General features: G+C 38.9%; 3 protein-coding genes across 4 annotated transcripts; all 3 read right to left on the bottom strand.

Moving 5' to 3' along the window:
- Positions 1–31,997: 31,997 nt before the first annotated feature.
- RPS15A (ribosomal protein S15a) lies at positions 31,998–36,994 on the bottom strand. 2 transcript variants are annotated; one of them, XM_085302470.1, is made up of 6 exons: positions 36,946–36,965; positions 36,373–36,467; positions 35,735–35,872; positions 34,945–35,024; positions 33,393–33,478; positions 31,998–32,130 (listed from the first exon to the last, which is right to left on the bottom strand). In XM_085302470.1, the coding sequence occupies exons 3-6, from the start codon at positions 35,865–35,867 to the stop codon at positions 32,037–32,039; spliced, it is 393 nt and encodes a 130-aa protein (XP_085158596.1). In that variant the 5' UTR covers positions 35,868–35,872; positions 36,373–36,467; positions 36,946–36,965; the 3' UTR covers positions 31,998–32,036. The 2 variants fall into 2 exon arrangements, with proteins under 2 accessions (XP_085158596.1, XP_085158604.1); XM_085302478.1 differs by lacking the exon at positions 36,373–36,467 and having other exon boundaries at positions 36,946–36,994.
- A 949-nt stretch (positions 36,995–37,943) lies between these two features.
- On the bottom strand, positions 37,944–47,016 carry ARL6IP1 (ARL6 interacting reticulophagy regulator 1). Its single transcript, XM_085302456.1, has 6 exons — positions 46,934–47,016; positions 44,284–44,417; positions 42,357–42,476; positions 41,338–41,455; positions 40,570–40,654; positions 37,944–40,338 (listed from the first exon to the last, which is right to left on the bottom strand). Exons 1-6 carry the CDS (start codon positions 46,967–46,969, stop codon positions 40,220–40,222), a joined length of 612 nt encoding a protein of 203 aa, XP_085158582.1. The 5' UTR covers positions 46,970–47,016; the 3' UTR covers positions 37,944–40,219.
- A 5,686-nt stretch (positions 47,017–52,702) lies between these two features.
- SMG1 (SMG1 nonsense mediated mRNA decay associated PI3K related kinase) lies at positions 52,703–117,406 on the bottom strand. The gene is made up of 63 exons (XM_085302445.1): positions 117,359–117,406; positions 111,251–111,414; positions 106,809–106,964; positions 102,170–102,306; positions 98,946–99,004; positions 98,024–98,237; positions 97,084–97,209; positions 96,921–96,993; positions 96,169–96,266; positions 94,434–94,607; positions 93,139–93,363; positions 92,375–92,476; positions 91,676–91,945; positions 90,981–91,111; positions 90,157–90,318; positions 89,639–89,757; positions 88,830–88,917; positions 88,640–88,741; positions 87,582–87,722; positions 87,105–87,304; positions 86,637–86,833; positions 85,718–85,885; positions 84,712–84,866; positions 83,476–83,621; positions 82,608–82,809; positions 81,246–81,355; positions 80,724–80,871; positions 80,174–80,333; positions 79,672–79,792; positions 78,756–79,022; positions 78,170–78,454; positions 77,199–77,343; positions 76,818–76,956; positions 76,285–76,515; positions 76,005–76,182; positions 75,037–75,198; positions 74,513–74,730; positions 74,172–74,326; positions 73,019–73,241; positions 71,755–72,001; positions 70,937–71,166; positions 70,129–70,377; positions 69,594–69,732; positions 69,397–69,506; positions 67,931–68,149; positions 67,309–67,499; positions 66,480–66,652; positions 65,796–66,075; positions 64,785–65,057; positions 64,408–64,642; positions 62,686–62,912; positions 61,379–61,529; positions 61,092–61,281; positions 60,390–60,859; positions 59,240–59,377; positions 58,048–58,200; positions 57,538–57,717; positions 57,090–57,317; positions 56,431–56,642; positions 56,140–56,246; positions 54,851–55,030; positions 54,635–54,741; positions 52,703–53,946 (listed from the first exon to the last, which is right to left on the bottom strand). The coding sequence occupies exons 3-63, from the start codon at positions 106,822–106,824 to the stop codon at positions 53,869–53,871; spliced, it is 10,614 nt and encodes a 3,537-aa protein (XP_085158571.1). The 5' UTR covers positions 106,825–106,964; positions 111,251–111,414; positions 117,359–117,406; the 3' UTR covers positions 52,703–53,868.
- Between the last annotated feature and the right edge of the window lie 3,158 nt (positions 117,407–120,564).

The raw sequence follows: 120,564 nt of genomic DNA, 5'->3' as shown, positions 1-120,564 counted from the left end.
ACTGCGCCACCCTCACTCACAAAAAAGCATGTATTGGCCTCAGTATGCCAGGAATTCACAGCTCCTGCGAAGTTCGGTGGGAGCTAATATATGCAGCAATTCCCAGACTTCAGCGCACAGTACCAGAGCTGGAAACGTGCTGGCAAAGCCATGCGGGCAATAGGGGTTTAGGGACCAAATCCTGCACTGCCCCCACAGGCTTGCACGTCTGTTCAGCTCCACACCAATTTCCAGAGATCACTGAAGAGCTATCCGAATGAACAACTTGCAGGATTAAGCTTTTAATTTGATCAGGCATTTTCACAAGACAATGTGAAAATTGCCTCGTGGAAACTGCCACAAAGTTGTTGCCTTCCTTTAAAAGTAAATGATAATGCAGGAATAGTTACACGAAACATGGAAAAGGAGGCAGGAGGTCAGCCTTGATAAAATAAATTACAACATAAAGCCAAGCTAAAAAATCTAAAAGTAATTTAAAATGGCTTGGATATTTCTGTGAAAACAGATCAAAGCTTTTGGTTCAAACAGAGACAAGAGACATGAGTCTTTCTGCTCACTTAGACTTCATGTTAGTCTGCAGATAAATTTGATGCATATTTTAAAATGGCAGTAACAGTTTTCTGTATAATGGCTATAAACCAAAAAGCCTTTAAAAAAGAAAAAGCATGCGATATACAGTGAGGCAAGATACTCAATTAATAGCCCATCTAAGATTATTTTGTTTTGTGTTGGGAAACAGGTGCTGTTCTAACTTATTTTTTGTCTAACAACATTTAGTCAAATAGCAGTCAAATGATTTGGTCAGTCTGCTTTGTCTTGGATTACATTTTTAGTTTGGATTTTGTTTTTTTCATAAGGAACCATGTATATCTCCATTCTGTCAGCCTGGGTTGTGTCTAATAGCACTCAGAGTTGCAAAAATTCACGAAGATGAAGAACTGTGAGGAAGTGCAGCTTGTGTGGGCCGCAGTGAAGGAGACAGAGGGGTATTTGATGAATTTCAGAAGGGAAAAAATATACTGACAGCTCATTTCATTACATTATGGGGAGACCGGGTGGGTCTGAATTTCAGAGCAAACATGCTTGAAGCAACACGAATATCCGGTGCCATTTTTCAGCAGTATTTATTCTGAACGATCCTGAATGCGCCCAGAGATACTTGCAGGTTGGCCAAGTTGCAGCCGCAGCTTACTGACACCCTGCCTCRGGCAGCGGGTGCCTGCGTGCAGCGCGAGGATGGACATCTGCCCAGGCGGTAGCACAGACACAGCTTTGCAAATCCCCCAGGCAAGGCCCCGCTTCCAGCTCAGTTGAGCGTGTTGGGGGCAGAGACACAGGGACACTTCTCCCTCTTTGCCACCAGGTATAGACCACCAGCCCAGACCCAGGAATCACAGGGACTCACAGCCTGCGGTCACCTTCATCCCCTGCCGTGTGTTGGACTTGGAGGTCCTTTAGATGAAAGGCTGCATTTCTGTGCACTAATCCACCCAACAGCACGTCCTATCACTTGTAAATCCCAGCTTGGAGGCAGTCGCACAGCTTGGACAGTCTGGACTCAGGAGCAGTGGACGGACTCTTTTCAACACACAGTATATCATGTCCTCTTAGCAATGATCTGCAGCATTAGAGTTGTCCCCCTTCCACAGGTGTAACCTGTGCTCACCAGACTGTACTGTAACTAGAAAAGGAGAAAACACCATGAGAAAGCCTTTTCYTCTACATATTTCTCTGGCTGCCTACAGCACATATACCCCTCAGCAAAAGCAGAGTGTGAACTTGCAGAGCATGCCACCGCAGTTCTTCTCAGGGCATATAAATCATTTCATCAGAAAGAAAAAGGTTTTCTTATCACCATTTATAAGTTTTGGCCCATATATAGCATTTCAGTTGAGTCACTGAAGAACATCAGATAAAGACACAACTACTTGACACATTTCACCTAAACTACAGCAGCAATTCAAAGGACAAAATATTTTATCAGAAAGAAGTTCAGCAAAATTCAGATTATTCAAGTAACAGATTTCTTTTCTGGCACCTACTTCCAATGAAAGAAACATTCTTCAGACCTCAGAGCTTGTTCTTTGATCCTTATTTAAAATACTAGTCCATTATCACACATCCACTCTATATTCTCATTAAGGCTTCTAAGACAAAATGAAATGCCATTATGGTCTTGTCCCAAGACCACTGTAATGAGCATAAAGTTTCCCAACAGTTTTATCCAATTTTCTATTCATTGTGCCATTGTGCCTTATATTTCCAGTGTATTGCAAAASGCCTATCAGTTTGGGCTTATTTTTCTTTTTCTTCTCTYTTTWTTTTTTCCCTTCCCTGTTATATATTCTAGRTTCAGGTTGAAAATCAGATTCTTGTCTCACTCATTCTGCTATATAAGAATCAAAAGGAAAATCATTCCAGTGTCACCTCYGGGTAAGACTGGTATGAAAAGAGAATCAAGCCCAAAGTTTTTAAAGTTAATAAAGTCAAGGGCTCTGTGCAAATGAATCTAAAGCTGAAATTGACTCTGATGGTTCAAATTAAAYCCATTTTCAGCAACAGCTTCCTCTTTAGAGCCAAGGTTGTTTTTCATATCCTTTGCCCATCAGCAGCATCTCTTATGCTTGGATAGGAATTCAGGTAAGGTTTCTCCAAGGTTATTTAACAGCTAATGTCAAACAAATAATAATAATAATAAATGACTCCAAGTTCCAGATAGTGCAAGCAGCTCATGCTGTGAACAGTACAAAAAGGGTGATATAGCCCCATGAGCACCAAGCCCTTGCTGCTGCGGGCATCCCTGTACCTACACCCTGTGTGCCAGGACTCAGGTGCCACCTCCACGGCGCTATGCAGGTCCCTCAGCCAGTAATAACGCTAGGATGTGCTGGCACATGCCTTGCTCCTGTTTGAGCAAGACAGCAATTTCAGGTGAATTAAGAGAAATGCAGAGTGAGACCTCACAGGTTATTGTAGCTGGGATAACTCTTTGCCTTCCTTTGCCAGAAATGTCAACATCAGCATGATGAGCGATGAACTCAGGAGAGACACTGGTATTTGCCAGCTGGCGACATCCAGCTTCGTACAAGATGTGATAACAGACACACCACACTCCCTGCCATCAACCAGCTTCTCTCTTCTGTCAGTCTCATCCCAAGTAAAAATTAATAGTTTTATATAAATATATAYATATATGTGTGTACATATATATGTATGTATCTACTTATTTGTTTCTCCTTTCTGGAATCTGTCCAAAGAAATCAACAGCCACTCTCCATGTTCCTGCCTTCCAGGCTTAGAGAAAAGAGCACAAGTGAGTAAGGCTCCAGTATGAGAGATATTTGGGTCACTACCATGTATTGYGCCTGATGCACACAAACAAGAGGGGTCAAGGGCTGGCAGTCAGTGACAGATGCAGGATAGCTTTCCCTCAGAGGTGCAGGAGGAGTTCAGAGGGGGTTATCTMCACCACTGCAGGCTAGTGCAGCACCAAAATTCAACACGTGACTAAGATCAGAGGAGCTCCCCTTGTCAGAACTAGGGTAGCCCCTTTCTCCCATCTCCCCGGGACCAACCACCTCCTGCAGACTCAAGGGCATCAGTCCATACCCTAAAGGATATGTTGTTTTCTCTCACATTTGAAGTTCCATACCCTCATCAGGGCAGCTGGGTATGCCCCCATCTTAATGGGCAAGTAGCCTGTGATGGAACATACTGTTTGAGTGACTCCATTATTGATGCATTTTTTAATTTAGACACTTTGACAGTAAAGAAAATTTACAACTGGCCATAGCATGACTTGTTTCTGCCTATATTTACAGAACATGCTATGGCGTGCTGTTGTCTTCTCAATAAATCACACAAACTGCTGCTGTGTCTCATGAACTCCAATATATTAAATGCAACATTCTCTTTTATATTCTCCAGGACAGAGGAATATCTCACTTTGGCCATGGAGAWTGCTCCAAATGTCATTGAAAGTCAGTGATCAAAAGTCCCTAACGTACTGAATGTCACTGACAATATTAWGGTGCATGGACAGCTGAACATGATGTGGAGTTCAGTATCTGCTCTAGAAGCTAGATGAAAAGCATTACTCAGAGAGAACAGCAGCCTGTGCATGATGGTGACTGTGCAGAGGAGAGATTCGTGGAGCTGCTCCCATGATAACTATTAAACCACAAATCCTCATTTTTTAGCCACACTAGTTAGTTTTCTGGGATACATCCCTCTGGAAATGAGGCTATCTCACCAGAAGTGTAGAGGCTATCTCACCAGAAGTGTAGACCTGGCTATCCTGTTTAAACCCAAATTGCCATTTTGAGGTATTAGAAAGTAACTGTAGTTCCAAATGAGCCAGGCTTGTGTGGCAAAGCATGGTGCTGACCTCTTCCATAACACACTGCCTCAGCTGCACTTCACCCAGGYGCCACGGCTCTCCTAGGAATACCCTCGCAGGAATACCAAGGTGAACTTCACAGACACCAAATCCCAGATCCCAGCCCCTGCCCACCTGAAGCCTCTCTGGGCCCTTTCAGAGGTTAGCTTGCAGGGCAGAAGATGCCTGGGGAGCTAACACTGACTGTCTTGGCTGCCATGGTCCCTAAACAGAGGTGGCCAAACACCTTCTGAGGTAAGTCCCTTCCACAGGAAAGCCAGCCAAAACACTAAGTGGCATATCCCCCCAGACTGGCGAAAGGACTCTGGCTGAGGAGGTTAAGAGGTCTGCCTGCTGCTTACCACAAATTTGTCCATGAGAGAAGTCAAGTCAGAAAAGCAGAATATCTTTTGGGGGCTGTACCTGAACACCTCACCYGCCTCCAGACCTCTTGAGCAGAGTGTAACAGTGCCATCTGCTGACTCCTGCTTCAACAGTTTCAACTCCACCACTTAAGCCAAGAAGGACAATACTTAATTTTAATGCTTCACAAGAGAGACAGTAGAGATATAACCTGCCACTGAGCCAAAGACAGCTGAGAAGCAAGAAATCTTCTGGGTTTCACTAGCTGTTGTTCCTGTTTCACTCCAGATTTAGCAACCATTACACAGCCACAACATGAATCAGTCGACAAAGATCAGCCATGGGAACCAGCTGAGACAGAAATATGCTAGTATGCTTTTAAAGGCCAAGAAAACATGTAACACTCTTGGCTTATTTTAATTAACGCAAGCAGAATGAACTAATTGTTGATGCCAGTGCAGCTGATCTGGGAGCTACACTAATCTAGAAGGACAGACGAAATTTGACCAAGTGAACACTGTTGTGCATGCTACCAAGTTGGTTTTAACAAAAGGGCAAAGATACTCATACCAGGGACTAGAAAAGAAGCGTCTTCATTCGCCAGAGCTCACTTCCGTGTGAACAGCCAATTGTGAGCCAGCACAGGCAGACTTTAGTGRGGCTACATACACCCTCCTCAACGGAGAGGAAGAATGGCATGAAAAGGAGATTCAGCATACAGATGGGAAAATGCTCCAACCAGCTTTTATACCAAGTCAAGCAACAAAACCACCACAGATAGAAAGCAACAGAATGCAATAAAGCAAAAATTAGCACCTGGTTTTTTTTTTGTTTGTTTGTTTGTTTGTTTGTTTGTTTTTTCATCCCATACAGTTTCCAAATACTGAGAGTAGAGGAATGTGGATCAAGATATTTGACAGATGCCCACAACTGGCATGGAGGATTTGTTACTGCAGCAGTGACACATGGGGCTTCCAGTGTCACACCACCATGTCCAGCCCTTTTCAGTTTCTGGCATAGCTGGTGACATTTTYTATTACGCTCCTGTAATATTCAGTAGCTGGATAGGCTGGGTAATGATTTGGCAGTCAAGATCTCCGCCACCTGACCTCTGCCAGCCCCAGCAAACTCAAGTTGCATGACCAGTCTCTTCCTAGGCTTCCTGCCCCCTCTGTCCTCCTGTCCAGCTCCTCAACTTTGGGCTCAGATCCTCACCACACGGCATCTTTCATTTGTCCCCCTCTTACTCCTGGGTCAAAGGATTGCCCGTATTCCTGTTCTTTGGATTTCCTCCCCTTGAGTTCCCAGTACATAGCTTCTCCTTGTACACAGGTACTTCCCCTTTGCAAATACCTATCTGAAAACAAGGTTTAATCCATGCACATTCTATTCTTCRGGCTCAGCCCCTCAAATAATGAAAACTCAGATCACAGCTCAACATTTCAGTATTAAAGCACAGATCAAAAGAAAGTTTTGAGTCATGTCTTGTGCTATTTGCAGTTCACACTAAATGGGGAACCTCTCTCTGTATATTGCCCAACAAGAAATAAAGAAATTATTAACTCCATCTGCTCATTGTGAGCTGTTTGTTCTACACAGACCAGGAATTATTTAGGGATGAAACTCTCAAACAATTTGTTGTAATGAATTGTTTGAGAGCTTAGCAATCTGCTCACAGGCCATTCTCAGACAGAACAAAGGAGGAATTCATCCAATAACTTAATTAATTGCAAATTATTTTCTCATGTGTAACGGAAGGACTTTCCACTGAGCTGTACCTTCTGTGCAAAGATTTCAGAACACTTTGCACACACTAACACAGCAACACATCTACACTTCATGAGAGGAAAATATTCCTTTGTTTTAGAGGCTGAGAACAATGAATCTCAGACATTAGAAAAGCGACCAAAATATCCAAAGTAATGAGTGACTCTGACTTTCAAATAATGAGAGTTTAGTAGATTTGTAAGGAAAGTGGTTTTTCTCATCTCAGGGAAAAGTTCTGCCCTAGTTAATCCTGAGAAGTGAGGTCAAAAATCTCTGCATTTTTACATGYGGGTGATCTAAAATACACCAAACAACAACAACAAAGAAAACTTTGAGGAGTTTCACTCTGTTATCCTGATTTCTTTGTTATAGAACTAAGTGGATTTGCCACATATTTTAAAGAGAAATTTATAATCTTGTTTCTGCAATTTTAAATGATTTCCCCCAAAATATTCAGTTTGGAGGACTTGCTGAAATGTGTGGGACTTGTAAGTTCTCCCGTACAGAATATTGAGTTCCCAACCTCCGATCTCTGGCAAACACTGACCTCTGTCTCCCGACTATCAGCCTGTGCCTGAGCCCAGTACTTCTGCGGGAAGATGCTCTTGAAGGACAGTTGTAAAGGGCACYGATCACTCCACATCCGATCTGTTCTCCATTTGTCTGTCCCTCTCATGGCACTTGGGGAGTTTTTCCTTCTCTTTTACATTTTGACTTTAACTGCTTAATCTGCTGCAGCAAAAGGATCAGAAGAAATTAATAACTGATAGCGGAACATCAGAGAAGTTGTGCTCAGGTACAAAGCAGCATGATGAGTGTCCCTAGGCTGCCTGGTCTGAGTGGTCCCGAGACAGGGTTCGCTGCAACACCAGGCCCTAAGGAAAGCTCTCAGCCAGGACTGACATGCTCTCCACATTACAGCTAGCTCACTAGCTCAGGTTTTCTAGGTTTTTTTTTTTTTTTTTTTTTTTTTGCTCTTGAAATACTGCCTTTTCTGGTGGCAAAGTGAACACTTCCACCTTCTTTCATTTCCCTTGCTGCCTTACTTTTTCAGAGACAAAATGGAAGTCACAGCAGAGAGGCAAAACAGTTCAACTAAAAAAAAAGACTTGTCACTAAAAGGACAAGGGTGCCCTCAGAACTGTGGCAGACCGTAAATAAAATATAGCACTTTCTGCTGCTCTTCACAGAAAATAGGTCCTTTGTCTCAGTGTAGCAGAYGAGAAGAGACAGAACAGAAATCCCGTTTCACCCAATTTCATCCCTGCAGGGCTGGAGCGACGCAGGGCGCGAGCAGCAAGGAAGGATGCAGGAGAGCCCCATGTCTCCAGCTATGGCCCCACTACTCCAGCACAAGGACCATCCAAACCCTGACTGCCCACTACCTATGCCCCAAATAAGCAACCTCACSAGCTAGGAGCACGTGTCACCTCATGTTCTCACAGTCCCATGCGCTGCTGGAGGCACCCCTCTATCAACCTCCCACTCTGCCCCATTGGCTGTGAAGGGCACYCAAACTGACTACCTGCTCCAGGCCTCAAGTTACCACTGCAACAGACAGAACAGCTCCAAAAAATAAAGGTCACCAAGAACGCCCAGAGCATGCCTCATCTGATGCAAACATGAGCACATTCCCAGCAGCTTGGTCCCATGCTCTGTATGAAACCATGGAAAAACTAGTGGTGGGAATTCTGTCCAAGCCTTACTAAGAACAAGGCTAGCTTCACAGCTACATCGGGTTGCTTAGAGTCTTCTCCAGTCCAGCTTTGAACAGTTCCAAGCATGGAGATACCATAGCCTCCCTAGAGCCACTTCTGTGTACCACTCTCACAGTGAAACTTTTTTCCTCATGTCATATGGAAAGCTCCGTCATGGATATGTGTAGGCTGACATCCAAASCAACACCACAGCAGCAGGGCACTGAGTACTACTGTCCTGGCATGGCATTCATACATGGTGGGAAGGTCAGGTGTGCAGTGAGACCTGCCTCCTTAGGCAAACACTGGATGCAGTCTTGGAGTGGAAGAGAGTAGATCCTCTGAACCCCTCCCAGAACATAATTGCTCCAAACAGAAATCCACAGCCTCTGTATCCTCCATCCTCAAGGAAGGAAGGAAGGAATAAGCTATGAGAACCATGGGGATCAGAGGAGGAAGGAGAAAGGGACATGCCAGGAGACTAAGGCTGTAAAGTAACTGGAAACTATCAAGCTAGCAAAAGTACTACAGGGACTGGCAAACCTGAAAGCACCCAAACTATCCCTCCTGCTCGAGCGGCAGCGGGAGCAGTGCGGGCAGGCAAGAGGAGCACACGTGCAGGCTCTGTGCGGGAGGCAGAGCCCCCAGCCCGCCTGGAGTGCAGCCTGGGGACCCTCCGCTCCACGTGCTCCTCAGCAGACGGTAGGGAGGGCAGGCAGGCACCTTGGCACTCTTGCCGCAGACCATGTCCACCTGCCCGACTAGGAAGGAGATCCTACGCATGAAGGTCTGCACCTACTGGCCGAAGACATTTCAGCTGAGCAATTAATCTGGGGAAGGACTTTGCCCTTTCTGGTAGATCAAGGTTAAATGTCAGCAGATGCGAGTTTTCTTTTCTGGGCTAGCCAGGACTGATGTTTGCACTTCATTATGATACGTGCAGCRCTGTGCAAAACTACGGGGTACGACAGCTGTCAGTTATAACAACCAAAATTCCAAAAATAGCTGTTTACCGCTTCAGTGAAGTCTCTGACACAGTGAGGCCTTAAAAATAGAGTTACAGATTACACAGCCTTTTCAAAGAGAGGCYGGTACAGGACAGAATATTATTCCAACAGCTGTGCTTGCTGCTATGCAAGATCAAAGCCTCGGGTCTCTGGCTATACACTAAGGAGCCCAGCTCCAACTCCTCTGTCCGTCACCAGCAGCAATGCAAGCCGGCCTTGATGCAGTCTGTTTTCTAGTTTTCAGTTTGAATGTGCTCATTTTATTTTGCTTGCTTGGGGGAAGARATTTGCTTTCCTCTGTATCACCAAGGACTACTCACTTCCTAATGTGAGAGAGCCAGTTTGGTGCTGAGTCACTCTACATGGAGTGGCGAGAACTATAATATATAATACACACAACAGATGCTGCCAGAAGGGCTTTTTTTTTTTTTTTTTTTTTTTTTTTTTTTTTTTTTTTTAACTCCTTTGAAGTGACACTACAAAACCGATCACTCCATTTAGGCAAATTTGAGCAATAATGCCCCCCCCAAATTAATATCCTCTGCCTAGTGAAATTAAAATTGTTTCAAAATCTTTTAAACATCTCCAATGTCAGGCACRAAATAGAGCTTGCATGGAAAAGAACTGATCTAAGATGTTAACTTACTCCCTTTCAAAAATGCTCGATTAGAATATTAAGCCAAAGGATTGTTATGCTTTTAGCTAAGTTAAAATTTCATAAGAATCTATTTTGTTGTTTTAATTACCTACTCCAGTTTTAAGTTCCAAYTGTATAAATAACATGCATTTTAATTGTGTCAAATAAATTAACTTTACATACAAAAAGGAAATCAAATACTTTAATTAAGGTTTGTGTAGTAGAAATATCCTCATCTAGATGAGTGCAAAGGAAAGCACTCTCAAGACTTKCAAAATCATTTTCATTCTTTATCTCAGCATAGAAAAAGTGCATCTCAAAGATGCAAAAAGAGGGTTTAATGTGCTGCTCTAGTAGTTTGGRAGGTCCCCTGTACTTTACAGAAGTGGTTACTCTTCTGGTCTCGGTTCCCCTCAGCTCTTCTGCACCTGGGGGGCTGATGCTACACTCCTCCAGCCTTCCTCCCCTGCCCATGGCCACATCACGTTCCCTTACCATGCAGTGACTAATCTCTTCAGATTTAGTCTTTGTCACACAATCAGCACAGCCGATTAAATTAGGTAAGTATATTTATGCACCTAACAAGTTTGAATCTGCAGAAGAACCTGCTGGGAGCAATTTGAAAAAGACTAATGAGACTTTTCCCATCACCAGAGGGTATATTCTCCTTTAAAGGTTTATGAGCATGTCATTTAGTTTCACTACAGCTTTTGCAAAATCATTAATGAACTTGTGAAAACAATTAGAGACATAAAAGGGCAAGAAATGTGTTTGTTAGCTTGAAACCTGTGATAATACAGAGTAAGCAAAGCAGTGGAGAATGCACTACTTTGAAGGCATCAGATGCAAGATCTTGATGTTTTATGCCTGTTAAAAATACCATTTCTGGTTTTGCTCTTGCTAATCCTAGGATGGAAAAAGATCTTTGTAGAACATTGTCTTGGAGTCCCTATGGCTTATTAAAACAAGGAGGATAGCAGAAYAATCTCATTAGAGTAAACAGACTACATGAACGTCAAGCCCTATGAAATGCAAGCCTCATCACTATCTGCATAAATGAACAGTAGAAGCATGAATGTTATAAAGGCTGGATCTAGCTTTGATCTTTTGAAGCTACCTTTGAATAACTCCCAGCCAAATCAACTAYGTATTGCAAAAGAAAAGCAAATGTTCAAAGGGAGAAAGAATACAGACTCACAGACCTAGTGTCACGGAGGTCTTCCTCTCGGTGCACATAGGTAATTTTGGCAAAATAGAGCCACGGAACAAATACTGGCCTGTAAACACACTGACCTTTTTCCCATGGAAAGGCATTTGCTCATTCTGTGCCGAGTTTATAGGAATGGYAATGGAAATGGAGAAAGCAGCTCTGTAAGCCCGTTCTGCTTCGGAATGTGCCATTCCTGCTCCAGTAGCGGTCCCGGCCCCCTGGCTGCGCAAGCCTCCCTCGGCTCCAAAGCGTGCACAGTCCCTGCGCGTCGCCACGTTAGCACAGTGCCTGGGGGACGCCTGGGCTGTGGGGCAGGTGGGCTTCCCAGTGCAGACCGAGGTAGGGGGATAGGACAACACGTGGTCCGGTCACTAGTGCAGCACAGGACTGCTGCCTTACTCTGGCTATCGACGCGGAACCTGGACGCTCCCCTGCTTTCCCACCGACTCCCAGCTGCTGGGCCGACCTCAGCCTGCCTCCTCCAGCAGCAAGACAGCACCTGCTCCATTTAGTGCCCTTGCTCCATGTGAAAGCATAAACCTATTTCGTAACCGTCTCCATTAAGAAAGAATAACCCATTAATTTCAGAGATTCTGCTCTGAGRGCAAGAGAGAAAGTACTGACCAACTTCCTGAGCAAATGAGCAACACGCTCATCTTGTACCACTGTGTTTCCTCTGTATATAAACAGATACTGTGCTCTTAGCCCTGTGTAACTGCTCCTGTGCCTTGGCAGTCATCATGCTTTCATGCAAGTGATTTCTCTTCTTCACTAGTTTCTCTGATCGAGTCTCCTGAAGCTCTCAGACAAATAAGTGCTGATTCAGAAAATGGGCACTGCAAGCTTCATGTCTTCTCTTTTACCTTGGAAACACTGCAAGATTGGCTGCCAGTGCAGCAAAGATATAGCTAAATGGGAAGTCAAAAAACAGTGCCARTTCTGGATGATTTGCAGACTAAGTTTTCTTGGCCATTTAAACTTTCAGCTGCCACTCATCTCTTACAGAAACTTGCTGCCTCTGAGAAAGTCCAAAAAAAAATCCAGTCTGCTCTGCATATTAATGACCTGCAACTGGCAGGTGGGCTCGCAGTAATCTGCCCGGTCACAAATTGTTGAGTTAGGTAACGTCTGGAAAGCATTCAACCTCAGGAAGGATAACATTTCTGGTGCACTTTCATTTCTTAAGTGACCAAGTCACTTCTAGAAATAGGACTTCACTGCCTCAGCCATGCCATCATTTATAAGTGGTTTAATCTACATGCTAGGCTCTCTTTTCTAGTAGCTAGCAATAATTCCAGTTAGGGCCTAAAGTCCCAACTACAATGAACTCCTGGCCATGGGTCAAGACATCTTGGTGAAGAGGAAATGAGAACAGATGGCTCAGACTCAACGTTCACTGATAGGATAAAAAGTAGATTGTTTCTACCATCCCCTACACTCATGCAAACTGAACTGGATTAARCAGAACCATTCCACAGTCCAGAAAAAGCACTGAAAATCTTGGCAGTGATTTTAGTGAATTTGAATCATGTTCAAAAATTCACAAGTTTCAGTGTTAAGAAACTCCCACTAGAGTCTCTAGAACACACTTCTAAGACAAGATGCACTGTGTTCTTTGCTGCAAGGATTAGCATCTTACGTACACTGCCCCTGTGCACACCAGCCTAGACATCAAGAACTGTTATTGCTCCGTAAATCTACTCACCCCAGTAGYTGCTCCGTACTATCAGAATTTGGCCCAGCCCCTGTGTCTGGCAGGGAAAATTGCATATAAAGTTTCTAGAGACCAGACATTCCTCCTTTCCCTGAACACATTCCAGTCTTTTAATTGCCCTGTTTGGATTCTTCTTTCATCCCTCAAAACTTCCTGATGGGAATAATACACAAGTAGATGACAACTTTCAAGTCACTTTCATGTCACATCTGATAGTTGCCATAGAAATGTTATTGATACTGTTATGCTGTAGGAATGTTACTGATACAGTTATTAATTCTTTCATTTCAATTTTCTCCGTACGTTTCTACTCTCAGCAAACCCTCAGTATGAAATTATTTCCTTAACTGTTTCCAGCCTGCTCCTGAGGTTGCTCTCAGAATGGTCTGAAGACAGATAATACAGCTGTTATTTCTCAAGGCTCCCCTGCCATGCTTTGATAAAACCCAAATTGTGGTTTTGATGGTGCCAGATTTTACAAGCATATTAAGCTGTCTCTGCCAAGCGATGGTTTTCCCTTTACGAGCGCTGGGTTGACACAGGGTTTCCATGGTCTCCACAACATTTAACATCCTATCTCCATCCGACCACCTGCTTCTTAAAAAAAAAAAAAAAAAAAAAAAATCTGTCTGGCCCTTGTAACACCATACTCAAGTCAGGAAACCAGCACAGCCATGAGGACCAAGCACCTCATTTGTCTGCAAGCAGCTTGACAAGAAGAAATATTTGCATTTAAACAGAAAAATGTGAATCCCGTGACAAAGATATCCTGATTTCTGGCTCTAATTTCTGTGTTGYTTTTTTCTGTCAAAAGATCTCTGTTCACCAAAAAAATTTAACACGCATTTTAGTCCATCCCAAAGTCTGAGAAATTACAAACTAAGCATGTGACCAAGCACTGCACTGAAATCCCAGTAGGTTTAGCGAGACTCGAACGCATGCAGACAGTAGAGATGCAGAACAGATAGGAAGGACGAAATCTATTATTCATTCCAACACCATTTTGTCAGCTATTCTGATGTGCAAACTGGCTCTCACAGGTGATACCTGGCCTTCTCCAATCCTCCCAGGTTTTGCCCATGCAGATTATAACACACAGGAGAGCAGACACACYAATTTAATCTTTAATTAAATATTGACTCTCCAAAATGCTGCCCACTTCCCAAGAGTTTTCATAAGATTAACCAATTCTTGTGGTAAGCAGTCAAATAAGAGAAAGTGCACAATGAAGTTAAGCATTCCTCATAAACAGAGATGGCTCTTCTGGAAGCTGCACAAGACTGCCCACAGCAGATGGTTGCTTTGAATCACATTCAGTAGCTTTTCTCTGCAACTGCCTATAAAATCTCATACACCAAAAACAAGCCAAGTCTGCTATAWCCTCATGGCTTCATGGTGGGTATCAAACCCAGCCTCCAGCTCTCCCCCTCCATATTCCCATCCCCACCTTTCCCTTTATAGACAGCAAAACCACAGCAAAGTGAGTAAGACTAGAGCCTGAAACCTAGCCAAGCCTTAAGAAAGATAACTGGAAATTTTCTAATGTTGACAAATATCAATTAAATTACAATCAAATTGTTTTGAAATGGAGGTCACAAGGGAGAGCTCTCACATTTCTGTGAACGTTAGTAGCACATGGATAACTGACCTGGTAGAAAAGAGCAGCTCAGCAGGCTGTGCGTAAGCCAACATCTGCGAGTCGCACACCGCCCCATCTCTCACACAGCCCTGTCTGCACTGCCTGCAGCGGTAAGTCTGCACTTCGTGGGACTACCAACGTCGAACCCAACGCGAGGCCACACATTTGGGAACCAAAACAACAAGGTTGCATTTACAGGACAGAAAGCAGCAATGCAGAGAAGAAAGTAGCAATCATGGACAATAATTCTTTCAAGGCTCTCCCTGTAGTGCTGATGCCATTCCTGGGTGGTTTAAATGAGAGCTAAAAGAAAAACAGGGCCTAGAGAATGATTCATGCAAAACCTAAGGAATAAACCTAAGGATAAACCTAAGGAATTGAATCCATTGAGTTTCCGGAGTAAAACAAAGGGACAACTCAATTGATACTTAGAGATACACGCAGAGGAGACGGCCAAGAGTAAGCCTGACCATTGGGTCAGAAGCTGAAGTCAAAAAAATTCAGCCTTGAAATGAAAGCTTGTTTCTCAGCAGTGAGAGTAATTAAAAGATTGGAATAGCTTCCCTGGGGAAGTGGCAGACTCTTCACTGCTGGGTGATATACTTCAATCTGCTTCGTCTATCCCCGTACATCCAAGCATGCCAGACAGACATATTGCAGTGGTCCCATCCCACATGGTCTGCCCCAAGGCTAGGGGCCTTTGGCTCACCTGTGCCCTACTGTGAAACGAAAGCCTGAAGCCAAGGTGTTCTTTCCCGAGCCAGAGCTTGGCTCTGGCTTCTTTGGCAAGGCATATAGGAACCTGGGGATCTCGGGACCACACCAGGCTCTCAGAGCTCCTAAACAATCAGCTAAATCCCAGGGCAGCAGTTTATTTTGCCAGACAGGTAGCTTCAAAAACAGATATCCAATAGTTCCAACACATCTCAATGTTCTCTAAGCTTTTCTCTACCCCCCCATATTTCCCCCTCACAGTATGCTGAGTGTTTTACTTTATATTCAGAAACAGAACCTGTTAATTTTTTTCAGAATTATGGAATTTGCTGAAGAGCAATGTAGATTCAACCACTCATGAGTAAATCACACAATTAGTCATCACATAGACTGCAGATCCCTCCAGCCACTGCCACTGCTCACTCCTTTTCTAAGCAACTTCTCTTCAGGTGCACTTTCTGAAGATCACTGCAATACTGGAGACATTGTGCCTAACTATCTTTTCTCATAAAGGAGTCATCTCCCGAAGGCCACATGCTAGTCAAAACACCTCTAACATGCCAGCCCACCACATACGCCACACAGAGGTGTTGTCTCCCTTTTAGTAGCACACAGAAGACGTCACTTCCAAATCTGCCTGACAGGGTCCTTCCAGCTCTGGAATCACAGCAAAAGCCCAGTGCTCTGAACTGGCAAGAGCAGAGCAACAGATTGATACAACCATCTGTGTCATCTATTGCCAGCCCGCTTAGATCGTCCCAGAACTGTACGCAACGCCTGTGTCACAGAATGGGCTCAYTTTTCTAAATACATTTGCAGTGTGTTGCATTGGGACCGGATTTCCCAAACGAACGTGTGAGACACCATACAAGAAGTCCGTACCGTGAATAACGGGGCCACAGTTGCCTACCACACAAAGGCAAGGCAACATCCTTCACTTTGAATTCTTCCCTCCCAGCCCTTCCAGACACCTAGAAGATTGAGGCCAGTTTAAAAGCCAGGCAGCACTGCTTGTTCATTTGCTTTTCCATTCATTATATATGTTTCCAACTAAGAGACTCTGCTGCAACTTGATAAGCAATTCAGCCAAATTTACACTTGCCTCTTCATTGCTAACTCTCCAATAATCACTTTAAGATGGCAAGAATGGCAAGTTAAGTGGCAATAATTTTCCAATGTGAAGAAATGAGGTCAATATCTACCTTTCTACTTTAGATTTCCCAGTACAAGCATGTGTCATTTCTTTTTACGTACTACAGGTGCCTTTCAAGAATACAGTAGGTTGTTTTCTAACAACTTGGAATATCTTGCTTGATGAGATCTCTGTCCAAATTGTTATTTTCCTCCAGCTGGGTCAGGGCTTTCTCGCTTTGACACAATGAAGAAAGCACACATATTTTCTGTGARTGCCCACACTGGCAGGAAGAGTGCTCAGGCATCCAACCGACTCCAACAGGTTGCTTCCCCTTCYTTCCAAGCACTGTCCACAGCAGGACATTTCCCCTTCCTGCCACCCAGTTTCCCCCACCTCTCACTTTAAGAGAGCACAGCCAGTCCTGGTCTTTGCATGTCAAAATATATATAATTTTCCTATCTGACTCATGAGGCTACATGGTGGAAAAAGCTTGTTTCACATAGAGGAGGAGCAACATGTGCATCAGGTACACTGTGAAACCRCTTCTCTCAAGAGCAACCACCAGTGCATGACACAGCAGTCAAGCCAAGGTGCAGGTGTTGCTGCCAGAAGAGTTCACCTGTCACAGCTGACAGATCCTCATTAAGCACATGCCCACTTGAAGTTATTTACTTTTATAATATCTCCTGCTTGAGGGCAAACCCATCCTTGCTGCTGCTGCTGCAGGCACTGGTGCRGCTTTAAAAGAAATGTTTCACAAACAGCCATGCAGGGTTTTTATTTTCGAAGGAAATTCCCAGTGAGGCCACTGCTTCCACTCTACTACTCTCCCTCCACTGACACCAGGTGTCCATCCTCCCCAGCATGCACAGAGCCGCAGATGTGTGGCAGACCACATTGCACAATTTGTTAGATCAAGGTTAAGAAAAACAATAATAATCCTTCCTGAACTCATAAATAAACAAACCAGTTCAATTACGGGCTGCTTGCCAGAAAGAACTTCCCATCCAAGTCTTTCACAGCACTTTCCCAAAATAGATGAGGACCCCAATAACGTCAACAAATGTATCCTGACRCCATCCCTGCCAGCTGAAATAAAATCCATTTTACAGAGGATAACATGAATTGGGAGTTCTAACATTTTGCCTGCAGAGATCTACAGCACATGRTATCTGCCAGCCCAAATGATGTGATTTCAAGAAAGTCCCATGATGGAAAGTGATTGTTTTCCATCATGGGTAGGTAGCACATTTCACCTATATGCAATGTTTTACCTAAAAATGCCTGCCTTCCAACCTCCTGGCCTGCCTCAGGTTATTCAGTAACTTGACTGCAGAATGAGTAAGCCATACCGTCTTTCTTAGCAGTTCTCCTTAGAGCCACCCGATGTGCTGCCTTTGAACGTTTGTTCCTATTTATATGGCATTTCAGGTCTCATCCACATATTCATTGTTCTTGCTTTACTCTGTTTAAACCAAACAAAGAGTCAGTTGCTGCATGACAAAGAAAGACATATATCTGTCTGCCTCCAATTTGGTTCTTGAACTGGTTGAATCCACAGAGCTTTCAAGGGTGTAAATGGCCTCTTCTTTATAACAGGTAAGTTTGGGAAGGTCCAGCACCTCCAGGCCAGGAGGATGGCTTTGGCAGTGTTAGCAAGGCAATTTGAGCATACTGCAAAGGCAATGGAGAATGGAGAAATGGAAATTTTGGTCTGCTTGAACATTAAAGCACAAGCGCAAGCTAGAGCAATGCTCTGGCTTGTGTTCAGGGACTGGACTGTACTCCCACCCCTATCCTGGAGCACGAAGAGCAAAGAGCTGGACAAATGCACTCCTTTGACCAAGTGCTTCTGGCCAGGCCTTATTTACCATCCACTGCCACTTCATGGCACTGCCACCAATGGAGGGACCCACAGACAAAGGACAGACTCCTCCACTGCCATTACTCAGCAGTGACCAAAACAACTTAAAGGAGCTTTCTGCACTGTACAGCCATGCAGAAGCTGGAGGAGACCAGACTGCATAGATTTCCCTAGTTGGACACCCTCTCAAAGCATCTCCTGCCTAATTCCCAGTTAATTTAGCCCAGGGCTTTAAAGCCCACCCCGTCAACACTTTTTTGCTAGCACAGCAGGACAAAGCAGGTTCAACTGTATCAAAACCCACTTGGATCTAAAGCATTTTACATGTGTTATATCCCTCAAAACGTAGAAACTACTTTCTGATGCCAGGCAGAAGACAGTTGGACCTATCTTTTCTCACAGGCTTATTACAAGTAGGTCTGGGAGCACGCACAGAGAGCAGGCACTGCTGCCCGTGCGCGACCTCTCTGCAGGAGCGCGCTAGCAGGAGCCCTCCTCCTCGCCACCACGCGGCCTCTGCCCGCGGCCTGCCCTGCTGTTTGCAGCTGCTTGGGTTGCCCTTGCTCCGCAGGCTGCTTCCCAACGTCTTCTCATACTTGGAATATATCAGGTAAATGGAAACAGTAACAGGGAGAGTAATTTAAGCATCCAGGAACCAAACTACCGCCAAAACACCAACACACGCAGGAACACACRCATGCTAATATGCTAAGGAACAGCAGCCAGTCCGAAAAACAGCAGGTGATTCTCTTCTGCTCTTCGAATGGCTCRTGCCACCTGCATAAGCAGCTACTAAAAAGCCCGTATTCCAGCACAGGAGAGAGAGGGAAACCTAAAAACCACCACCAAACCTTTTCTCCCTCAAATTCTGGCCATCAAAAGGAATTTAATCTCCAGCTGCCTACAATTYAAGAAACATCAAGTAAAAAGGTGAGAATAGACTGCAAAATGCCCTTTTTTTTTTACCATTATACTCACTCCTGAGGGAAAACGTTTTTGATGGGCGACCTTCGCACCGAGCCGCGTGCGTACTGAAACGCGCTGTGCAGACCGTGGAGAAAGCGGCTCCCTTCGGCAGCCGAGCTCCGAACACAGAAACCGTCTACGAGGAGCTGCGCTACGAACGGCGGGGGGCAGGCGACAGCCCGTTTTGTTCTTCTGCTACGGCACCGAGGGAGGGAAAAGAAAATCCCGTCCGCCAGYCACGGCGCGCTTGGTGTTGCCGCCGAGCGCGCCCAGGCACGCCGCGTCGCCCCCTCCGTGCTCGTTTTCTGGGCGTCCCCGCGGGCGTCGCCCCCACCTGCTCGTCAGCCCCCTCCCTGCGCCCCACGGCCGCCGGACCGAGCCCCCCGGGGCCCCGCGGGCCTCCCTCGCGCTCGGGCGAGCCCGCTGGCTGCCGGAGCGGCCCGCGGCGAGGCGGGACGAAGGCCCGGGCGAGCAGAGCCCGGCGCGAGCGGCCGGCTCCAGCCAGCGCCACCCGGGAGGAGGGAAGGCGCGAGCTCGGTCGGCGCTCAGGCAGAAGTTTAACCCCTCCGCGGGCGCGCACAGTTCACCGAAGCCAGGGCAGAGGTGCTGCCTGGTCTTCGCTCTCTGCTGACCGTCCTCCTCCTCACTTTGCCCRTAACGTCTCTGGCCTCAAGTAAAGCCCAGCCTCGGGTGAAGAAAACGGCATTTTAGGGTTTCTGCTAATGAACCAGCACCTCCCTGCAGGCCCTGCAAGGCCTCTTCATCTCCTTTCGCCCCCAASCGACACGAGCATTGCCCCGGGCTGGCGTCCCCGCCGGCGTCCGGCAGGGCAGGAAGAGGAACAGCAAACGCCTGCTGCGTTTCTCACGCACGTAAGCAACGGTAATCTTACTCTGTGATGGACTCGGATTTAATCTGAGAGGAGAGCTTGTGCGATCTCAAGGTCTGAGCACGCAACATCTTTTTGCTAAAAGAGAAGGACTAATTTCAACATACCATCGTCAGAAAAGCGACCCTGTTTTCCTCAGCCCAGCAGACTCCTCGTAAGACTGATGGGGCAGAAGCCACAAGGGCTGCAGACAGGACTCCTCAGCGTGGTCTGGGGCCCACGGATGCCATGGAAGACGCCAGACGGGGACCCACAAAGACAGACAGAGACAGTTAGTGAGCATAATCCCGCGCAGGCAAGCAAGAAAACAAAAGGACAAACAATTCTAATAAAATTATATCTTTTAAAGAAGTTATTTGACCATAAAGGAACACCATGGTGGCAATATCAGACATAATGGTTCCCAGGTTTTTCCTCCTGAAGGTCAGGCAGCCCTTTGACTAATAAAATTTGAGCAGCACAGCTATAAAGTCTATTCCTCCTCCTGTTCTTAGCCTGCAGAGAGAATATATGTGCCTGAGGATGTACTTCCGATAGCTAGAGCCAAGGATAACTCAGATGATCTTCCCTGATAAAAATATCCTTTGTCATATGGGAGCTCCCAAACTGTGATTTTGGTAGAAAATACGAACAGTCATATTAAAAGCTACACACAGCATAGAAAAGGCAAAGACAAAAGTATGTGAATTCAGGTGGTGTTTTAATCATTTTAATATCAGCTGGAGCATTGAAAATGTGATTAGCATATAGTTAGGAGACACTTGCTTCTAAAAATACCACGCCAGCTCTGGAACAGAGCAGGCATCAGCCGAGCAGGAGCGTTGCGTAAGCTGCTGCATGCCGTTGCCAGCCAGAAGCAAAAGAGCCCCAGGTGCTCTCTTGGTGTTGTGGGAAATAGCACATAGACTCTCAAGAAGTTTGATTTTTATGACATTTAGCATAACAAATCCATCAAGCTCAGCCTGAAATAGTCATTAYGCACAGGTATTCACACCACACATTGGCATTGTTTGATAAAAGGCCACGCATCTCCTGCAGCACTTAAAAATACTGCTATCTGTTCTTAAATGTAGGATCTCCAACTGACTAGTTAAAAACTTGAAGTGGGAAACTACAGTTAGGGCCAGCCTGTGACCCTGCTGTGGATTACACAGCACCTCCTCACAGCAGCAACAACGATGTCCACGGGTCACTCCCGGCCCAGTTCCCACAGGCACAGTTGAGCCATTTTGAGCCATTGCAGCTGGGTAAAGGTTGCATCTGTGCCACCGGAAATCTTCCGTTCGGTTGCTTTGAATCAGGACCGTAACTTGCACTGGCAAGTCAGCAAGGAGGTTCACTGAGTAACAAGAGTAGAGCACGTACTGCGCGTAGAAGGTCAACACTGCACACACGATCTTCACCAGGCTGTGCTCACCAGTGATCCCCCAGACTGACCACAAAGGGCTTTACCCTTCACATAGGGCACTGAAAGCAAGGACCTGAACATCCTCTAGACTGTGAGGGACACCTGGGTCTTTCCGAAGAGTCCGGGCAGAGGCTTCTTCCTCATCTTCCTCCATGGAGGAGGCACGGCTAAGTGCTAGTACAGCTACTCCACCAGCTGCCAACCCCACAGTTGCTTCCCCATGCTGCCCATGTGGCTCCCATATAATCTCCGTTGTTTTTCTAGGCAGATGGTTCTGTTTCTGCTTAAGGCAATTCTATGCCTTTCATTGTGCTTTTAATTTTCTTTTCACCAAGATTCACTCCCACGACTGCTTTCTGGCTTCTTCCAGCTTTTGTCCTTTATTTTTACTGCTGGAGTCAGAGATGATTTTCTCCAACAAGGAGATTTCAGCTGCATTATGTTGATATTAAGTGCTGCTTTTCCTGCCCTGTCTGATTTCCCATGCAAAATGCTTCTTATATAGCTTTAAGTGTTTTCTTATTTGCAAATTAGTTGCCATGTCTCCAAGTTTCCCTTTCCCTGCTGCAGGAAGTGCCAGTATTGCTGCAAGGAGGGGACTGCAGCCGTCGTCAGGCCTGAAGAAGCAATCAGCTGAACTCAGCAGAGGACCACAGAAACCTCCCAAGGATACAGGCTGCATTCCCTGCTCCAGAGCAGGGCAGCGATGGGCACACAGTGCTTCCCACAGCCCACGTGTCCGCTGACACTGCAGCAGCTCCCTACTCATCTCCCACTTCTGCAGTACCTCATGGTTTGCAAAGAAACAGTAAGTTCCTGTCTGTACAAGCTCCTTCACACCCTACAACATCCTACAGGCTTTTGAAATGATATATAGTCAGAGCCATACACTACAGTAAGCACTATTGGAAGTCTCTGCTGCCTCAGCATTTTTATTTTCAATCAAAGCAGCATTTCTTTTTTTGTATTTTTTTAAACCCCTTTGGCATTTTCATTAGAAGACCAACAGAAGGAAAAGAAAGAAAGAAAGAGGGAAAAAAAAAAAAGAGAGAAAACCCTCAACAACCCCGAATGGAAAGTTATAAGCAGCCTGACACCTGGTAATGAGATATTTCAAGCTATAGCCTGGCACTTTTATAGTATTTCTAAACTGAGCACTCAATCAAGCGAACTTACGAAGAATGAAAAGTTTGTTACTCCCAGGCATTTTAAGGTTTTTCATCTTTCAGTTCAGCAGTGGAAGAATAATGTACAAATAAGGCAGGCAAATAGCTGGCAAGGAAATACTTTTGCCACAGAGTAATTATCCTCCTCAACAGCAACAACAACAGCTTCCGAGATGGCATTCGGTATTTGCAGCTGACCTGGGAAGCTCTTGGCTCCTCTCCCTTGAAATACCTCACGGTTTTCCTTAAGGAAGCGGAGCTTAAACAACCCCTTTGTCCATCCACCCTGGGGCCTCTCCTTCCCTAAACAGCTCCCCAAGCCACTAGCTAATTCAAGCAAAGTTCAAACAGGAAAGTAAAGATTCAAGGTGTTCCATTTTGGGATATTTTTGCATTAAAGGATGAATTAACCCAGTGAAACAAGAAGAGGAGATGCAGCAAGGGGCTGCCAGGCCCAGACGCTGTCGGCTGGACCAAGCGCGACGGGGGCTCCCCGCTCGCCAGCCGGGGAGAGCGGCTCTCCGTGCTCACGCTCCCGAGGGCGCCTGGCACACCAGCGCGGGAAAGGCAGGAGAGGCGACAACAAGGTTTCCATCAACAATTTAACCCACGTGTTCAAGAAACCAACCTTATCTCTACCCACTATCCCCATTTGGAGCATCCAGCTCATCAGAAGACAGCGATGCTTTCACCCAGCAACCCATGTGCATCTCAGATCAGTTCCTGCTGGATGACTGGGACGCATCCRCTCCCCTCGCGCTCCGAGCACAGCTCCAGGGCAGGCACTGCCGGCACAGCCCGAGCGCCCGGAGAGGGGAAGCGCGAGGGCYGCCGGGGGCAGAGCTTTCCCCCCGCAGGCTTCGCGCAGACCTGCCGCCCTCGGCCCCACGGCTGTGCTTCGTTCTGGCGCGCGAGTGGGCCAAGCGTGCCTGATCCCACGCCGTGCTCCCTCCTCCGCAGGGCGCGCTTGGTCCTGCTGGCCCGCGGCCTGCGCTGTAACCGCTCCACACGAGAAGAGAAGGTCTTCTCTTAGCACAGCCATGCTTTAAGCCATTTGTTCAGCAGATCTCCCACAAGAAACGACGCTAACCAGAAGTTGGACCTAACTGCAGAGACAGAGAAGTAATCCTGCATTTTTCCTATAACAATCTGTTGTTATTTTTTAGACACACACACACACACACACACAGGCACAAGTTAATAATAAATAAATAGTAAATAAGGTACTCCTTATTTCTAGCTATGCTATTATGCTAACTACAGAGAAATAAATATGCCACACTGTAGCTAATAAGTGTCATTCACAGCAGTATTTATTCCAAACATGTTTCCCCCATCACGTCTGCTCTGCCTGGAACTGCTCATCACTGAAGAGGAGACCTTTATTTCCAGTGATTTAAGCAGACAGGAGAGAGTTAGCAATTAAAGCACACTTTTGTTCAGTTTAATTCTTTTTATTTCAGCTATCAGGGAATGCTATCTGCTATCACGGTATTGTTCTATTTCTGACACCGCTAACAGCGGCACTGGATTCATGTTTCACCAGTTTGCAAGGTGGGTTCCTGCACCCGGGTAGGGGAAGCAGAAAGGCTCTTTACATGGTATTAGCTTGCATTTCTCAGTCCCATGCCCTGCACAGGATGTCCAGATCTGTACCAAAAAGCAGACTCAAAGTCATTTTTATACCAAGCTCCAATACACTCCTGTGCTGAACTACTTCCCCGATGGAGCCCGCTCCAGCAGTCCCACCTTGCACACTGATCCCATCTCACAGCCCTCAGTGTTGGGTGATTTCTGCCAGTGGCAGCTGTGAAGCAACATGTTGAACCAAACTCAGAAACTGCTTTTAATTACTCCCTCTACCTGGGCTGAACTGTAATTATTTTTCAAATTGAACTCAAAATGGGACCATGCCAGAAATCTTCTGCTGGTCATGGAAAACTAGGAATGATTTGACATCTGCCCAAGAGGGACAGACCTCCTCACACATTGCACCAGGGTAAACGCAACCGTCCAGACACAGATGGTTCGTGCGGTCAGCTCCCAGGTCCAGACAGCCTGCCCAAATGAGGGGAAAATGGTGCGGCACCTCCAGCTCAGAGGAGCAGGGATGCTTAACGCAGGGGCTAATGTTACAGCCTTAAGGAATGAATCCCAGGGACTGATTGAGGGCCGGCACTAATTACCAGCCCACACAGACTTGTGGATTGTATGTTGAGGATCCTGTTATGCTGGAATACAGCTGGGCGTGTTATTGCAAGCAAGCAGAAAACCATCCATGTGAATTGCAGAGGTGTATAGAGAAAAGAAAAAAAATACTTAATTTTTCCTATGACTTTTTCCATCAATTCTCATTGTTAAAGGCCTGATTTATAGAGATATTAAACACCTAAAGTTCTCATTAGTTTTCGTGAACTTCTTAAAACAAACTCATACTGCACAAAACAATGGACCAAACACCTCAAAAGTAGCAGCACAGAAACTCACCCAGCAATTAGGCTCCATCCAATTAGGCCTAGTTAATGCGACTGGGGCAGTACATCAGAGGTGGGTTTCAGCAGCAGATTTTCTATTAAACTCACCAGCTACCTGCTTTTCTTCTCCTGCTCCCAAATATAACCCACACTCCCTTCCTGCTCACAGTCTGGTCTGGTTGAAAACACAGTTTACTTGCATCAGTGAAGAACAACAGGAGTGGGCACACTACGTTTCTTCCCCACAACCGAATGGGCAAATCCCACTCAAATCTAGCTACGGAGGAGGAGACGGGAATCTTTTCTTACACACTTCTATCCAAGATCACATACCAACTGTTCTGCTGTTCCTGCCTATTTCGTATTTTTCTTACATAATGGCAATAGAGACATCTAGAGATCACAGACGGGGACTGCAGGTTTCTGGAAGAACAGTTTGCTGTAGAACGGGCGGCATGATGTGATTACGTGGATGGAGCAATAAATAAAGCAAATTGAGTCTGGAACAAAGCAGTTCCTGGTTATAAGTGGTGAAGGGACCCCAGAGTGAATAGCAGTTGATTATAGTGTAGCACAAATGCTCTCCATTTTCATAGCATCCCCCTTCGCTCCACCCAAATTGCAAAGAAAAGCACCTGCTTGCTGAGCAGCAAGTAAAGGCTGGATCGCTCCGTGCACCCCTCGGCCTCCAGGGATCCCCATCCAACCGCAGCCGACGCCAGGCGCCGAAGCGCCACCGCACTAACACATACAACACCYGATAAAACTTAACTTAGACCGGAACTTGAATCCTGTCCTTTTACTCTCTTAAAAACGTAGCCTAATCTGGGCTAGAGACGTCTCTAGGAGGAGCAGGCTCCTTCCCCTCTGCCCGCCAGGCAGCAGCGCGACGGCCACATCCAGCCCGCGAGCACCGTCGCACCAACAGCCTCCCGCTTCTCAATCCGGTCACAAGACTGATACGGAGTCTTCAGGATCAGGAGAGTCACAGCCAGCGACATCCCATAAATCTAGGCCTGAATATTTCATGAACTCTGCAGGGTACTGAGCAGGCCTGAGGACTTCCAGGTAAATCATAGGAGCTGCAGGAACTGCCAGCTTCCAGGCCTGAATGCTTAAAAAGCAAAGTTGCTCCACATGTAATATTTTGCAGTGATCCTGGACATGTTCTTCATTTGTAATCAGCTTCTAGCATAAGGGAACTAAATACATCAGAAGGTTGAAACGCAGTACTGCTGTACTGCAACAGAGTATTTTATTGTAGCTGGGCAGCAGACATTTATATTTGCTGTTAACTAAATCAAGCAATAAAAATGTCCTTCATTTTTACATGCCTACAGCCAAATTCATAAAACTCAAATCACAGCCCAGAACAGGTAGCACAAGCTACCTCTTTCACTAAAACATGCACCAGCCCCATATGATTTTATGCAATATTTGATGTCCACTCGCACATTTGATGTCCAAATTTTTTGTTGCTATAAAAAAAAAGAAGAAAAACCTAAGTGGTTGTTGCTGGGTGTTTTCAGACAGTTGATCTTGAGTGTCCTGCATTACGCTGCTGCACAGCACTAAAACCTGATCAGCTACAGCTTGTACCGTGACTATTGCCCTGAGGCCAGCCAAGAACAAACCACCCGTCCCCGGAGGGTCCTCACAGGCAGCCGAGCATCACAACTGGCACACGGGGGGACACAGGGTGCAAGGACACAAAACGCAGTAGCAGCAGAGTCAGCTACACTTAGTCTATTAAAGAAACCAGATATGCATTTGATCACCTTGTTAGGCTGCGGCTAGTCACCGGATGTAAGAGAGCTCGCAAAGAGGCTTCTCCACTTTCAAGGTCCCGGCACCGTGACTGTGACTTTGTGCTTGTTGAGAGCAATCGCTGCAGCTTGGCGCCACTTGCAGAGGCAGCTTCACCACCAGCACAGCTTCCTGTTCACGTCTGCTCCCTTACACTTGGGCAGAACTAAACTGGGTGAAATTCAACAGGAACCGGGTCTGTGGCTTTGTCACACAAAGAGCAGATCAGATAGCTCAGTGGTCTCTTCTGGGCTTACTTCCCAACTCATATATTAGAATACATTTGCCTTAACAACATAAGTACTATTTTCCCGACTTGTATTTTATGTACTTTTGTCCTGCATCTTGTCTTTTCCCATCTACACCTATTAAAATCCAGCTAGAATTTGCATCAGGTGATGGAAAATATCCATTTTTCTGCTTAAGGAAAATTAGCACATCAGGAGAGTCAGCTTGCTGGAAGCCATAGAGTCCAGCTGAAACCTGTGTTATACAGACTGAGGTACTGTCACATCAGAACAGGGGGATCTGCACATCCTCTTATTCTAGGTGCTGTATGAGAAAACCTCTTTCACTTTTTCTGGAAGCATCCTAACCAGAACTACACACCCAGCACTGAGCTTTATCTCAAACTGCTGCACAAAGCGAAGTCCCATCTGTTCCTGGTAGACAGGCAACAGTCCCACTCTTCCCAGCTCTTCATTTATTAATTGCATCGTGGTGACCTTAATCATAGTGCCTCCCAGCGTTCAGAAGCAAGGAAGACGCTTACAAACACACCCCACAAACGAGGACAAACCACCACAAGCGCAGTCCGTGCTGCAGCCACCCAGTAAAGCGTGAACCCTCTGCACACAGGAAATTCCCACGGGTTGCCACCTCCACCCGGCTCCTCCGGCCACGTGGATCACAGCGCCTGGCCAGCATTGCTTTGCCAAGGTCCAAGTTACTGTCCACACACTGAGTAAGAATTACATGATAGATGCTAAACCCAAACGCAATCAGACCCAAGATGACTGGACAACTTTCAAAAGCATGGGGGAATTATCGGACAATCCTGGCTACCAGGACTACCTGACTATATACAGGGTGGCCCTCCCAAAGGCCAAAACTCTTATTACCTTTGCCAGAACCACAGCAATTGCTTGCACATGTTCTCCTTTGTCTATAGTGCTTTTAAGATTATTCTTATATATGTCATATAATAAACCAGACTAGGTGAAACTAAAAATGTAAAGCTTTATAGTTTTATGCCATAGGCATCCTCCCTCCCTCTGTCTGACAAAAGCAGCAGAAGGTCAATGGATGTATTTTTTTTCCAGATGATCCACTTTTGAGTATCAAGTGATGAAGGCTTACCCAGTTACTCCTGTCAGTTGCTACGTCAGCACTTTCTTGGTAAGAAATATTTGTAAACAAAACCAAGTTACTCCAGGTCACAGATAGAGCCAGTAGTCAAAATATGATTGACCAGAACAAGCAGATGATGAACAGCAGAATAATTTAGAGGAAACTAGGTAACTCTTTTTAAAAATAGAACTGCATGAACAAAATGGCTGCATTTGAGCAGAAAAAGTGCTCATAGACACAAGCAGGAACAAGGCCCAGTAGCTTCTGAAAGGCCTGAACTCTGACAAAGTTCTTCTGGACTAAACCTTGGCTAAATCCATCACAGTCTTGGCTTTGGCAGCTTTTCTCATGGTGTTAGCACCACACAGATCCTGGCTTCCCTTGATGAGCATCAGAGCCAAGTCTTTTCACAGGCAAGACCAGCCAAACCCACCCACGACTAGTCCTTCCCTCCCAGCTGAGCCTCCAAAATTGTGACTCCTTAAAATAAAATTGGATTTTATCATGTGAGATCTAGGTAGCTCACACAAACCCCAAGGTGCTTGCCATAAACTAAGGCAGCCCAGAGGTTCTCAAAGGACAGCAGGAGCCCTGACACACTCACCACTTCTGCTCATTTTCCCTTTCTGGTACACAGCAACAACGCGCACCCTTGTCTGCCACTGCTGCCTTTCTCCCTAGATGCCAGTAAGCATGAAAGAGTCACTGAAATAACTGCTCAGACATTGGAGACCAAGGATGAATCACTGCTTGCATTTCTGGTGTGAGGAACTGACACATGAATTTTAAAAACAAAACAAAAACAAAACACATGCTGCATTCAGGGGAAACTGAGTTGATTAAATTACTTGTGGCAGAAAACAGATAAAAGAGATCAGAAGATGGTCACCCCCGCGCATTTCCAGCAACGGTACTCTCACACTCTGGGCTTTCCTCTGTCGCAGTATTTGGAAGATCTATACTTACTCCCACCTCCCGTATTATCTTAAATGAGGTCCTACTGCATCCAAGCCAGAACTTTACCCCTGCGGACCAGGATACAAGGCAAGTCCAGACATTTAGCTCTACTCAAGGCGCAGAGAGGACAGCAGCAGGGCCAAAGCCGAGCAGGCACTAATCAGTGCTCCCAGAACCGCCTCACACTACAGGACCCCACAGAAGTCTCCAGTGACTCAGTCATCTGCTGCCATCTGTTGACAACTTCCCGCTGCAGAAATAAACGAGTATTTCTCCTGATGCACGGCAGGTTATTCTCACATTTTACCCCATTCTTAAACAATGGCACCAGCAATGGCAATCCGATGGAAAGCCACGGAAGGTTTTCTAACACATCAGTTCCTCTTAGGTATCACTCACTCTCCCAGTTTTCCCCATATGATGGCTATCTGCCTCTGCCCAGAGGACACTTCCCTAACATCTTGCTTTCTCCACAGGTACCAAATACCTTCTCTCAAACCAAGGCTTTGACTCTATTTCCAGTTGCAACCAGCACTCAAGCTTGCAGGTTTGTGCCGTTTTCTCTTCTTACCTCTCACTGTAAATCCTTTTTATTACCCAAATGATAGTTAACTTCTGCATGCAAACATTGCTTTCCCAAGGCACATGCACCTCACTCAGAAACCACCACTGAGGCTTAAAAAAGCACCAATCTGGGAGTTTAAACATGTTTAAGAATTTCTGCAACCTCCTTTAAAGCAGTTGCATTCCTGCATTCACAATCCTGTGCCAACTCCTCAATCTTGTTTCAATAGTTACCTGGATCTCCAGACAGCAGTCATTGTCCGGTAGCAGACCTTTCTCATCAGCAGGTAAACTGTAGTAATACCCAAAAGAATGTGTTTGGTCTCTAAACCTGACTTAAAACATGAAGAATGTAAAATTGACAGGGACCTAAAGTCATAGGAAATTCAAACAAAGGAAGCCTTCTTATAGCACCACTGGTTTTCCTCCATCAACTACGTGGAAGATCTGCAGTACCTACTGATACAAACCCAGATTTTATAAAAATGAACAATGGAACCGTGAGGTGTATCTTCAGGATTATTTTAAGCAAGAGATACAACAGCGCAGCTTGTATGTGTCACCAGTGCCCAATACTGCAGAACCACATCCATGAGGAATCCACATTTATATGACAAGAGTTTGATTTAGCAATAAATTAGAAACATGGAGCTAGGACAGACCATTTTTAACTTCTTAACTTCATTTTCTAGTTCAGTCAATAGACCTCTGTCTCCAGGTGACCAAATTTCTGCCTCAGAAGCTCATAAAGCTCACTTTCTGGTATTGAGGCTCAAACTGATCACACTTGAACATTTTGGGGCCATCTACAGTGCAGACTTTGTGACCTTTAACTGAATGCAACAGATGCAAGAGAAAAACCAGCCTTTTTAATCCTTGTTTTCTTCTCAGTCAAGTTGCAACTCCCTTTACTATGGGACCCATGGGTGCACCACCAGAATGCGTAAACGTTTTTTACAACTCTACTGCTAACTACTTGTTCATTAGAGAAAAGACACATTAGATTAAGACCGTAACTACCTGCCAAGAAAAAACTAAGATCTGCTTGTTTAGGAATAACGATCACCTTCTGATTTTCCTTGTAAGAAAATAATCATTCAACGTACTGCAGTTTGGCAAGTTACAAACTATGCAATTTAAAGAGTGTGCCTAAAGAGTCATTTCCATCCCAAGGCTCTTGAAAAGTTTTGTGATGGAAGCAGCATCTTCAACATACAGCACTTCTAGTCAAACTATTGTACTTATGATCAAGACAGATCACCAAGAAGGAAAATTATTCCCAACTGTTTGTATCAAGGAAAATCATTAATTCAATGCAACTGCTTTAAAGCATGTTGAAAAAGATACGTTCAGTTTCCATATGGACTTTCCTAAGACTCCAAAGAAAGCAAAGTAAGGCAAAGGATTTCCAGCTACTGTTGGCTGAAGGGCAATGCAGTCAGCCCAGAAGCTTCCTTCCTGTTCTCTATGGTCTGCAAGTAGCTCTTCGTCCACAGTGATTTGCCATGTTCTGCTCTGAAAGAAACTGTTGATTTTTCTGTCAAGTATTCTATGCCCTCACATATCAGATGCCTGAAACACAACACTAGATATTCACTGCTTGCTGGTCCAAAACTCTACTCCCCTGCTTCAAAGTGGTTTAAAAAGATCCAAAACCAAACAGTTAGGTCTGCATGGCACCATGCAGAGCAGCTGCAGAGCACCTACCCTACACAAAATTTTTATGCTTCCAAGAACCATCAAACTGGAAATTTGAGGAAAAATTTGATTTACTCCAACCTTCAGTTACTCTCTGATTAGTTTTGAAAGAAGTTGTGTGTGATCCAAAAACAAGCTTCAAGCATCTACTAAACTACTCCACAATCCTGTGTCTTACAACTTCTTAAATAATCTTTTAACACAACTAGAAAGTAGCTTCTGGCAGGGCATCTTCTATTATTTAGCCTACAGGTGAAGCTATGGAGTTGTACATGTTTAGAGACAAACATATCTAGGAGGTGACCCAACCAGAGGATAGAAAAGTACATAGCTTAGAGTTCCCCTCTCTTTTAGAGTTTTGCATAACTCATTCAAAAAACAATAACTATTAACAGCATGTTATATCATTAACAGAAATGAAAGTTGCAATCACAGACAGTGCAGAACCCAAATGTCTGCAACAAGTCCTTAACTTGCAATATCTTATTTTTCAAAAAAAGTCTGAACTTTAGCAATGTTAAATAGCTGTCTGTTACAAGCATTCTTGCAGGTATGGCTAGGAAATCATTAAAATATTGACTGGAAACACCAAAGTCCATTTGAACAATTTATTAGTATCCTCTTTTACAAGTTTTAGAAAAAGAATCCCAGGATTTTGCCTCCTGTGTGTTTTCGCCTAGCCTCCTCGTGGTCCATGATGCCAGCTGAGGTTGTCAGTACTATGTACCTATTAAGAAAGAGAAAATGCTCAGTAATTTAAATTGTCCTATACTCATGCAGAGCTGACAACACTAACTTCATTTTCATACAATAGTTAAGATCCGTTTCTGTTAGAATTGGCCTAATATAACTAAGATTAGGTTAGCAATTATCAGACAACAATAATGAACAACTCCTCTCACAAAGTACAAATTTGAAGCAAACAATGGACATTCAGACATCAGATTTCCAAATATTTGCATAGTCTCAACAAGTTTTCATATAGCTTCCTACTGTAAAGCATGTTCAGCTGTTCCAGTACCACCAACTCTATAGTTTCTAGACAAAGTCTGCTGCTGTTTTAAGCAGACATTTTTCTTCAGAGCAGGTATAGCTGCCATGGTGCCAGATAGCTCAAAATCTGAGTGTTTTATCACTCTGTTTTGAACATAGTTCACTGTGATGCACATAGGTATCTGTACTGACAACTAAAGCAGCCTTAGTAATTTCTAATACCAACACCTGGATTATCAGTATACTCCATCTACACAGCTTGATGACTGAAACCACTCTACAAATATTCTTGAAAAAAATCTCAATATAACAATACATAGTAGTAAGATATAGGTACAGCAAAACTAAGCAGCTTAACACTGGAGCTTTAACAAAAAAAATGATAAGAACTATTAATCCTGCCTTTGTCAGGACAGACTAGATGAACCACTGAAGACTCTTCTAAGCTCTTTTCAGAATTCTGGTACACTGTGATTCATTACTCATGACTTAGTCAATTTTGGGTATGAACATCATACTGCAAAATAGCAGGATTCTCTGTTATGCAGGTTTGTTTAACAGAAGCCCTAAATCTTGCATCACTTAATATCCAATTCATTTACTCACAATGAGCATGACTAAGGTACTATGATACTATGACCTACTTTCACTGATCTGGTAACTTAGATTACTCTCTCTCTCTAACTGTAGACCACCACCAACAAAATCGAGCATGAAAAATTCAATAGCTGGTTTTGCCATTTCTTCTACAGTTTCAGTGCAAAGCAAAAACAGGTCCTTGCTAAGTACAGCCACTCTAAAACTGCTTTAAAAAAAGCATTTATATGGAAGTTTAACTTCCAGGCTGGTGTTTACCTTCAGACTCTTCAGAGAAGAAAAGTGTCAGATGTTGTCCAACTGAAGCAGTATGGAAGCGTAACAAAAAACTCCTTCCATACATTCCCTTCTCCAACTTGTTTTACATAGGACAGGTATTTAACTCCTCTACATACTCACCCAAATTGACGTGAAGGCAGTAGATTGTTCTGCCACTTTTCCAAATCCTTCAGCTGAACATCAAATCTGGGACTGATTACACCACACTATAAAACAGAACTCCATTACAAACTGAAAAACTTCATGAACTGCACTTATATATACATTCGTCATTCCAACTCACTGTATGGAAGAATTTAACAACTGTAATTCAAATTTTTTTTGGTCAGCAAAAGATTGAAACACTAAGAAGAATTCTCCATTACTCTTATTACTATGAAACAAGACTTTCCTCAGAGAAGTGAAAACTCTCATATAGCTGCACAGCTTTTATTTCCTTAGCCCCGTTTCTCCTTCCTTGCCTACGCAGAATGATTTGTTTTGCTGCTGAAGCTAAATTAACAATTTAATGGCTAGACCTGGAAGAGTACAAAAGTATATTAATCCACTAAATATTCTACATCATCAAAACCACCTTAGATTATCCAGGGGTATTTTACTTGCAAAACCATCATAGTGTGTTAACCAAAAAAAAATGTAGATTTTTAAACAGGGGGAAAATTAAACATACATAAAACTCATCATTTTTTTTTTCAAGTTAATTGTATTAATTATTATCCAGGACCTCCACTACCATCTTCAGTTAGCTCATTAGCTCCAAACAGCTTAACAAACATCCAGAACAAAAACAGAAGTATACCTTCTGCACAGACATTTTACTGAATAAAATTATTTTTCTGTTACTTCTACCAAGAGAAATATTATATTCAGTTGTACTACTCAAAATGATCTACAAAATCATTCAGTTCAAGGAATACTATACTCAAAACTGACATGTATTAGGAAACCTAACACAATCCAGATGATTAGTTCTATAGTTCTCTCTCTACTACACTCAAAATTTTTAACTGCAACATTTGTTCATCATGATAATACTTCCCAGCATATTTTGAATGATTAATTTTTTGATTTATTGAAGAACCACCTCTCACTTAATAGTTTAATTGGAAATAATGATAAATGGCAGTCATCACTAGACTGCCCAGCAAGACAAAAGACAACAAATGCACACACAAAAAAATAAATAAATGAAAGGGCAATTGCCAAAACATACATAAATGCTTCATTTGGCGCAAGAACTTAAGCAGCACCAATATAATTAGAGAATGTACCATTTAACTTTTCCATAACTGCAAGCAAAGCCCATCTATCAGCAGCAGAAAGGATTGTCTTCTCACTATTTACAGGTATTAAGCATCAACTAGAAAGCAACTCAGCTGCTATCCATCAGCACAAGTCTTCTAAATAGCTTAAACATAAAAGAAACCAGGAAACCACCAGGTAACCAAACAGAGAGAAATACAATATACTTGCAAGCTTGTATTCTGTGTTTGAAACTAGAAAAAAAAAATATCAAGCAAGGCTAAAGATAACATCCATACTACTCTCCATGTACATCAACTTGACAAATACCACCCTCGCTACATGTAACTCTTTCAAAACTGTAGCAAATATGAAAAAGTCTTAGAGTTGAACAATTTCCCAGAGAACTAAGTTCAAAGACAAATCCTACCTTGTTGAGTCTGCCTGTGAGGTTGACAACAATCTTCCCAGCTCTGTGATCATCAATTATCTCAAATTCACCAATGTAACCTGTAACAGATTAGAAAGCAGATAAAACCAGATGTATAACATGTAGTTATACACAAATCATTTTAACTAAGGTACACAAAAATTGTTCAAATATCTTCATTTAATTAAGTCTAAAAAGCACCTTAAAAACAGCATCTAGGTAATTTCTTAACAGTTTGTTTTCAGCAAACAGTTTAACCAACTTTGGTGAACCTAGTGTGGCTAAAATGCACCAAAGGACCATTTGTTGTATTTAACTATATTCTGTAAAGCTAGAACCCATGTGGAACATTGGAAGGAGAATTAGCTTTTTGAACTTGTCTCACACCTGTAGAATCCTACAGTAGTTTTATGCCTTATAAAGTTTTTTTTTAAGAGTATAGTAATGAGATAAATTTATCCACCCACCTCAACAAAGTTAATAGCAAATTCACCTAAAATAACTCGTAGAGTCATTCTACAACAAATATTACCATCAAGTAATTGTATAAGTCTAAAAAGGACTATATTGCCAGTTTAATAACATGCTCAAGCTTTTCCCAAATACATCCTTCCCTAAAGCAAAGTAGCCAGAAACCATGAATGAGTGCTTGCCATTCCCCAGGAGATTTTTGTTTCATTTAAACCATTTACCATATTGAAACTAGAGAGAAGAACCAATCTAAAATTATCATACTGGACCTTGTTTGTGATCCTTCATAAAAAAAAGATCATTTGTGTGGCCTACTTACCATGCTTCATCATCACAGTTAAAAACCGGACAATTACTTTGGAGCATGGCCTAATGAGAACTTGACGTTTTCCACGTTTCTCTGCATTGTTGATGCTTTTAAGAGCATCGGCCAGAACGTTCATGCGCACCATGGTGCCTATGGAGAAAAAGAGAAGCAGTTTTTCATCGTGGATGTGTTTAGAAGCATATTTTTTTATCCTGGAAGATCTAGTATTCTCGCAAAACGTTACACTAAAGCTTAAAAAGCATTTTTAGGCTAACAAACAGGTCAACTCAACAGATCAACTTACTTAAGTCCAAAGGGATTCATAACTATCATAACAACCTGAGACACCTGACATACTGTTACTTGAATATGGCTTCAGTATCAGTAGACACACACACACTCAAATTTAAAATTCACTATCTAGAAGACATTACATCAACATGACACCTTTCCTAGGTGAATTATTTTGGGCTTTAAAACTCACGGAGCGTTAGCTCTGTTTAGAAAGTAACATATATATGACATTAAACATACTTGACACAGTGCTCTCAAAAGGGCACCGGGCATGAACCTTTGTGTTCCAGCGACAAAACGAGAGCTCTCCCAGTACCACAAGGCATTACATGACTTGATGCTGTCGTGCCACTTACTAATAGAGCCAGTGCACTGCCAGAGCTACACAGGAAGGTGCTTCTGACGCTGGGCCCAAGGGGCCAAGTCAAGCCATTCCCGAGATGGCCGGGTCCTGCAGCACATGAGGGGTTTTACCACTGGGCAGGGCCCCCGGAGCAGCAGCCCCCGCTCGGTGCTGCCCCAAGGCGAGCCCAGCCGGCACCCCCCGTCCGCGGTGAGCCGCCCGCTCCCCAAACCCGGCACTCCCCTCCTGAGGCCCCGGCACATGATGCCCGCTGCCTCCAGCCCCAGGCCTGGCGCCCGGCTGGCCGAGCCCGGCCTCCCCCTGCGCCGCCCCGGGCTGGCCTGGCGCCGCGGCCCCCGCCCGCAGCTCCGCCGAGAGCAGAGCCACAGCCCGGAGGCGCTGCCCCCCACCCCCTGCTCAGGAGGCTGCAGAGAGCGCCAGGCAAGGCGCCGGCAGCCCAAAGCCGGCGGGGCCGGTCGGGCGCAGCCGGGCGGCCCCGGAGAGGCGGGCGGCGGCCGCCGCGGGGCCCGGATGGCCCCAGTACGCGGCGGATGGCGGCCGGGACGCAGCAGCACCCCCCACTCACCGGTGCAGCAAGATGGCGGAAAAGGAAGGGGCCCGGCCCCCGCGCGGGCTTATGGGAAGTTGCAGGCGCGCAGGGCGCCCGGACGAGTCTCGCGAGACTTGCCGCCCCAGTCGGGAGGCGCCGCTCGCGAGGCCCGGCCATCCTCTATTGGCCCCGTGCCGCTCCCAGCAGGCCCGCGGCGGCGCTTCCGCTCCGTCTCCTATAGCAACGCGCACGCTCCCGCGGAGGGCCGCGCTACGGCCGCTTGCAAGGGCCAAAATTAGTGGCGAGCGCGGGAGAACCCGAAACGCTGAATTGCCGCCGACAGTAGCTCCTCGGCTGCGACACGGGTGCAAACGGATCGCGCACCGCGGCCGAGCTGCAAAACGTCTGCGTTTGGTGGGAGAGAATCCAAGAGGTGAGCCCTAACCAGCGTCCAGCTGCCTCTGTTCGCACCCACCCACAGGCGGCAAGCTCCAGGGACGGAGCTTAACCTTAACCAGCTTGCTCACCAGGACCCGAAAGCAGCACCTTTGCACTAACCTTTGTCTTCTGTACAGCAAATTGTACATGAACACCAGTTCTGGAGAGGCAGCTGAACCTCGGGCAGCAGGCAGCTTACTCAAATCTGAATACACCAGCACCTCATCTTTAAATAACATAAAGCTTCTGGTTTCTTAATATTCTTAAAAAGAGATGGATCAGACCTGTCTTTAACCTGCACTTTTAATCTGCTTTAGCTTTCTGCTCTCCCACCAGTTACTGCAGAAACTCAAAGATTTACTATTATGGCACAAGATTCGAGTTCGAGCCAAAAGCAGCAGACCAGCACTCTACTGTCAGAGCAAGCTCTCAGTTATATTTAAGTATTGGATGTGTTGCAAGTTCTCTTAAGAACTAGCCTGGAGGAAAAATAATAAACAAACTTCATCACAAACTGAAGCACAAGAACACACATGGCAAAAAACATAGAAGGGTTTTCAAAGAACCAAAAATACAGCTTCATGTAAAACGGCAAGTGAAGATGCTTAAATACAAAAAGCACATTTTAATCAAAACTTAATAGGCTAACAGATACCTTAGTGACTGACATGACACTATTACTGCGAAATACAGAATCCACAAAATAAAAACATTTCTGCATCCATGTGGCATGATTTGCCTTTTAAGTTTTGCAGTCACAATGCAAACTCATGGTCTCTAGTGAATACCTAGTGGGTAACTACAGTTGATCTTGAAAGTGTTTTAAAAGGTCCTACTTCTCCCATAATTCTATTATTGTTATACCAGATGACATTTTCCTCTGTTCTATTTAGCTCACTGCAAACTGCTAACAGCCATACTAATGTATATGGTGAAAGTATTAACTATAGTTGCTGGGAAACAGAAGTTACCTTACAGTCTTGAAAGTGAAAGTGTTCATACAGTTTAAGTCACCTACAGCTGGTAGCCAAAACAAGCATCTGCATACACTGTAAAAAAAAAAAAAGTTCCCAAATTAATCGCTCCTTCGAGGTCATTTGAAGGAGCAGAACTGAAGTTGTCAGTGGTTTGAGATGTGTGTATATGTATATATACATATATATATATATATTTTTTAAAACAGTGTAGGAATTCCTTATATTTGATTTGTATGTAAGTTCTAATTGGGCCACAAGTACACAGAACAGTCTACTAGTACTCCATACTGTGAGGATTCATATGAAGAACTGAAGGTCTATGAGGTTGACAGAAAGCCACACCAAGACAACTGACTGTGTTTCTACAGAATTTCAACTTCCAATGAGAATGTGGCTCTTAGAGTATTGTAATAGAAAAAAATTGCTTTCTTATTGATCTGCAGGTGCAGTTGAATGTCAGCACTGTTGAATGTCACAGTTTGCCTTCTATATGCAGTATTACACAAACTGTTGTTGGAAAAATAGAGCATTTTCAAAATAACGTTTTCAATATTGCATTATAGCATCTCCCTGCATTTCAGATCTATTACCAGTTTGCCTTACTGGATACAATTTGTCTTTCCCACAAATCCTTCCATATAACTGCAGTCTACTTCAGCAGTTTTAATTAATTATGGATGATGCTATTACAGCTCTTCCCCTCTACAGCAGAAGCCATCATTACTTACCAGGTAGAAGTTTTACTATTTGCTATGGGCTATTTCAAACAGAAGATGCTTTTCTGTTAAGACATTGTAAACTGATCTAGCAATGTGTAGGATTATTATATGAGACTCAGACACACATCCAGGTCCAGTTCTTGATTAACAGACATTTGCACAACTTTATGTTCAAAGAACAACTCTAAAAAAGAAGTTTCTCTTAAGTCTATATTTATCTATTCAACAATTACAACAGATACTAGTTCATTTTAAAACAGTACACTTTTAAAATGCATTAACACAGGTTTTAGCTTTTTAAAGAAAAAAACTTCATTTTTTTAAAAACAGAAGGGAGAGATCGTAGAAAAGCACAAACAATTCAGGCTTATTTACAAGAGACAAACCTAGCCTATTCAAGGTGATTTCGTATACAGACAACATTCATAAAACCAAATGCATTACATGGCTCCAGGACAACAGCAGTTTAGAACAATCAACTGTTAAGGTAACACACACCTTAACTCAGTTTCTACAGTTTCAGTGCAATAAATTGAAATTTATGCTACAGCTAAATAACTGAACTAAAAATGTAGGTATTTCAGAACCCTATTTGGCAGACAATCTGATCTATGCAGCCAAATAAGCAAACAGAAGTTCAACAAGGCAATAGGATCACCTCCCGCCCCCAGCTCTGGGTATGCACCCTCAGCTATAATTATTCTTCATTCTTATTCAGGTAATTATCTTCTTCCCACAAAAATCAGTAGTATCAAGTCTCCAAAAAGTGAGAGCTTTAGAAACTTCCATACTTGCAGTAGCCACAGATCACTATTTGATTAATGACTGGTGAAGCTAACATAATTACTGGATTGCAGTCATGCATTACAATACTGTTGTTTTTGAGTTGGGGTATTTATTTACGGGGCCCTCTTAATTTGGTGAAGATACTGAATAAGCTCCACAGGTCAAAACTCAGAATCTTTCATATAACATCAGCTGCAGAACCACCAGTAACAGAGCAAGAGACACACAAATCCACAGCAGTTGCTACAGTGACATTTTCACTAATCAGGGAGCCAATAAAAAAAGTAAGCCAGTGAGCAAGACAACTTCTTTCTATTATCTTAATCATACATTAATTCTCAATACTGTTCCCAAAGAAACCTTTTACAAGAGTGAACAGCAGTTAAGTCTTCATTCATTTTTCTTTTCCTTGTGCTTGAGAAGTTTGTTTATCTCCCTTTTTGCCATTCCAATGTACTTTGTAATGATCCCATGCTGGTTTAATCCAGGAAACAGCAGCAAGAAACTTACTAAAAAGGAAAAATCCAAACAATTGGAATTACTTAATATTTCTTTAAAAAACTCCTTTCACCTTGCGATTTCTTGCTTCCTTTAAGCCCCACTAACTGCTTAAAAACAGAAAAGGAACCCCCACACAAAAGTCCCACCACATTCAAATAATCAAAACTAACTTCCACCAGCCTCATACCTATGTGAGCAGGTAACAAAAGTTATTTCTATTTTGTACACTGTAAACTTACCAATAAGATACGTGAGAAAGAGATTGTGAACTTGTTGTCCTATCCAGGCAACCACAGCAAGAGAACAAAGCATGGTCATGAAGTACTGAAAAATGAAAAGGAAACATTAACCAAGAATCTGTTGGCAATTCTACCTCTTCCCTTCAATACGAGGCATTATTTCAAAACTTAAAACTGTCTGGAAGTTCTTTGCCCCTCCCACATGCAATACTTACGTACAAGTCTGTTAAAATTATGGTATTACCAAGTCTACAATTGTACTTTCTCATTTATTTTCAGTTCATCAGTTTTACAGTAAGTAGGTTCTTTTCTGTCCAAATATGTATCATGGAGCCAAACTCTACTACCCCAGCTGATAAACTTCTCTTTAACACGTACTGTCCTGAAAACAGCTTCAGGTAATGTTTAGCAGTTCGTGTACCTAAGCTCTAAGATCTAATTTTCCAGGCAGTTAGTGTACATTGGAAACATCTGTTTTAAGGTGCGTTTACCAACTGTTTTTTCCAAGGATTTATCTATCCGAAAAAAAACCAATTTATCCTTAGATACCTTCAAACCAAAGGTACACCTTAACCTTGCAACACTGAAGTTAGAAGTTGTGTGACTGCAACTCAGGATTTAAATAAGATGTGTGACTGGCATTAAGTCACAACCTGAACTGTTGGTTCTTAGTGCAAAATACCCTTTTGTTCAGACAAACCCCTTGCTAAAATACTTAAGATTAAATAAAAGAAAGACAACACAAAAGAACTCCCAAAACTCTGATACCATTTTAGGCTTCTCTTCCTTCAGTGTGAAGAGACGTCTCCACCAGCCAACAATTCTGCGACGAGTTTTTACCAAATTACTGCAAATTTCATGAAATCTTTGCTGCTGCTCAGTAGTCCTTTTATTGAGGGGGGGGGAAGGGAGATAAGAATTTAAGTTTTCATACAAAACTTTAAATTAAAAAAAAAATCTGTATTATTTTTCTAGCAGAATAAAATTGTCCAGTATTTATCTTGACATTTGCTTTGCTTAGTTTAGTATCTTAACTTTGTTGAGCATTGTAACACAATTGTCTGCGCAGTTTTCATTTAATTTAGCATTTAGCATCTGTACACTGAATCTCTCTTAAATCCCAACCCTCTGTTAATCCAGAAAACCACTGACTTTAATCTCTGTCTGCCACCAGTGTGTATAATACTGGCTGTTATGCTGGTACATTATTAGACAAGAACATCTATCCAGTAATCAATTTAGAGCAGATGTGCTAGCATTTATTTTTAATTCAAAATGTAGTCAGATACTCTAGCTTGCCATTTTTATAAGCCTTGCCTTTCTCTCAATTTGTCTCAATCACTTATGACCACATCTACAGAGAACATGCATTATGCTTTACTTTCATTACTATTTACATCTACCACTCTCTTTCTGAATACAGAATACAATCCGCTTCCTCATAATTTTAGTTGTCAGTATCTAATATCCATGAATTGGAAAAAACTACTTTAGCAGAACTAAAGAGCATCCTTAATGTAGAGCAGAAAAAGACCGAATTCCCACAAAATTCTTATTTTGCTGGAAGAGAAGGAACAATAAAGATAAGCTGTAGTATTTGTCTTTCAAAAACAGAATAATGTGGGACATTGTACTATGAGTCCTGACTTCACATACAGAGATTGCCAGCTTCTTGCTAAGGTGCCTTTATATAGGAGTAGTTTGACATTTCAAAGTCAACTACCATTTTGATAAAGTTCAAAATTTCTTTATACTCAAGAAAGTAATTTAGTTTAAGCTTTCCTCACCACTTATTAGAGCCAAAGATTCTAGGTGCGAGAGCAGGAACAAGGTAATCAGCCAAACAAAGGAACATAACAAAACAGGAAACGCCTGAAAGAACAGATGGATCCAAGTAGTAGATCATCCTGTAGAAAGAAGATAATGAAAATGACTTCTGGATACTCAGTCTACTAAACACTTGACATACTTAGCTGTCTCTTCAAACTGGCTCAAGTCTGCAAACTGTAGTCCTACCCACTTGCCTTCCTCCCCCCCAACCAACCAAATTTGTTCCTACTACTACTAGTCATAAATACTTCAGTACTATTACAAGCAAATACAGATGAAACAATCAAAATACACATTTCTTAACATACTAGGTAAGAAAATGCTAGAACACAGCATAGTATGAAGTGCACCAGATCTAAAAATTCATTATTGCTCTCCCAGAAGTCAAGATCTAGTGAACATTATACAAGCAGAGGGTGGAGAGATGTAAATGAGTTTGTGAACATGTGAAATAACTAGATAGGGTGAAAGCTCTAACCTTGTTGATTCTTAAGTAACCCACAATATCCAGATCCACTACAGGTTGTTTACTCTGTCTCTCACTTTAACAGTTGGCTAAACCAGTTCTAGACAAGGAGCTAAAACCCTCTAATTAGGACAGTGCTGTGTGCTCTAACATACTAACTTCGCCATCACTCAAATGCAACTCTATCAGTTCTAGACAAGAACTAGCTTATCTCATGAGTGTCTGTTAACACCTAACTGTGTCTTCTCTTACTTATTTATACTAAGCAGCACTTCCCAAACACTAAAGTAGTAGAAGTAAAGAGGTGACCATCCACCATTGCAGGGCCAATCTTTTTATACATTAGGCATAGTGCTATGTGCTGAATGTTCGAGTTCATGTTTGATGAAGCACCAATTCCAAATTCAGGATTTGTAACAGTTCTACTTCCTCATAGTATTATTCATCACAGAATCTTTCCCACTAACAATTTATAAGCAAAGTCCTGAAGTTCATGCAGTCACATGTTTTTTAAAGTTGCCTTTCAGTTTCATTTGATTTCTACCCTCCTCACTTCCCTTAAGAACCATGAGCTTTATTTAGATCAGCCAGAAGACAGTTTATCCCTATCTCACCTAGTTCAACATTTATAACTGCCCTCTTTTCTTCACTTCAAGAAAACAAGCAACTGGCAAACTTCACAACTGATGTGGACACTTATCTCTACAAGGCTTGTAGGAGTCATCTTGTCTACTACAGTATTACATAAAAGCACACACAAAAGCCTCCAGCAACCTAGTTCAGTATTTCCAACCCAGAGGCAGTTAATATTCTTCCACCCATAGTCTTTCCTTCCCATCTCCTGCTCTCTTAAAAGAGCAAGAGAGCCAGTCTAGAAGTACCAGTTGTGTGAAACTGAATGAATTCATCCTGAACACCACGTCAAAGGTGCAAAACTGCTAATATTTCTGAGAAGTCTGCCCAACGGAAACAAGTTTTCTTGAAAAATTACTTGAAACCGTAATGGTATTGCTGTTGGCTCAGGAAAAAAAGCCACACAAGATAACCAGATCTAAGTAGTATACAAAGATGAACAGCATACAGCTGAAGGTGGTAAGAAGCTAGAGCAGTCATCACTGACAAACAGCTTTTGCAGAAAGCACTATGCCTCCCCTCACCCTCAGCACATTTTTTTAAGTCTACAGTTAAGAAGTTAAATGGAAGTACGACATGTGAGTGGGATGTGACAGGTGTTACTTCCTGTTCCCAGTTCTTTTTGATTTTTCTTTTCAAGAAAGTTRACATGTGTTAAGGAACAGAACTTAGAATAAGAAAGCTTCCCATTAGATTTTTTTCAAAAATCTCTTACTAATTTTCTTAACAGTTTTGCTACCAGCCATGAAAGTGCAATGCTGATCTATTCTCCATGAGTTACTTACAGGAAAGAAAAGGAAACAACGCTCATCAGTGCAAGAGGAAACCATGCTCTCTCCCAACGAAGAATTTTATCAGTCATCAAAATTACTTCTCCCCATCCTTGCAATTGCTCTTCCAAGCTAGCAGTTTCTGCAGCCTACACAAAAAGAGAAGAAAACATTTTATTACTAACCAGAATACCACATTAGCTCTGGTATCTGAAGTATCTAAAAGTGTACCATAAATAAAGACTGTAGTCACAACTCCTTCTGTGTATTTAACATTTCTAATGATGTTGTAAATTATTTACAATGTTATGACACTGTAACAGTGAAACTCTAGAAAAGTCAAGATCCCAACAAACTTGTAGCATCTGCCATCTCAGTATATAAACTGGTACAAAGACTGAGTTTTTTTTTTTTTAGTTCACTTTATGCACTTTGCCATATATTTCCCAATATGATTGTTTAACCATATGCATGCTTCCATTCCTCCTCTCCTTCAAGGCCTTTTTTTTAATAACAAAACCTGTTAATATAGAAGAATACTTTTTGTTAGGTTCTATAAAGCACTTATATCACATCCCAAAATGTCTATTTCAATTCTCTTAATAAACAAAAAAAGACATCTAAGTAAGTTCATCCTCATCCTGCTTATTACAGTTTAGAGATATAAAAAGCACTTCTTTGTGGCTATTCTCACTACCTTCTCCCAGATTTTAGCGAGCTAGTGTTCCCCACTCTCTCATTTATGGTACTTTTCCCCTCCATCAGATTATTAAAAATTAAGTTTTAAAGTCTAGCTAGAACCCTTCGAATTCTCAGTATCAATACTAGGAAAACTGCAAATAGGAGAACTACTTAAAAATAAACGTATTTAAAAACCACCCTAACATGTTAAACTAAAGCTTTCCAGTTGCCGTCCAACATAAAACAGTGTTTCTTGGAAGATGAATTAAAAAAAAAAGAAAGAAAGAAAAAACCCCCTCACACTACAGTAAGGAAAAATTACCTAGCTGATCATATTCAGATTGCAAAGAAACAAAGTCTTTCTGCAAGTTGCCCAAGACTGTGACCAGGGGACCTTTACACCCCTTCCTACTCTAGCAAAGGCATCAAATTACACAGTTGCTCTCTGCACATCCTTTGGACCTGCTCCAGCATCAGCTTGCTGACTAGCTGGCCTGAGGAGTGTCACATTTAATAGTTTGCCCTCTGTGGGACAAGAGATCTCAGAGACTATAGAACTCAAGTAACCACAAACAGAATAAACTATTTCCTACATAGTAAGAGGTTAAAAATCATTATGACCTGTACATCTACTGTGCAGAGATGGCAGAGCAGGTTTAATTCTCAATTGGATGGTGTATGTACCTCAAATGAGAAGCCTTACACCATTCCCTAAGTAACAAATACAGCTGTGTGCAGCTATCAGGATAAAGCACAGTTGTCTTATACAGTGTCATTGTAAGCTATTTTAAAACTACAGTTAAAGACAAAACAGAGTAGACAGCTATCTACCTGACATGCCTTCGAGTTATCACATGTATTTCATGTTTTACAGAACTCAAACCCCTACATAAAGGAGGAAAAAAAGTTGCATTTCTCCAGAAAACATTTTACATCAAACTGTTATTCTTTATTGCTTCCATCTGCCTGCAGTTAGCAACACAGCCAAAAGAAAATTTAACGGGAAACAGAGTGGAATATCATACTGTTAGTAGTAGTAGCCTGACTCTGTCAGCCCAGAAGTACAGTAACTTGTTTTCCCAGTGAGTCAGGTAGAGAAAGCTTTCTAAGTCATTTTTGTCAACATCAACACTGTCTTAATTCCAAAATGTGTCTATTGAAAGTGATTTTTCATTAATGAAACAAGAAAGTCTCCATAAATACGAACTTCTGTTATGAAGTGGGTATCTCTCTAGAACATAAGGAGTATTTTTGGCAACACAGGTCTGTTTTTTTTTTTTCTGAAATTTAAATATTCTTCCCACTTTTAAGCCACGGAAAGCGCCCGTCTGAATTCTTTCAGTATCTCCCTGTTGTCCAGCCTCCCGTTTCAAGAAATGCTGGCAGGCAATCCACTCGGGAGTCTCCCTTCTCCCCCCACCCCCTTCAACGCCACGCTTCTCCAGCGGCTTCCCCATTGCCTGCCTCGTTACAGGACAGATACACTCACACCCTCGCCCAAGTCCACCCTATATATATTACGTTTAAGTCTGCCTAACCACCCAGCTCCTATCACTATCTTCCTGCAGCTGTTAAGCATACGATAGCACAGCCGAGGGATGTTGAAACACGAGGACATGAATGTTAAACAAAAGCCCTGCGTATCAGGTAAAGCAAAACATGACGATGAGCTGCGAGCAGCACAGCAACAGCAGCACCCGCTCCTAAGCGCGGCGCGGAGCTGCCCTAGCTGAACTCAGCCTCCGCCAGGCCCGAGGGCCCCGTCACTCCACGAACAGGAGCCTCGCGGGGAAGAAAGGCGGCCGCTGCCGGCCGAGACGGCGGCCAAGCCCGGGCCCCTCGGCGCCAGCCGCCTGCCAGGCCGCGGCGCGGGGAGGCCGGGCCGGGCCCACCGAAGCCCTTCACCAGCCGCCAGGCGATAGCCCGCCGCCGCCCGACTCCGGAAGGCGCCTCGCCGCCGCCGCCCGCCCCGCCGGCCGCTCACCAGCTGGTTGCTGCTCTTATTGTCTCCCTCCGCCATCTTGCGCCGCCCTCGCCCCGCCGCCCCGCGCCGCCGCCCCGCGCCGCCCCGCCCCGCCGCCCCGCGCCGCCGCCCCGCGCCGCCCCGCCCCGCCGCCCCGCGCCGAACGGCCGCGCCCCGCGGCCGCCGCCGCCCCTTATAGCCGCGGCGCCTTCCCCCTCCCCACCTCAGGGTGCCGCAGCCCTGCCCGGCATCGTGATTGGCCGGCTCGAAACGCACCGCGGGCCAATCCCAGAGCGCCGGCCGGGTCTCACCGACGCCCGGTTGGCCGATGGGATTTGAACAGAGGCACCTGCCCCGCCTCCTCCGTCGCAATGCGACTGCGACAGCGGCGGCCGTTAACGGCCGGGGCGCCGCGGGGCGGTGGCGCCTGGGGCCCGGCGGGCGGGCGGGGAGGTGCCCCTCGGAGCAGCCCTCGGCGAGCGGCTGCGTTGCCCTGCCCGGCCAAAGCGGCGGCTCCGGCAGGCCCCGAGCGCTGCGGCGTGTCGGAGGCGGGCGCCCTCCCCGGCGTTGGACAGCACAGCAGGCAATGAGGAAGCTCCTCAAGGGACGGAGGCAGCCGGGGGAAGGCAGTCCAGCAAAAGCACAGTCAGAACATGAGCCATAACCACACCATTATTCATGCCACTTAGTCGAAAAATAATTGTCCGGACTCGGTGTTCGCAGAACTGATTGGTGCAGATACTTGCAGTGAGAAAAACTTTCGTTACGCCCCCCCCCCCCCAGGACCTTTGAGGAGAATCTGTTTATTTTTAAAAGTCTTACCCCTATAACTTAAAAATGTAATTTTCAGAAGGCATTAAGTAAAAGGCTGCTCTATGCTTTTAGAAAGCATGATACCTTTGCTTGCCATATACAGCATGTAGTAAGAATAGTCCAAAGCTGCTGAAACTGAAAAAGTCCAGAATGTTTTAAGACTAATGCGTGGCCTGCGGTAGCTGAACTACATGCCACCGGGAGGACTAACAGAAACCTTCTTGCTCTTAAAAGTTTTATTGATTTTAATATCATAGGTATTTAAATAGATTGCTTTTGACAGATACGAACAGCTAATACATGACCTATGAGAGCTAAATCCAGCTGCAAGAAATGTCTTCAAGATTACCACACAGGAAGGAGATGAAATAATCCTTAGCTTTCCTAGAAGTTGCACCAGCTCTGAACACTACAGCAGTCCAATCTAGCCACTATAATTATCATCAGCAGTCCAACAACTTGCTCTCATTTTTTCCACAAGCTGTAGTAGCACAAAAACAGACATGGAAGAAAGGCACTGGGATATGTGTCTTTTTTCTGACTCGATTTCCTACATGTTTCAGTCATGCATGTGTTAGGAGCTTAATCACTGTCTCTAGGATGTAATGCAGTTCTAAAGTGAGGGAAGACTTTTTACCATCGTTGACACAAAAACTGCAGTACTCTTTTCCACTCCTGCAGGTCAATTCATGAACTTGACACGGAGCAGAAAGGACACAGTGCTAGCTTTCACCTCAGCCAGGGCTAAGGATGATACTTTAGAGGTACATGTGTTTGATATTCTAGAAGCCTGAATGATTATTTAAAGAGCACTCTGTAAGGAATATACATGCTTTAGTGAACAACTTTCAAACTGATTTACTTGCAGTTCCTAAATGCTGGGAGTATCTTTGTGTATTGTTTTGCACTTACCTCAGAAACGTTGGGTTCCACCCTCAAAAGCTACTATTGCAGTACAGCAAACCTCGAACTAAAACTGCTTTCATTAGAAATTGATGGCAGTAGTAATTCTGATGAAAGTCTTCTGAGAAAGCAATACACTGTGCTTCTACTCATGTCCTTACTGTTACTGCTTCTAGGAGTATTTGCAGCATCCTGCATAAGCCAGCTCATTAGGACCAGCCAGCCAGCTCCTGCTTTCATCTAGTCAGATAATTCCCTCCAAAAAATGCCCAATTCATCAGTCTCTCAAGTGGTCTTTCAAATGCCAGCTCCCAAATGAGGCTGCAGCTGCAGCTTTTCTCCTGCCCCAGTGGCCTGCACAGGTCCCACTTCCTGATGTGAGCACTCCATAGCCCAGGTGTGGAGCGCAAAGTGAGTCTCCCAGGATGCCCTCACTGTCCAGGAAAAACATCGTCGCAGGTGTGCACCCCACTGCAGAGAATGCAACAGCATCAGGCCCTGCCAGGCCACTCTGCACTCGCCTGCATGAGCAGCCAGGCCATGGAGCACGACGTAAATCCAAAAAATAGGCGCATATGTGCATGCGTGTATCTGTATAAATACAACATTCGTTTAAACTCCTAGTCCTAATGCCGAAAGCAAAGAACGATGCTATCAGTAGCTCAGAGTGTGGGAACCCAATCATGCAAGTCTGTCCATCACCTCCCACACATCAACTAACTATGATAAAACAGTAGTTTCCTTTATGCTTCTATATATCATGCAGATTGTGCTGCAAGGTAGATGCATCGTTCATGCACTGAGATTCTCTTAGCAGGGACACACAATTTGCAGCAAGCTTCAGACTTAAAGCTAGCTTTAAAACATTGAAGTAAATGCTCGCGTTAATTTTAAAGTGCCATTAAGAGAAAGTTTAATTAGTCCCTGCATTTGGAGAGGGGAAGATGAGGGGAGAAGGGGGTAAGAGACATTATACACGTTTCTCTTGTCCCTTTATCATACATGATATAATATGCATCTCCTTTTTTCCTCAGGTATGCTACCAACAAAAAAAATCTGATAGAAGTGAAAAATGATCTGATCAGTTACATGTTTAGGCGCACACAAGAGTAATTTCATATTTATCTACATTAACAAAATAATCTTTGTTAACTAAAATGCTAATACTGCACTCCTGAATAGATCTTTCTCACTACAGAAAAAATATAAAATGGATAATATAATTGGGTACCACATGTTTAAGAAAGCAAAAGCTAGATAGCAGTTCACTTCTTAAACATTTTTTCCTAGAACAATTATTTAACCTATAAAGTGGCATGCCTGCTAATTTAGAAAAAGCTTGAAACAAAGAAAGTTGGGGGAGCAGAGAAATAATGAAATTTCGGAAGCATTTAAGTGTACTAAAACAGCAAGGCCAAATGTACTAGGCACAGAACACACTGATGAAAAAAATGGATCTTCAGGACTACAATAATTACAAAAATTAAGCTTTAACTCTCCAATTCTCTACAGCATTTTTGAAGTAGTATTTGTATATAGTGCTTTTCATTCAGGGAGCTCAAAGCAGTTAACAGAAGATAAACATCATGTTTGAATAAAAAGCAGACAAGTATATGCTGTTGCAAAGGCTGTGTTTATGGTCGCTGCAATTGCTGCTGTGGAGTCTGCACAGCAAAGCATGCTCGTTTCCCATGCAAGATAATCTAGCACTAGCATTAGGTCTCACCAATGATTTTATAGAAACCTAATTCAAAGTCTTGAAAATGTCTTGTCATTTTTGACTGAAAACTTTTTTCCCTACATACAATGTCTCAAAATTCCAATTTATATTACAGACTTGTTACAGATATTTGAAAAGTTAAAAACACTTTAATCATTCAATGCAAAATTGGATGTTGAAAAGGAAATAGATCATGAAGTGCTTGCAAAGTACTAAAAAATTCCATTACTGTAAGTATTTCCTATGATTTCAACTTGAGTTATATTAACTTGACATGCCGCTGAAGACTCCAAGTTGCTTAGGCCTAAACACAGAGGTGGGAAGACAGGCAAACTAACTGGAGTCCCAGAGGGTGAAGTAAGTACCTCAACCACTAGACTATATAGTTGAAAGGAGGTAACAACTCAAAACTGCTGCACTCACTTCAAACTTGATTGTAAAGAATTCCTTTATAGTATGATCTCTTGGTTAACATTTACTGCAGGCAAGCATCATTGAAAAAACTTTCATCACCTGAACAGTTCAGCTTCTATTACTTCGGTTGATTTATGTGCATTTATGAAGATTTTGATTCTAGATTTGCATTAATCTAGGTTTTGTTGCAGCAACAAAATAGATGCCTCAGTTTTACTGAAACACAGCAACTTTGTCTTTACAGGAAAGACATTTATTAAAAAAAATAAGTCTTTCTTAACATGCAACATGCATGCACAAACTCTGCTTAAGAACTCTATTTTAGGTTTAATGAAGACTGCATCAACTCACCACATTGACAAAATTTACCAGGAAAACCGTTTTGATTTCAGCACACAAAAGCTGACAGCCCCACAGACTCCTAAACATGAGAATCCTCCTCAACACTGGAACTGGATTCTATAGAGAACTGAATGTGTGCAATCTGGAATTTATGTACTAGGGCTTCTATTCTTCTGCATAATTTTCAAAACCAGTTTTGCATAAAAGGAAATTATGAATACAAGTTGTTTTTTTAAAACTTTATTAAATTACGCAGTAAAGAACCCATCTCCACACAAGTGTTTCATTTCTGGATAGCAGAGGTATAATACATGAACCACAGGTGAGTGCATTACCCCTCCCTTCTCCCAACTTCCAAGAAATAAAACAGCATGTATAATACACTCTTGTTACTATGGTACGCCAAACAGATTGTTCATAAGGTTATTTTTAACTGGAGAAAAAGTAAAAAGGACTAACAGTGTAAAGTGTCTTGTTCTGCGTATCAATGTTCTTCACTGCAACATTCAAACACCTTCTTTCTTGCAATACATGGCATGGCAGAGGGTTCAGGAAGCAATGACAGTGGAATGCGTTTGCACATGAGTATCATTAAATATAAAGCTTGTGACTTCCCTGGAGTTAATCAGGCAATCAGAATGCCACATGAAAGAAAAAGGCCGTACGTCTGTTCAAATTCCTTACACTTCAAAGTGCATGTCCACAAAAAATTGGCAACAGAGGAAAAAGTGAACTCTAAGACCTACTTAGGAGGCAGAGCAGTTAGCATAGTGCAAATACTGAAAATAAGTTCTTCTATTACTTATGCCTGGTGTTAACTTGTTTTCTGAAAACTGTTTGCCAAGCTTTCTACTCAGATGAACTGCTGTAAATCCACTCAACTAAATGAATTTTACGCTAGTAGTGAACTTGGCCCAAATTCTTTAATACCTAAATTTTGATTGAAAAAATTGAAGTGTGCTTTTACTCTGAAAAGTGACTAAAATGGCATAAAGGAATTTCCCATGTCTATCATTTTTCAGCAGCTGCATATAAAGAATTCACCAAATATACAAAAGGATTTTTTTTTTAATACGTACCTATACAAATTTCTCCACGTTAAGAAAGCCAATGTGCATTTCTGCTTTGGATATATCTGTAACAGATTCTGTAGTTATAACTGAATTGTTAGGTTTATCTGGTATAAGAAAAGCAAGTTTCCTTTTCCTAAAGGTGTTCTACAGCCAAAACAGTTCAAATTTTTTAAAGGAAGTCTTTTAGACAACTGACAGACAGGCAGGATACAGTTCTAAGTACAAAGATGCCATTTTTAGAGAGACTTTTCTGACCATAATCACACTTTGAAGGCAGAACTGATTAAAAAACAAAAAGCGTTGGTGGAAGATTCACTATGAATGCATTATTGAACAACCATCTATAGAAGTAATATGGCAAAGCAAAATTACTTTGCAGAAATCTTTACAAATCTAGTTGAACAAAAATTGGAGAGTCCTTCATTTGTTGGATTATATGTATACCCCTGTGAACTGAAGCACTATAATTTACAACTGTAAACTAAAAGTATTAGGAAAGTAAAGTAAAAAGCGTATCACTCTACCTCCACCAGAACATCACTTTATTGTTTATCTGTCATCAACAATGTAAAACTCTACTAGATACTCTATCCTGGTTTTTAAAAAGGTAAAGATTACATTGGATTAGCTACGTCATACGAAAGAAACTACAGCAATCACAGTAGAATGAATTGGAGGGACAATTTGAATTACAAAAAAGTGTACACTGCAAGCAGAGGGAAGTGCACATTAAATCAAATGCCTGTAGGATTCATTACTTTTAAATGCACAGTGACAATTTTGAGAAACTGTACATGATAGAATCACAGAAATGACTTTAAAATAACCAAAATTACATTTTGCATTTGACCATCCAACTCATAAGTCATCGTTGATGTTCTATATTTTCAGTGCTTTTGGAAAATTTGTTTACCAAACAAAATTTAAGTTGTTAATTTGACTAAACTGTGAAGTAGAAGGATTGAAATAAAAAGTAGATTGGAAGTACGCCTAAACTACAAGAATAAGCCAAAAGAGGGGTATGCAAGGAGAGGTTGGGAGGGAGGAAAAAGGAAAGAGGAAAAGAGAACAAAGGCTTTTTCTTCTATCTCAGAAGTTCTTCCAATGCAGCGTATATCTGATGTACAACTCTTTGCTTTCAGTCCATTTCTGAAGTTTACATTTTGTAGCCTTTTTCTGCACTAACTGGTCAACTCAACCAGCACTGTTGCCAAGCAACAAGAGTAACAAGAATCTGAATGCATCAAATCTTCCTTTGCTGTGATTTCTTCATGGCCCCATTTTTTTCTGTTTTTCTTTGAACAGGGTTCGGTGTTTCCTGAATTGTTCACAGGGTCAGGTGGAATCGAGTTCCAAATCACTCTGCGGTTTGTAGCATCCCGATTTCTTTCTGCAGCTAACCCCCAGACACGTTTGCAGTTCTTCCATAGCAGAAAGACAAACCGTGTTGCTCAAGCGGTGAACTTTCACCCTTGACCTTGGGGGTTGCAGACCATTGTGTTTAGCGTATCCCTGAGTGCAGCTATCCTGCAGGATTCACTTCCCAGTGCACCGAGATTTCCTAGGTTTCCTCAGATTAAGCCCCAGTATGCATCACCACCGACTGTGGTGCGGCTATGGATGCCTGAGGCCGAGTTGATTCTGGTGGATGTCTGACCTCGCTGAACCAGACTCATATGCTTTCTCCCTACTCATACCCAGGCAGTCCAACCTTCATACAGCTGAGCCAAGTTATCTAGATTAGTTGCTTCCTTAATCACAAAGTCAACCTATTAAAAAGTCAAACAAGAAATTAAAATACACTAGATCTTAAAGTGCAGTTAGGTGATCTTAAAATTAACTGCTGAGTTGCCTGCGTATACAAAGTTTCATAGTAATGCAGTAACTATACGAATATAAGAATATTCATATATTAAGTGTACACTTAATTTTACATAATTTCACATAGTCCACAGAAGAAATAGGAATGTGTACTGGTCCATTCAGGAGTAGGGGAAAGGTATCAACTCATTCATAACCCCAATCTGGAAAATAGTTCCAACTTTCTCAAATTTATACAGGCACTTGGGTCCAGTGATTTTGATGCTTCAGAAAGACAGGCAGACATATTATGTTATGCTGGTGAATACAGACAAGTCCTGTCTATTAGAAGCTGTAAAACTTTAATGCTTTCACTGGATATCAACAGCTGTGTAACCAATGTTGGCTTATTGAGGTACAAAAGGCAACTTTATCAGATTCATGATTTTACCTAACATTTTGGATTAGGAATGAGAACATTTGATTAAGAAATGCAGCAATATACAGCAACTGTACACTAGACTTGCTTTGCAATATAAATAGTACATCTCAAAAGATAAAAAGCAAACCCCATTCACCATAGGGTTTCGCTTTTAAAGTTACACATTAGCATTTAAAGCAAGGTCTAGTAACTGAACTTGAATAGTTCCAACTCACCTGTTCAGCAACAGACATTCTCCTGTTGGGATCCACATCCCGGCCCTCTAACTTGGCTTTGACTCGCTTCCACACACTAACTGCATACGAATTCCTTTCCTGCACGGCTAAAAGCACAAAATAAAATTTAATTTTGCATTCCAGCAGTGAAGCACCTTTTTTTTTTTTTTTTTTTTTTTTAAATGAAAACAAAGCCCACTGTATTCCTGTATTTACCTTTTCCTGTTTTAGGGTCCCTTGCTGTCTTTTTAGGACTACAGGCAACAATTTTGCCAGTTCCTGGGACTGTGCTTGGAGGAGTATCTGCTGATGTGGCAAGATTTTTCTGAATTAGCTTTCTTGCATTCTGCGACATCACCTCTGGCTGAGTTTTCTGCCCTGTATTGCTACGTACAGCTGTAGAAAAAAGTTTAAATAATTTAAATTAAGCCACAGAATTTCACTGAAATCTGCTTTCTGAAATTAGGTTTAATTTCAGAATACATTTAAATTGAAAAATTAATTTATTCATCCAAATATCCTGACCACAACTGAATTGCAGTAGTTAGATCTTTAGCTTTGCCTTCTTGCATAAAAATTTCTGCATCTTTATGAACTCCTAGTATTAAAACAAGCAGTTACATAGATTATGCCTCAAGTGAGATATTGTGTCCCACTCCAGCAGTCTTCAACTTTTACTTTCAAAAATGCATTTCAGTATAAAAGTGGAGACTTAACGTAGATGAACTATATATTCAATTAAGTTTGAAATGAGCAAATACTTATTCTTATCRAGATTGGATTTTGCCTGTGAAAAAACACGTAGGTGTTCAAAATAGTATACTATAGATGTAAGAAACTATCAAATATTTATCTAAGGCAGTTATCAGTACTTCAGTATAAACAAATGCATGAGTCTGAATACTTCTTCTCTTCAGGCTTTCTCATTTCCTTTTCTATATAAAAGCCAATTCCTTTTACTTCACAGAATTAAACCAGAGGTTTTGTTCTACCACAAAACATTTATTTACATCAAACAAATTTTTAATGTGTTTTTAGCCTATCATTTTGTGTGGCAGTTAATGGAAGCCAGGAACTATGCTCAGTCCAAATATTGATAGTAGAATAATTCTTTAAATAAGAAATTCATGCTCAGTGTAAGTTCATGCATGTTTTTGTTAACTGTAAAGTAATGAAAAACTTTGTGAATATGAACGCATTAGCACAGTTTCAGAATTTATTCCAAAGTTGTCATAAGTTTTAATAATGATTTTAACATTAATTACTATTTAGTTGATAACAGTGTATAATACACAATGGTCCCATGCATTCTTGGCTTTGTGGAGTAAATTCAGATCTTGAAGGCTACTTAATATCCAGTTACAACAGATGTTGCATAACTGGAATTTTATAGACTATTATAATCCTGTAAGGACTACCTGTATTTCAAAATTTATTAAGAATTATGATGCCTTCTCTAATATCAATTCCTCATGTTTGAATTTTGGTACTTTTTCAAATGTTACCTGCAGCAAAGGTTGGCTGATATGTAGCAGATGATGTTGGGCTCGAGCATTCATTTGATGTATCCGTGACTAAGGGTGATGCAAAACTCACTAGATTATTGTAGACACTAGAAAACAGAGTTGATAAATAGTCATGCAGCTTTTCAAGTTATTCAAAAATTCAAAATGGAAGCCAGAAGTCAAGTTTTGCAAAAAGATTTCAGCATGCTAAGATCAAGTAGGCACATGGTGCCGTGCTGCTGTTGGCAAGAGGATAAGCAAAATGTTGTCAAAAAACAGAAGGTAACTCACCTTTGGCTCTGTGTTTTTAGTTCTTTCAAGGTGGGAGTTATTTCCTGCAGCATTTCAACGTGCTCCTGACTGCGAACTTGACCCATTACCTGAACTAATGTAAACAAAACTGTCTGAATATTATCTTGCCACGATTTATATTCGCCCAAGAASTGCCTAACGCTATTTTCATAGGGAACGTCTTCACCATCTGCCAAAGCTGCTTCTTCATCCTGTAACAAAGATGTGTTAAAAAGGTTTAACTATTTGTTATATTTTTGAAAATAGAATAAACATTTCTTAGTGTTTTCAATCCCTCAGTTCATCATCTGACGACAAAAAACATCATTTTCAACCATTGCATCTCAAGAAAATATATCATGTTTTACTGATCAAAAGCTAGGAGGAATTTTAAATGCATAAAAAAATCTTTCTAGTGCCAATAGAGAAAAAGGCTTCAGTTCAACAAAAACGCGATTAACAACTCTAGAAATACAGCTTTATAAAGAATTGATTTGCTCTCTAAAAATTCACATCTTGAATTCTATATGCACAAACAAAATTCACTGTTTTTATATATGTTTATATTTATTAATCATTTATTTATAAAAAGCATTATTTTTCTAGAGCTATACTGACACTGTTTTCAGCAATAAAATTTAATGACCTTTCAGGCATACCTTTGCCATAGCTTTCAGTAGATGCTTGACATCTCCAAGTTGTCTATTATGACCAGTGAGCACAGTCTTAATACTATCCACCAGGTTCTGAATCGTTTCACAAACTGTTTCTATCTGCTGTTCTCTCTCTGTTTGTACTGTTCTCTGTGTAGATATTTCCTGGGTCAATTGCTTGTGAGCTGAGTGAAGCCATTCAGAGCTGCCGATAGGATGTTCAAGACTTGTGCCCTAAAAATAACATCAGCATTTTAATAGCTATATCCAGACATAAAACTCAATTGCTGAGTATGTGCTACTACTGAGTGTTTAGCAGTTGATGGCATAACCTGTTATTGACTACTCATTAGAAGATATGCATAATTTTATGTAGAATGAAAGACAAATGGAGAACTCATCATTACAATAATTCTATACTTTTTTTTTTTTTTTTGCTCCGACCTTTACTCACCACTCTCTGAAGTAAGCGAAGCTCCAGTTCGGAGACTGAACTGTTGAACTGTGATGCAAATGAGCACATTTGTTGACAGCGTTTGAGAAGTTCAAATAAAGCAGCATCCAAATTTAAGGCTTCTGCTGTTCTAGTACGTAAACTTTCAAAATGAATGATATTACTGCAGAGGAACGTAACCTGAGAATCAGAGTGAAAGTGAGAAAGATATCCCAATTAAACTGTGCATTAAACTGTGCATTTGTTCCATATCCTTAAAAAAGTCTCAGCAGTAAAGCTGCTCTGTTACAATAATGATATCATTTCAGGGGCATCCAACCCTGTGGCAACTCTCCTAGAGGCGATTCACATTGCTTTTAACATGGGATTCGCAGAAATATTTGGATTTCTATTTTTGCTGTTTAGCTGTTGAAGATGAAAAATATACTTTTCACATAAATTAGTTATATCCCAAATAGAAAGTAACAAGTAAACATACTTATCAAGTCAATGCTTCTTTATCTATAGTACCTGACTTGCTCTTTGACTTTCCTTAAGGACAAGGTTTCTTCTTTCAGCAATAGTGGCATCAAAGTCTTGCAAAACTGGTGCCAGTGCAGGATTAGCACCTCCTGCCCATTTTAAACGCTGCTCAATACTTGCTTCAAGTGCTGCTAGTTTCTCCTGCATAGGGAGAAAATAATAATAGGAGAGAGTGAATGACTCTACACACACACAGCATAATAAGTCTAACTTAAAAAGTATTTAAAGTATTTATATTAACCCAGGCAGTCATATACATTCTTATCCCTTTTATATATATATATATATATTTTATGTATATATATATAAAAAATATATACACACACACACACATACATATATGAAGTAAAAAAAAGAATGTGGTATACACGAATGACAGGAATGAAAACAGCCTATGCTGTTCTCAAACATCACAACCGGATTTGACTGTTATGTAAACAAAATCAGCTGTCTTGATTTTAACCCAGCACAAAATACAGTAGCAAATCAAAAACACAATAAAATTACAAGAGTCATGGACTCCTGTGCAAATAATCTTCAAAAAAGGATTATGAGCAGTACCTTAATATATAAAAACAAAACTGAAATTCAACAAGTTAAACAGTATTTTTTAAACAATAAGACATCCTTAATTACTGTAATACCCCAAAGTCTTAAAAAAAGAAATATACAACACCAAAAACTAATTTAATTTATTCTCACAACAGCCTGAAAAGCTAGGCAGATCTGCAACGTGTAGAAAACTTAACATACACAGTAAACTATTTGCCCAAACTTGTACAGGAAGCTTTCTACACTTTCTTAATAAAATGATAGCGAGGATCACTTAAGTCAGACAAACTTGAAGAATAAGAGTATGATCAGCCTTCAGAAGGAAGGGTATTTTTATGTATCAATTTTTTTCCCATGGAACAGATTTACTAGTATACCAGGAGAGAATGCTGTGTACTATGACATGGCAAAAATCAAATATAATAGTACAAAACAGGAAAAAAAAAGACAAAGCAGAGAGAGAGAGAGCGCGCGAGAGAGAAAGTGAGCAATGAAAGTGCTATGAAATTTGTGCTTAGATAACAATACAGCTAACAATCTGGAAGTGGCAGAATAATTCTGGAATGTACGGTGAGAAAGAGTCATATTTCAATATGTTGCTGAACAACCACCTCAATAAAAGCAGTACCTGGACTGTTGCAATTGAAGCTTCAATCTGACTGAGTGTATGAAGTTTCTTTTTCATGCTGGCTAAAATGGCAGAACGAGGTGGAGGAGTCACTGAGATGGCCTGTGGGCGACTAATAAGAAGATCTTCATGCTGCCACTTTTTTTTTTTTTTTTTTTTTTTATTAAGAAAAGACTTAGTTAGTAATATTACTCATCACAAAACACTTTGCTTCATAAACAGAAATTCTAGTATTCTGTACACCTTATAGTAGGGTATTTCAAAAAGACTAGGTATCTGAAGATGATACTAGCATGCTTTGAAGTTCTGAATCATTACAGTGTTAAATTCTATACACAGTTGTAAACTATGCTGTGTTGGATCAGATAATTATGCCATTAATCAGTCATTAACTTACGAGAAGTGATTTACACACATTTCCTTAATATAAAACAAAACTCCTCAATCTACGGAAACAGTTCACTGATACATTACAGAACAAACAGAATTTTGCTTACTAAGCTATGAAATGGGTTAGTAACTGATGTAGACAAAGCCTCTACCCTTAACCTACAAGTCACTACAGAATGAAGACCAGTGATAGTACAATACAACTGGATACCAACATAAAATTCAATATACACAATGACATTTATCTAAAGCCTCTGAAGAATGTTTTTATGATCAATACAGCTGCTATTTATATTTGCTCCATGAGGTAGAGGGGAACAAGGAGTGAGTTAAGGCAGTGAAATTTGAAGAAAGGGTGTAAGATGACATTCAGCAACGTATACCCTCTGCTTTAAGCAAGTTCATTCTTTTTTTTTTTTTTTTTTGGGGGGGGGGGAATGGGACAACACTGCTTGTTAGAAAACCAATAAATGACATCTATTCTTCTAATAAGTGACTTCATAGTTACTGAAGAAGTTGTGTATTTAGGCAAAGAAGAATTTACACATTGACACATTTGCATCTTATAAGGCAGCTAATCTTCAAGAGTAATTAGCTGTTACACCCCCCCCATACATTTAGGGAAAAACCTAAAAAGTAGATCAAGTCCACTAAAATACACTAAAAATCATTTGATGAAATAAAGTCTCTATAGTGCTCGGACACAATAACTGAAACTTAGTTTCCACAGGTAAAATTTGCAAAGAACATGCTGTCTCACCTGGAACATGGCAATATGCAGCTGCACTCTCTGAAGACTAGTCTTGCAAGATGAAATACTGGTTTCAAGTCTGCGCACTAAATCATGCTTCTTCCAGGCTGTATCGTATGAACTAGCTAATACTGTTGCCCTGTTCATGACCAACTGTGAGAACTTGCCAATTTGGATATTGTGCTCCACAGCTTTCTTGCACAGGTCATCCACAGAAACTTTGCTTTCTGCTCCAAAGTCCTTAGCTTCTACCTGAGCAATGATATCCACACCCAAAGCACTGATGAAACTGCACAAAGTCAGTCCCAAAGCTTGATTTGGAAGGCCAATTAAAAGCTGTCTCACAAAGTCAGCTGTAAAAGCTTTTATTGGTTTGGCCATTTGGTCTTCACTAAAACAAGAGTTTCTATAAAGGGCTTTCACATTGACAATTTGAACAGGTCCATTTACTGCATTCTGATCTTCAAGTGAACTGATTCCTTTTAAAGGAAAGAAACAGATAGTATTTTTGTTATAAATTAAACATGATACGTTAATATTATCAGCTTTAGAAACACTGCAAAATTACAGGAATTCACTTTTAACTTCTGGCTATTAGCCATATATGAAAGTTACAAAAAATGCGACTATCCTTTTAACCTTTTTCTCAAAAGGACACGAGATAAGAAGTGGACATAGCAATATTGAATATTTGACAACATATTGATTTACCTGACAGTGTTTTAGAAAAGGTACCACAGAGCCTGAAGAATTCTTTAATCGTTTGCAGTCTCTTCAGGAAGAAAATTTCCTCTAGAACTTGCCGATTATTATCGTCATCAAAGAAATTAACTTGGGTGCTTCGGGCTTCCCTAATTATGTCAATCTTTCGCCAAGCAACAGGTATTTCCATCTTGTTTAGCTGAGCAATGTAAAGGAAATAATTAGTTTTGTTTTATAAGCCTTTTACTCCTGACTCAAAGAGTACTTTGGGGGAAAACAAATAAAAAGCCACATACCTTTTCAATCAATAAACCAAATGCAGTTTCCACTTGAGCAAACATTCCATCAAACGCTACCAAAAGCATCTGACCAGCTGACATTTTGGGAGTCTCATCAACTGAACCATTTCTTGGCTGAATCAGCTCACCATACTGAGCATGAAGTACTCTTAAAGAAAGAAAGTTACATGCCTTTGCTTAATCTATAATCAATAAACAGGATTTTTTTTAAACCGTTTTTTCCCACAGCTAGAGCAGAATCAAATGTAAGCTGCATTCAAACTAAGTGATTTTTTGCATTTTTCCCCTCTTCTCTTTCCATATAATTCTATACATGAAATTCCAATGCTGAACCCATAAGAACAGTTGACATTATTAAAGGAGCACCTATAAGTTGAACATAAATCCCAGCTAGAAGATACAGACTACTTTCTACAAGCATAGTAAAAAGTTATGAATATTAAGTAATGCAAAAATTACCTTTCCCTCCTTAAAAACCAAGTACTGATTTTATGAATACACATACTTATAACTGATTGAATGAGGTAGGGGCTAAATAAGTAGAGGATGAGATTTCAGGCTATGACTGAGATGCTTTAACAGCCTGCTGCTCCTGAAAGGGCAATCTTATCTTCTCTCTCCCTCATAGCACTTTTGACCCTCAACTAACAAGCTGTGCAGACTTGCCAATAGGTAAACCATGAAAAAAATTAACCTATGAGAAAGAGTTGTTTTTAAACTGGTAAACAAAGATTCACTGTACCACTGATGGATCAGACAAGCACCACATAACTGTCTCAAGGGATGCAGCAAAACCAGTCCTTTTACTTGGCAGGAAGCTTTTAAATTGGCTCAGCTGTCTAGCAAGCGCTTCTCCATAAAGGTACTAACCTATATTACAAGTTGTAAAAGTTTGGTTATCAAGTTACTGATTCATTAGGAAAAGCTGCCCAAAGCTCCCAACAAGGAGGTGCCATGGTTACAAGCTCTCCCTTCCACAGGTTCTTCCCACACACCTGTGGACCAGTTCCTGTTCCTCTTCTCTCATTCCTTAAAAACTTCAAATATAAAATCACAACTACACATACTTTGGAATGTTAACTCTCATACAGCTCAAAAGTCTATCTTCAGCAGATATAAATGTTTCTATTGCTGTAGCTCTGTATTTGTTTTACTGTAAAATCTACATACGCTCTTCTTGAGGATACTCCTGGGCAAGAAAAGCCTGTATTTCAAACAAGTAATCAAGTGTAGCCAAATTAACAGCAAGAAAGTATATGAAGACCGAACATAGAGTTGAACTAAAAAAAGAGTATGCAATTTACCTTGCAACATCAATGTAATGAGTATGTGTTTCTTCCTCTAGTCCCATAGCTGCATTTCGTAAGTAGGCTTGAAGAGATTCAACCAATGTTTGCAAAGGGACTCCATCAGTTGTTTGTTCAATAAGATTATCTAATTCATGAAGCATACTTTCTAAAGTGTACTCTCCTTTCATTAAGCACCTAAGTGCTTCAGGAAAAATGATCTGCCGAAAGTTTGAGTTCAACTCCTGTAGAGAGTTAAATATGGAATCATAAGAACTTTTTTCCCCAAGAAATATTGTACGCAACACCTTTCTCATTTTAGTATTAAACCACCCACAATAGATACATTATTTAAATGATAACAGGATGCTGGTTAGCAAAGGGTCAAAAAAAATTTAAACAAAAAGAATCATGAATATGGTTCTCTCTAAATTCGGAGCTAGCAACAGGTTTTAAACTTAGTACATAAAAATCTCATTAAAAAGAAAAGATTTGTCAAGCATACATAATGTAGTAACAACTACCTCAAAGCAACAGCAGCAATTTCTTAAAGTAATGCTCAGCAGAGGATTAACGGTACAGAGACTACACTTTACAAATCCATTTATTCAAATGATACATATTTTCTTTCTCATTATGAAACTATAAATGAGTGAGTTAAATTAACTGAATTTATGATTTGCTAAACTGATTGGACTACAGAAGGCAACAGAATCAAAGACGCCAGATAGTGATTATTGTAGCTAGAGGACTAGTCACAGCATAGAAATCACCGCAGGTAGGAAACAGGGCCTTAGTACATAAAGCAATTTTCACCAAATAGAATGCAGAGGGCAACAGAATGCACCAGAAAGCTACAGCAGGTATGGAAGGGACCAGCCATTGCCCTCTGTCTCCAAAATGAGACAAGACACCAAAAAAGATTTGTTGTCTTGGCTGTTTACCAACCTTCAAGTCTCATCTAAGAGGTCAAAAGGGAATATGGCAGTGTGCTGGTGAAAGATCCAGCCGCAGTGCAAAAAAATTACAGGGATGCTTCTGAAACACAGGGTAATGCTTTGAAGAACAGTGAAGGAAAAAAGTGAAGAAATTCTCAATACACTCAAAGGTTGTTAAGGAAGTATGTTTCAAAAGCACTACAGTGGGACCAAAATCCTCAAAAAGCTATTTGAACTAGCTACATTTTGTAAAATGCCTACATTCCTTACATGATGTTTGTTTTGCTCAAGCTGTCACTAATGAAATCTTTTGTTAGTGAAAATGCTTTTAAAATGCAAAATTAAAAACAGATTTTCTCCTTCCTACTTTGGGGATTTGAGTCTGTAAAATAGGTTTTCAGAATTTGTTTCAGGCTACCTGCTCCGGGTGAAAATAAGGCAGGCTTTGAAGGAACAGAAAATGAAGAGCACATATTAAACAATTTGGAAGTTAGCAGCAACAGAATAAAAGAATAGGATATGAAGCTCTTATTTTGCTACCAATTTTCTCATGGTTATTCTATAGCAATTTTAAAAATTTGTCATGTATAGATCAAAATTGTTTCTTCCGAGCAACAAAAATACAAATGGAACTAGTAAATGGCTGGTCAACTCAGTGAAGAAGTTGAGCCATCAAGATTAAGGTCCAAACAATTTTAGCAATATCATAAACAAGCATTTAGCTGTTTTTAAGGAAGGATTTGTTAAGAATGGTTAAAAAGTTCAGGATGATGGAAGAAAAAATAATAAAAATGACTGTCACCTGAAGTGAGATATATACTCCATTAGCTAAATGAACAGCTTCTGATGCTTCAATTGGGTTAGGAATATCTAAGTCCTGAGGTACCAAATGACACTGCTTCAGCAACTGTACAAGGCACGTAACATTCCCACTCATGCTGCACAGCTCCTCCAAGAACCAGGCTCCATCTCTTGAGGTGAGGTCAACCAGCTGCTCTCCAGCACTAGACGCTGCACCTTCCATCATCAGATTCCGCCTAGACCAATAATGATGCTTAGTTAGATGAGTAGATACTTACATGCTATTGCATGCTCTACATAACTACATCACTTGTAATATTCCTTTAACGTGGTCTTAAAACATAAATAAATACAAAAAAAGTCTCAGAGGCACCTCACCTCGTAAGTGTACAGAGAGCAGAGATGATAACGCTTGCTAAGCTCAGTGAGCCCTCCTCTCCATTTTCATGAAGGAAAACTTTTATGCAACGCTCAATTTCTTTCAGCTGTTCCTCACAGACAGGTACAGTAACTGCTTCTTGTTTCAAACGCTCCACCTGCCTGATAAGTCGGCTATTTATATCTGCTGCGTAGCGCTGTAGAGTCATTTCTGTAGCAGTTATGAACTGACACATACTTGGAGGTGGCTGAGGAGCGTACTGCATTTCATACCTGTAAAGCAAGAGCACAATGACAACATTCTTCCTTCTCAAGCTCTAGCAAATTGCACTCCACTCCCTAGGAAGCAGAACTACTCCACAACTTAACAGTTATCACATCAGGCACTTCGTATCAATCTGCAATACCACGGCAGTCACTGACTTTCCTACTGACGTTTTCATAAAGCGTCACAGAAAGCATCGCATTCCATTACTATCTGCAAGGACGGAGGCCAGACTAATACAAGTCCTCTAGGCAAAGAAAGAAAATAAGGAACAGGATGGAAAAAGGTTTCATTATAAACACCTGAATATGATCTAAAACTTGTAGGCCAAGCATTAGAAATGCTGGAATGGCTTAGTTTTGGAGGAAAAGAAAGAAATAACTGCTTGAAAATTTGCTTTAATGAAAAAGTCCTTGGTAGACTTGTGATTTTTAAATACTCAAAAATTTCCAAAGTCTCCAATTATAACTACCCAAAAGTCACACCTTGCATACTACACATCAGTTTATTACAGGAAAATGTTACCTAGTTTTCTTTTTGCATACACAGCAAGACTCTGGAACAGTATTTAAAGCAGCTTTTCATCTTTTCTAGGCTTCTGGAATTACAATTTAAACTTGTTTTGGGAGACCCAATTTAACTATGAAGCAAAAATGATGATTTTCATATAACAATTAAAATCCTTAGCTTGAAAATCAAGTTGTTGTTCTTCAAAAAAAAAAAAGTCTATTATTTTGCAAACTTACTTCCTGAAGATATCCTGACAGCGTTCTATTGTCATGTTACAAATGAGTTCTTCCATCCAAGTCTTCCACTGCTCAATTCGGTGTTTCTGAAATACAGCTTTTGGATACTGAAGAGCTACGGTTGCATAGTTGTGCAACTGTTCAAGACAACCACGTAAAACAGATCTTCTTTGCTGAAGAAGAGCACCAACCTCTCCTTCTAATTGTTCACACTGACTGATCAAATGTGCCTGGCCCGCATTTTGCAGAAATGCTGTAGCTGGTACATAACTGGGAGGACCTTTTAAAACAGACAGTTAAACAATTAACCTCCACTGAACTCTCAAGCATACACACTTCATATCATACAAGCATCAAATATTAAAATCTTTTCTAAAACACTGTTTCACCTGTGGCAAAGGAGGCATTGAATATTCATACCACCAATTTTAAGCTCAAGGTAAGAGAGCAATGTACACAGCTAGGGCAAGAAAGACAAGTTCAAATTGTCAAACAGGCAGTTTGAAATAGAAATTTTGTGGTGTTCTAAACCACTCTTTAGGGAACCCCATGTCTTTCCATTTATTACATACATAATCATGCCTTTAAATTAGGGTAATTCATAATGCCTCCTGGTATTAAACTCTCATTATTTTCAACTCATTAAAAAAAAAAAAAAAAAAAGATCAAATACTATTTTTATACCTAGGTCCATTTGCGTGCTTATTTCTTGAAGCAGACTTGCTAGTTGTGTTGCCTCTAAATTGTTGAAAGCAGCTTGGTAATGTGTTATCCACTGCTCAAATTCATTCAGCTTTACCTGGATTGCTTCCTGGACAGCTCTTTGTTGAGACTGCAGCTGTGTGTGCTCAGAATACCTAAATTATTAAAGTCACAGAATCTAGTAAATACTACCAGGAAAAAAAAATTACTTATACTGGATACAAAACTACTATACTGAATAATACTGTGCTACTTTTTTTGACCAAAACGTTACTCTCATTAGTTACATAAAACTTAAAAATTAACTTTGTGTTCATTAATTATGGTTTCCTACAAAATAAAGAATGTGTGTGCATGCACACCTGCTCATCCCATTTTGAAATCCTTGATCAATTTCAACTAAACTTGAGAAAGAAGTTAGAGAGTTAGAAACAAGAATTTGTGGCATTTATCAACAGCTGATTAGTGATCTGCATTAGCAGCCATATGAAAGAAAAAGCAGGCTTAACTCAAGTATTATGTCAGTAATTTGACAGCTGCTGGCTGTCAGCACATTTTGGTCAGTACATGTGAAACGTGCGATAGCAGAGGTTACTCAGGAAGTATGATCCTCAGGACATAAAGAAGATTATTCAGTTAAGAAAATGGGCTTCCATACTTGTTCTGCACAAGGAATGAATTGTTTACTGTAGGATTAGCTATTAGCCTCTCTAAGATACACGTTTTTAATATCTAATTCATAGGGACATTATTAAACCACTATCTATATAAAGCCTTGAGGCCCCTGGCAGAATGCCTGGCTCCTCTATACCTGTGCTGAAGCGTGTGAGAGGGATGATCCACTCCTTCTGCACCTTCCAGAAATTCTATCTCCTCCAGTAGTTTTCCCTGCAATTTTTCTATATCTGTCAATTGTTCTTGCAAGTTCAGATACTCTTCTAAACTACTGTCCAATTTTGGAAGCACAGACAGCATTTCATCTCTGTTCTTAAACCAGTTAACCTAGAAGCAAGATACAGAAATTATAAAAATAGGCTTAGTTCCAACAGGTAAGAAAGAAATGCAAGGCAAGATACAAGACTTCAATCATGTTGTTCATCTGGAATTACCTTCAATGCTACAGGTCTAAACCTTAACAGACGTTATTTACACAGCTCTCTAAACTTCTATCTTTATTCCACCAGCCTCAATTCAGGCAAAAGATTAAGACACATTTTAGAGTTAAGCACATACAGAAACCAAAAATTAAATATCTGCAAGTTCCATAAACACTTTCCCAAACAGAAACTCAATCTAGCACAATAAAATACGGGAACCATTTCCAATAAATGACTACCTTCTCCACCACCCTCAAAATGCAAACAAATGAAATGAAAATGAAAGCGTATGGCCCATTTTGGTTACATAACAGAAAATTATTGTAGTGAACTCACCTTTATCTCAGCCACTCTAGAAGAAAAGAGACTACGTGTAATATCTCTTTCCATTTCCCTTTTGCTCTGTTTGTTTTCAGCCTGCTGGCCACCACCACCGTAGACAGCTCCTGCAAATCCTGCTTCACCTCCTGCTGTCCAGTCCACCAGAGGATCATATACAAAAGCTTCAAGCAACGTAAGCAAAGTTTCTCTCCCACGTCGCATGATATGTAAAACCTACGTCATGTATTTTAAACAAACTTATTCTGAGCTTGTGTTACCACTGCAGATCAGTGGAATTTTAAATACAAAATACTGTATTTAAAATAACTACAGAAATCCATAGTTTATCCGTAACCACCTCAAATGTAGGATCACCACCACAGTGTATACAAAAGCAGCTAGACTATTATAACATTACTAAAGTTTGCATTCTGGCATTTATCATGAACTATCCTTTTTACCAACTTCCCTTTGAGGAAGAAACCTCTCCTTTGTTCAGAGTAATCATATCTGCCATGGTTATATAGGATGAAAAAAGAGGCTAAGCAAAACTTCATGAGCTATTTTATTCAAAATTTGTTTGGATCAAAATGAAAAAAAAAATTGCCCCCTCCCATTTTTCAGAACTGTATCTATAAGGCTAAACCACAAAACAGAAGACTGTCATGACTACAATCTTTATGAAAAGTTACCTTACTCATCTGGAACGATATTGAGGAAAGAGAGAGAGAGAGATACTACCAAGACTGAAAACATTTTTAGGAAAAAATGAAAACCCTAGAAGGCATTTGTTAAGTCTTTATAGTACAGCTTAATAAAATGTCCTGTTTCTGGCACCAATCACTTTCCAGAAATTCCATTTCATTTCAATTCTTATACTAAACTTGGAGATACTAAATTTTCAAATAATTTAGCAATTCAGTAGTAGTAATTCACAGAATTCACACAAAAGAATAGAGTGGGATCATGCAGTCCCATTTCCTCTGTAGGACACCCCATTACTTCCTCTTTTTTTTTTAAAAAAAAAAAGTCTTCTCTTAACCAAATGACTTTCGTCTTATTAAAGCATATATTTTATTTGGCTAAGGTGTATGTTCCAGAACAGTAAGGTAGATCTGAAGACACTGTTTGATATCTTAATGATATATTTACTTTGAAGTTAAATGTAATGCAAAAAACTTTTATTCCTTGAAATTGCATTTAAGTATGTAATGTGGTATTGAATTCCTCCCCCCACCTTTTTTTTTTTTTTTTTTTTTTTAAATCCAGACCTACCAAAAAACCCACAGAACAGTTGCACCACTACCTGCATCTAAATTTATCTGGCATCCATCTACTTTAAGGGTCTAATTAAAGTCCAAACAATCACACCAAAGAGTGAAGGTTTCATCAAAATCAATAGCAGAATCCTTAGAAGAGAAGTTCTAAGACAAATTATGATATATGAAGGCCCTCTGTTTTCTGCATGTTTTCTAACTTACCTGTTCACAAGAAAGCCTGAAAACCCCTTCTACTCCTGTCACGCCAAGTGCTGTTTCAATATTATGCGTCATCCGGAATGGAACCTTCTCTGGTACCCTAAGGCTTTTTCCTTTAAGATAAAAGTTAAAGTTGTTTCTTTTAGACATTGAGAAATGAAACCTTTTATTTGAATAACATATGGCACTTTTTAAATTACCTTTTTCAAAGCAAACATTATAATCTATGTGGACAACTTCTCCTGTAGTCATATCTATAAGAACATTATCCAGATGTCTGTCTCCAAGACCAATGATGTAGCCAACCATGGACATAACTGCAGTGGATCTTGCATACGACTTTAAAGAGAGTTTCAGGAAAAAAATTATTTGTAGGAATCCTCTGCCAACACACTGGACTGACTACCATCTTAAAATATTATTTAAAGTGTAAGACATATCAAAACCAACTTATTTCCAAGCTGTTTTTAATTTGTTGTCTGATGATATCTTACAAGAGTTCAATTCTTAAGCTGACAGCTCTACATAAATAAACTATAGTTATTAGGTATATACTCTTTTCTTATTCCAGATGCCACAGCTCTTTGTTAGCCTACATTTCCTGCTATGTGAAACTTCAGAAGTGCTAGCTCACGTGAGAGCATTATTGCTTGAACACGTCCCAGGTATTTGTTATCCCTCATCCCATTAAGAATATAGCCTTTCAAAGTGGAAAATATATCTGCTACAACTTACCTGTGTAACTCTCCACCATTCATCAGGTGTAGTACATGATGACCAAAGTTCCTTAGCTAGAAGATTCGGTGGAGTTGCTTCCATCAGTTCTTCTAGAACAGCCCTCATTACATTCAAAGGCCAGTCACGACGAGACACATCAAGACTAAGCCCAACTGCCTTTAAAGCAGGTCCAATTTTACTATAGTAAAGCTCACTGGGCCGAGGCACTATTCCAGGATTCTGAGGAGTCTGGTAAGAATCTTGAGCCTGTAAGAGGTAAATAATGCTAGTTTACGCATTGCGACTCTTGTTACCATAGCAGAGTACCTCAAATTCAGTTTAGCAAGAACAATATGAAATCAATTTTTCTACTCCTTTACAGCTCAAAGAATTATTTTAAAATTCAAAAACTAAGAAAACAAAGATACTGAACATATTTTGTTCTGGCCTAACTCTGCTGTTACCAAGGTCAATTCCAAAATTCCCACTGTGTTACACTGAAAATGAAAAGAAAAGAGTTAAGAACAGGATGTGAAACTAACATGATTTAATCCAAGTTTAATTGAATTTGTTCAAAAACAGTCCTCCTTGATTTTTATGCCAGAACCACATACTTATGTTAGATACTGGAGTACATATATGCAATTTCATCTTACGTCTGGTCAAATCCTAGGATGTAAGTATACAGAACTGTTCTGCATTATTGCAAACAAAAGCATGTTTTAAACCTTTTTAGTTTACAACTATTTCAAATCAAATAGGATCATAAAACAAATCAGAACATTTCCCCTCTGAAACATTCTAGCTGGCATAAAACAGTTGTTACCTTTTGTGCTTGTAAAGCAGCTTCTCGCTGTTGCCATCTCTTGTAAAGACCAAACAAAGGTGTAGCTCCATCCACCCACTGAATCAAACCTGATCTTGTTCCCAGAGGTGTCACAGAATAGTGCCTTGCATGGAACCTTGGTGTCTCTTGACAGTTAATGGTAGCAAACATTGTGTTCACAATCGATAAGAACTGCATGATTCTTTCATCTAGATGCAAGTCTTCCAAACCTGTGTTAATTGTTTCAAAATTCAGTTTCTAGAAATAAAATTCTTATCCTTAAACAAAGCCCAAAACATAGCACTTCTGACATCATAATTCATTTCAGAAGCTTTGTAAACCACTGTGATAAAGGATGACGAGTTCAGCCTGAACCTAAATGTTTACATAGAATTTGCTTAATAGAATCATCAGCCTATCACAGCTGCAAGCAGTAGCACAACAGTAACCGACATAGTGCACCAGCGTTTTTCTTTGGGGAAGGCAAAGTCTTAAAATTTCTCTTCCAGGTGCTACCTTAAGCTTCTGGAAAAGTACATCCAGCTAATCCTATCAGTGTGCAAATAGAACACTATCTCTGATGTAACTGTTGAAGAACAGATCTGAAACACGCTTGATTTAAAGCTTCATGGGGCAAAAAAAATCCTAGAATGCATATGGGGAAGTCGTGAGGGGAAGCATGCAAATAGACCAAACACCACTTTCTCCATTACCATAAGGATAGATAAAAAGTTGCAATAATGCATCTTCCCAAATTTAGTATAGTCTAACTTATAGTAAGACACAGTAACTTTCATGAAAAAAAATTTATTTCTTACCTTTGAAAAGGTATGGATAGTTCTTCCCATCTGAACCTAGGAAAAGTAGCTTTTTCGGTTTGGTTTTGGTAGGCAGAATTGTGATAGTGCTGCCCACACTATGAATTGTGACTGTATCTCTGGTGGATACTTCTCCAGGGAGTGCTATCTCAGTGTTCATCATGGCAGCCAGCCAGGGACTGATTTCTTCAAGTCGTAAAAGGTAACTAGCCCGTTTCTGTGCTCTTTGTTGCAAGCTTAGCATAACCTATTTTAAAGAAATTGTTTTATGTTGAGGTTTACCATAGCAGCAAAGATTAAAAGAATTCCAAAACAAAAAACTTAAAGATCTTCCTCCAGAACACAGAGATTTTCTTAAATTAAATTTCAGTCTTACTACCCCACTAATTCATTTATAGCTTAGGGATAAAAATGACAAAACCTAAGCAAAGAATATCCTTTAAAACAATTTTATGCAGCATGTATACTCTTTCTTTTGGTAAGCACCAAAGTCAGGGCAAATCAAATTCCTTAAGAGGTCTGTGTCTGTATTTATAAATACTTGAGTTGTGGTGAAAGACAGCAGTGTTCAGCAACTCCCTATTCATATATCCATATGTTTGCTTGTTCTGCAAAGCAGAAGGGGAATTACGAAAAAGATCTGTTTGTGTAAACCCAGGTACCTATCCATCAAATTGTTTAAGAACTACCAGGTTGACCCTGCTTAGCTAAATGGACAACACGGATACATATTTTGTCTCTCCTCAGACCTTTAAGAAACTAAGAAAAGACGACATAACTGAAAAGACGACATAACTGAAAAACTTATTACGAAACAGTATCTTTGGGAAGGGCAGATCACTTGAAAGTTGCTGCACAACCTGAGGACCACATTTAAGGACAGCTGAAGTACCAACTTGTTAATTTTGAATCCCCTGAATTCAAAGGGCATGGAGTTTCAAAAAGACAGTATTTTTAAAAAACTGAAGTAAGTCCTGCTTTCTGGAATCCTGTCTGTTTCTGGGACAGAGAAAAATGCAAGCTTTGGAGAAAAAAATCCACTAGGTAGAAAGATAATAACGAAGATAGTCAAGGCACCAGTAACAAATGTTAAGGAGGCAAAAACTACAGTGTGTTACTGAGAAACATGCCCATAGTGAATGCTGGCTACAATTAGGAGATGACAAGAGAATAGCAATAGAAAATTAAGGAAAGAGTCAAGCACTTGCTGCAGCAAGTATATGCATAGCCTTTATGTCATGTTATCAGGCTATGTGTACTATACCTCTTTAAATGGGAGCCAGCTGCTTCCAGGTTTGGCAGGATTCAAAGGATTCTTAAGTTTCTCTAGCGCATTTTCAATAGCATCTCCATAGTTATCTTGAAACCATTTCTCATGAGGAGTTTCTGCAGGAGCTGCAGTAATGCTCCGCACATGTTCCAAAGCAAATACAATGGGCTTCATTAGAGCTGTATGCTTTTCACGCATGATTGCTATCTTCTCTTCCCTATTAAAAAAAAATTAATTTCCTCTTAACTCCATAAACAAGTTACTTCATAAAACAAGTTGCACACTAAAATGGACCACAAGTGAGAAATCAAACAAGTCAGGAAAACGCTTACATCTCTAAAGAGGTCCTCATAGATGACTATATTAAGAAGAGAACTATTTCATTCCACAGTGAACACATGTTCCTCTGAACTTTTTATTATTTTTTTTTTTAATACTGAATAGGACCTTTTGCTACTAGACACCCTGAGGAGAAACTCAGGGCTCAAAGCACTCAATTTTCTTTTCTTTATTACAAGAGATCTTGACTACTTCCTGATGAGGTACAACACTATAAAGAACAAAAGTACAGTGACTGACTGCTCTGTTTTCCCATATCATGTCAGACCTGACAACAGAATTCAAGAGGCATTTTTAAACTTAGTAAGTACCCAATGAATGGCTTTCCTTTTCCACAAATCCATTCACAGTAACTGAGAAACACACAGGTAAGAGAAAAAAGACCTGCTGATCCTAAAAACTAGGCATTCTGTTTATCCTATTTATTTAGTATAAACTCCAAACAGGCCACTCCCCTTAACATGTCTTTTCTCATCTCAGCTGACTTGCAAGACTCTGGAAATGGAGAGCTATAGGATCTCAAAAAAACCCAGAACTAAATATGCATTAGGTTTTACCACATTATCACTATGGCAATCCGAGCAAGGATTTGCAGATAGATGCTGTTGCTCTTATCACTTCTGATCTGATTAGATTACTAGCCATAGCATCAAAATGCTTGTGAATTGAAGTCTCTGCCTTGCATAGAAGCCACTAAGGCCATGCAAATTTAGGACAGCAACACTGCTGGCCAATTTGACTGTATGCTTCTCTAAGAACAATCTTCTGTCATGATTTTCACTCAAATTATTCACAAAAAAAAACATACTTCCGTAGAGTGTTGTTATTTTGAACCCTCTTGACCTCATCTTCCAGTTGTTGAATCCTTCTGAGGACATACATGTGCTGCTGCAGTAAAACTCCCAACCAAAGTTCATCCCAAAGAACCGTAACTCTGCGTAACTCAGCTACCAGCATCTGAACCTGCATAAAATAAATTAAGATTCACTTTGGTAGATGAATAACTTGGAAAAAAAGATGATAGCCTAATAGTATCAAAGACACAACAAAACTTCCAGTATCCTTCCACACAAGATATAGAAATTACATATTTTTGTATGCAGTGCTCTCCAAGTGAGAGCATTAGTAACACTTATATTGTTTATTTACCTGCAATACCATTGTTGGATTTGCAGTAGAGAGTTTCTCCACGATTTTGCTGTAACAGTCCTGCATCATTGCTTGATCTTCATTTAATCCAACTTTGGGGTCATCTTTGCTACTTTCTTGAGAAGTTGGGGGACTCCCTCCATCACATTCACCACCCAACAATTCTTCTCCTTGAATATTACCTAGCAAAGTGGGGATGGCAGAAGGGAGCTTGTTCCCTAGATTTAAGAAGATGTTCAAATATTACCTGTGCTGTTCTGGCCTCAAAAGACAATACCAGTCAACATATTGTTTAACATCAGGCCCCCTTATTACACCAATTACTGCCCAAGTATATGCAACACAGTTGAAAAACTATAATTTATTTGCTAAGCTGTTAAATCAAAAAGTTTTCAGTGATGTCCCATAATACAAAAGTTCTTAAGGAGGAAAGTATCAAAGAGTCACTAAAGAAATCAATGATTTTGTTTAGTATATTAAACATCAGCTAAAACATATCTGAACATTTAATTTTTCCACCACACCTGAAGTTTGAGATTCACTGCTAAGTGAGATGGTACCCACTATTGCAGGATACAGTATGAGATGAGGAGAATCTTGAGCCACTCGACACAGCAGGTTGCAAATACTTTGACGAACATACACTTCTGGGTGATTCAGGCGGGAGAAGAGCTGAGGAATAATACCTTTACAAACAGGAAAAAAAAAGGTGGTAAGTCACTTCGTACACTGTAAATTATAGGGGATTTTTTAAAGCATTCTATTTCTGCATTAGGAGAATGTGAATGGCCAGTTTTACAATAAAAACCTGTCCTTGTTTTAAATAACTGTCTTGTACAATACCGATACTAGCTTATTTTCTTCTACCATTCAAATGCAGATGACAGAATGCAATGGACAAATCCTACAGCGAGGCATTAGGAACTGAGTTTTGCACATTGTATCTGTGGTATTTTTTTCAAAAATCAGTCACATTAGAAAGATGTTTTTCAAAGGGTAGTACAATTTTGTAGTAGCTGATCTCTTCCTGTACTGTCTTCTGCACTTTTACTCTAACAATTTTTTCTGAGAAGGCCTCTGACCAACCAGTACCAGTAGTGTAGTGACAAATAACTGAGACATTTGTCTTTAGCTAGTGATTACCCAGAAGCTTTAAGAAGCATCTCTTCTCTGAACCATTTTTCAAATCGCAGTTAGGAAAGAAAAGGTTTTCAGGAAGATACAGCAATACTTCAAAGACTACATTTTCTTTTTCCTTTCAATGTTTTAGAGAGGTGAGGAGAAAGAACCCGTACTAATGATCTGTACTAAAAGCAGAATATATAAATGAGACCAGAGAACATCTTGAATTAAATTATTTAGGTAGAACAAAAAAGCTTTATCATGTTCACATCTGAACTTTATGAAAGTGCTTTCATAAAGTGCTTTCTGCTTATTTATATTTAGTGAAAATGTCTCAAAAATTATTTCTAACTAAAAAACACGCAATTACCTCTCCAAGGAGCTGTAGGTGTAGTTTCTAGTCCATGCTCTAGATACTGCCTAAGTTCTCCAGCATGTTTCACAAGCAACCGTAACAATCTTAAGGTTGCCATCACAATAACATCATCAGTGCTTTGCTCAGAAGTATTTCTTAAATGCAACCTAGGGTCATCTTCATCAAGAGGAACCTTATGTATTGAACACAAATAATACTCTTAGTTAACTATATAGTGCATATAATCCTTTATAAGTATTTGCATTTTAACTTCCCTCACCAGCACAACACTAACCTGACCAGCATTGAGTTTGAGAAAAGTAAAATATGCACTGCAAGAGAGTTTATAGAGACTGAAGATTCTGTCAACTACTTTTCTCCATACTTTAATTAACCCTTCTGTTGCATTTTCATCAAGATCTGAAAGCCAGGGACAACTTGTTAATAACTGACGCCATATAACATCCACCATATCATCTTCTTCATTGTCTTCATTTTCGGTGATTTGTAGAGTCATATCTTCATCCTGAATGAAAATAAAGGGATAATAGACTTGACTAAGTCCTCCTGCTACTTCTACAAACACACATCAGTTGCTGATTCAGTTTTTGTCTAGGCAACTCACTCAACTGCCTTACTCGATCATATGACCATAATCCACAGAACAGATGTGTTACTACTTTAGCTAACAGTTGATTTTTGAGAACTTTCATGTTATCTGAATTTTGACTTGTAAATATTTACAAGAGTTAACATGATTCACTACTAGAGGAAAGTTAAGTTTCAAATGGAAGTGGAATATTTTTAAGCAAACAAATTTCCACTTACTTGAATCCCAGCTGGACGACACACTGCCTGCCCAAGAATTCCATAGATTTTCTCTTTATCTTCCTCTGTAATGCTGTCCGGAAGCAAGCTCTGAACCTCAGATTTCTCCCGGGGCAGCAGACGAACACCTTCTCCCTGACTGTAATATTTAATGAATTATTGACCTCCAAATTATTTGTAGGGCTGAGCCTATTAACATTGTACACATAGAACATCATGAAGCTCACTTTTAATTAGAGAGGGCAAGTAATCAAGAGAATACTCACAGTTCTCTGCTCGTATGTGACTTACGAGAACTATAATCATAAATGCAAAGCTAAAGCTCCTCTTGAAAAGGGAAAACTTTACAGTTTATAAATTTAAGCGTTAGAATGAATTTACCTGGCATTATCAACTACTTTCCGGCCCCATCTGTAAGCCCAGCTAGCAAGGGCTGCCCACGACTTGGCTACTTCAGGTGCCTGTACTGAAGACAAGTGATACAGTTGTCCCAAGATGAAGTCGGGTTCTCCAACTCCAATATTTACTGCAATGGGAGATATAAAACAACATACATGATTTAATATATTGTAAGGTGAAACCCATTACTGATATCCTCAACACAAAAAATAACAGAGTATTAGAAGTACACCATATCTTTTTTTTGTCAAGTTAATACCCAAGAAATCCAGTTTTCCAAAAACAATCGTTCTTCAGCTCTGACACTGCTGGTTGGTAAAACAATGATTAGTTTTACATATGCTAACAACTCTATAATTGGTTTCTTTCCTACTTTCTTAGAAACACAGAAGTGAATTTAGAGGCTCATAATCTCCAAAATACTACACTTCAGAAAGCAAACTTCTATGAATTACCTAAGGAGAGGAAGAGGGGCATGTGTTTGTGTACACATCCAATAATATCTCCGAAATAACTGTGACACTCTGCTAGATGGGAACTAAGTATATATAAGTCCAGATTTAAACAAAGAGAGCGCTTTATCTTGACATTTGAAGAAAAGTCCACTGAAAATGGGGAATTATACTGTTAACACAAAACGCAATCTAAGCATTCAAATTAAATGTAGATTAAACATTGTGAAAAAACCCAAGGTAACTCCTTTTCATGCTCACAAGGAGCTCCCTGTCCAGTCTATTATCACTCGAATGACAAAAAATATCAGAAAAGTAATGAAGTATCAACATCAATTTCTTTTAATAAGCATATAATTATCTACTACACAAATGTTACACATTTTAAATATTTATGCGCAAAACAAGTGATGTAGCACTCAGCCCTTCTCAATAAAACAGTGGCTACTTCTCATTGGAACCATCAATCACTAATTAAAAAAAATAGCAGAACATCTCTACCTGTGGATTCACTTTCAATCCTAGGATATTCTTCTTCTAGTGTATTAACAGCTGGGAGATCAATCAAAGTATGTATGTTTTTGGACAAGGTAGACAGACCAGTGGGATTCTGTTGCTGTCGAGCTCTATACACTTGCTTCAGTTGTCCCGATATTTCTTTCCATTCTGCCTGAATCCATTTAGCCAGAGTGAGAATAGATTTAGCGACTGCGTATTCAGCTTTGGCAGACTTGCAAAAGGATATGGCACAAGAACTCAGCATTTCCATAGCATGTGTGGACTGACCTGCATGTCATTAAGAAAGTATTTTCAATAAAGTGTTAATTTCATTCAAAATGCTTCTAAAATTCAGCATATTCAGATACAGCTTGTAAATACAATTTTATAGAGAAATTTCTCATTTGAAATTAAAGGTGACTAGTGAAAAAAAAAATCTATTTGAAAACCCTTTCAGATTGACACAAGAACTAACAAGATGAAATCAGCTCCTAATGATACTGTCCTACTGTGATTTCTTCAAGGTCAGGGGAATGAGCCTGATTACAAGGACAGGAAGCACAAGTATCTACAAGATCAACATACTCACCTGCTGTGTATAACAATTTCGTTTTCTCAATATCAAGCTCAGGACCCCATTTTTCATCCATCTGACTTGGTGCAGACAGTTTTTTAAAGTGTTGGACTAAATCTTGTGCAGTGGTGGTCTTTCCTAGCTGAACTTCACTGCACTGGGCAAGCAATCGTGTAGCTAGAGCAATATTTCCTCGTTTCCGTGCAAATTTTGCTGCTGTTAAGCCCAGTTCCATCAGATGGCTCTTAATTGGGACTGTTGGTTCTGAAGAAGAAAGACACTCTAAGCAAAAGAATTAAACAAAAAAATAATTCCATCTGGGGTATCCAGATAATTTGTCCAATTTATTCTGTATATGGCCATCAATAAAAAAATGCTCAGCTACTACCTCCTAAAAACTCCTTCAGAAATTTGGATGACTGCAATTCTGTCTAACATATTTTCTTTCAGACAAGATAGTATTATTCATCTGCAAATTATCTGTTGAGCAAATCAGTCATTTTCACCATAAGCATTCTTAACTAAGAAAAGTACTCCTTTCCTAATATCACTTTTCTCCATTAGCTTTTTCCCATATCATACATTTAAATGGCTTTCATGATTGATTTTAAAGACCAATTATCAAGAGCATTGCAGTGTTCAACAGTAAAAGCATATAAAGTATGAAAAAAGAGCCAGTATGCAGGAAAGTGCAATGAGAAGAGTGAATTTATAGTTGCTAAGGATTTCAGAATGAGAACTTGCTTGCCTTTTTTACTTCTTTTAAATCTACACTACAGTCATAATTGAGATGTCTAGATAAAAAAAAAGTTTAAGAAAAAACAATCCACTTCTATAATTCAACAAGACATGGCTCCTTTTAACCGTATTTTAACAGCAGAATTGAATTCTGCATTTAATTTCCATAACACTAAAATAAGAGTTTGTATACCTTTCAGTTTTTCCATCAATTGATTCTGGTACATTGTGTACCGCAGGGCATGCATCCATGGCCTTACATCATGCTGTTTGCATGACCTCAAAGCATCATTAAAGAGAGGTATAAGACAATCCTGTAAGAGGTAAAGTTGCATAAATAGTTACTTTTACAGTATTTTAAAAAAATTTTATGGGCAGTTCTTTTTAAGAACTATTGATGTATCAATTCTTTAAATACACTAATATTTATTCCTACAACAGTTGAATAATTTATTTTATATGTAATCAAAAGAAATGGTATATTTACAACTATAAAAAGAAGTTCAACTGAAATGTACATTAAAAACACTTTTGTCAGAGCATGTAAAGAAAACTAATGAAAACTATGTGAGATATTTTTTACAATGCTATCAAGGAAAGTCAGAACAATTAAATTATATTCTATATTCAATACTTCATGATGAGACTATTCAATAGAAAGACATTACTAAGATTTGGGTTTAAAACAGACCCACCTCTGATGTCAGTCTGTTGGATACAGTGTTTTCCAAAGCAGAAGAACAATACAACTGAAGAGTGCTCAACACTGGTAAAGACTGAGACACAGTGAGTGTAGACAGTCTTAAAGGTCCAATAGCTATTCGTGAAGTTTGCTTCAAGTATTTTATAATGTTTCTGAAATAAAAATAAAGAATCAGAATGGTCATTTTTGCTAGTTAGTCATTTTAAGAAAAAAATATTTAAAATACTGAAAAAACAGCCATCTTCCTATGAATGATGAGAAAAAAGTTCCAATATTATGCACAAGTTGCATTATCATACTTTCTATATTAAGTTGACAGAAAGCAGTACTTTAATCAACTAAGTAAATAACTATATGATCTCCAAGTTGAACACCAATTAATTCTCCCTTTGTAAGTTTAGACTTCACAACAAAAACCAGCAGTAAACACCACATAGACGCTGACATACGAAGTAAAGCACACTTTTCACAAAATTACAGTTATCAAACCAAAGCAGCTTTTCACAGCACATTACATTCATTCATGGCATACTTTAACTTACTCAGATATTGACTGCCACTTTTGCTCCTGTTCTACATGGCTTACAGCTGTTGCCAGACATACTGAACTTCTTAAAAGCTGCACTTCAACTGCCTTTTGAAGCTCTCTTGGATCAGGACTTAACATATTAGGAAGGAGCTTCTTCATGTCTAAAAGGAAATTAAACATTTGAAACCAACTGCAGTTGTCAAATTTTAGCATCACAGTGTATGAATACATTTTTGAAAGCAAGGAAGTTTGGGAAAAGAACTTGTGTGTGCACAGATACACACACACACACATATAAAAAAAGTTTTAGTAATTTGTGATAGATTAAACAAAACAAATTATCTCCATAAAACACGTATCTTTCAAAAACCATGCAACATTTAGAATTATCACTGCTGATTTTGAAGCTTTGCTCACAAATGTTATGGCACTGTACACAGTAAACTGTACTTGAAAGTTTTAGTCTATCACTTAAATATAGTGGAAAAAAATTTTACTTTTGTATATGAAGTAATGTTGATTTATGTATTCATACCTATTTTTTCTTTGGATCCTCCTGCAAGTAGATTGATATTTTCTCCTGGTAGTAACTCTAGTTGTTCTGTGCATTCAGCAAATTCTCCAGACTCAAAGCTGCTCAAAGATCTGCAATTCAATGTCTACAGTTTTATTTCACATTTCTTACATCACTCCAGATGCTAATTATTTTATGATCAAACAGTTAATAATAATGATAAAGCTTAACTCAAAGCCCTGAAATTTTAACATAGCATTTATAAAGACTAATTCTTTTCACATTTTCACATATATCAGTTAATGGTAATAATGCTGAACCAAATGGCTAAATTCTGTATTAAAAAGAACAAATATTCTCTCCATCTATGAAGCTTTCATGTTGTTACCATTCTATATACATAATACTGTTCTTTCGTATGTAGGAAGAAAAGGTCTGAATTTGCAAGTACTTAAACAAAAATAAGATTAAAAAGGCACAAAACATTTAACATGTAGAAAAATAAGTTTTGTGATGAGATTTCATAAGGCCTAGATTTCAGTGCTTCAGTTTCCACAAAAATTCCAGAAATAATGGAATATTGTGCAAGGCATAGGTAATACAAATTTATATTGCTTAGCAGCCTGTAGAAGCAAACTTTCATTTTATTTTTATTGTTCTTCAACATCACGAAATAATTTGGGCATTACAGATTAACCAAACTATACAAAACAGGCACTGAAAGATTAAGAGGGGTGATGACTCAAAATTTGGAAGACTCAAATGCTCAATATTCTTGTTCTCATCTACTCTGAAGGAGTTACTTAATTATCTAGCCCATAAAAAAGCCAGTATGTGACAATTCTCACTTTTACTGACTATTTCAATCCTCTTTAGGACTGAATCTCTTCTCAGTCTGTTCAGGAGAATCAGATAAATACATCTAGAGCTAAGAAACAAATGCACAAGACAGACACTCTCATTAAAAAGAATAGCTAGGACAACCTCCTTAATGCACTTATTTTATACTTGCAAAATAAAATATTGCTTTTAAAAGATTATAAAAAATTAAAAATTCATTAAAGTTTATACATTAACAGGCAACTTAAGATATTTATCTTGTGGAAAAATACTCATCTGCCAATATAAATAGCATAAATTGATTATCTTTTACTTAAATTAAAATGTTTTCCTTGAACACTTAAAAACGCACAATAGTCAGAAAGGAACAGTAATCTAGAATGTTAAGTCTTTACTCATCTGTAAGGATATTTATTATACCTCCTTAAGGACACAACTTTCTTCTTACAACACTTCTATTTCAATAATCTAAAAATCAACAGAAGTTTTAATTTTTCAGAACTCTGAGATAGATACTGTGGAATAACTTAATGATAGTCTTACTTTATGTAGTTAAAATCCGCTTTTAGATTGATTGAGGTATTACTAGTAGTCTTCTTCAAGTCATGGACCATATTTTGCCATTCCTGAACAGCAGACCAATCAGCAATGGAAATGTAACATTCACATGCTTTGTTACCCAAGTAATTTATAACTTCAGGTGAAGAGTCACTTGGTTTAGTCAGAACAGTTTTTCTAGTTTCTCCTGTGAAACGAAAATATTTTTTAAACAGTAAGTCTATTATTCAACATAATTTCCAAATTCATTGTGAAGAGAAACACTCAATTTTTCAAAAAACAAAGTTACACAGCATATTCAGTATTCTTTCCCTATTTATAATTTTGAAATATATAAACAGACCATTTTCAAAGGAAGTTTTGGAAAAACTCAGTCCATATTCGTAAAGATATTTTAAAATAAAATTGTTAAGAACTAAATTAGGAATGAAGTCTCTTTTCAAAGATGAAAAACAGAATATTGAAACAAATTCTTATATTAGGTTTTTCTTTTTTAACTAAGTAGCACATTTGTGATCTAATTGGGTCATAAATACTAACCTTTAAGTTACAATAGCCTAAAAATAATTTAGTTCTAAATTATTTTAAGTACAAAATGTTTAACAAATCACCTTAGTTTCATTCAGCTAAGTCTCAGTACTGCAAACCCTCACATATCTATGCATAACATTAGCTTCTGTAGCATTAAGAATGCAGTTAAGCATGTTATGTTTAACTACAGAGAAACTTTCTCAGATTCAGGAATCAGATGCTGTGAAATCAGCATGGTTATATCACTGAATGCTCTGCTTCTGTGTACATAAGAGTTATGAAATCTACGTTAGCTTTTAAAAGAAGAAACTGATAAACTTACCATTCAAAGAGTGCTTTGGGCTGGCATTATTAACACCATTGGAATTGGCCAACTTCAGCACAGCTTTATCAAAGCCTGCTATGCAGCAATCCACTCCCGTCATGGAACACAAGTGCTCCTGGTATTCTGCAGTTGCCTTCTCAAACCTTAAATGGTTCAATATCTTAGTCAGCATTTTACAGCAGTAGTTTATATTTTGGCAATTAGACTGCATTTTAACACTTTTTTACCACACAACCAAAAGCATTAATGTGTAACTTCAGGGGGGAAGAAAAAGGAATGGTTAGTAATGGTTAAGTTTACCAGTTGAGAAATAATTTCCAGGTGATAGCCATAAGAGCTTTCCCATTCAAGTCTTGATGCCAACTTCGAATAAATATAGGTTGAAGCACAGGCATGAGTTTTGGATTTGACTGTGGTACTTTCTACTTGAATGAATAAATCAGAATACTGATTAGCTAAATAATGTTTACTAGGGGTTTGTAAAACTAGGTCTAGGACAACAATTCACATCTTACACCTGACGTTCCCAGGCAACTCCTTATGTATTACCAAGTTACACTTTAGTACTACAAAATAGGAAAAAAAAACAGTACATATAGAAACATTTTTTGCTTTTTTTTCTTTTTAAACAGAGCAAGAAGTTGTCCCTTTCTTCATTTCATATGCTTTTCCCAGTAGAAGAAACAATGTATTCCTTTAAGCAAAGGAAAACTCCGTAATAGTCTTAATTAAGGTATACTCTATCTTAAACATCACACACTGACCCACTGACTAGTAGCTGTAACAGAAGATTCTACTTCAACAGAAGTAGAAGCTACATTTCCAAAACAGTCAAAACCGTAAAGTATTTCCCTCAGATTCACTAACTGTGCCTGATAATCAGATTGCACCATTGGCCAGAAAATTCATTAGAAAATATTTAAATCAGTCATTTTTTGCAACACAAGGATAAGTAGTATGTGAGAACAGTATTGCAATATACCAGACATTATGAAAAGCAGCAGCTTAGGAACATCATTTATATTTAAATCCTGTCAAAAACTGTACATATCTAGAAGTGCAGGATGCATTAGATATCTGAAAGACAATGAGTTTCCTGAAGAAGGAAATTTGCTCAGTAGCCTTGATTCACATCATAATTTAAGAGATTCAGAAGTAAAACTATGAATAAGAGAAATAAGTCAAAAGTTGTACCACCCAGCATTAAAAGCAACCCCCACACACACAACTTACCGCCCTTCCGCCTGTTGCGCTACAGAATTGATCCAGGCAAGACTTTTCCCAACTACAGCAGAAGACCAGACAGCTATACCCTGAATAGCTTCAGGACAGTGAAGCTCACATAGTGCTTCTACCAGCATCATAATTGTCACCTCCAATTCATTTCCCTAAAACCAAAAGCTTCATTTAACAAATCTTGTATGAAATAAAAGCTATATACATTGTTAATGCTTGAAAACAGTAAAGCAGTATTTCACTAGACACATACACAAGGTGAAGCATTCGGCATATCCATTACGCTGCACTTGTTTTGGAAAAGGGGCAGGATGGCCTAAGGGCACAAGATTTTATGCTATGAATTCAGAGTCTAAATGCTCAATTATAATCACTATGTTACTGTCCATACTCATGTAAAAACACATGTGAGAATTCCTGATGTTGCAAGCAATAAACATCTAGCAAACTGCCTTTGTTTAAATATTTAAGCACATCAACTCATGTACTGAAGAAATTGTTTCTGCTCTTCATTTTTTTTTTTAAAAAGCACTAACTAATTTATTCCCTCACCACATATTCACACTTATCTACAAATTGCTTTGCAGAGGAAAAATTCCCTTACTAGGCATCCCCTTCCTGCTCACATCCAAAGTCTGGAACAGACACTGTCACAAACTCAGGGAAGACTTCAGACTAATATAACAAATGTATCAAACAAGTGCTGTAAGGTTTAACTTTCAAGCAGGAGGTTCTGCTTATCCACTCAAACTGTAAATGAACTATAGAATTTGTTTATTGATTGTATTTGACCAAATGCGTACACTATACTGATCTCCAATTTACAGTATTGGCTAACCACAAAAACCTGTCAAAACAGGAGTATGAATTTAAAATATTATTTTAAATAACAATATCCTTTACAGACCATTTGGTTTATTAACTACTGATTGCTTCAGCTAGTTCATTTAAAATATTGTGGGAATATTGTTGCTGTAGTCTACAAAGTCTGAAAAGAGAATACCTGAGAGATACTATTATTTGTTTTCATTTCTGTGAGCAAATCAAAACCATGTCTGACTGTCACAGCAGGCTGGCCAGCCAACAATCCAACTCTCATGATGGAAAGTCTAATTCGTGTTAGCCAATCTTGGCATGTCTGGCGATTAGTATAAAAGAATGTCCTGATAACCTTTTAAGACAGAAAAAAGTAACACATTTCACAAAACAGTTCTGTATGCATAAAAATAATTATTGTAAATACTTAATATTAACACAATCAAGTCAGAACAGGTTTCTTTTCTCAAATTTAATTTTCAATTAAGAGGTAAAGAAATAGGTAAAACTATTTCTTGAATGTTAAGAACTGCAGATGCTCTGAAGTCATGTACAGCACATGCAACTGGCCAGGCACACTGACAAGCTAAAAATCTTGAAACGAACCATCTACAAAATTACATATTACTGCCATGTCAAAATCTAGTAATTACACAACTTATTTCAACAGCAATGTGAGGAAGTGTTTTGCAGCCAAAACTACACAGAAGGAAATGCTGCTTACACAGAATTATTCTCTCTCAAAAAGCAAATTTAAACCTCAGGTGTTAAACAGGAGGGTCAACAACATACAAGCAAGCAACGGCTATAAATAAAAGATTCTGGAAACTTGCTTGATATTTTATCACCACACAAGCTGGTATTCCAGAAATGTATTTCCTATTTTCACACATCCTCCAGGAATAGTATTAAAGTCCAAGCTGCACAAATTAAGAACCCCAAACTTGGCTTTCAAAGCAATTCTTCTCTCACTTTGTCTAATTAGGAAACCAAATTCAATCACAGCACTCCTTTCCAAAAGATTCCACAGTAAGACAGACAACCCTGCAAAATTCCAATTTAGTGAACTATTTGAAGTAGCATCAGCACTGTAAAAAAATACAAACCTTAGGCGGAGAAGTGAGGGCATTGGCACATCCTTCATAAGCATTGTACATCAGTTTTTCCAAGTTCTCCAGATACTGCAGCAGGAGAACAAGCCTAAGCTGGTTGCTACTGTGTCCTTCGTCATTGTCTGCAGTAGTCCATTGGCTAACATCTTGGTCAGGGTTTAACGTATGGGCTGCAAGACTCCTAATAATACCTACATGTTTTACCAAAACACAAAAAAGTTAAGCTACTAGACAGTACTCTATTTAAATGTGCTAAAACATAGCCACGCCAAAGCTAATTCTCTCAAAAGTGCAATTATGGAATGGATATTCTGCAATTCCCTTTCTTGACATTTCAAATAAACTTGTTAAAAATCTCAAATCCCCTGAAAAAAGACACTGTCTTTCTTGTCTTGGATAATTCTTAAATGCACAGTCTCTTACAAAGAATATTGCACATAAAACCTACATTCTTTACATTACCTTCAATTGTTTGAAATGTATCTTGAGCTCTACCTAGAGGAGTTCTTAACTTCGAAAGAACAGTAAACTGAGCTGCTTCCCAAACAGCCCATTGCCAAAGAACAGCATCAGTCTTCAACAGATTGCGAGGGATAGTTGGTTGATCTCGTTTATCTAGTCTTTGACAACTGTAGAATAACCTTTCTAACCAATTATCCTTCCTGTAAGAAAACATCAGTACATGAAAACAAGTTCATACTGTATATTCTTAGTCTCAAACAAATCTCTCATAGAATTATTTCCTGCAGCAGTTTATATATGCAAATATGTAAAAGGTGCATCTCAATGTATTTAAAAGTACCTAAAAAGAATTGTAAAGTATTACTGAAGGTAAAGCAATGTAACTTGTAAAGACATTCACTAATTTCAAACTAGATATATTTGAAATTGTTCACTATCCATTTGACATCCATAAATTTCAGTTTTAAGAGTTCTTACCCAGTTCTGTGAGAACTCCCATACAAAATGAAACTAATGACATCAGAGAAATCCTGTGGATGGAATGTATTACTTGGAGCTTTGCTCATATGACTTCTAATAGCCAAAGAAATTTCTTGTATTTCTGTGTGGCTATGGTTGCTATAGGAATAGGAAGAAAAACACCACATCATAATATATTTGAATAAATCAAATGCTATGCTTTAAAAGACAAAAGACTTAACAAAACAAGTCAATCATTTAAAATGATTCTCATTTCACATATATCTTAATCCTCAACGAGAAAAGGTAGTAAATCACCACAGAGTATACCTACAGAGGAAAATACATTTGAATGCAATAAAAATGCCTTTGCCTCTGTAAGACTTAAGTTTGATATTTATATACATGTGATTATCTAGGAGCAGTTCACAAGTCATTTACAGTAGATACTCAAGGTTCAGATTCTCCAGAGCAGGAGACTAACAGATACCACAGGCAGTTCTGAACATCCTGTCTTTTCTGTATACAAAATTAGACATTTTCTATTATCAGTAGCAATAAGCCAACAAGAAATCTACAAGGTATGAACTGTGTTATATACTGCTCACTGCTTTGGGTTGCTTCAAAGTAAAACATTTTGAATGAAAGTCTGTGCATGTCCTTCTAGATTAAAGTATACAGTTGAATATATTCAAGTTAAAAATTACTGAATCACATCTTTCGAATATATCAAATGTAGCTGAAATGAAGGGAAATAAGTATGTTCTTTTGTTATAAGATAAAATGCTTTAAGAGCTCAGGTCTAAGACACAGATTGCAGGAAATAATATTTATGGATTTATTCACATTTCTTACAAGAAGTGCTGCTTAGTTTATCAAATCTGTTAACTACTTTGTATGCTACTTACTATTCTTAAACCTGTAGCAAAGTAGAAGGGACACCAAGACACTGTTATGGGGGGGGGGTTGACTTTTAAATCAAGAAAATAACATTCAGCAAATACTGCTTTTCAGACAAATCTTAAAGAAAAAAAATCCAAAGCATTCTGCATATTTAAATTAGCCTGAAAACTTACCTCAATACCACATCTAAGGGAATTGACTTCAAAAGTTTTCCAAAAGTTTGTCTTACACGAGCACCACTATGTACCAGTTGAACACGACATACATCAACACATCTGCATCATCAAAAAGGACAAAGGAAAAGGTCATAACATTTCCATTAACAAGATAATTCAAAGAATATACAGAATCCAGTGCAAGTACCTTTGTAAAAGATCATCTGGTAGGGAGGAAGACAGAGCATGGAGACTACTACATGCCTGAAGACAAATATTCACATCTTCCAGAAGGGCTGCATTAAGAGTTGAAATAAAAAAAATGTTATTCTTGCTAGAATTTGATACTTTGATCATTTGGGTTGTGGCAGAACATCTGAAGACTTACTACAGCATATCTGGTAGAAGGAGGCAAAGGCTCTATGCCTTACTTTTGAAACCAGTCAGTCAAATCAAAACACTAACAAGAAAATGCTTGTAACACAAATGACTTGAGGATTTCTTATTACAAGGCGTTTTCTGATTGTTTTCAAATTAATCATCACATGGTCTATGTATGTTTGTACTATAATTTTTCTAATAAGGAGAAATAAAGTAAAGTTAGCAATCCCTGGCCTTGGGAAGTTATGGAAACGTTGAAACATTTGTTCCCATATTTTTCTTCCTAGGTTATTTTGAAATCCAGTAAAATGTATCACATTACAAAATGTTCCTTTGCTTTTGACAAAAAATAAGCAATCTTACTTGCAAGACTTAGCACATCACCAATATTCTGGGTAGATCAATTGCATAATCACAAGTTACTATTTTCAGAAAATAATGATTTACATAAGTAACAGCTATTGAATGCATCTGAGAAAAGGGAGAGCGATTTTGTGCAGTTATAACTAGAGGCTCCCCCCAAAAATAAGTGAGACTGTAAGTACGGGTAAGGCTATCAGTGAAATATGACTGACACATCATACACTTAATTATGCACAATAAAAGACAGTTAGTAAAAAGTTTGCAGTATCTTACTGTTTGCTAGAAGCCCTTTGCAAAATTTATGAAAAGATGGGAGAGAAAATAATGGTGCATATGTTTCCGATTTTTTCATCAGAACAGCCACTTCCAAAGCCCATGTCATAAGTAGTTTCCTATAAAAAAGCAAAGTACTAGTCATTCTATATGGTTACCGAAATATGATTTCTTTCAATACAACTTAAATTCCTTCATGTTACAGAAGATGAGTATCAGAGTAACATGCAGTTTTAATCAAAATGCCCTTAGCTTTCACAGCATATTGGAAATACAACCTTGCAAATATTGTGAAAGTTTACTTTAAATCAGCAAAGATTTTTCAGCAGTTTTGATACCTCTGCTTTGAATGTATAGATCTTACAGACTTTTCAGTTTGTGATTCTCACACATGAAGATGAGCAACCACATTTTCCATAGATATTACTGGTATTTCCAAAAATACTTTAGCAATTAAAGTTACCAAGTTTTACAGATGAAAATACTGCCCTTTCAATTAACAACAAAATGATAGTTACCTGGTGTCTTGAGTAAGGTTATCCTTCTTAAGAAGTAGCCCCAAAAGGTTTAGTATGATTGAGAAATGTTTCTTTGTAGCTGTGGTTACAGTACTTATCACTGCTCCATCAAACAGGGAGGGAGAAGAAGAACTGAGGCTGCTGGATATGAAATGGTCATGCCTGGAAAGCAAGGAAAGAACAAAACAAAAGAAGGGATATTTCCTTAAATATAACAGGAAATAACAATAGTATAAGTTAATATGCACTTGCATGCTACCAGAAATTATATCAACATAATAACCACGTAAGTCAGAAAACCAAAAGTGTTCTGATCCTTAGCATATAAAACTAAAACTACAATTTTACATTAGGCTATTTAACCCAGTACCATAGTTTCAACTATCTCCAGTACCAAATGCTTAGTGAAAAAGCACAGAAACCATGTAGTTACTATCTTCTCTTAGTTTGGCAACATTCTATAGTAATAAGGTCCAAAATGCATTTAAACCTGTCGTTTACATTTCATCATTTCTCCTAGATCTCATGGTAAGCAAAATAGCTCCTTACTCACTTTCAATAAGATTTTCCATTAGCTACCACTACTTAAACTCAAGACCCCTAGCCTGTCTATGAATAAAATGCCAAATATTAACCCAGAATAGATTATCATGACCAAGATAGAGACTTCCTACAGTTAATGAAAGTAAAAACTAATTAAGCAAGTTTGAGCAGAAGTTGAATTATAATAGCTTACTTTCAGCCATCCAAATATATATATATTCCATTTAGACCAGCCCAACCTAGTACATCCTAAAATACTGACATATTATTTGTCTTCATACCTGGAACAATGTGAATATAATGTATAGAGAACTGCATACTGGACAGCAGGAAAATGAACTGCTATGTCATCGTGAACAATCATCAGATTTTTACTCAGTAGTGCAAAAACAGTCGGTGAAAGGGCCCACATCTATAAAAACATTGCAATATAAGCACAAAAAAAAATTAATAGATCTATTTCTAAAGCATGATTTCCATACAATTACTTTGTTTTGCTTGTTCACAACACAAAGGAAATAATTTTTTAAAACTACATTCATTCCCTGACCTTGATTGTAATTATTTTCTTTCCTCTTTTTGAATCTGTTACAGAGGGTTTATGTTTTTATTTGGAAAGATAAGGAAGAAATGTTTTCACATGACAGATATACTACCAGGACAGACCTAAAGCTGCTCTATCAATCTCACTTTTTCCCCCAAGGAAGAACAGAACAGTGCATTTAAGATGCACACAGACTGCAAATACAGTCCACTCATTTCATACGCTGCATGCTTTAATACTGAAAATCTTGTTTCTATATTATACGTCAGGAAACAAGTATAATCCCTTTAGTCATATACACATACTACCACTAAAATATTTTACTGTATATCCAGAGTCTTCGTTTACTCTGTAAGTTAAGAAATCCACAGCTCAAGTAAAAAGGCATTTTTAACACTTTCTACACAGATTATCTGTACAATTTTTACTCACCCCAATTAATGAGTTTTTAGCATTTCCAATAGTACTTAGGGCACTGAGGTCAAATATAACAACAAACTTCGCGTTAGCCACGCTGAACACATGGCTCTTGAAAGCATCATGCTGGATCTCAGAACAGGCCTCAGGAAGATGTAAACTGAAGAGAAGACTATTTAGAGCACAGGTCATTTCTCCTAAAATCAACCTGTAAGCAGTCTCCAAAACAGGAATGTTCTTCAGGCTCAATACCGCTTGATACACAGCATGGGCTGCTGCAACAACCTTGAGAATATAAAATAATTAAAATATTAATCGATTAGCATGCAATTTTGATATATCAACTGGCAATACAGAATTTGAAATTACACCTTATGAACAGCAGTGTGATGCACATAAGTCTTCAGTTTTCTATATTATTAATTACAATCTATAGAATGTTTTCTGAACCAGTTTTTCCTATTAACATAAGGCACACTGAGTACAAAAAACAAAGAATGACTCTCCATCTGGTATAACAACCAACTTACCAAACCCTTATCCAATCTAAATGCCTGAAACAAGAATTAGTTACATCTGCTCTCTTACAAGTTTCATAAATATAGACATATAAAAATACATATATAAGATGAGCAAAGTTTTACAGTCTAAATATCTTCTAACACACACATGAAAGCTGTTGTAAAATAGCTGTAGAAAGTCCTTTTCTCTCACCTCTTTCTCCTTATGATAACGAAGTACAAGTAGTTTAGACTCCGGTATAAATAATTTTTCTACAAATGATGATGGCAGTTTTGTATTTATTTGTTCAACAATCTAGTGATGAAAACAAAAATATATACCTTTATCTGAATTTATTTATTACAGATAAGTAAAAAAACAGTATTTTAATCTCAAATATTTACCTATATCTCATTTAGAAAACACTTACAGAAATAGCTTCCCAACAATACTAATATTTTATATTTGCCTTCACAAATTCACATTTAGCAATCTAGCTATTTTTAGCCTTTTCAACTCAAGGAGCATTTGAGAGCAGAGCTCAAAACATTGACTAACCTATATCAAAACAGGTTTAAAAATTTATGGTCTAGGCTTTGAGAAGTGTTTTGAGGAAGTCCGATTTCCAAAGTTATTGGCTGTGGCAAAAGACAAACATATTAACCACTCCAATTCTGAAATTCAGACCATTTATAAATTATAGAGGCCAGAAAATGCCACTGCCCAACAGTTAGCAAGAGGGGAAAAAAGCCACTCTAGATTAAAAGCCACTTTATCAACAAGCTAAATGTATAAACAAGCCACCAGCATATGCTTCACATAAAATACAAGCATTTAAGAGAAGAATATTTTTACTTCTGGTCAGAAAGAGTTTAAAAAGCAAATCCATGTCAATATGAAAAAATATGCAAAAAAAAGCAGCATAAAAATAATATTTTCTACTAGGAAAAACTACAATAATAAAAGTATATACAAACCAGTGTCAGCAGATTCAAGACTGAAATGATATAATCAGTGCCACAAGTCTGACAATTTTCCATTTGATCTAATCCGTATGTGATAACCATGTCACAGTGTATGGTCATACTTGGGTCCAGACTACCAAGTAAAACACCAACACACTCATTGGCAGCTGTAAGGACTGCTTCAGAAAAGAACACTTGATTTGCTGCCGTCACACATCTCATTACTCTGTACAGAACCTGGAAAAATTAGAAAAGAAACTAAAAATAAACTCCATTTAAAAGCAGAACTGCACACTGTTTAATCATATTCCATGTCCATTTGACATTCTATCCTACTTTGCAGCATGGTAAATTCTGTCAAGAAAATATTCTTAACACACACACACACATTACACTTTAGAAGCGTAAGACAAAAATGAATCTTTGATTGCTAGGTTTGTTACTCATTGTAAGACCTATGAAGACACAGAAACCGAAATTAAGTATTCAGAATCCCATTCAGCACCAACTAATGTCAACAGAACTCCTATTCTCTTGTGAAAGACAGTCCAGCTCTGTTTACTTGGACTTGTGTCACAAGAATCCTCTGCAGATTAAGACGAAAGTTATGCAGCTGTCTTGGCCTTAGCTGAAAAATCCGTACCACTATTTATCCAAGAAGTTATCCCTAACAGAATTCTGCAAAGGCATACACTCTAACTGTGCAGCTCATGTAACAGCAGTAAGAGATTAAATGCAAATAGTTTTGTTTTGTTTAATTTTTATTTCAAAATTGTTCACTCTCTACAGTTCCTGTTAGAGAAGTACAGAAGCTACTTCTCACACTTTGTGATATTTATTGAGTTTACACTATCCCTTATTATACTTTAGAACTTTGCTACCTAATTTTGATTAGATTCAACTTCCGTAGAGATACAATAAAAACTACATTTTGTAAGTTACACTCATAATGCAACTTCAACTTTTACTTTACCATAGTAACTCAAATGGTAGCATTATGATTACAAAGACAGATAACACAAGCATGAACTCAGTCACAGGAAATCAAAATGTCTGCATAAAATACATTATCCTCTGGTATTTAAGGCTCCCATTTGCCACTGTCACAATCTATACCAGAATATTTAATAGAATTATTGTAGTATATTTTTAATAAGGAAATACATTCATTCAAAGCTGAATCTAAGCATATTTATCAACAGTCAAAGCTACACAGACTCTAAAACTCAGCAATGGAGATCTGTCATATAATGATGATTTACATCAGCAGCAAATACACAAATAAAAAGAAAAACTTGAATTCTTACATCAGTTACATATGCTTCTGTAATTGGTGGTCCTCTAATTGGGCTGAAGCGTTCCCCAATACTCCTCACCACAGTACTGAAAACCCGAAGAAGTGCAGCCAGTTTAGGTAGTGACACTGAAGGAGGAGGAATATCTTCATCTACTGATTCCCCAGAAGCCACATGGCTGAGGTCCTACAGTGCACAAACATTATGTATCAGTATACATTAGCAGTTACAATATATGCATAAAATATCAAAATGTCAGGTTAAAAATACTTAATATACAATATATTGACATATAGACATTATGCAAAAATAAATACATTTATCCATTATTTCTACCTTTACAAACATATCGAGATATATTATACAATGAAGAGCAAATCACAGGACAGTAATGAGGTGTTGCTCATCAGTTCAGCCACTGAAACAGGCATCTTGCAAATTAGAAGAGCGGCTTAAAGTGTTCTTGCTCCCTGGAACATGACGATCCACACTGCTGCACTGTAAGAGCAGCTTGCTGCACACCTGTCTGTGCTAGCTACCTCTTTCCCGTACAACTCTCAGCTGCGGTTTAGGACTCAGGGCATTCTAGAGACCGTTCCCAACCCAGTTTACCTTCAGCTATTTTGATACGGAGACTAAGAGTTTATGAGCAGGCTATTTCATGCCAGCTGGCTTCAGTGCCTGGGAACACTCCCAGAAGTGCTGATCTCATTAGTATAGATATAGCCTTGGTCAACCCCACTGCAAGATAAAACACATCAGCTTAAACCACCTCCTCTCTGATTTAAGTTGATGCGTGTTATCTTAAAATTCTACCATGATTAAGGGCATGCATATTGTCCAGTTCGGAAGATAAACTGATAAGCAGTGACTTACTACACTAACTTAATCACAACAATGTGTCCACATCTACAATCACAATAGTGCAGATTTCTGTAGATGTGATGGGCCAAGGTAGTCTGTGAATCCTAACTCTTAAAGCTGTACCATCACAAGTCTTCCTGTACATGTAAGCACACTAATAAAACTGAATAATTCATTTTATTTTGAGTGAAACAGATTGCACTGGAAATGCAGTTTTACCTATGGAATTTGTAGCTTAAATAGGGCAATTCTGCTAGCAATTCTAGTTATATATAATACGGCATTATTTAGTTGCAGCCATACTGTCTTCCAGAACACATTTGCCTTAAGGAAAAACAAACAAAACACCCCTCTTCCTTTAATTAGCCTTCAAACAAATGGTAACTAGCCCTATTAAGTAAAGGTTTCAGAGCTCCTGCTGCATTATTTACTACACAATACAATCTGCTACCCTGTTTAAAAGCCTGATATATCATTAATATAAGGCAGCATTAAAAAATTCTTTTCACCCTCCCCAAAACAGTCACTTCATCTGAAAACCTTTAAACAGTTAGAGAAAATACCAGGAAGGAGTGAAACACCTCCACTGCAACTTTTTAAAAACATTCCTATTTGCCTAGTTATTTTAATTTCTATTTTTACACTACAGTCTCAAAGACAAGGGCTGAAAGCCTGGCTGCAATTTTATCCAAACAGTCCATGAGCACTAAAGAAATGTCATTCTACATCCTTCAAATGTATTCTGTAATTTGTTCCTCTTTTCTCTGGGAAATTCAAATAATTTTATTCTCTACAAATGTCATATTTACATAAAGTCACAGCTGTCTATTTCTTAATGACACTGTAACAGTTAATTCTGCTATATAAGATAAAGCCTGTTTACCTCAGCATAAGCTTCCATATCTTCTAAAAACTGACCCAAGAGCGTGGTAGAAAAAGTAAGATCAGCCACCCAAAATGGCTCCAAGCTCTGTAACCATCCTATATAAAAATACCAAGACAATTAGAACAGGTGAACCAGCTAACATTCCAAAATGAAAAATTTTTAGATATATATTACTAAGGTAAGAAAAGGTCATCCACATGAAAATTTTAAAGGAAGCTTTTTTTTTTAACAAAAAAATAGGAATTGTATTTTTCTTTTGTCATTTTCACTTTAAGGTCGATCCTGTCCCATGACATCTATCCACTAAAGAAAGAATCAAGAATTACAATACAGTAAGCATAATGACTTGTTGCAAGTTCCTCCAAGATGACTGCTGCATTGGTAGGAAGAGATCTCCCAGTTTCCTAAATACCACTGTCTTTACCACAAGCACATTTGAGAAGTATGTTAAGAGGCAATTTATTTTTTCTACAACGTAATTAAAGAATTGAGAACTAGAAAAATTATTAAAAATTCCTGAGGAGTTACAGAAAGCAGTGACATTTAAATGTAGCCTGCATAAAGCATCTTTTTCCCCATGTACAGTATAAAACAGCACATGGAAATTTACTAGGAATAAAATCTGCTACATAGCTAGATTTTTTTTTTCCTCCAAGTTCACACCCATCTCAGTGCAACCAGACACAAGTAAGTCTATGCCTTCCACAAGCTAGAGCGGACTATATTAGTGACTCTTTGGCAAAACTTACCTGACACTTGTTGCGTCAATGAAGGCTTCTGAGTGTGATCTATATGCCACCCAACCAGTATGTCCACTGTGTCCTAAACAATAATTTTTAAAAATGATTAATTACTCAGTATGTTATATCAGCATTCCTATGAAAAACAAAAAACAGGACAGATTAAGCTTACCCGAAAATTGGTGCTGAAAATGTGCGGGTAACATCGGGACACCAGAAGGATGCATTTGACACATTTGCACAGTAACTCTGGTGTATCCACATTTTCTAGAATGGACTGCAGGCTGGTCATTACAAGCTAAAAGGTAAAGCAAAGCTACTAGGCATTTCACTTCTTTAAAATAACACGAGAAAAAGTCTAAGTTATTAAACATAGATTGCATTTATTAGCAAAATACTTTGATTCAAGCAACAGGTACTTTTCAATACTTGTTCTGCAGGGGGACAAAAAAAGAACATCACATACATTGCTTCAAAACAACCACTTCAATTAGGCTTCTGCTTAGGATATGGCAGACTCAGGTTCAAGGTTTAGAAGTGCCATTTTCTTAAATTTCTTAGTCACAGGACAACTAGCTGTCCTAAGCTCCTGCTTCTTCTGCAGGAGTTTCTTGGCTCTGTAAAAATAATATTGAACTAGAGCACTGATCTTGAATATAGTATTTTTACATCTAAAATATTAGACCTTAAAACCTGAACCAAGAGACCCGGTTTGTCAGCACACATCTTCCCCATCATCTGATGCAACAAAAATTTAAGTAAAAATTTTAATAGGAGGAAGACATCAAAGCAATCAAATGGCTGTTTTTTGTTTACCATTCCACTTGAGCTGTCTTTTCAGTTTCAACGTGATTCTTCATCTTGAAGCTGTGATATATATTAAAATGTTGTATCCAAATATATGAAGTCTTATGAAGACAAAACACTTTTCTAATGAAACCAGAATCACAAGAATTCTATTCAAACAGAAAGTTCCCTCCCAGTGGTACTTATACCTACACTTACCTATCACATCAACTTAGTGTTATTTGTTACCCATTCTAGGTAAAAAGTTGATTCAAGCATTGCACTACAAGAACTGTTTACATTCCTCTTTTAACTTGTAGTCTTACCTGCATTACAGATGAAAAGGCTTTCTTTTCTCCTACAGTCTCTAGTGCTTTGTAGGTTGCACATAAATAAAGAAGTTTAACTTCATCTTTCGTGGACGAACTGAATTTGCTAAAAATCCATTTAAAGATCTTCTCAGCCTCATAGCTCAGAGAAGCACAAAGAAGGCCAAGACAGCAAGCTCCTTCCTGTCTAAGTTCTTGAAGCAATTTGCTACTGTATTTGAGAAGAAAAGAAACATAACATTTCCAGAGGTGAGAGCAGAACAGGAGACGCCATACCAAATTAAAACATTTTCTAAAGATTATAGATATGTGCATGAATGCAGCTGTTTTCTTCCTACTTAAAGGCAGCAGACACCATAAATTTAAATAAAAATTATGGATCTGAAATCCATTTCCTATTAAATAAATGTATTAAAAGACAGGTTGCCAATCTACTTGGAACATGCTATCCAAGGGAGAAGATTTGTAACACAGAGCTGACTCTGGAAACACTGAAATAAACACCTGAGCTCACTCTACCTATGCTCTGAATTGGTTATAAATGAATTAGATCTGGCTGTATAAAAATCTAAGTTCAATTTAAAAGCTACATAACCACAGCAACACAACATTATGCCTAAGTTATTCAATCTAGTTGAGAGAGACTTCCTATCAACTATAAAAGCCATATTTCTGCAGTAAAAATGTGTCAATTGTACTCTAGAGTCTAGCAGTATTGTTAATACGCTTAAGAGAGCCTTCACTCTTCTCCAATTCTGTCGTGGTAGTATAATTTGTCACATCCATGAAAAATAAGTGAATGATAATTTCTTCCAGCTTTCCCCCTCCACTGCATTTCTATATCAGAATCCAAACTTAACACTGTCACTACTTTTCTTTAAAATCTTCAAGCTGCCTAGTTTTTCTAATTTCAGCTTACCTTTCATTGAGTACATCATGAATGGCAGTCAGGATATTATCCAGTTGTTTAACCAGTACCTGTAACCCAAGGTACAGAAAAACCATAAACATAATGCTGCCATGATAACTTCTGCAAACTAGATTCTGTTTACACCCATATTAAAAAGACCATTGCCAATTCTGTTTGCTAATAGAATGCCATTATGTTTTCCATGGCCACTGCAGACTATCGTGAACTATATTAAGCAATACTGCAACATTATCCTACATGTTATATTTCATATTTATTTACAGTAACCAGGAAAATACACTGGCAGCCCAATATCAAGTTTTGTTCTAAGTTTAGTTCTTGCTGATAACATTACATCACAAATGTAAGACTCACCATACAGCTTATTAATAACATCTATTGCAGACTCAGTTTCCTAGATTAATAACCAAGTGTATCAGCATTAAACTGATCAGCTAATACAGTCTGGAGTATTAAAATTTCTCCACAAAGAATCCTGACTTTCAGAGAAATGGAAAGAAATCTTCCAGGGGCAAGACATTTCTGATTATATGTACTGGAAAGTACTAGTTGATCAGTAATATTTGCCTAATACGCACTGAAATACACCAATGAGTTGCAAAACAGTGTATTAGATGTAACAACACTACATATAAGGTGTTAACAAGAAGTTTTCTGCATGAGTTAATAAGAGTTTGATCTTTCCTTTAGAAAGATAATAATCTAACACAGTAGGCATATGTTATCTCATATTTTTGTACTGTGTAAGTTTTGAGCATCACAACTCTTGGGAGGAGAAAAAGGTCTGCATGCTTGGCCCCCTCAGAACTCACAAGGACATTTTAAGAACATGCCTGGCCTCAAAGAGACTATAAAAAGAGAAAGATGATGTCTATACAATGCCAGTATGTACTACCCAAACACTTTTTCTAATTTATTTTGTTGAGCACATTTATATTCCCATACCAAGACCAGTAAGAGCTCTATTCAATTACATTTAATTGTATAGAGTAATGCAGGAATTACTGATAGGTTATGTATTGTCCATTGTAAAATTTTACACTTGACATTGTGGAGATCACTTGATACCTCATCCTATTCTCATTAGCTAGTTGGGAGAAACTGAAGGGATTTAGCTAGCTGGGAGAAACCCAGAGAATAGTTTCTCAATGACTATTAACATTCTGATCACTTGGGAATACAAAGTTTTTCACAACTGATTTGCAGACATTAGGATGGTAATTCTAACATATTATAAGAAATACTGATAAATTAGATAAAAGTAGTTTCTTCTCCTTTGGAATCCTCAGAAAACACTCAAGGACATTAAAGACTTCACTACCTAATTAAGAGCCTAAAGACATAATGAAAACAAAAGACTTACTATGCTGGCCTCCCCCTAGCAGAGGAGGATTTACATGAAAAAATCCTAGAAAGGTTGTGCACAATGATGAAGAGTTGTGGGCTTTACTTCAAGTCTGAGTGACACAAAATACATATTGACTAGCTGGAATGATATGTCCTAGTTTTTCTAAGAATACATATTACAGTTCTTAAGACTCTTGATAACCATCAGGAATCTTTAAGGATTCTTTGTTTCTTAAGTTCCCAATATTTATCAATATCTAATAAAATGATCACTACAGGCAAGATAACCAACAAGCAAAAATCAGTACCAAAAGCCTATATTCAARAAAGATACTGCAGTTCATTTTTAGTACGTTAAGACAACAGTAATTTAAAGCTTGAAAATTTCAGAGACAGGTGATAAGAGGTAAACATATAAATTCCTGAAGAATAAGTGTTGCAACTGTTCCATTTATATGATTCTTTTATGCGCTTCTCTCTACATAAATATTGACAAATTTACTCAGGCTATCAAAACTGTAAACCTGTAACATCAAGTCCCTTCAAGTCTGTCCAACAGTAACCCAGTGGAAGCAAAACATTTTTTTGTATTAGCACAATCTGTGTGAAACCTAAACTAGAAATGCTGAGTTCAATGGATAGGTTAACAAATTGCTGCAGCRTTATTACCAGGAATATTCTGTGTTTATAGAAATACAATCATCTAGTAAAGATTAAACTGCAATTTCTTCTGTATCAAGCTTCAGCTTTTCAAAAAAAGGCACTAAAGTGCTGTCATACTTGCAACCTGATATCTGGACAAATATCCATTATGACAGTTGACTTAAAATACTCATAAACATGCCTTGAACTCAAGATTACCAAAAAGATGTCAAATTGAAGCAAACCTCCTACTGATTCTACCACTCTCTGTCGCCATTACAAAGCACACTGTCATAAATGTTTCCTACTGAGCAAAGTTACTGAGAAAACATTACAACAGAACTGTTTACATCTCTAACATTGTCTGAATTTACACCCTTCTTTTTGGCTTCTTATGGTACAAATACTGACAAATAAGGGTTCTGAGCAATTTTATTTCAGGGGAGGTTCAGAATAAAGTGCAATTTACTGTAAATTAACTATAAGATTTTTCACTTGGATATAAACCATGGAAGCAATGAAGTATTTAAAAATTTCTGCATGGTGCAAGCCCATGAGCTCTCCTCAGAGGAAGAGTAAATAATCATTTTCTCAAAAACAAGGTGTCATGTTTACTTCAAAGAATTTGCTCTTTCATTTCTTCCTCACTCAGCATATAGGAAGCTGCTGAAGAAAATACTGGTATTTACACGAGGACAACTCACAGTTCAAATGTGGATAGGAGGCTCTGGATAGGTTATAGGACACTAAATGGCACCCTCCCTATAACTCAGTTTTTACATACAATCAGCTAAAAAGCTGAGTTGTTGTAAGATAATCCATTCACTGAAGACAGTATAAATATCTGCACATTTAAAGTACAAAACCAGTTCTTGTACAAAACAACAGCATGTTTTTCTTGCTTTTTCACCTATTTCCTTGTTGAAGGATATAGAGGATATTTCCCAGACCAGTCAAGAAAAACAACAAATTGAAYGCACGCTTATTCTTACAGTTCATACATTCAGTAGCTTGCTTTAAGGCAACACATCATAGGTAATCAACCAGAAAAAAAAACAGAATGCCAGAGAAAGGTCAGACAGCCCAAGAATATTTAATACTCTTTCCCCCACTGCGTATAAAAGATATTTCTCACAGATATTTCTCAATACTTAGCTCTGTGCAAAGACAGGTTTATAAAAACACAAGAATTTCAGCATTGTAAAACACAAAATACTACTAACCAGTTTGTTTTCTGGTTGCTGAATGAATTCTTTCAATTGCTTTACAGTAGCCAGTCTTCGGTCTCTGTCGTCTTCCCGAGTAATCCTCCGAAGAAGATTTGACAGTCGAGACTCTTCAGAATAAGACAACGATCGCTCTGAAAAAGGCAATTATTTGTTTTCTCTACCATATTTCATTAATAATAGCTGCATTAGCTGCAATAGGCATTTGTGTACTGAGTAAGCCATAACAGTACTTTAAGGAAAAAAGTAAAAACTACATCTTGGTTTGTTTTAAAGCTAACATGGGGAAATTTTAATATAAAATCCAGTTTAGCTACCAAAATATTTCCTCTCTTCTAGTGAAGAGAAGAAACACAGSAAGTCGACTTCTCTCAAACTGTTTTGTATTTAGTTAGCATATTTAGCTCAATATTTACAAAGAATAAATTAACTTTCAGAGCTGAAATACACCTTTAAGACAGGATAACTATACAGCTACTTGACAAACTTACAGCTTTAGTAGCTAAAATACCCCTAGAGATACCCAAAATKTAATTAGAACCTTACCAGTACACAGGAAAACACTTTCAGAACTAAGCAAAATTTGGATTTACTTCTAAACTAAGTCCTTGGTTTAGTTTGTTTCTTTAAGTAAAGAACCAGACTATATTGCAAGTGATTACCAAGAAACATGATATTCTCTCATTTTGGCAAGAGAAAAAAAGGTTATGGGTAGTCATCTTCTAATAGCTAGAAGAGTTCTGCCTCTAAAAGAAAGAGGTATACAATTCCTCTGTTGAGAAACAGAAATATATACCTGTGCATAGGTAGTGATTTAAGTCTTTTTTCCCCCATGCTGATTCATAATGCATCTTCCTAAGAAGACATTTCATATAAGTTGATCAAAATCAGCACTGGTGTTAGTGAAAAAGGTCAAAATTCAGTTTACTAGATCCAGATACCAATTAGAAGTTATTCTTCCTAAATATATACGATTAATATTCTTACTTTCAAAAAGAAAAGAAAACGAAAATATTCTAATGTTTAGATTTTTCATGGTGATTAAATTAAAAAAACTCATTGAACTAAGATTTTATTAGTCACAGTGACTATTACATAAACRTGCAAGACTACTATAGATGACTTCTTTCTCATGTGGCACAGTCATTTCTAGGAGTATACTTTATGTATTATACTCATGAAGAATATTCTCAACCTTACTGTCATGTCTTTATTTCTTGAATTAAAAAAAAAAAMCATAAATAAAATAGGCTTTGATAATCTGTTTCTTGCCAAACATCAGTTTAAGCAATAAGCTTCGAGTATACCTGACATGCTGAAAGATTAGGCGGCTTAGCAAACAGTAATATGTCAAGAAAAGCTGAAGGATCAAATACACATTTTGTGCATAGCTAAAAAAATCCACATAGATGTTAAATCTGTTGAAACATTATCCATCAGGTATGAAGAATTCTTGTTTTAAGATACTCCTGATTTTACAGGAAACTAAAGTACATAGATACCTACTTAGGAAGAATTAAGTTTCTTTTTTTGTTTGCTTTATCTGGGAACCAGAGTCTTCTGTGGCAGGGAGGAGAAAAGTTATATATCTAGTGAGAAACATGCATGGAATCACAATCCATGAAAGCACATTAAGTAGCATCTGAAGTCTGAGTGATGTTGCCAGTCTAAGAACTACAATTCTCACTAGATCACCGGCATCTGAGGATCTCCTTTTATCTACACCTACTGGATCTGGACCTGGCTTACCTGCCATTAGTCAATATAAAGCCAAACTCCAGGGCTGGAAAAAGGGACCTAGTGCAGTGACTCATCTGGGAAAAAAATCCTGATCAGCCCTGGAGAAGAAAAGATCTAGGAAGGATGCAGCCTGCCTTGTGAGATACCCTTGTCCATCATTTTATTTAAGATCTGGGCAGCAGCAGGTCACTAGGCCCTCAGGGAAAGAAAAAAAAAATTTGCAAGTTTAAATGGAATAGTTAGGAGTCAAAACATACGCAAACAAGAAGTTCTTTTAAGGTTTAAAAGGGAAATTAATAGATTACAGTACATAAAGAGTGCAACAGTTATTCCTGAATAATTTCAAGCATGGACTCTCTTCTACTAGGAAAAGTACTTTGCTACATTATTGAATGCACCTCAAAAGTTTAGCTTAAACTGAATCCACAGACACTTCTTTCACTTTTAGACTGCCTACATATGAAGACATGCAGTCAACAGCAGTATGAATCTATTCTGGAGTTACTCAATGCATTGGCAGTCCCTTAACAGAGTTCTTTCCTTGGAAACAGGTAAGTCTCATGAGAAAACTTCACTCTACAATATGCCTTCCAGCTACACACAACCACAGACATTAACCTGGACCAGAAATGCACAGCACATGTCAGTTGTCTCTTCTGTCACTCCCAGTTTGCACTGATCCCTGTCATGCAGCAAGCTCATGGGGAAACTACAACCAGCATCAGCTGGGTCAGGTCACTAGCAACTGCTCTTGAAGGACAACGCAGTAAGGCTGTATTTTCTTTTACAAACCACTTCATTCTAATACATACTTAATAGATTCTAGATCTTTGTAAGGTAACTCTTGTCCCTAGGAAGTGTTGGCTGGGTCTTCAGTTTTAGATGAAAATTCAACAGAAAATAAGTCCTGAACTAGTTAAATCATCTTCTGAGTTTTTTAGCACCCTGTCTTATCTGCATTTATCACTTAGTTTATAATCTCTTCATGGAAGACACTAATTTATTTTGAAAATACAATTGTGCTATCCCTATAGATGAAAAATCCTAAGAACAGAACTGTATAAACAAAACTACCACCACCAAGGTTGGTATGAGAGACACTTCACCGCTGCTGGAACAAGACATTATGTTCAAAATCATCTGCTAAAAGCTCTGCTTCTATTCCGTTCAGTAACKGATAAACATTAGCATTACTCCCCGAGATAGTAAACGCTGTCTGTTGAGCCATAATCATAACTTAAAATAAACCAAGGAATAAAATAACCACCAAAATGACTGAAACATATTAATCAAAGCACTAATTAATGAATACCAGTACAAGACTCTCAGGTGGGCGAAGGGTGAGAAAATCAGCAAGTTCTCAGCTACATACCACAGAAGACTGCTATTAAAAAAAAATAAGAACAACAATTTGCTGTGACATAACCCTAGTGTATTTTGAAGAAGCTATCCAAAATGAAAATGCTTTGCTGAAAWCTACAGCAATCACAAAGATTCCCCAGTTAAGAAGCAGACTCAAACTCTGGCATCCAGGGAAAGATAAAATGCATACAAAAAGCATACAAGTCATAGGTAGCTACTTTAGTCACTCAGGATTACAGTTTTAACACTTAAAAGATTTCATAAAGAGGTGTTCAGTTATCTAGGAAAACATTCTGAATGTTCTTCCAATAAATAAATTTCTGCCAGCAAATTCCTTCAAAATTGCATTACTATAGTATTATTTTCAGAGTTCTCTATTAGACAGAGATTTCCTCTATATAGACATGATTTAAGGCACTAAAAGGCAGAATGGTTTTGAAATTAAGACATCAGAACAGGATTTCAAGGTCTAAGTTTAACCCATTCCAAAGATCAGGCTTTCATATCAGTAATGTCATGAGCTACTTGAACCTCAGTGCCTCCACCTGCAAAGCACATTGAATACTCTGTCACTTCTTGTCTCATCTAAAATACAACCTCCTTGAGGAGAAAGGACTATGTCCCAATACACTGGCATAAAGCAGCCCCTGTTTTTGTTGGTGCTCAACTACTTACAACTTAAGTGATGCAGTAAATGACAACACTTAGTCATAACAAAAGATTCTATTTGCATTCAGCTGTTCTCCGACCAACTTTTCTTTTTTTTAAACCACACTATAAACCCAAGTAATGTGAATAGCGAAGCTTTGTTTCCAACAAACCTGTGTCCAGCATTGTTACACCCTCTCCTAACTCTAGATTTCCTATCACTCTCTTAAGTCCTCACCACATTCTTACAGTGCCTCCAGTTCCTCCCTGGCCTCTAATCCTCAGCTGAACAAGAAGCATGAACTGTAGCTGGTTCAGGAATACACACCTGCTAACTAATTAGCTTATATGTGATGACTAGTTCACCTGTAGGTCAGTTACAAGACAATGGCTGAGCTCAGACAACATTTTTTCCTGCACTAGGGGTTCAAATTTGCAAGTTTTTACTCAGGCGCCAATTTTCAACACATTTAAGAGCATATCCTCTTTCTTGGAGCCCTTGATCTCTTTGCCAAATTTGGCTAAACTGAATAAGCTTTCAAAAGCTATTAATAGGAAAAAGAGTGACAGCACAAGCATTAGAGTTGGGAGATCTGCCTAGATTATGGAAGAAATCTCAAAGGGAAACAGTAAACACAYCCTTGTTTTAGCCCTAATGAAATCCAGCCCCTCCCTTTATAAAACACAAAGTAAATTATCTAATTACAGAATTATTATATTCTTACTTTGTTTCTTTTAGAAACAGGTTTCTAAAGATGACAGTTTCCAACATCAGAAATAGCTGTATAGGCTGCCTATTCATAAGAAACCTCTTGTCATATTCTGAACACAAGACAGGTTGTTTAAAAAAAGAGATCTCTYTCCTGAAAGCCTATGGCATCCTTACCCTGTGATTTCCTCATGTCTTTTGTGGCTAAAGCACGATTCCCATGCGGAACACTGGTAAAATCAGGATTGGTCACATTGTTAACTCTCAGCTCTTGCCCCAACGACTTCCGACCATAAGTATTTTCCCCAGATCCTCCATTGACACTGTAGCCACCTGTAGAAAAAGCAATATGACATTAAGTTAGGCCATCAGACTATCCAGCAGGGTTAGTATGTTACCAGTTATTTAATTCATATTCAAATTAACATTCCTATCTTCTATTATCATCTTTAGTCTGACTTTTTACTTTCACAAGCAGAAGTCTTTAGCTATGTCCTTTAAGCTTCCAGTTCACATGCTCAGAATCCAATTGGTCTTTATTTGACCAGTTTATAAATTAACTCTATTACCATATAGTTTAACATATATTTTCTTGTATTTTTGAGTTTTTATTATTACTTTTGCACTTGTATTTTGAAAGATCTTTGCATCAACCTGTTAGCAAGCAAGGCTAAAGGCATTTACCTATTTGCTCCTTGACAATCCATACAGAATTTTATCTGTTATAAACCATCCCCAGGGTCAACAAAATGGACAAAGTGAGAAAGCTATGCAACAAAGCACAGCTTATTTACACGCAAGTTACAAAAAATTTCAATTAGATAGCAATTCACAAATTGAACAGCTCTTCCTAAACATACAACAGCAAGTATTTTCACACATCAAAATTGACATTAGCTTAAATGAATTAAATGCGATCCTAAATTCCCTCTTCAAAGTATACCTGGTACATCTTCRGTAGCAATTCAAAACAGAAATAAGTGTCATTTTGAGTAACTGGACCATCTTTACTGCTAGATCCAAAAGAATTTACGTACTCAAATAATGAAACCAAGGCTCTTTCCAGTCTGCCACATCACTGAGGGACAGGCCCTTCCCCTCGCCAATAAATATTGTATAGAAATAAAATTGTCCACTGAGCCTGAACACTACTTCACTCGATATTAGAGCTCACCTTTGAGCCAGCTGTGCAAACAGCTTTCTAAAATGCCTTCCCTGCTTGAGATAAGGAAGAATCAACTAAAAAAAAAAATTAAATGCAGAACAAGATTTACAAGACTTCCTTCARAACAGTTATTTCCACAATTCCACTGGCATTAGGTCTGAACATCAAGGTGAATCTGGACCTTTAAGGACAAAAAAAATGCCATCTTGATGGCAAAGCTTTTGATAAAAAGTGCATCTGTGAACTACAAGTAGAAGTTTGTGCATTTCTGTACATGTGACTACTATTACAACTGAGACTTTGCAGTGTTCTGTAGTTAACAGTTACTGTAGAGATATTTGTGTATATTTTGATTTACAACATTAAATTGTTTTTAAGAAACTAGCATATATGCCACCTTAAGGCTGTTTTGTCATAACAAAGTAACACTCTCCTACAAAGAAAATTACTTCTAATAACAATAATTACATTTATGACTAAAGAGAAGTATATCATTAAAACACAGAGTAACAAAGAAATGTAATTTCACTAAAGATGTCAGATAATCATGCATTCAGACCACAAACATCAATTATCAAAAATACACATGCTGCCACATACAATTAGAGTTCTTAAACATATTTCATACATTCCCTCCAACATTCAAGAAACCCCAGCTGTTTTTGCTCATTTATAAGAGCAGACAGTGCTTTCCACAGCATATTTAAAAAACAGCAGGGCAACCGGGTATTTAAGCATAAAAATTATAAATATCACATTATAACTCTGTAAAGATAGTTAGCAGCTGCTCTGAAAAGTTTTKGAAAATTCTAGTAAGTTTATACAAATTCTATTCAGTCTAGTGAAGTGTTAAATCTGAAACCCAGGAGAAGGTAATCAGTATGTCACCAGGTATTAATTTTAGCAAAAATATACAGATGACAAATGAATATTAGCGTAGCATCTTTCTCACAGAGGACTCTGAACACATCATAAAGTTACACACCAAAGGGAATGATAAAGGAAGGGAGAATATATCACTTATAAATATAAATTCAGAAAGTTTTTATTTAGTTCTAAAAATTTCAGCTTGCAAACTCATATCTTGTTTTATGAAGTAAAGGAGAGCAGACCAAAGAGGGAGGAATCTAATGCCAGTCTTCCACTACCTACAGCAGGAGTGATAGAAAGGACAGAGCCAGACTCATCTCAGAGGTGCAGAGTAAAAGGATAAGAGTCAACAGTCCTAAGTTGCAACAAGAGAAACTCCAACTGGATATAAGCAAACAATTCTTTACTATCAGGGTGGTAAAGCACTGAATGAGCTGCTAAGGAAGCCTATGGAGTAGTCCATCTTTGGAGATTTTCAAAACTGAACTGGACAAGGCCTTCAGCAATCCTACTTAGCTTGAAAGTTAGTCCTTTCTCAGGCAGGACTTTGGACCAAAAACCTCAGAAGTTCCCTCCAATCTACATTACTCTACCATTCTAGAATTCTTCAAAGCATCTGTGGCCTTTAATCCAGACATACTTGAGAGCGCCATTCACATTTCGCAGAATACTCAAAATCTGTAACAGAGATTTTTAAGTACTGGTGCAGAGGTCAGGGCACCGAACTGAGACCTACCCAACAACATGCATTTATTGACATCATGAAACTGAAATAAATTTTAATGSAGAAGCAAATATAAAAGTACATGTCCTTAAAGTGCCCTTAGACCAGAAATTTCCAAGGGATAACCAACTGAGGAGATGGAGTTTGTCATTTCCATCCTACAGAATTTCATTTAAAAAAGACTATTCTTCAGAACTAGAAAACATGCATTTTCTTTGCTTGCAACTTTTACACATCAGAGGAATATTGTTCTCCGTCAGATATGAGGCAACTTCTAGAAATGAAGAAATTGCAAGTCATTTTTACTYTCAACACCAGAAACAAACAAACAAAAAAATCTTTAAGAATTCCAGGTACTTCCAATGGTTATATACCACAAAAAAGCTACAAAATCTTAAAATGAAAGCTCCAAGCTGGTATACTCACCAACACATTAATTCAAAAATCTTAGTAAATGAGGAAGTCATTCTGCATCTCTAAGCTTACAAATTTCTATGGAAATAAAAGTGAACAAGAAATATATGGAATCCAGTTTTATAAAACAGAAAATCCTAATCATCTCTTTTCAAGTCACAATTGACCAAAATAGCTGAGTTAAAGTGCTGAGCTAGTACAGACATGTCCTGGAAAATACAGTACTAGGGGAGAATTAGGTGCATTTTTCTTATCAAACGGCAGTTTCACAGCAACTTCACAAAACATCACCTTACTGGGTTTGTCTGAACCTTAATATTTCACTATGTTCCAAGTATATTACTTAAATACTATCGCACTCTGAAAGTGTTAAGGTAGTGTTCAAGAACATCAGTGCACCCAAAACTCATTGTTAGCAGTCATACCGCTTTTTAAAAAGTTTCTCTTTCAAAGCTAACCAACTCATAAGGCTCTTAAGTTACTCAGATAAACAAATACCTCTCGCACTTTCTCTTCTCCTACTAACAGTATTTACAAGTTATAAAAAATCAATTTGTATGGGTACACTCATCCATAACTTCCCCTAAGATGAAGGGTGAAGCTGTTTACAGAAAGTTACAAGGCAGAAAAGTGGGAGAAATGCAACTTTTTGAAATTCAAGAGTGAAAACTTCCATACTAATAATATGGTGAAATTTGAGTTCTCTGGTCAGGCACGTCTGAAGAAAATTTGTATAGTCAAGAACAGTGATTCTGCAAGGAAAAGACCCTCCTATTTCCTACCTATATTTGGCAATTCAAAAAAAAAAAAAAAAGAGAGAGAGAGAAAATAGATTTCTCTTTCACAAAGCTCCAAGACATTAATTGAAATCCACAGTTTTCTTGAGAAAACTGCATTCTCAAACAAAAAAAAAAGTATAAACCGTTTTCACCATACTTAAATATAAACATCATACAAATCTACATGAAGTCAGATTGAAGGACAGAAAATAGAAACTCCCAAAATATATATTAGATTGCCAAACTAAGATTCTAGCTTGCTGTTAAAATCACTAGAGCTGCAAAAGATAATCTATTGGACTAGCGGTCCATTTAATTAGATAGTCTRTTTCCAACATTAGAAGCATTAGACACTGCACAGGAAGAAATTACAGCTTAAAGACCAGACACATCCAGAACACTATTCTTCAGCAAAAACTGTTTATATGTAAAGTCTTCTCCTGCATTCTTCTGGTACTGCAACACCATATTTTCGTCACTACCTATAACGACAATTTTTTTTATTCCTGATAAATCTCTCAACTCAGTAATACCGTGGCACAAGTTCTAAGAATCCACTGCATTTTTTCAAAWAAAAATAAACAAAATTCCTCTCAATCATTTCAAGTTTACTGCCTTTCTCTAAGTGTCCCCTCATAATTTACAAATGAAACAGCAATCTGTATACCTTTTTCTTCATTCTGTATGTCAGTGTGGACTCTGATATCATCGTGTCTTTGTCGAGACACCACAGCTGAATTTGAGGGTTGTAATCCATAGGAGGCAGAACTGCCTCGATCTCTGGATGAAGAGTATTTTAAATTGTCCTGGTCAGCTGATGCACTGTCAGTTCTATAAAAAGAAAAATATTTTTTTATGTAAGGGTATAATAGGAATGGGGTTCACAYTCACTTATAAACGCAACATATTTCAATGACAGTCCCAAATGTATTTTCCTTTAAGAGTTGTATGTCTAACCTACTTTTAAAAAGTGACCTTAAATTCATGTTTGTGATTAGAACTGATCAATTATTACAATAGCATGCAGAAGAAACGCATTCTAGTGTGTCAGTGCCTTGTCTTAAAAAAAGAGAAAAGTTCCCAAGTATATTTTCAGAGAGATGCCTATCTAAGATTTAAGGGAAAATTACTTCTAAAGAAGGATAAATAAAATACAATTTTACAACTAGGTGGTAACACTGTCTACAATTAGTGAAAGTCATTACCAATCCACACATCAACATATACATGCTATGTTGCAGGCCTTTCTCACCAACGTAAAACCACTTATTWAATAAAAGAGTTACAATCGTGTAACTGATAATCAATACAGGAATCACTAAGTTATTGCAAAATTAAAAAGCAGAACAAGGAAATAGGTTTTACTACAGTAAAGCTGGAATATTACTTAAGAGCTATTATCATATAGGGTAAAAATAAAAAGATGTTTGAAGCTAGAAGTGATTTTTCAAAAGAAGTTATGCTGCATTAAGTTCAAACAATTCTCACATTAGAAATTTGTTTTATATCCCAGAATAAAATCTTTAAGGAAAAAGATGAAAATTATGAAGACATCTGTTCTCATTGGACCCTGTGATTTCGTTTTCAAAAACACAGTAAGTTTCTACATACTTGCATACTTCGGTGTGCATTAGATTCCAGAAACTAAGTTCAATTGTTTTCAGTGCATTCTTATGAGTAACATTGGAGATTYTACAGTAAAAAACAATAAAAGAAATGGCAGAGTTTTGTACCACTCAAGTATATCTGGAATTATGCTATTGAAGTTATTTAAAAAGGTGTTTTTTTAAGCAAACTCTGAAAATTTACTGTTCTTATTTTGAGCTTTGTATAGCTCATTTGATTACTTAAAAAAGCAGGWCAGACCATTCCTTTTCATTCCTATAAATTAACTACGATTTCTGCGAGGAATAAACATCACACATTCTTGGGAAAATTCTTAAAAAAAAAAAAAGCAGTTAAATCCAGTAGACAAACTCAGGCAAAAGGAGTTAAATACATCTCAAGTCCAAAAGGAAAAACAAAGTCAGCTAAAAAAAATTTTAAGAGACAGTTGTTACTTAAATCATGTCAAAGGTTTCTTATTTTCAAAAATCAGCTCTTCCTCAGTAAAACAGGAAGAATAGTACCATGAGCATTCATACTTGCAAAGATGACTGGAATTAAAAATATAACAAAGAGCTCCACATACGTCAATCTTTCAAGACTGTTAAGATAATTCTCTTCTTTCTAACCCTATTCCAAATAGAAAATACACTTTTGCCCTGTCCTCTGAAACATCAAGTTTAGATTCTAGCTAATGTTTCCACATTGAAAAGTTGACAGTAGGCTTCCTTGGTAGGTATTACTCTGTTTTGCTCTGTAAGCAAATTCTTCTTTAAATATACACAGTAAGATTGTTTTATTCCTTTGGCATTCACCGTGGCATCACATTACTGTTTTCTCAAGCACTTGTTTGGATTATTTTATAAAACAAGCTATGGTGATCTTGATTCACCAGGCAAAGCCTCGGTGTAAGTCTTTGCTTAGACAGTCATGTAGACTTAGAAAAACTGCACCTTCATCATTCACATCAATTACGCTGAATGACTAAAAAGATTCTGCATCATTTCTTCTAGCAGTATAAACTTTAAACATACCTGGACCACAYTCAAATTCTCCAGGTAGAGTCAACGGTTTTAATCCCTGCCTAGAAAGCTGCAGAGACCCTCAGTTTGCCCTGAGGAACTGCAGAGTTTACTGAAGAGACCCTGGTTGTTGTAGCCTTTCAACGAAATAGGCCAACAGATTTTCAATTAGTAAATTTAAATACCTATGGGTTCTTAATACTTTGCCTTCCCAAAGAGCATTGCCCTTTTTAAGGTGATGAGCTGTACGCTATCATCTCCTATTGTCAAGCACTAAGTCTTTGAAATTCATTTCAGTTAGGCAAATAGAGAATGATTAAACATATTTAAGAACGCTCTACATACCCCAATCAACTGAAAAAAAAAGTTCTCAACTAACACGTTTTTGCAAGCTAACTAGTTCAGAAGTTACCATTTGACAAATCATGACTTAACTAAAAGATGAATGAGATTTTATTCTTCTTTTATTCTATAACTTCTTCTACGCACCAATTTGAGAGACAGTAGTTCACACTCAAGAAATTGTCCCTAATACAGTAAATGTATGGTTCAAATAACCAGCAGTTTCCAATCTTTCCTCATGAGGTAGAGAAAAACCTCTTCATGGGAAGACAGTGGCTTCCAGAGAACTAGATTGCGTGACCAAATTGGCTTCTATAATCCRTAGTTGAAGAAAGATTTCAAACAAGCAAGTGTGAAGTAAGAGTCATCCCAGAAGCACAGCTCATCATCTCACAACAGCACTCACAATGCATATTTAGCTGTCCACTGAAGCACACCACTTGTCAGACGTGAAGGGAATTCAAAGAGCTGCATGGGAGTCTCCCTTATCAACAGTCAGGGAGCTTGCAGGGGGGACTATCCTGCACCAAGACCTGAGGCTACTACCCCAGTACCGCTAGCACAGTATGCCCTACCCTTCAGAGGAACGTAGATGTCCGGGGTCCCCATAGGGCACTGCTGTGTAAACACAGCATTGTGTCTTAACACAGCATTGGTTGCATACACATGAGAAAACACTTAAATTTTTTGAGTCAGTTTCTGAAAAATACCATTTTCATATCAGTAATGCACACATGATTTTGAAAGAGAAGCACTTAGAACTCAACTTGGCCGCTCTCTGGACAAGTACCTGCCAGTCTTATAAATAATTACTTTTTTCTTCCTCCCTCCACTCTTTAAAGGTACACTGCAATCATTCCACCAGAGACCAAACACACTGAATACAGAGAACTCTACTCCTGGCTATCTCAACTCACGTCTGTATTTTAAGAGGGCACTTTTCCTGCTCACGTAGTAGTATTTCCACTTCAATTACATTATGCCAAGCAGATGATGGGTTATGTGACAAATGTTACATTTTTAGTGTCATCTTTCAGAAGTTGTTCACGTAAAAGCAATTTTACCAGTTACATACATTGACATTGTCACAGAAGCAAACGTACACTGTGTGCAATTAAACCAATGTACAATGTTAGCAACAGATGAGCATAAGTAAAAATACAAGTGTGATATTAGAAGATCAAGTTAGAACAAGTGCAAAAATGAACTCAACTAACKAGGATCACCTTGCAGGGTGGCAAATACATTTTTGAAGTTGCAGCATACGACATTGTTAAAGTTATATTTCTACCTTAAAAAGCTCATGGATGGAGGCTAAAGAAAGYATGTTAGAGCACAGATGATAGTTTTAGTCTGTGCCTGATTACGGGTAGAAGATTAACTGATTACCATAAACACTAGCACCACTCTCCTGTGCAAACTGTTTTAGTCATGTCATCTACAGAGAAGAGTCCGCATTCAGTTTTATGTTAGGCAATTTTCAACCTCTTTTTATTCATCAGAAAAGAAAGTAGTTCACGTGCCTAAATATGCAGAAACAGCCACAGTAGTTTCCTCAGAAAAGCTAGTTAATTCTCTCTAGGACACACTAAAAGTAACATACACACTTTTTGGAAAGTGTCTATCTCATTCCATTAAAAAAGATGATTTGACCATATCAATTTATGAGACTGAATAAATGTGGGGTTTTTTAGTAATAAGGAAACCTTAAAAATTTCATCCAAGAAATTTGTTACAAACAACTTGGCATAAACTATTCATTATCGATAGCTCTTTCAGAATGACCCTGCCAGATGGATATTACTTCAAGACAAAACTCCTTTTAATTATTCTACTTCCAACTATAGAATCCACATGGAGGATTTATTCTGAGACAYGCATATTGTGATAGTTGTCTGATCTAAGCTGGTCAATTTTATTTGCTTATCTGCTGTTTGCCAAGATTTGCTATAATGCACATAAATTCTTCACAACCTAAAATCTGTATCAATAAAACACTCCAAATTTAGAATCACTTTATCCACTCCAACTGACAGCTTTCCATCAAGTTTCCAACCTTTCTTTCCACTGCCATGCAGAGTGATGACAACCCTCCTTCACTCTCCCTCTGCCTTTACCTCTTTTGCCATGCTCTTTTATCATTACTTTCATCCATCTCATCAAGCGCCCAGACTTGGCTTAGCCCACCCCAAAGCCTACTTCTTTTTCTACTCCTGTACAGGGAGAGAGAGACAGTGAAAGTGTAAATGGCCATGCCTAGTATCAGTGTAAAAATAGATATTTTTCTATTCCAGTTCTGCCATATTCTCCGCTGGACAACTACTTGCAATCTCAGCAGTCTTTCAACTACCTCTCACTTTTGCATCATTCTCTTCTCATGCAGTTCACCATTTCCTCCTACCCCGTGAAGGACTTTAGGAGGCAATGTCAAGGAAACTTATTGTGTATACTCACTGTTTTTATATTTTTCCGTAGGCATCTGTTGATGACCATTTTTAGACGCAGCATATTAGGCTAGATAAACCATTGGTCTGATCTAGTATAGCCATTCTTGCATAGAAGACTACTGCTCTCCTAATTGCTTTTGCATCCCACTGACACCCTTCCACGTTCTTTCAACTTTCTCCCATTTCATTCTCCTCTGGCTGTTCTCTTCATATTAAAAACACAGTCTGTCACATTACAAACCTAAGCTCTCCCACATTTTAACAAAAAGCCTCTTTGATCTCATACCTTCCCAACAACCATGCTATCTGCACATTCAATGAACTAAGATGTGAAAGGAGATCTAGAATTACTTGTTGCCAGTTCAGAAYTAAATCCATGACTGCTAGGCTTCTGCCCCCCACTGAACCATAATCCACTGAACCTCTTACCAAGGTTTCCGGTGACCTTCTCCCTAATGACATCTCAGAATTGRTAACACATCTCATTTTTTACTGTAAGCAGCCTTCAGCATTAAAGACTATTCTCTTTAAAAATATATTTCCATCTTACTCTTTCAGGTCTTCTCTCCCTCTCTCCCCCAACCATCCCTGAGGAGATGGAGAAGCCTTAACAAACTTTCATCCTACCCTGCCATTTATAACCATGCTTGGGTAATTTCATCAACATCTTCAAACATCTTCATGTTGCCAAATTTCAGGTCTCTCAGTTACAGATCCATTTCTCTGCATGAACTAAGATTTCCACCTATTTTTGACATCATCTTCTGTACCTTGCTGTACATGCAAACTCAAAAGAGCTAGAGCTGAGTTCAAGTATCTCAACTTTACTTAATCACAGAACCAATTACTGTCATCCCGTTTATCATTCAATGCATTAACTCAGCAGTATAAATCAAATCTTTAACTGCTCATACCATCTGTAGACAGTTCACCAACCCTTTCTGCCTAGCTTAATACACACTTGCACACGTATACATTCATCGAAACTCCTGTCCATGCTCTCATTTTTATAATTATTATCCACAACTACTTCTTGCCTTTTACAAAAGACATGCCTCTACCCCTCAAAGCCATGTAAAAGCACAATCCCTAAACAAAACTTTCTTAGCTCATTTGCTTTGACTAGTGTCTTTGCTCTCTGCCAATACCTCCCATTCTGTCTCGTATTAAATACGGGGTACTTGTCTTCAATTATAAGGCACTAGCCAACACTACTTTCTTGCTTAGCATACAGGCTACCTAGGAGGATCATGTTTTACTGTCTTGTATTAAAGTGCCTAGCACAGTGGGGACCTTATACCTGACTTAGTTTGGTAGACACTATGCTAACAGAAACAAGTAATTTGGACATTGACTTACATTGTAGAAGGATACACTCCATTTTCAAGAACGGATTCCAAGACTGAACCTGTATCTAACAAGACACTTCTGGAACTTCCCAGTTGTGTAAGATTTTCTTTCTCACTTCTCCATATAATTCCCTGCTAACCTACATTTATGATGAGAGAAAGACAAAAGAGGTCCTGTTAATTAAAAATCTATTTCCCTTTTCCTCACTGTGGCCTAAGGGGGGGGGGGACATGGGGGAATGCACCATGGTGCACCCTGCACTTGCTGACCTGCTAACTTGCACCCAGACTCTTAGTAATACAATGAACACGTGAAGCTTGCTTTGCCACCCAGTGTATTTCCTATCGAAGTCAAGATCTATTGCTTGTTTCAGTATATAATAAATCTTTAATACTATGCTGAATTAACTCTGCTCATCTGCAAGACCTGTGCACTGACATTTTATTTTTTTCCTCTCTAAGTCAGTCATACTAGGGGAAATGCAGCAAGTTCTATCACACATAAAAAGGAAACACAAAGGTCTAGTAAGTTAAAAAAAAATTGGAAGAGAAGGACAGCAGTTCAAACTTTCTCCATAAACCTCATTTGTCTGTCACATACACCCAATATTTCTCTAAGAACTTCTCTAAGTTAGAGATTAGCATATCTYAGTATACACACAGATATACACCATTACAGCTTATTCCTCTGTAATTCATGGTTCTATCCTTACAAAAACTGTATGCAGACCACTCCACATGCAACTGACAGATGTGACTGCACTCATGCAGGCAAAAAAACCCCAAATTCTAATTAAAAACTACTCTACCTTAAAGAAGGCTCTAGGCTCCAACATTGTTTCAGACTTTTTTCACCCYAAATCCAATGCTCACTGCTATTACTAAAAACTGAGATTGAATCTCATTACCAGGTTCAGATTCCATCTAGTAATTTTTATATGCACAAAAATAAATGTTTGAAAAAGATCTAACTGAAAACACATCAGTGAATTCAAAGTTCCAGTTTTTGTCTTGGGAACCTGAAAGAATTACAGCTATGACAGCCTTCATTCTAGCTAAGTGCATTCCCTCTTCCACACCCTACAAGAAAGCATTCACCAGCAACATCACCAGAGCTAAACGAAACTTACAACCAACAGAAAGAGGAAGGAAAAGCACATTTGAGTATATTTTGTGTTGCTGGGTTTGTCTAAGAGCACACTCTAAACAATCAAGGAAATAGAAACATTATAGCTGTTCACTTTCTTTTTTTTTGTGATACATGTGTGCTGTTGAAAGGAGATCAGTTATACATATATTAAAAAAATCAGTAATACCAAAATGACAAAGACAACTGGTTTAATCGCTATGTCAGGTTGCATATAGCAAAAGCTTTGTTTATAAGATTTTTTTWAAAAAAAACTTTAGAACAACAGAAAAATGTGTTCTGTGTGTGTGACTGTGTGAACATTTTTAATCCCCATATTCTCTCACTGGAAAAAATCCTCATATTCTTTCACTAAAAAAAAAAAAAAAAAGTATTTAATGCAATTGATGAAATTAAGTCCTTTAGCGAAGAGACGTGATTTATTTCCTTACAAGAGCCTTAGRTACATGAGAACTAGACCCTATCCACACTGTGAAGCTCACCTTGTCTGCCATACTTTCTGTAGTGTTTTCAGATTCTTGTTCCTGCTCTAGCTTTTTGGATACTTGTTTTAGCAACCCAGTTTACAACAATTTATAATTTAAGAGCAAAAAAAAACAACAAGTTACAGCATGGGGGAAAGGACTAAAGAGTCAGAGGGAACAGACAAGCTTCTTAAGCCGCCTCTACTACCAGGTAAGACACTTGGGCAGATACGTTCTTGTTTTCACTACTAATACAACTGAACCCACTGCAGACAATGATTTATTGCAAGCAGTCAGTTTCCTAGCACAGGAACAACTTCACCCCATAAAACATTTTTCTAAGCTAAAAATAAGACAGAACTTGCRATAAATTAACATATGCAACCAGGAAGCATTTACTGGAGCCATCCACTGCCAAGACACAAGATGTACATCCAATTTCTTCCAGGTAGGAACTCCAGGTCAACAGTTAAGAGCCCAGAATTTCAGTCTGCAGTCCAGAAATGTGAAGCAAGGTGGTATTTAGGGAATAAGAAATGTACAATACTCCATACCTTCCAGAAGGTCTTCAGAAACTAAGAACTAAATAAGATTATAAAAAGATGTTACCAGCTAGGTTGGAAAATTTATAAGAAATAAATGATAAGTTACTTGAGCAAGTAGCTCAATCACAGAAGAAACCAAAATTTAAATAACCACATCCCAATAAAAACTGAGTATTTCTTATTTGAGTACTTAGCTTTATCTTCACAAGTAACATTGCTAGCTATTCAACAGGAAAGCTTCTTTCACAGTAAAAATTAAACTTACACTTAAAAAAAAAAGTCTACTTCCATATCCACCCAGTTTTCTGGGTGTCCAAGTCACATGATGTAGCTGGGACTGTCATCTTTAACTACATTCCCAAGTACATGCCACTCTATTCCTGGCTGCAAGTTTTAAAACCAGGATCTCTCGCTACACTGAATTTTCAAAAACACTAAAAAAGCTCCAAATATTTCATACTAGAAAAATATGATTCTAAACCAGCAAATTTACTTATAATTTTCAGACAGTAACTTTGATCATTAACATAGTAAGCCAGAGTACTGTAATTATGTGTAATAAATATGTTCGTATCAGACATCTTGGAAGTTATTGAGATCTGATCTCTCTATACTTGACTAAAGACATCAACTGATTTTGAATCACTACACTTATTCAGGCTAAGCACTACACATAACTGCACCTTAAAATTCAATATATTGTATAAGCTTTCACCCCAGTTTACTTCCAGCTCAACTACTTTCCCTGGCATAAGGGGGAAAAAAAACCCACTACTTTCTGTACTATTTTACTAACTCTGAGAAGATCGCAAGGACTCCAGCAGCCTCCATTCCTCTCCTATTACCTGCTAGTTAAAAAACAGATWGAACACACACAGCCAGCAGGGCCACCCCCGAGTTCTCTGCCCCGCTGCGAGCACCCCGAAAACTTCAGCCTYCCTCTGAGGGAGAACGCCTTCGAACAGCGGGCGCAAGGGCAACAAAGCTGGTTCCGAGAGGAGCGCGACGGGACCAGCAACGGCTGCAGGGAGACAGAGCAGGGCCGCCGCGGCCGCCCGGA

Source organism: Rhea americana, unplaced genomic scaffold (assembly GCF_003343005.1).
Source record: "Rhea americana isolate MKP2758 unplaced genomic scaffold, rheAme1 scaffold_10, whole genome shotgun sequence".
NCBI lineage: Eukaryota > Metazoa > Chordata > Aves > Rheiformes > Rheidae > Rhea > Rhea americana.
Note: the sequence above shows the minus strand (reverse complement) of the source record. Positions and strands in the feature narration are given on the sequence as shown.

Excerpts from the sequence above, each read along its gene's own strand:
- RPS15A (XM_085302478.1), bottom strand. The coding sequence starts at position 35,867 with ATGGTGCGCATGAACGTTCTGGCCGATGCTCTTAAAAGCATCAACAAT. Across the intron at positions 33,479-34,944 it reads TCACAGGCAGACTCAACAAG|TGTGGTGTAATCAGTCCCAG; the intron begins GTAGGATTTGTC and ends TCTGTTTTATAG. Across the intron at positions 32,131-33,392 it reads CTGCCTTCACGTCAATTTGG|GTACATAGTACTGACAACCT; the intron begins GTGAGTATGTAG and ends CTTTCTTAATAG.
- ARL6IP1 (XM_085302456.1), bottom strand. The coding sequence starts at position 46,969 with ATGGCGGAGGGAGACAATAAGAGCAGCAACCAGCTG. Across the intron at positions 40,655-41,337 it reads AGGAAGAGAAGCCTAAAATG|TACTTCATGACCATGCTTTG; the intron begins GTATCAGAGTTT and ends TTCATTTTTCAG. Across the intron at positions 40,339-40,569 it reads CTTTCTCACGTATCTTATTG|TAAGTTTCTTGCTGCTGTTT; the intron begins GTAAGTTTACAG and ends TTTCCTTTTTAG.